The following is a 144179-nucleotide window of genomic DNA, read 5'->3' as shown; positions in this document are numbered from 1 at the left end:
TTTTACAGACAGGCTCTGTTGTATAAAGATCTCCACACCATTCACATAAGGCTCAACAAATGTATTTACATGCCGGATTCCTAGCACTCAACCTGTCATTTTTTAACTGTGGGACTAAGCTTTATCTTGAGGTAGAAGTTTATCTACTGGTAAGATAAGATGTGCCAGTGGAGTGTCTCAAGTGAAGCATAAAATAAAAAATCTGATCTGAGCACTTGCTCAGAACTTACTGACCCTCTTTGTAAGAGCCTGTTCTGTGGTTCTGGATAGATTTCAGTTTGTGTTTGTGCCTAACATTTTTTCTGGCTTCTACACTTCACTGAAGTTGTACTTTGCCCTTTGCTGTATGGACCATCACTGTATAACATTTAGCAATTCTAAATTGATTATATTTAGTGAAGAATGAGGTGATTCATACTCGTATGTGTTTTTCTGAAGTAGTACTAACAAAAGAAGCTATGTAAATGTAACATGACTACTATTTATGGTATATTTTAGCATTTGTCAGTAACATACCCAGTTTGCAATTAAAATAAAAGGACTATGTGGTTTTGTGATTTGAGTTAACAGTTAACCTATTGTGACCCCAAAAAAATATCTGGCAAAAGTAGCTAGCCTGGACATAGGCTCCTCAGTGGGAAGGAGGCACCTTTGGAAGTGAACAGTAAAGCTAACATAGTAACTCTGGAGAGACTCAGAAGCTGTCAGGCTAGATGATTTTTTTCAAGAGACATACACTTTAAATTGTCCTTCTTGTTCCTGTTGCCAATATGCTCTAGTTTGTCTCACTCTCCAAGAGCTTAGCTCTGTCCGATAGCACCCAAGCCAAAATATGCTTTGCAATCTGTTGTTCCAAACTAGGAAATTTTAGAGAATTTGGGGATCATGGGGAGAAAGCTCTGTAATGTCTTTGACAGATAGAACTGTGACAAAATATTTGTGTTTCTGGGATTAATTTCATTTCTATATTACCTTTGTAGTTTACTTTTAATATAGGTAATTTCCATATGATTAAGGCAAAATACAAAAATCTTTATCTAGCAGTCTCGAGAGGGCAAACTAATAAGGAAACTAGTTTGGCTTTTTGTTAAGCTACATTGAGAGTTCAAAAAGAAGGATGCTCTGACTAATGACAGACCAACTGAGGGGAAAGGCAAAATATGCATAGTATGACATCTCGGATTTTTTGGCATCTAACAAATTCTCCTTGACCTGCCCCTGCATGTTGCCTTTTGTATAAAAAAATGCTTATGTTTTTCATTATCAAGGGCAGTGGAAAATCTGCAGAAATTTGGGACTAGAAAACCAAAGCAGATGAAGCCAGTGGGTGGTCTGTATTCACTGCAACATCTCACCAAATGTCTGGACACTGAATTTGTTGTAATCACTTTCATTTTAAAAGCATATATCTGGGTGGGGAGAGAGTAGGGGAAAGAGGAAAGAAACAAATGTTATTTACTAAGACAATATGTTCCTACCAATACCGATTAAAAAGAAAAAAAAAATCTTTCCGGAAAGGAAACATGAAACAGTGTATTGTTAGGAATCATATTGTTTACATTTTTGTATTGTAGCCCAACCTCAGTGCTTTTTTGTCACTGTATTTAATTTAATTTTTAATCTTGCTTTTGTTTCTTAGTTAAATGAAGCTTGTATGTTAAATAATTCTGGTTCCTTTAACAAAATTCTGATCAATTGTAGGTCATAAACCAATGGAAATTTCATCTTCATTGTTTGCTAGAATAGGCGGACTTTTCTTGTCTTTGTTTCCTGAGGAAATGCCTTGGTTGTACATTTGCCAGTAGCACAGTAGGCTTTTCAAATGCAGAGTGGTCAAATAGGTACAGCCATACATGAGTGGGCAAAACCTTTCATGTCACTAGGCAGATGTGCTGAATAAGCAAGAGAAAACTGATTTTTTTCTTTTTCTTTTTAAAGACCAGTGAAGCTTTTTTAAAAGGCAAGTGGAGAAAGCTCTTTGGAATTTAGTGTGTATTTCTGCCAAGGGCTGCCTTCACTTCCCCATACAGGAAATAGAGTCCTTGGGGCACTCTTGACCCCCTCCAGCCAGCAATCTTTCCTGGGCAAGCAGTGGATGGGCGTCCTCTCGAGGGATCACTGAGGAAACCTCTCTGTTCCACCTGTTGGTACCAGGCTCCGTGCAAGAGTCTCTAAAAAATCTTTTAGCAAATGTCCGCATTCAAATTTTATTCTGATCCACAACCTGTGAGATGTAATGATTACAAGGACTAAGCTGGCAGAATAGGGCATACTTCTGTACCCCTGAGCCCAGGAGCGTGTGCTGGGCATCTCTCACTGAAGGGTCAGGTTAGGCCTGGTGGGCACCGTCCCTCTCCCTCAGGATCTTCCTCCATGGGAAACCTCCCTGGCTGTGCAGTCCAGAGGGCTGGCACAGCATTTTCTGTCCATAGATCCAGTTGGAGGTGACAAGAAGATAGTGTACAGTTTAAATACAGCCTGAGAGGATCAGAACAAGCTCTGCTGTACAAACTCCTCCATGGATAGTACTGTGCTTGTATATATGATTCCATATTTTCTTTGCACTGCATCACCCACTAGATTATTATTGTGACCTTTTATGGGGCTTTCTCAATGACATTTTTTTTTAGTTCCTAACACAGTAAGCCTCCAGTTGGACTGAGAAGGTGAGACTGTGATAAAAGGTTGGAGTTTTTTTTCTTTCTTTTTTTAATAAGATAATGGGGCAGCGCTCTATATTGATGATAGCTGAATCTTTCACCTTGCGAAAAACACATTTTGGGAAGTTCCTCAAATAGTGTAATCTAGTTTCTTGTTTCTTCTGAAGCCAGGATTTTTATGACTACATCCTCTCTACTCCTCTCTCCTTTGGCTTACCAAACAAAGCTGAACTAAAGTACAAGTGTGACTCTTGCTCCATAGATGGGTGAAGTTTGTGGCAACTCTGACCTACTGCAGAAACCAATTCCATTATTAAGTTGCGTCCTGAAATTGTTTTGTTTTGAGCCACTGTGTTCCACCCCAGAACTGATATAATCCATCTTTCAGACACTTTCACACATGCTTTCTTGTATTAAAAGAAAAAAAAAAGGAGGAAAAAAAAGGGGGAAAAAAAAGAAAGGCTTCAGTACGCACCAGGGTGCAAGGCAACTTGCCTGTTGTGTGAATATGCAGTGTGCTGTCTCTGAAACTGAGTAATCCTCTGCAGGTTGATGACACTCATCAGCAGCAAACATCAAGTTCCAATTTTGAGACCATCTCCTCTAGGGGTTAGACTGATGCAGAAGCAGCTTCCCGTTGCTTCATCCTACCTTGTGTGTGTCCAGGGATGTGCTTCCAGCCTGTGTCCTTGCACCCATGTAGCAGCAGCAGCTGTTAGTCCAGCTGTTTGCAAGCATATAAGGAGACATCTGCTGCTGCGAGAGCTGCTTACCTTCTCCTCTGGGGAAAAAGTTGTGGATGAGGTGGAAACAATCCATATTCTGGATGTAGGACACGGGCCATCATTTCTGAATCAAAGTAAATTTAATTCTAAATGTGCATTTCATTCTTTGTAAAGTTTAAATGCCTCTTACACATTATTGATATCACACAAGATTTCAAGATTCAAATGCTTTTAAATTGTTGTGTGAGTGAATTATGTGCTGTGCATTATGTCATGTATTATATAATAGGTAGTTCAATATGTCCCACAACTTCTCAGGGCTAAACAAATGGATGTGAAGCTGTATATATAAATCTCCTTATACCAGCTGCAGGGTATTTTCTAAAGAGGTTAAGGATCTGCCCTTTTATATTATACTGTTGTATGCAGTTTACGTTTTAAGTGTGCCTTCCTCAGCTTCATTAAGGTGTCCTTGCACAACTTATATCAACATTCAACCCTCCTTACATCAACAAAATGGTACAAAAGAGCCTTAATGATGAATGAAGACCAAAGAAAAACTTATTTTTGCTGGACTGTACAGCTTTTCATGCTTTGCATGTTACCATTGATTATAACAAATTCTGGATGAAATTCAAATTTGTTTTAAGTGCCAAAATTGTGGGTTTAATCCTAGGGTGTATCCCTGTCCTTTTTGTAGTAGAAGTTTCGGTAATTGTAGAATTAAATGACTTTGTTTTCCATTGCTGTGGGTCCCTGTATTGAATTTGGCACCAGTTCAGACAGCTTTGTAACATCCAACCCTTGTTGGATCATAAAGCAAAGACCCTCCCTAGAAACACAAATAGAAGTTCTTTCCGCTACTACAGTGAGATTAATGACAGTGTTAGTAGGTTTTTTTTCTTGTTAGTAAATCTGAGATCTACTCGACTAAACTGCCTTTTAAAGAAAACAAACTAAAACAAACTTTTAAAGAAAAACTAAAACTCAGGCTGCCTAAGTTCTCATGAGGCACCATTCAAAGGACAGTATTCTGCTCGTCACACAAACTTTTCGTAACTCTGTGAATTTTGGGCAGGATTAGGATGTATAGAGGATCAGGCATGCTGGCAGAGACTACTGGGGTTTGCAGTTGCAGGAGAAAGGGGCCACACATCAGCTGATGCTGTTGATGTGCGGATGGATTAGTGAAAAGAGAAGGGTTTGCATTGTACTAAAAATGGACAGATTAGCAGCAGGTCAGGTTAGTGGGAGGAGGAGGAGGTGATATGAAGCAACATGCTGTGGCATAGGTCTGTATTAACTCGCTATCAGCATCCTTCTTTGCCGCTAATCTCTTTCCCCTTTCTTCAATGAGAGGAATACTTCTGGAGAGCTTTCTTTGTATCAGAGAAGGAGAACTCTTTTTTTTTACTTCTCCTTTGATTATGCTTTTTTATTTTTAGCATGACTGCTGATTGTTTTTAAGTTTCCAAATATTTTTGATCCAAAGTTATTTCCAGATAGAAAAGAGTTAGAGGTGCATTCTTAAGTGCAAAGGTGGATCCCAACCTGAAGTGACAGCCAGGGATGTTAGCATGTATGGGTTTATTAAATGCTGCATCTGTGAGGCTGGATAGTGTGTTCTCACTTGGATTCATTCCTGCGATGTAAGGTGCAGATGTAAGATTATAGAAATAATAAGCCATGGTGTTTTCTTTTCATCTCCTCAAAACCTAGCAAGTTTGTTGCTTAGATAAAGCTTTTGGACGAACCCAGCAAATGCTGATTGTACCACGTTGTTCCTTAAGGTCTCTGTTTCACTGTTTTGATACAGTTCAGCAATCAGGACCCTCATGTTTGGCACAAGACCTGTTTCAGTAAAGCCAACAGAGTTATCATCACCACTGACTGCTAAAGTGAGTGTGGAGAAGCTTGCTCAGATTATTACTGCCTGTAGCAGTCTGCTTTGCCCTTCTACTGGGGGTTACCATCCCCAAGAAATGCATCAGGAGGGAAGGCAGTCTTGTACCCCAGCTGCCCAGAAAGGGCTGGAGTGTGACCTTAAATCACTTCCAAATATGACTTTGAGCTCACTTATTGGGATGTGAATGGAAGCAGTTGTGTTATCATGTAATGCCTTTTAGCCAGCTCTACCACTGGACTATAACTGCAGAGAGAGTGGTGGGATAAGCACTGCAGCAAGTGTTCCCCAAACCTGCCACAGCTCTTGGGGACTATACTTAAATGCTTTGCTGAATTAGACTTCTGTCTCTTCAAGAGTCTCCAGGACTTTAATACCATTTAGACAAATAAAATCATATTCCTCAAGAAAATGACTGTGCATAAGTCAGATAACTTTAAGCCTAGCAGAGAATGCAGTCTAATAGCTGGATGCAAATGAAAACCCCCTGAACCGTTTCAGAATCCCATTGGAATCAGTGAAGGTCTTTCCAGATGGATATGTCTAAATTCTAGATTTAAGGATTCATCTGTTTAAAAAGAAAAAAAAGGAGGGAGGGGAGGCTTAAAAACAGGAGGCTTAAATTATCAGCTTGTCAGATGGTGAGATTATGTATGATCTAATGGCCTGAGCACATGCAGAACTCAGTTTTAATTCTTTGAGACTGTCCATTAGGTCAGTTGCACATGCAGCTTTCTCTCTGGTCAGTGAATTTTTACATGATCCAGAGCTTCCATTATGGACAGCAAAACTGGGTTCATACTAATATGGGATAATGATTCCTGGTATTTTTAAATATCTGCCAAGAGCTGTATGGATTAATATTGGTATTTTAGATCTAATCATAGATAGCTTTTAACAAAGAAAAAACATGACTGATAAAATGTGTCATAGTATTGTACATCAGGAAAAGTTACTCTGGACCACTTTCCATTAGCCAGCATGCAATATCTCTAGCCTTATATTAAAACAAATCAGAAATGCCAAAACACAAGCCAAAATTTAAGAGTCCAAGTTTCCAAAATGGAGCACTTAAATAAACAGCTCTATTCTATGTCTTTCTTTTGTCCAATGGGTGAAGCTCCTGTGAGCTCTTCAGAAACCACGGCAATTTATTTCAATGTCTAGATATGAAGTAAATGCCTATTTTGGTTTTACCCTTTTGAAAATACTGTTTCTGGAAGACAGTTCATTCATGTGAGGCAAAACAGCATTTTGTTTAAAATTATGGTCAAAGAAAGCAAAAGAAAAGCTTTCTGAAAATAGCTTGGTTTTAAAAACTGCACAGAAGAATTAACAAATGGAAGTGCTGTTTAGAAGAGTTAGTTTGTCCTTCATGTTTGAGAGCAGACTATCCTCCTCACATTGCCTTGGGGAGCTAACCATGTGGTCCACTCAACCACAAATATTCTGAAAACAACAGAGAAACATTTGAAGGTAGAGTACTCCTGCTCACCTGTCAGAATCATGATTTGCTGCCTCATTTTGTGTCACATAGTAATCTAAAATATTTAGGAACTCTACCTTAAATGAGTGGAAAAGGCATTGTGGGTACATGCAGGAGCACTGCTTAGGGGAAATGATGAGAAGAACTTGCTGAGTGAGAAAGATTTTCTAATTCACCATTTTTCCTCTCAGAAAGTTGTTTGAGAAGTTAGGGCGAGAAAGAGGCTGTAAAGAATTTGGCCCAGGCCTGCTTCTAGATTTTTCTTTTTCAGGGAAACAAATCCTTTTGAAAAAAGAAGTCATGGGTTGGAAAGAAGGGAGGAGTTCGTTCAATTCAATGTCTTTTTTTGATGTCTTTAGACTACAAGAAACTATTCTGCCAATATCTAAGTATTATTGTTGCATAAGATTTTCATTATATCATGGTGGGCACCTGTCATAACTGTAAATGACACCTCAGGGGCATGCTGATGCTAAGATTGCAAAACCACAGAATCTTAGAGAGATTTTTTTCAAAGGTATCTCTGGAAGTCTCTAGTCTAACCTCCAACTCAAAAACTAGGTCACGTCACTACATCATGTCAGCTGGGGCTTTGTCTGGCGACGTCTTGGTCCGCTCCTGGGTGGATACTGCATGGTCACGCAGGGTGCCTGTGCCAGGGCTGCAACCCCCCACTCCCTGGTGAAGAAAATAAGGAGCTGCTACAACATTTCTCCGTGTTGCAAACATGCATCTGCTGTGCAAGTATATACCCATAGGCTTTATCTGCAGAGAGATGAGGAGGTGGGGGAGAAGACACTCCTTTTGGAAAATCTCTAAGAAAACCAAAAAGATTCTTGTAGCCACAACAAAAGGGGGAAGGTTACTTGGAAAACTTTATTAACCTGTTCTTGCTAAAATATTTATACCATGTATTTGAAAACATATTTACATTGATAACACTGGTGTGGTAGTTAAATTTGTGAGAGTGAAGAGCATGTTTAGACTGTGGGGTTTTCTTGACATCTCCTTAAAGAGGATGACTCTTACTAGAGACGAGGAATAAATCCCACTCTCCCCTATATGTGATCAAGATACACGATCAAGACTAGATTTTATGGGACTTGTTGGGGTACATTGAATGTGGAGTTTGGACTGCAAGATTTTCTGTTCAACAATTCATTTACATTAATCACGTAGAAACCCAAAACAAAATCAAGTGTTGCCTTATTGCTCAGAGAGAGGACAGTGACTGAGACCCTGCAGAGATGTTTAGAGTCTTTATTAAATCCTGATATGGGTAGTTTGTAGAATTGTGACCTAAAGCTCATTTGAGAAAAGAATAAAAAAAAAAGTTCTCCAGCTCATGATCAGTAATTTGAGTTGTTTGGGGATGGAAGTGGTCCAACAGAACTCTTTCCAAGAGTTAGCTGTGGGACCTCAGAGGCTGTGGGACCTCTGCTATGGCTCAAGCTGTTCTGCAAGGTTACCCCAGTTTAAAAAAGAAGGCTCAAGCAAGCTGAGAGTGTGAGGTAGTTGGCGTCCTCATTCCCTTCTAAGCTCCAATTTGTTTCTTTCTCACTGTGAAGAAACAGCAAAGGATAGAAGCACTTCAGAGTGCACCCCTGATTTTGGCATGGGCTCCTCTGCATGCTCTGACAGAACCAGAAGCTGTGGCAGCAGCTGTTGCCATCTTGCATGCAGATGGCTGTGTCCAATCAGTGTCTGAGTTTGCTTACACTAAGATTAATCACTTTCTACCCCTTTAAAACCTGAAGGTGAATTGCAGTGATTCCTGCTTCCCTGGCAATTGATGGAAGCTCATTCACACATGGGCCCCAGGAGACCTTCAGATGACTTGGCAGAACATTGACATCACGTCTCTAGGGCAGGCAAGGCCCTGATCACCTCAAAGTTTGCTGAATATTTTACTCTTGTTTTGCTTGCTGGTGCCCTTCATACTGCTCAAGTGCCTATGTTGCATTGCTAAATATGTTAGTGACATCTTGAATTTCTGCTGATCTGAGTGCAAATTTGGCCTTTTAGCCAGTGTGGTAAAAGACTATATTAACTTCAAATAAAATTAAGATATTATGATGTTCTGTATTATTTTAAGCGGAGTCTGAATTATTTTGGCATAGCCTGAGTGAGATATGCCTGCTACAGGAAATGCTGAATATTTGCTGATGGCTTTTTCAAAGTCTTGACAGTCACCTGAAAAAACATGTTTAACACTTCTGTGTTATGCAAGGTTTGGATATGGCCTTTTTGAAGAATTCTGCTTATCTACAGCCCAGACACCAAAGCTGGGATTTTATGACACTTCCTTTAACCTTCAGAACTCCTACAATTTTGAACAACCTTCTTTAGCAGACCGATGGTAACAGGTGAAACTTTCAGCAGTGGATCTCATAATTCCTTTTTCTGCATACAGCTGATGTCATTTGGGACTCTTAGGGCATTATCAACACAAAAGGCCAATTTATTTGTCAGGAAACAACCTTTCCTGAATAATTTATAGCTAAACACTTCTTATAGCTGAATAAAGGTATTAATACATTTATGAATTCTCAGTTTACTTTGCGCATTTGCCAGCCCTCCATGTATAATTAATTTCAGAGATAGTGAGTCATTTCCCTTGTTTGTGTAGGTCATTCAACAGCAAAAGAGAAGAAGGTATCTCAAACTGTGTGAAGTTTCCATTTTTAATTAAACAGGTTTGTGTTTGCCAGTATTCCTTCAGCATTAACACTGGAAATGATTGCCCTCGCATGCTAATCTTGAAGTTTTTCATTTGAAATAAATTATATCCTAAGCATAATAAACAATGATGTTCTTTAAGAATACACTACTGATGTGGAACCATACACCGGTGCACAAGTTTTCCTAGTAACATAGATACATGTGTTAGGCTGGGTGCTGTGCCTGCACAGCAGGAGGGAGGATCACCACAGTATCTTTGGAAACCTCCCATCTCCCCCTTACATATAAATGGCTGCTGCAGTTATTATTCTGCAAATACTTTATTCACGGAGACAAATGCAAATGGCGGAAAAGAAGTGCAAAGTCTTTCTGAAAAATCTCATCAGAAATTTGTTGAGGATCAAGCAGACTCATAGACACCATTCCTGCATCCCACTCAGTCACCTGCCACAGTATATTGCCATTAAGGCGGTGAATTTTTAAAGTAAGGATACAAAATCTTCAGGCCAATGGCAGAAGTGATAACACTGAGTCTTTGTTTTACTTACTTTTAACAGCCACCTGCTAGCCTTTGAAACTCCCAGCTCCAAACAGGCTCTTTTGAAACATAAACTGAAATCCCTGGCTCTAACTGGCCAGTGCAGACACCTTCTAAGAAGCTCCTGTCAGCATACTTGAGTCTTGTTTTGCATATGCCTTTCATTGCAGGTCTTTGAGAAGGTGGTGGACTGGCGCAGCTCTGGCTGAACGTAGGTTTTTCTGACTCCTGACTTTGCCAGTCAGCATTCCTGGGCTCTGCGCAGTTTGCCCATGTTCCCCTTGTGCTACAGTGTTCATGCACATAGATATGTGCATGGTTCTCTGCCCTGGTAATTTCAAAAGAAAGTTTTCTCTAGAAAACTTGTCCTACTGATATCAGTGGGACTAGGCACATGTTGAAAAGTTTTTCCATATTGGGGCCACAGAAGGAGTGCGAATAGACTCCCCATTGGATGAGATGTGGAATGTGTGCACTTTAAGCAGAGAATCTGGGAAAAAAAGGGAAAAGAATGGTGGAGGAAGGAAATAAAATGAATAAGCTAGGAACATCATAGAGCTTTTGCTCCCCTCCAAGTGCAACAGAAGTAATCATTTTCATTTCTGCACTTCTGTGGTTAAAGGGATCTCTGATATATAGGCTAAACTGAAACTAGACAGATGATTTAGTAAAACAACCAGATACTTCATCAAATGGCAGCATAGTAATGCTCTTCATTTATCAAAATATATGCAATTGATACATGGGGTAGGACAAAGTATATTAAACAGAAAGTCTATATTATAAATACAGACAAGAAGTGTGCTGCCCTATTATCTGTCACCAGAGATTCAAAGTTGGAGATTGTTGTCCACTATTTAGACTAATGTATCTCAGTACTGACCTTCTTTAATGAGAGCTTAGTTCAAATGCTGTTTGGGGTCTAGAGATGGTAGCTAGCTCTAGTGAGCAATGCTACTGCAGGAATCTGGCTCAGATTCAGGTATGCTGGAACTTCAGACTGTTTATCCAAAAGCTTGAATCATCCTCACTTGCATCTTAGCAGTCTTGGCTGGCAATCAATGAGAAAAGCAGAATTCTTTACCATCAGAATGCTAGAGGCAGGGATGTGTTTTACAGACAGGGAGGATGTAAGATGTCATTGCTGGGCTAGAAGAAAAGGAAGCTGTTGCTATGATGAAGGGATACAAACAACAAAGTCACTTCAACTGTCTTTGAAGATAACAGCACGACTGTGAAGCTAGGCATCTCTGCAACCTGGGAAATGCTGTGGTTGCCCCCTCTGGCAGTTTTACCGCTTGCCTACCTTCTTGGAAGCCTGTTGCTCCTACCAATTGCTTGTCTCCCAGCAGGTCTGTGGACCAATTAAAACTGTTGCTAATAGGATAGAATTTTTCTGGGTTCAGATGCCAGTGCAGGATATGGCAACAGAAACTAACATCTAACGTCTGCTGGGATCAAAGTTACCCTGAGCTCTGAAGCAAAACCAAAGCTCTGGGTTCTGTAAAGCTCCTCTGCAGCCCAGGATTGGACTCTCAAGGCACAGGTGTCAAAAGGTTGCAATAACCTTTTCTTTCTTGTTCCTCAGTAAGAGGATGGATTTGAGTAGTAGTCACGGTGTGGAAAAACAGTGGAGGTATAGAAAAGGTCAGAAGCACTGGGGTTTGAGAACTGGAATTCAAGTACTAGAAGACTATCTTGGCTCAGCTATTGACTTGTTGTGTGGCCTTGGACAGACTGGTTTATAAAGTGGGGAGGGAAAACTGGCATAGAAACATCTGAGGATTAAAAGATGTTTATAGAGTGTTTTGTACTTGCATAATTTTAACTTTTAAAAGTGTTTATTAATTTCAAGCCAGTCTTTTATTCCAGTGTAACAACACTGAACTTTCCTCAACTGAGTCTGCTTCTTAAAAAAAAAACAAAACACATGTACATAAAGAAGACACAATACTCCATGCAAATTCTAATCAGTTACCTTAGCATCATCTCATGGGAATTCATCAAAAGATTTGAATCCCAAGGGGAAAAAAAAAGTTTTTAGGGACTAGCTGTCTGATGAAGACTTTCTTATGATTGTATTTGTTAACTGTTCAGTTAAGGAAATAGTTACTTGATCAGGAAATGTGCTTTATGTATGTTAGGTATGTCTCTGCTATTTTAATTGATATTAACTTAGTGACACCTTCTTTCACATGAAGTCCCAAGACTATTTTCCAACAGATATTTCTGAGCATCTCAGCACTGCTTTTCTGTATGAGAACAGAGCTGAAAGGAGGTGCTAGTAGATCATACTGCCTGCAGGCATTACCATGTGCATTTCAAGGAGAGAGACAAAAAATCACACGTGTTAATCATCGCTACAGTATGAAACTACTAGCTACAGTCAATTTAGGAGTGCGTGCAGAGTGATCCTCCCAGACCCACTTGTCTGCATGGCCTGGCTATGTTCCCTGGGAGACAGCTGGCTGACCCTTGAGCCACTCTGGTAAGACAGGCTGTGAAGAGCAAACAAAAAGGAGGAGGGAAATAACTTGAAGCAATGCTGATATTACAGTGAGCAAATTGCAGTAGGTCGAGGGCTGAAAAGATGCAGAAATAGAAATGCATAATTATAAATATTCACTATTCACATACAAGAAAATAGTCTACAAGAGATGATACAACAGACCTAGTAGATCACAGTTGTTGCACACATACACTGGAAGCCTGGAGTTCTTCTCTATATAGTAGCTGTAAAACAAACGTTTCTGTGTTTGAGTGGTTTATGGGGTCCAGACCTCTGGGGGTTAGCGTGGACCAGCCATTCTCAGAATCTGGGAGTGGTAGCTAGTATTCTGCATTTTGAATAACATTGTACTGCTGTGTTTGCCTTTGCAAGGTAGCTCTGGGTATTCAAGCAGTCATGTGGCATGTCTTCAGCTCTTGATAGGTTTGTGGCACCTTCTTTCTGTTTCACTAAATGCAGAACCATAGGCGCATTTTTAATAAACTTGGGGAGCAAACTAGCAAAGCCAGGGAATGAACATACCTGTGTAAGAGAAAAGTACACCTGGTTCCCATCCTTGAACTTTTCAAGGATGAAGTCATGAGAATGATCCCTTCAGACTCACATGCCCCAGGTCTGAGACCCACAGTCAATGTTGAGATACACAGATGAGCAGCCTGATTTCCAGGAATGGCAAGTGGCACAGCAATCTGTGGACATGGGTGAGATTTGTGTGACAATCAGCAACCCAGAAAACCATGCCTGTGATATTACATGCTTACCATCAGGCACCTAACCATCAAAGTGTTGGCAAAAGGCCACAAAATTGTACTACTTCTTTTAGAAAATGGAACCTTATTTATTTAAACTCTAATCTATAGTGCTGGAGCCCTGTAAACAGTCTCAGATATTTCCACTACAACATTAATGAGTAAGTTATTTACCAACAGAGAAGTGGATTGGCTTGATTTTTCTCTTGTTGCCCTTTCTTCTGTGGTCAAGGTTGAAAGACTTGAGATGAAATGATTACTAGAGGAAGAATGCTCTCTACCTCTCCCTTTCCAGTTAAAATTCTTATAAGAGAAAGGTACTTATTCTTGACTCTTGTTCCTGTGGGTTAGGTTGTTCTCCCTCACACATATTTTTCAATTTGCTTGAAGTGCTTCCTTTGTGCATTTTTATTTAGTATCTACGTACAACAGGGAAGAAATGTGTTCTTAGGCTGTTAAGGCAGATGCTATGGGTGTGAAGGGTATGAAATTTTCACAATCCGATGGTTCTCAAACACAGATTAAGTGAGATTATTATAAGTGAGGGAAACATAGCACTTGTATTCAAGAGCACTGTTCAGTCCCCTGTGTCTGAAAGCACTGTGATATCTCAGACCATACCTCCCTGAACTTTTAATGCCTTTTCCCCATTCTCAAAACATTCATTCAAGAGTAAGATGAAATGAGCCTGGGGGAGCAGAACATTTATTCTGGATATATGTGCTAGGTTTCTCTAAACTGCATTGTATTTGGACTGTCTGCTCCTGTCCAACAAGCACTAATAAAATTTTAAAATCTGCTTAAAAATATCCAGCCAGTTCCAGGTGCCTTGGCATTTTTCAGTAGCATCATTACCTCACTAACCATTGAAAAGAAAGTGGAAAGTACCTTTTATTACCCAGGAAGTTACTAAAGATTGATGGCAATGATGGTGGATCCATAGGATAGCTAAGGGATTGTATGTGATAGAATCGAGATGTGGAAATTGAAGATTTGCATTTTTTCACCTTCTCGATAGTTCCCGGAAAGACCTAAGGTACCTTGGTCTTGCCAGCAAACTGCCAAAAGGCTAGTGACTTCTGCCACTGCTGCACTCACATGGCTCACAGTGAGATCCAGCACAGTAAGATCCAGCAGGTATATTTGCAGGAGGAATATTCAATTCCTCCTGCAACAGGAAGAACATAACAATTCCTATCTGTTGCATAACTGGTGATGTTAGATGCTCTAGTAGCTGGGCTTAATGATCCAATAAGACTTAAAAATTATCTGGGTGTGCATATGTTTGGCTTAGCATGTGGCACTAAAAGCCCTCTGGAAAGCTAATTTTCTCCCTTTCTTTGTAGTTATGACTGTAAGAGCTCTAGCTTGACAAGGAACTTGAAATGTGTACAGGTGACATACACTACCAGCTCAGTAATGATAGCAACATCTTTGTCTCAGCAAAGCTTTCGGGAAGAAATTCTGGGTGTGCTGTTATCAGGAACTTCACCTTTCATTGCCTACAACTGTCCAGCACTTGGCAGGGCAGGTCAATTAATGAAGAAAAAGGCATGAGGAAAACTTACTTTCTGGCCAAGAAAAGAGGAAAACCTGCAAACAGAAGCCTCAAGATCAGTCACAAAATGATAACCTGAGCATCGCTTCTTTGGGCTCTCCTGTGAAAGCCTGTGAAAGTAAAAGGTTCAGTGAAGGCACTGTCCCAGTGACTGGAACATGGAGGGGGGAGGAAAGTCTGCAGGGTTTTCCCTTTCTTGCCTTGCATTTATCTGCTGTTGGCCATCACAGGAGGAGGCTGTTGATGGTGGGGATGTACAGATACAATAAGGAAAGAAATGCAGAAACAAACGATGGCCTGGACAGTGTTCCTTTCAGAGCTGGCATTACCCAAACAAAGCAGAATGTAGCACCTGACTTGCCATGATACTAAAACTAGAAGCTATTTTCCTCAACTGTTTTCTTTCCCTGAAGCGTATACCTCAGGAAGCCATAATTTGTTTTAACATACAGACTACATGTGATGAAGTAAACCACTGTACCCACATTCCTGTGGCTACCATATAACCATTTTTTTCTCAGATAGATCCTTGTTTTCTATTCTTTGTGTCCTGTTCAGACAGATAGTTAGTATTTGAGTCCCTGTCTGTTATTATATTTATTCATGTCAGGCTGATCTGGGGGAAGCAGGTCTGGGAATTCCAGTCTGTTTTCAGATGGGAGGTAAGAGGCAAGAGCTGATGGCTAAGGATAACCTAACAGGGGTTGAGGGTAAACAGCCTCAGCTACCTGCAGACAGAGCAGCAGATATAGATGCTCTGCTTGGGAGCCTTAGGACAGGAGGACTGGACCCAGGTGTTGGGAGGAATAGGGAAGCTCCAGGCAGTGGGGTGAGGATGGGAGGCACTTTGAGGCAGAAGTGAGGGCAGTAGGTTGAAAAAATGGAGGACTGAAGTCGGGGAGCTGAAAAGTGGGAGGTAGCAAGGAGAACAGGGTCTTGAATTAGGATGTATGGGGTCCATAATAAGCTTAGGTCTGGGTAGGTCAGGGAGGAAGTTAGGAGGAGTGAAGAGTTTCTGGGATGGTGAGGTTCTGCATGGGAGGGACCTTGAGAGACAAGGTGTGGGAGGTAGGATGTTTAGCTTGGGAAATACTGGGAGGTTCTGAAGAAAGAATAATGGGAGTATTTGATCTCTTGGGCACTCCGGGACACAAGAAACTGGGGACAGTCTCTCAGGCACGAGAAGAGGGATCAAGCTTTCTGGAATATGAAGGGCCCTCAGGAGAGTACTGAGGTTACGTCACAGAATTTCCCCTCAGCCTCTGCTGGCACCTGGGCTGGCACCATACACAGAACTGCTCTCTACACGCTCTGTCAGTCCCTCAGTACTGCTGGGTACCTTCCCGCTCACTCTTTTCTATTTTCATTAGTGTGCCAGCCCTTTCCATTTTTAATCAGGTAACAAGCAGTGAGCACGTAAGAGCAGTAGCTTCCCCATAAAGAGTTAGAAATATTTTTTAGCTCTTAATATATGTTCTAATATGGTATAAAATAATACATTATACAGTATGTTATAATACAAATGTACTTTAGTTGTACTATATGATTTAGCAACTGAGAACAAGAAGAGTCAGCAAAATATCCATCATGGTGTGGGACCCTTGTTCTCCTTCCCCATCCTGCCTGTAGACAATATAAGAAAATTATGGAGGTTATTCTTGATTTCGCTGAAAATAATATTGCAAGCAAATGCATTTCAGTCATGAATTCAGACAGATTCCTACAGAAAAAACTCAGCCCCTAGAACCACAATGTCCATTTTACAGACATTTGCAGCACTGCATTGAGGTCATCACCTCTCCTCTGAGCCAGTTCCCATTTGTCCCCTGCAGAGACACCAGCTACTAACCAGCAACACTACCTGCAGAGATGATGTCAGTTAATAGAAAGCTTTGTTATTTTTCATCAGCTGTTACTGGTTTTGAGGAAGCCAATATTGTTTATAGAAGATAGATTTGTCGTATAGTCAATTGTTATTTGTCTTGAGAATGTTTCCTTTTCCAAAGACTGAGAGCTTATCTCCATATAAAAGCTGCAGTTTTGTCTTTCCTTACCGAGAATGAACCCTGTAGAAGTGATCTGTAACCCAGTTTCTGAACTTTGCTGTTGTTCTGGAGAACTGCTGAGGTAAATGTCTTGGTGAATGCACAGGCAAGCACATTGTCTTACTGGTTGCACTCAGCCTGTAAACCAGTGTGTGCTTCTTTTTTTTCACCTAATTTGTAGTCTGTTCACCTCAAGTTTGTTTATACCTAGCAAGCAGGTTTATTACTTGTTTTTACATCATTTACAGTTTGTTTGCATCGAGGTTACAGTAGGTTTACTGGCAAATTATACCTATTTGCAATCTTCATATAATTAACTGATTTGTTAATACCTAGTTTGCTATCTGTTTACAAAATTCGACAGGGAGACATTTTTTTGATATGATGAAGGTCCTGATGAAGGACAGGAGCCTTGTACAGGTTCAAAATTTACATATTTCTGGGCCTTATTTGGCTGAGCTATTGAATAACCTGCCATGTTTGTGGAATAAAGAAATGGGTCATATATTTTAAATGGGGAAAAAATGAATAATTCAACATTAAGGGTCAAATTGTCCTACCAAGAAAAACCTACTGAGGAGGAAGTACACTGAGTTATAATTATTTGCATTATAGATAATAATATCAATTATAGTTTCCACCTGGAATCAAGCCTCCATACTTTTGGCTTCCATACAATCATGGAGTAACAGTTCTAGTCACAACAAGTTTGGGCCAGCTGAAGACAAACCTCAATTACCAAAACAACTGAAGTTTGCAGAAACATGGGGCTGGACAATTAGAGAACAACATTTTGATATAGTTACATATGGTAACATGTAGGCAACATTAGCAGGGCTAATCAACATTTATAAGTAATGTCATTTTGCAGACAAAAAGTTTTAATCCATCCCAAGACCTGGATCAAAGAAATTCTGTTATTGGGCCAAACAGGCATCATCTGCATTGGCCTAAGTTTAGATGGTCTAAGAGGAATTGCCAACCCACAATGCTTTACTGTGAATCTCATTCTGTCAGCCTCTTCTGAAAGCCCCAGCTTCTGGAAACTACTTATTATGTGAGAATCTCGTTTTTCCTTTTTAGTCTAGTTTATCTAGTCTTATCAGCAATTGTGAAGAAAATGCTTAAAATGTGAATGAACATGAAAAATTAGTCTAACCATTCCACAATTTTGAAGTGCTATTATCATTTTGGTATCACTTGATCAGTAGTTTGAATGCTTGAAGCTGCCTCCTTGATGGAGGCTGTAGAAGGGAATGGCTGAAGAGGAGAATAAACACAACAGTTGGACAAGAAAGTCACCACAGATGATCTTTGAGGAACAACAGGTTTCTCAGAAACAAAACGTAGCTTTGCCGTTTTCTCTTCAGGTCACGCTTCTTGCACCTAGAGGGGAGAGAGGGCTGTGGGAGAAGCCTTCTAGCACTCACAGGTGTTGCTGAAGCAGCTCCGTTCCCTCCCCTTGCAGCAAGGAACATGCCAGTGGGTGCTGGGGTATGAGCAGGTCATGCAGACCTTCGGCTTTTCTCTGTGAGATATTAGGGATGGGGCTGATCTGAGGCATAGGCAAAGGCAAACGAGGCACTCCTCTAGGGCAGCAGACTGCTGGGGCACTGTGTCCAGCACTGGACTCTAAAAGCCAGGTTGGCACTGCCACTGTCCAGACAAATGTGTGTAGGGAGGCAGTAATGCTGAAAGGACTAACCCCCCTCCAGCTCTATGCCACCTCCAACCCTTTTGTGGCAGCAATCCCAGCTTTCTGAGGTTCTCCCCCAGTTTCTATGATGTATCCTTTCCCCACACCTGTTCCCTTCCCATAAAAGTAGCTTTGGTCCCCTCATGCCTGGGGTTGCAAAATTCAGTTTTGCCTGCACTACTAAAAAGCTTCATGTTGTTTCTGACCCAGATGTCCCAGACTTTAACTTTTTCATGAGACTGAGCAGTGAGGCCCTCACAGGATTTAGGAGGCACAGACAGATGGTTGAAAATCACCATTCCCCTTTCTGTAAATGAAAATATTGAAGCAGGGGCCTGAAGACCATGAATCCCCTTGTGAGAGATGCCAAACATTCATATATATCACTGATCTCTGTAGAGATGGCAAAGGTCTTGGCACTTCTTTTACCACTGCTCAGAAGACATACGTGATCTGCACATACTTTGAATGGCTCTGATGGTCTAACTGTCTTGCCCAAAGCATTAATGATGGTTCTTAGGACCTGGAAAAAAACAGATATGTGTCACTAATGGGACAGAGGAAGGTACCAAGGTAAGATGAAGTGAGAAAAAATGTGACTTGTCCCTGTGGTATACATAAAACTGTGCTCAGACTCTCAGGTGGTTAAGCTAGCTCTATGTAGTAGTTAAGTCTGCCTTAAGACAATATTTTATTTCAAGGCAAAACCAGCAAATTCTAAAAGGAAGTAGCAGAGGAGCAAGTCAGAAGCTTCTTTTTTTGCCATCTGACCCTACTGATAGAGTTAGTGAGTTGATTTATAGCATGTCAATTCCTCTTCATGCTTCCTGTGTCTCTGATACCTGCAAAAATGTCTTTTCCAGGGCAATGAGCACATAATGGATTTCCATTCTAATAACTGAATGACAACTGAATAGAAACGTCTCTTTATGTTTTCCTTTTCTAGCTGGTAGGAGAAGACATAGCCTTCTCTTCAGCTTCCCACCTTTTAGGAAGAGGAAATACCTATTTCTTCTCCTGCCTACAGGATAGAGTGAGAGGCCTCTCGCTTTTTCCTTAGTGCAGTTGTAGTCATCCAGAGAGGTGACCCAGTTTTGTCTCTCTTTAATATACTGCTTGGGAGGTGGATGAGCCTAGTACCTCACCCCTCTCAGGGGAATCACGCATTCGCCCGCTTTCAGATTAGATCTCCAGGCCTTAGCTTGGTTGTTTACCAGCAGGGTTAACTCGACAGGCCCAACTGGATTTAGCACATACACACCCTTTATCTCTGTTGTGACAGTAGTTAATTAAAGTGACTCAGAAAACAGCTTCTCCAAAACAAAGTAATGTTTATTTGCTAAAGGAGCATCCAAAGAAATGCCCTAAACAGCAAAGAGCCCTTAGCTTAGTTTGACCTGCTTGTAGGTCTGGCTCTCTCCCAGCATGGCAGGGAAGCCTGCTACCTGCTACACTGTGTGCCAAAAGCTCCTTTCTGCTCACTGTAAGTGGTAGCTCATCCCTTCTCTTGCCAAGCCAGCATCTTTCATGTTTAAAACCTTCCTTGACCTCAGCTCTTGACCTTGAGAAGTATCAGCTGTGTCAGCCTAAAGGGAGAAGGGCTGGAGTATAAGTGTTTTTTCAGGAGCACTCCCTTTGTCTGTTCTGTCCTTACTTATTCACTTCCTCTTAACAGTTTCATTGTATATTATCTTCTGGTGCTCTGCAAGAATAAGACATGGCAGAGGAAGTGAGGCTGACACAATATATGTAAAACAGTATACATTTCTCTTATTCAACACAGCTATGGCAGGAAAAAGGAGGTGCTTCTCTTTTTTACTATTAAGAGTAGGTGGGGAAGCACCATGTGAAAGCACCATGTGAAATAGCAAAAACTCTTGAAACAGAATCTCCTTCAGCTTGTATCTTAAATCCACTTAAATGCCATTGAGCCAGATGGGCTCACCTTGTACAGCCCTTTAGATCTGTGAAAGGTCTGCAATTCTGCTACCATACCTGTGAGTGGAAAATTCTCAGTGAGCAGCATTCCACTCACTCAGCACAAATACCAAGGGGAACACAAAGTGCAAGAGTGGCACAGAAACAGTAACTGAAGGGCATGGAATTACTTAGGGGTGTTTATAAGATAAAAATCAGCCTTTTGTTTTAAGGTGCCCCTGAAAGATGTTAGCGTTAATGATGGGCCTAAGTTCAAATTCTTGGTATTTGACTGCCATGGTTTTGCCCATGGCTAGTAAGCACAGGAACTGAAATATTGACTCTTTGACTAGGAAATTAGCAGTATCCCTAATCACTGCAAAAATAAAACTAATCGTAGTACAAAAAATGCAGTAAGTAAAAGAAAACATACCACTACCTGCATGATTTCTCCTCCATGTGAAGAAATTAGGTCTGAAAACTGATGCAGGGATTGCTAATCCTGCTTTGATGATTCTAACTCCCACATAGTGCAAGGCTGGTAGGTCAGAGGCCATGACCTAAAATAAACAGACCTGAATTGAAGAAGAGGGAGGTTAATTATGTTCCTCTTGCAAGGCCTACATAGTCCTGTGAAGTTTGGGGATAGAAATCTGGAGGAACAAACTTTAGAAATATTTCTGGATTTATAAATGGAAATAGTAAGGCTTATATTTTCTGTCCTGTTTATTTGGTATGATAACCTAATATGATGTGTGAAGGAAGTAGAAACAGGGAGCTAATAGCTAAAACAAGTTTACTGAGTTCGCTGATAGAGAAACATTATAGGCGTATAGCATAGTATTGGTGATACTACATTTGAGTTCCCAAGTCTAGTTAGATCTTTAACAGATGATTGCTGCATATTAAATAAATAATAAGTTATTAAGGATCTATTCTCTTTATCCTTCTCCTATACATTTTTCTTTGGGTATTTGGCTCATAAATTTGGGGAGGGAATGCTTTGCCCATATTACAAACCTTACTTCAGTTAATAAAAGGGAAAAACAGGGTTTATTTTTCAACATTTTCCTTTTTATTCTTTTTTATTTTACTGTTTTTGGTTTATTTTCATTGTTTACATTTTTGGTGTTCGAGCACTAATGCCAGGCTGCTAAAACAAACCTGTTTTTTAAATTCCTGCAGTTAAAAAAATAGTGGTTTATTTTCTTGCTTTTCGTTTTTATTTTATTTTTATTGCCCTCAGTTTTGGGCACAGAGTATATGACAACTTATATTTGAGTGTCTCAGGCATTTTTGTATTCCCTATATAGTTGCTAATTTTGTATGCATACTATTAAAAATCAGTTGGTCTTTACATCATACACAGTCACCACTTTCTTCAAATTATAACACTGATAGTGTTCAGATCCTGACTTTTTTGTCACATTTCTGTCCATGGTCCTATGAAAGTCTGAAAACCTTGCTTTACTGGGATGGTAGGGGATGCTCAGAATCTCTCTGGCAACAGAAACTTTTTGAGGACATGGAAATACTCTGAGAACAGAGAAGTTTAAAAAGCAGAAAATACATTAGAATAAGAATTTCTGGCTGCAAAAGAGGTTGTAGACAGTGATTTGTAGACTCTGCATTGTTGGTGACAGGATCTGAATGAAGCTGTGCTGAAGTCTTTGTGCACAGGGGATCAGAGTATACTGCAAGATCATAAGCTTATTTCAGCTTCCGCTTCTGAACCAAAGCTTAAAGGAATTTGTTTCTTTGAACTCCCGAAGTTTGTAGGTGTTGGAATATGATGTTTTAGTCTATTTTTACTGTTTGCTTTCCTACTAAAATGTAACTAAAATCTGTATCCTAAGATAACACTGTTGAATATTAGGTTTCAGTTCCCCTCTGGTTCTTACATAGTATCTTCTAATACTACTTCTTTGCTGTAGCTCAGAAATCTGTTGGCATTAAATAATGCCTTATGAGGTGATATTATTTGGTTGAAAAGAAAATAATTCTTACCTGAAATGTGACATGAAAAGTGCTAGTCCTGGAAAAGCATAATTTTTATGTATGGATTTTATTTTGGTGTTGTTTTCAGAAAAATGAAGAATTGACAGAAATAATCAATAAAAACATCATTTATATTGTGGTTTCTCAGAAATAGCTTTCTTAGAAACTGAACACAGAACTGAATGCTACTGTATCTGGTGATCAGGAAAGACAGATTCTTAGAGGAAACAAAAACGCAACAGTGTGCTGAAACAGATTCAAAAGCAAAATCTGAAGGAGACTATCAGGATTCTTTTTTTAAACATTATCAGCTAGCTTTTTATCTTTGAATGATCAAAATTCTGTTTGTCTTTTTGGTAGAGAAAGCAAATTGCCTTCCTGAATATCCTGTGACGTGCACATTTTGTGTCAGGGCAGCTTCCTGATACAGATCAGCATAAAGCCTGTGTTTTACACTCAGCATGTATTTAAGATTCAGTTAAGTTAAACTGACTTGGTATCTTTTTAAAAGCATCTAACAGTGTAATGAGTGCATCTGCATTACTTTAAGAGCTGCGATATCCTGCTCTCCATTTTTTGCTTCCCTGTTTCTGAGCAGCTGCACAGTCATTCATGCTTCCTGATTGCCCAAACATTAGCTACAAACTTGTAGAAAAGCTATTTAGATTTAAGCACTTTGGAGCAAGTTTCTCGTGTCTAACACTGGAGTCCCATACCTAGGACAAGAGGAGCACCTACAGAGGTGAAACAATTACATATATGCTTTTTAATTAATTCATTATTATTTATAAAGATACACTAGTAATCAGTAGATATGTCTTCGGGAATTATCTATCTTATGTGAGAAAGCTGCCAGACAACTGATAAGTTTACTAATCTTTCCATAATGGTATGTCACAACTGGCATATAAAAGCTGCTGTTCATTGCCTCACAAGGGTTATGAGAAATATTATTTTTCTAAAAAATTAAACTTCACTTATAGACTAAGGAGTATATCAGCAATAGCTTTTTTTTTTTTCCCTCTTGAAAGCTTCACATCATAATGTCAGCTAATATTCCAGTGGTGGTAACAATACTAGAAAAGGTAACATAGACCAAGTTCAGATGGCTTCCAGCGCTTGACTTAAAATATCGCCAATGTGCTGTCTAGATGAGCAGGTCACCACTTGAAAAGTGAGTTCTTCTTTCATGTCTATAAAGTAACAGAATTGTATGTTGTAAGTATATCTGTGTTGTAAAGATATAAGTCTGGTTATGCCTCACTATGACATTTTCAGTGACAGAATTCAGAACGTTTTTAGATATTAATCCAACCTGGTTAGAAAACAGTCTTCTATAATGAGATTTTGCATCTGCAGTCTGTGACCGGCCAGTGCATCTGCAATATGGACAATCTCCAAAGCCTTATTTATGTCTCTCACTAGTGTATATATTTTGAAGGAAACTATTCAGGAGGTATTACAAGCAATATGATATATTAAACCTATTGCTAATTACATAGTATTCTTATGTTTAGATTAGAGAGGCTTATAATTGCAATAATCCTTTACTATAACATTAGGTAGCTAACAAAGATTACAGGAAAGCTTCTATAGGACAGGGAGAGTAGTCAGTCTGCCTCTATTAGGCTCTAAGGAAACAGACTTTTACAGCTAGTGCTGCAACTTGCAGAGGCTATTCTGGTCCTAAAGTGTCATACCAAAGGGGTAGTATTTCCATTTCCAAGAAATCTACTGTCATCACTGACATGCCCCATTCCTTTTGTCAATAGATGTAATGTAGATGAGCTCTAACCATGTGCTACAGGACTGTTTGTTCTACAATTGTTTTTCTTCTAGGGTTAAACATTAATGGCAAAACATGTTTATCCCCTGCTGTCTTTGTGGGAGCTTGAAAATGTTACTAAAGACATGTTACAACCTTTATGAAATATTCAAGTGTATCATTACTACACTAGTACTGTCCCTGTCCCTGCCTGTACTTGAAATGCACCAAAGTTAGTGACAGTGAGAAACTTCAAAAGCTTGAGAAGACTAAGAGTGCTTTCAACCATTTAGTGAGTGCTATCTCCAGAACACAGTTCCCTTTCAACCCATTCTCCAAAAGGAGGGAGTCTGGTTTTGTGACTGAATATGATTTTTACATTAGTACTTATGGTACTGCCAGAAGTTCAGTTGCTGAAAGTGTTTTCAAATATGGTCCATGGCTACTTCTGACTCTTGCTTTACCATTGAGACGAGTGGTGATTCAGGGATGGTGGAATGGACCAGGCAGCCTGACCCCATAGTTTGGACCTTACCTCCAGCACGTAAGCTGCAAAGACCTATTGGGGAGCACATACTGACACCTGTGTATCCTTTAGGGACAATGCAGACTGCAATGAGTCAGATGTGCTATAGTGAAGTATGGAGATTCTAGGCTTTAACTCTGGGAATTATCCATTTTATAATATTCACTGCTGTCCTCCAGGTGCCAATGCCTACAGGAATATTTCCCATGGTTGAGTTGTGTGGGGAAGAGCAAGACATTGTGGGAAAATGTGTGTCAAGTTACATACCTAATACTTGGCAAGTCTGAGGTAATACTTATGCCTAAGATAACAGCAGCTAGCATAGTGGAAGTAGGTTGGGCATGCAAAATATTCAGTATACCCTGAGGTCCTCAAACATTCCTGTGATTAGATATGCCCACCTTCAGATGAAGCAAGGATTAGAGGAAAGGTGGATCTGGCGCTCGTTCTAAAAAGAAGAAAAGAGTCTTGAACCTACTGAGTTCACAAGCATATGGAAATAAAAATAGCCAACTGAAACTCTTCCAAAAAAGACAGGCGTGTGAATGGTTCCTTCTGAAGGGAGGTATAATTCTGTTTGTATTGCTGCTCTTAAGCAAGACTTTGCTCACCACCTCCCAGAGCATAAATATTGAGATTTTTAATGAAAGCAGCTGCAGGACATCTAAGAACAAGGATGGTATCATTGGATCAGAATATATTGACACAGGCTATGTTAACTCCATAAGTCAAGCAACAATTAATGAAGTGATCCACTTTTTCTGGCTGTATATTTAATAGCACGTATTACCAGGGCAGAAACATTTTAGACTTTTATGTTCATGTTTAATTCCCTCTGCATTTTAATAGTTTAAGATAGATCCAAATATATAATGACTATTGTAGGTCAAAATGCCAAACACTGAGTAATTTGGCAAAGTTTGTTTTATCAATTATATTCCACATGCATCCCAAAGGAGCAACTTTTGGGGAATCTTCTGGGGAGAATCATGGGAACAAACTGGGTGTGGTAAGCTCCATAAGGAATTTAGCTGATCAAGCACGGAGCACTATCCTGTGAAGAAACCCCTTAGGGAATCTGACTCTGTGGTGAGAAGCTGGAGATTTTAGGTACTGAATGCTACGGGGTATCACGGGGCCCATCCCTGCAGCAGTGCCCAACACCCCCTTGGGGCTGGGACTGCCCCAGCTGCCCCCAGTGTCCTGCTTCCTTGTGGGTGGTGGGACAGGCCCTGACAGTAAGGCCTGGCCCTGCCACCACTGGGAGCCCTTGCCACCACCAGCCCCTTGGCCATAGGGAACCCTTGGCCACGCAGTGCCCCGACATCAAGCACCCAAAATACCTGCTGGTACTGGAATATTGCTGTGGTGAGGACTCTCAACATGTAAGAAAGGAACAAGCCAAATAACCTAGCACGATGCCAAAAGTGTTAAAGAGCTTTGAAAACCTACTGATGTGCTCCCAGCCCCACGCCAATCAAGTAATTGTCTCCCTTATTCATATCTTAACAACTATTCATTTGTTACATGGCACTAACTACACTATATTAGATGCTTTCAACTATACTATACTGCTAAATATGGAAATCCTTTAAAACAAAATGTAGTGGCTGGGAAAATATAAAAACAAAAACCAGCATTTTATTTGATTACCATTATCAGCCTGTTAATCACCCACAAGAGAATGAAAAAACAGAGAACATGGCAAGCATGGCTGAGCTGAACCTTTTTGATCCTAAATCAATGTCAGTAAAGGACAGGGAATACTCTCTTGCTTACATGCACCATTGCACATATAGCATAAGGAAGGTAAAAGAGGATTTCATTTCCTCTAAAGATCACACTAGAGATTATCAAAGGCAAATTATTAGGCAAGAAGGACCACTGATTTCATCCACTGTAGCATTTCCCATGTTTTTATTTAATGTGGATACCTACTTCATAGAAAATTGAACGTATTGGTTAAACTAACATCAAGATCAAATGGCTCTATTGCTTGGCTACGTATTCTGAAGCCGTGGCTAAGATGCTGTACTACTGTGTTATGGTGTAGCTGCCTAAGATGCATGAAGAACATAAACTACGTTTCAATAAAAAAGTGAAGTAACTGAACTTTGTTTTTCTTAAGAACTACATGTTAATATATTTTTTAAACTAAGAACATGAACGGGGTTGGAATTTAAACTCAAGCCTTTCAAATTCAACAAAACTATTACCCTTTTTTTCTTTTTTACTGTATTCGTCAACTCCCTTCTAAACATTTTGAACCATTTCAGCCTATTTCAGCTACTCTGGAGAAAGGTGTAGAGAACTCAGAGAGATGAAGCTCCTGCACCATTAAGTAAAATTAGTACTTGAATAGCAGAAAAAGTCACAGAGGGAGGTCCTCACTGAGGAGAAGGCTGCAGCAGGATCCTGCCCATTGACTAATCAAGATGTGGGTACTGGCTTGCCAGCCAGCACAGATACAGCTCAGAGCCAGCCACAGTATGTTCTGCCTCCTTCCCAGCTAGTATTCAGAGTGCATAGTGTGGATCTAAGGGTCTTTTTGTAGGGTGAAGTAAAGTGTCAATGGAAAGGGTGAGCTGTAAAAAGAGACCTGGGAAAAAAAAGTAAATATGTAAGAAAAAAAGATTCAGCAGTTTTCTATTCATGGAACAACTTGCTTCTTTTGTATTTTAAACCATCACAATTCAGAAATTATTAGAAAGTTCTCTATCTGATAATGTATCAACATTACCATGCTAAGCTACCATGCTACCTTAGTAAGCTAAAAGTGTTTTTTGAATGGTTTGAGGTTTCAGAGAACTGTAATTCATACTGATTGAAATCCAACTCACATTCTTTTTGAAAGGAACCTTTCTCACAAGACTTTGACACCTTTTGGGTCCAGCTGGGTCCTAAATACAATACAAATATAGTCTCTCTTTGAATTCAGTGTTTCTTCTCTGGTCACAATGTCAGTTAAGAAGTCAGCAAGGGTGTGTATGTGTGTGGGCAGATGAATGAACAAGTGAGATTACTTTAACTATTCCCATAGATTTAGCTACCACCTTTGTGACGATGACTCTAAAAATCTATTACTAGCCTCTCCCATTTTCATATATAATACTAGACTTGTCATTGGTGTCTTCCTCAATCAAATCTTCTCTATCTCTCTTCCTCCCTCACCCCACCTGGGCTTCTGCCAGGTCACAGAGCTTCATAAAAGCTCTGAAATCCATTCCCACAGCCACCAATATGATTCATACTATGACTGTTTTTTATGTTGCCTATTGCAAGTTCTCTTTTTGTGTATGACCAAATGCATTTGCAAAGTCCTTAAAGTCTGCATTTGCACAAGTAGTCATATTAGTAATAGGTGCTAGCAACATCCTTTCCTTTTGTTGACAAATGAGAAGGGAACTGCATGTAATGAAATTGCCAATTTATTCTTTGCTTGTTTCTGGAAATCTAGTCTTTTTTATTGACTTGCAATTAAAGGGTCAAAGCATGAAGAAGCTAAGGTGTCTGTGAGGCTCCACATATCTCTTTGAGTGACAGAGGATGGAAGACAGGATTCCAGGGTGATATTTTTGATATTATAAAGATTTTATTTTATTCCCACTCTCCAGTAAGTCTCCTTTCTCCTCACTGGCCCCTTGGAAAAGAAAAGCAAAAAGCATATTCACCCAGATTTTCCTGATTAAAGTGATATATTCTCATATCTGATAGAGGGTCTTCTGGCTATTTCTGTCTATTTCTTTAGGTGGGATTTGGGAACTGCTATCACAAGAATTATTATTTATTATACAGTAGTTCCTGAAGACCATAGGGAAGACCCTATTGTGTTCCTCTAACAAATTTACTATCTGAATAGCCAAATCAAACAGAAACACAAGGAGCTGAAGAGCACTGCTGAGGCAGATACAGCACCTGGTTGGCAGTTCTACTAATAAAAACCAGGATCATCTAAATCTTAGTCCCATGCTTTCCACCTGTCCATTATTATTGACAGACGACCTCGTTTATAAATCCCTAAAAAAAAGGAACAGAAAGAAATTTCATTTAAAAACAAGCCCATAACATTTTCCCTGCTCATCCTCCTAGATGTCCTGTGACACTTGCAGAGTTAAAAGACAAGAAGAAGTAATTAATATAGAAAGAGATAAATCCTAGTATTAACATTCAGCTGAGGATTTGGGGTAAAGATGGGGAAAGGCTTTGACTGCCAGGCTACAGCAAAGAAGGTTCAAAACTGCACTTTGAAGTGTCTTCCATTTTTCCATCCACCTCAGCTGAGGAGTTTGGTAGCTGTGAATAGACCCATTTTTCTCTTGCCTGTGCCCTGTAGCAGAACTCAGGGTCTGTGCAGGATGTGCAGAGACTGTGGGCTCAGGCATGGGATTTCCAAGTTAAACTGCTCCCCATTTTTTCTGCTTTTTTTCTAAGTATATCATTGCTTAGAGAGGGTCATGGTCCTCTGCAATCACTGAACCTGAAGACGCAGCTTGGCCATGAATCAAGCACATAAAGAACATGTGACCTTGTTAACATGGAGAACCTTTGTCATATGATAAAATTTAGCAGTGACACAGGAAAGTTGTCCTGTGAATAACTAGAACCTCCTCATTTCTCCTATGAAGGGATATGCGATTTGGTCAATATTTGAAAGTGGGAGAAGAAGATCATATCACAGACAATGGTTACTTTTTTTAGTCTAAATTTTTCAAGACTCTTCCTGAATCCTTGGTGTGACCAGTTATCACAGCATAATGAGAGGAGTCATTTATTCTCACACAAAGAGTCAAGTGATGAATTTACTGTTTTCTTATTGCACTGTTTGCTTCCATAGGTAGACACTCCCCTCAGTGAGTGAGACAAGAAACAATGCTGTAGCATCATAATTTGAAAGGGCAAAATCCAAATACCTTGCTGTTTGTATCATCTTTTCTTACCCCTCTAATGTGACTGTTAACATCTGGATGACATTTTTTGCCTGTCTACTTATTAGACAGGTTCTGCAAAGGAGACTGATGCCGTAATCATATTGACCTGGAAAATTCTGTAGAGCTTTTGTAAGAAATTCTAAAACCTTCTTAGAAACATTAATGAAAAGCATTTCACAACCTTCTTGTCAGACAGGTAAGTATTATTATCATCATTTGATGTCTGAGAGAACTGGAACAGAGATTATCTGAGTTGCTCAAAGTCAAGTGACAGCTGAGTACAGCATCCAGCTCCTTGTGCCACAAATATATAAAATGTGGCAGTTTCCCAATCTATTTAATTTTACTCACAAAGCAGATTAGTGTAATGATGAGGAACATAAACATCAATTTAATCTGTGGTCACATGTGGACACATTACTACTTTTTCAGTAGGAATTGTATGAAAATGTTTCAGAGAAGTAGCAACACATACAGTGGATGATGTGTCTGTTGTAAGCAGAGGCACTGAGACACTGGGCTCATGTTTCTGCATCCTGAGTATATCTTTTGGCAAAAGCTGATGCTTATATGTGAAAGAGTGCACAATTCTAACTATTGCTTGATCCTCACAATTTTTGGAAAAGCATTAAAAAAGTCTGTGTTCCCCTAATTTTCAGGGTTTGACTAGTGACAAACTTGCTTAGACTGGCACTGTCTTTTTTGATCTATATCTGTACAGAGTATAGCAAAGGATGGTCAATATCCATGTCTGAACTTTTTTGTAACAGAAGCAAGCAGTGATTTCATTTCCATGTGACAGTCACTGTATTTCCTTGTTCTCACTTATAAAAAAATGAGTGAAGTTTCTGCAGATGACAGGGACGTTGCATCACAGAGGTTTAAAATAGCAACTTGTTCTGTAAATCCTTAAGGATTAAGAACATATATGTCTAAACATTAAATCATAGCAAAAGGGCAGGAGGAGTTTGGTTTTGGCTTGGAGCAATATTACAGCTGATTAGCAGAGGCACTGAATAAGAATATATTCAATAAGATTAGGAAAAATGTGTAAAACATTTTGTTCATCTGGTCATTGTATTACCACATGTTTATAGTAAAGAGTACAAACTAAGGTTATACTTTGATTTTTATTTAAAAATAGGTTATATTCTCTTTTGAGTTAATGAATAAAAAGTATAATTTGAGTGGAAAGAATTACTCTCACTCAGGGGCCATGCATTCTAATTACAAAAACTGCCTTCCTTTTAAATTTTAGATGCTTATCTCTTTGAGCTATTCCATTTAAAAACAAAGAAAAGCATCTCCCCTGAGTTACAGTGCTGTTAACTTAAAATTGGAGTGTGAATTATCTTTAAAATAATCTTGGTGCAAGGTTTGCTTTATGATCTTTTCTTCATCTAGTCTGTTGAATACCCCAAAGTCCTCTTTTCTCATGAACTCTAAACAAATAATATACCAGGGAAGTAAGATGTGTGTATATGAGGGAGACAGGCTATTGGCTGTCAGCCTACCTGAACTGATTTCATTAGTCACCAAACAGGTATCAAAGTTTTCCAAGGTTTATGAAGAGGTGAACTGCACTGGGCAAACACCAGTATGTGCTACTGTATGTCTGTGCCAGAAGTGTGCATTGATGAAGCTCCCTAGATGTAAGAACAGTTTTTTAATCTAGCTGAACTTTAGGGGGTTGAATTTTAGGATATAACATCCTTTCTCTGTAGAACAGATTTCCTCCATTATGGTTGACTTAGCCTTTTAGCTTTCTGAGAAAGATGTAATGTCTGAGAATCTTCCAGGTAAAATTCAGCTTTAAAATCCAGTTCGGTTTATATGTAAGGACCCAAAGCAATGTTTTTAAGGAGAAAAAAATACAGTAGCATTTTGTGTTCCCTCCCACCTTCTCTATTGTTTCATTTGGTATGTGCTGACACTGTCATACAACTTTGAGGGAACTATATTTCAATTGTTTTTTGTTTGTTTTGGAATACTTTGAGGATGAAAAGATATATTCCCCTTAAGTGGTATTAATTATGTGTATCCTTTCTACTAAATAAGAAAGGATGTCAGTACTTGCTGTTGTTTTCCGATGCACAATAAGCATCTGTCTAAATATTGCATCTACTTGATCTGTATTTTATTGTCATTTGGTACTTGTATTTCAAGCAATCTGATATGTTAAGAAATCACTCCGCAGTCAGGAGAGAAGGAACATTCAAATCTAATTTGGAAAACTTGGGTGTGCTTAGACTGTCAGTGTGTCCATAGCAGAGGTCCTCCCATGCCAGTGTTACATGACTTAAAGATTGCTGCCCCCTCTAGAAGTGCACCACCTATCCATAGAGTTTCATTCAGGAGCTCGCCTGCAAAGCAATCTACCATGATCAGGAAAGAGTCAGCTGAAACATCTCAAGCTGCTGGTCTTCCAGATAAATATGTTGCCTACTCAGTCTTTATCTGAGTTCTTACAATTTTAACACAACTCTACAGCCTCTTTTGGGGTAAAATCCTTGACAACACCACCTTAAAGAATAGGATTGTATCTTCTGTTTGTATGCCCCTTTCTGGCTGCAACATCATCAGTAAAACATGGAAGCAGATATTCTGCTGTTAGCACTTGCTATAAGAACCACCTGCAGACAGGGCAGATATTAACAATGTTGATGAATATTTTGGAAAACTACTGTATCCTATAACCTGTGTCATCACCCTCCTGAGATTTTCACAGTTCTACTGCTGTGTTATACTCAGGAAAGGGGCTGCAGGAGGTAAAACCTTGGCAGTGATTGATTTGCTGATTTGGTTGCTCTGGGGGTGGAAGAATTCTTGCTTTCTTCCTTTTGAGTGTCAACACTGAAGTACGTTAACATAATTCTTGCATTTTTACAATTTGCTTCTGAGATTCAAGGTTCTTCTAAATGATTAAGATTCTGCCTAGACTGGGAGAGGGATGCACTCATGGCATCCCAATATCCTGGTTCTTTGTCTGTCCCATTGTCCATTGCTCCCCTCTGGCCTTCATACATGGTGATTATTACTACAGACACAGTTCTATTGTGATGTATGGCAAAATGGGCCATTGCAGCAAATTATTCCACTGTTCTCACTCAACACAATCAAACATCTCTGTATCAGATGACTCCAGAGGGGTACAGTCCCTCCTCTGACTGTGCTTGTGCTTGTGTGGTACCGTTGCTGCTGTGTCGCTCTTGTCGCTCCTATTGCAAACAGGTTAGTCAATCCTACTTGTGGAAATAATACTTCACCATCAAATACTTGTTGCTAAATGATCTATATTTTGATATTCTTTATGGAGACTATTGAATATCTTCAAGAACATATAAAGATAAAATAGGGATGAAGGTAGTAGAATGCTGTAACTCAAACTGATTTTATGATAGAAGATACTATATAAATATATAAACCTTGACAAAAAATTAAATCTTTTCTTTCTCTAGCTTATTTATTTAGCATGTAGGTCCACTGGGGAAAGTTCTCTGTGTATGTCTATAAAGAATCTAACAGAAGAGAAAGATTTTGTTGGTGCTTCTTGATGTTACCTTAACACACATAAAATAAATTAGTTTTTTTTTTTTTTATGACAGAGATATTATTCCTATTAAATTTTACATAGCTGTTCTATAATGACTTCTTCCAAGTGGAGATATCATTCCTGGTAGTCATATTAGATGCATAAATTCTACTAATCAGGTTGGAAGAAGCTTCTATATAAAGGCTGACTGCTCTATGTGTTGTATGCCCTGGACTCCCACTGACTTCAGAGAGAACCTGAGCATCTAAAATGAATGTTTAGCTCTTTTTAAAACTGAACTCTGCTACCATTGTGGGCTAAAGAGCAGGTGCTGGTGTTGCAAGTCTCACACACATAGTGTGCAGTTAAAAATGGGTTGGTTGTCTAATTTCGTTGTCTGACTACTGGATGATAACTGTAGCTGAATTTTTACTCTGCTGTGTGTGTCAGGGATTAAAGGAAAAGAATTCCTCTTCTATTCACCTTTATGGAGCTTAGCATCCATGTATCTAGAGCCCAAGAAACAGTTGTCCCTAGGCTAGTTTCAGTCTGTGTCAAAATCTGAGATAAGTGCTGTTTCCTACCTTTTGGGGAAATCGGAGGTTTGAACAACATAATACAACCAAAACACTGTTATCTAAAAGTGAACTTCCACTGACTCAGATTAACACAGAATGTGTAAATGCTGTATAACTGATGCAAAAAGAGTTGGACTGTATAACTACCATTCTTTCTATGTCCTTTCTGGATCAAAAAAGGCTTAGGCCAATGAAAACACATCTTGCTGCAAATCATTTACCTTTTCTGAGAGTTTATTATTTATTATATCTTCTCTGTAAAATAGAGATAGAAGCTCTCTGTTGCAAAGAATTTTGAGAACCTTTCTGGCCTTCAAATCATTGCATAGCAACTACAGGACTGAATGTTCCTCTTTGTTTTCCTGTACATCAGCACACTGACATTTTATCAGTGACATGAATTTTCCGTATGACTTTATTTAGTTACTAAAATCTGCCTACATATAACTGTTTCAAAGTAAACTACTCTCAGAATCATTATTATCCTTTAAAATGCTTGCAACTGCGAAAACCCACAGACAGATGTTTCCTAATGAACAGTGTGTGCCATTGCCAGGTACATGTGAACAGCATAAATATGAACTTTTCAAAACAATGCACATTTTGTGGAAGGGTTTCTCCAAACTAGTGAGTGTCCTCACCAAAAGCAGTTTCCTGGCAGAATGTAAGGCTACAACAGCTGTTTGAGCAAATGTTCCTGCTGCTGGAGTGTTTTTATATATCCTCAACAGTTTTTTTTGAAGACCACCCAAATGCACTGGGAATTCACAAAGTAACACACAGGGAAGGTCACATGCAGAAAAGAATCCTACACTAGGTATGGGATATCACTGCAATTGTGGTGTCATTAATTCTGCATGCCATGCATCTTGTTTGGGAAGTTGAATGAGAAGTTAGTTGTCCAGGAGTCAGGCACATTCATCAGGAGGGAAAGATGTTTTTCTGGGTCCATATCTCCATAGCAGAGCAAGCCTGATTTTTGAAGGGACTGCAAAGTCCCATTGAAACATTTAGAAACATTCTTATTCAACATTTCAATTAACTCTTTTTAAAAATCAAACCAACCAGGAACAGTTTTAGAGGAATAGTTTGTTAACAAGCACTTTGTGTTTGGGTGCTTTTAGATACATAAATATATTATTAGTACAGAAAGAAAAAATCCATTTCATGCATCGTTAATTATAGCCTTTGCCTGTGTGTTTAACTTAGCTTCTGTATTTATCACAGAGGATTAAAAAAGTCAGTGTATTACATGTGATGCTTCACTGATCATCAGTATTTTTCTGTTATTCATTAATTATTTTTTCTTATAGGAAAAAGGAGAAGGCATGTACCATGTTGATACTGTGATGCACTAAAATGCTATAAAATGCTGTCTCAGGCATTCCCTTATGTATACCAGAACATGATATATTTCTTTGGGTTAAAAACTCTCCCTAGAACAGAGAGGCTTTGGAATTTTTTTTTTCAGTAGAAGTGAAAGATATGTATTTCTTTGCCTTCTTTATTCTAGGCAGCAAGTAATAAGGAAAACAGATTGCAAAAAATAATCATTATCGTTGCAAACATATTTTATATGTATGCATTTGTAGGTATTTGTATTTTATTTTATTACTTACTTCCCAGAACAAAGAAGGCAAAGAAATTCATGAAAATACAGGCCAAAGAAATAGCGTGTAAGAGCATGTGTGTCTGCATGCAATAATTTATATACTAGCTTCATTATATAGTAATATGATCCATCTAGCCAGCAATGTTCCCCTACTTCATTAGACTCTGCACAGAAAAATTTAGCTTTATATTAGAAATCTTGTTGTATTCTTTGCCATCTGAATCTTTTGCCTCTTTCATTGTCCTGCTCATCTCAATCTAAAACACAGTTCCGATCTTGATCTCGGACTACTATAAATCCAAAATAAGTCTAACAACTTCAAAGAAGTTTATTTCTACCTTACATAGTTATAACTAAGATACAAATCTGGCCCATAGGCACATTCATTTTAGCAAGTTAAAGCATGTACCCTTACTATTGTCAAATCCTTAAGGCTAACAGACATACATGTGTTGTTAGGACAGCAGCTATGATGCTTTTTTTTTTTTTTAATCCAGAGCTATTTTTGGTTCCTTCTCCTTTGACACACATTCCTGGTAACAATTAAAAGTGGCTCCTCTTAGCATAAAATCAAAGCTGATAACTGAGGATTTTATGTATCAAATACATGTTTTATTTAGATGTTAATTTTTGTACAGGGAATAGAAATGTAAGGTCTGAATCTCCTATTGCTTGCAGTGGTGTAAATCAGCAGCGGTGAGGTGAAAGATGTGGAACAGGAAAATGATTCTGTGGATCTATTCATACTGGATGCTTGGCTATCAAAAGAGGAATGTGAGGCAGAAACAAGGACTGCCTGTGCCTCCGTGGGCTCTGAATGATCCCAGTCCCTGTTTGTAGAAAGTCTGCTTGGAGGGAAAAGCAATGCACATGGTCCTCCAGAGCTTCCCTCTCATAGAGGAGCCAGAGGTGACACTGCAGCACACTGGTGTCACTGTGACAATTGTAGCAGAAAGTATTAACGGAGTTGGCCTTGACCTAGGGCAGGAGGTGAGACCTGCTGGGAAGGGGCTGCTGCCGTTGCCCCTGTGGATCATCATATTGGATTTATAGCTCCTGTCTCCATTCTGACACAGCTATTGCCCCTGCAGGTTCAGATGCACTTGGTATTTGTGCCTTGTCTGCGGATGGAAGCTACTCCAAAGGAGAAAAGAGAACTGGGTGACCTTGTCCATAACAAATTCCTGTGGTGGGCCTTTAATCTGCCTTAATCTGCAGGTGCTCTCATTTATGTAAGCTACTGTCTAATTAATTTTGTCTAAGAATTCATGAAAGGTGATCCAAGCTTTTGGGGGGTCAGTTTCAGGGATTCAGAGCTCTTCTTTTCATATGACCTGGGGCAGGCAGTAAAATTGCCTGGAATGATTTTAGGCTTACTCCCTAGATTTGAATTTCTAGGTGCAAGTAATAGAAGTTCCTAATGAAGTTCCCTGGGTCATTGACTCATTTCCTCTTTTTTTCCATTAGGATCCAGATTTTCTGACTTTCAGTGTGTACAACCAGGAATACTTAGTTATTTAACATTCCTGAGTCCAGGCAAGATGCCAGGAGGAATTTATTTTATCAGTGGGTGGGGTTGGCAGATGATGGTACTGCTTTGGGCATTTGCCAGTGGTTGGCTATTTCATTTGTTTATTTTTCTTTAACTGTGCACTCTGCCTACACATGACAATATGATAATGGGGGCAAATACCAATGAATAGTGATGAAGGAGATCAGCTTCTAAGAAGATCTCCATTATTACAGAAGGGTGTTAAGCTCACAGCCTGCAGTCATCTGCATTAACTCCATGCAGCCTATTAACCTAGTTCAAAAATGTAAATGAGTTAAAGAATCAAAGGTCTGCTCAGGAAAAGTTTCCTTTCAAGGGCAGTATGAAGGATTTCAGTTTAAGTCAGTGGGGTTTAAGCACATGCTTTACTTGTTTCCTGAAGCAGGACTTTGCTAAGTTTCATTCTTTCCAGCTAAGCCTTAGTATTGCCATTTATTCTTCAGAGAAAAAATGCAGCCAGAAAGTAAGCATTTTCCCTATAAAATTAATTCTTGCATCCAGAGTCACTGAGTTCCCAAGGAGGCTGCAGTTGCATTTGGAAATGGCCCAAATTAGGGGGAAAAAAGTGTCCTGTTTGCATGATGTTTGGTGGACTAAATGCCAACAGAGTGGTCACCGAAGAATGAAAAAGACTTTCTGTTTTCTCAGGTTATGTTTTGCCAATCACATACTTCAATGTAAGAGCAAAGGCACTGTATAGTAAAGAATATAAGAATAAAGAAGACGTTCATGTAACACAGAATAGACTAGTAATAGTATGCAATTATAGAGACATGGTGGGATAGCTCGCATGACTGGAGTGCTGTCATGGATGGCTCCGTGCTTTTTAGGAAAGACAGGCCAGGAAAGCGAGGTGGTGGAGTTGCTCTTTATGTGAGAGAGCAACTGGAATGTATTGAGCTGTGCCTAGGGGTGGATGAAGAGCGAGTCGAGAGCTTATGGGTAAGGATTAAAGGGCAGGCTAGCATGGGTGACACTGTTGTGGGTGTTTACTACAGGCCACCTGATCAGGATGAGGAAGTCGATGAGGCCTTCTACAGACAGCTGGAAGTAGCCTCATGATCCCAGGCCCTGGTTCTCATGGGGGACTTCAACCACCCCGATATCTGCTGGAGAGACAACACAGCCAGGCACAAACAGTCCCGGAGGTTCCTGCAGAGCATTGGTGACAACTTCTTGACACAGGTGTTGGAGGAGCCAACAAGGAGAGGTGTGCTGCTGGACCTGGTACTAACAAACAAAGAAGGACTGGTGGAAGATGTGAAGGTCGGGGGCAGCCTTGGCTGCAGTGACCATGAGATGGTGGAGTTCAGGATCCTGCAAGGAGGCAGCAGGGCAATAAGTAGGATCGCAACCCCGGACTTCAGGAGAGCAAACTTTGGCCTCTTCAGGGACCTACTTGGAGTAATCCCATGGGTGAGGGCCCTAGAAGGAAGGAGTGTTCAAGAGAGCTGGTTAATATTCAAACATCACCTCCTCCAGGCTCAAGAGCGGTGCATCCCTATGAGTAGGAAGTCAAGCAAAGGAGGCAGGAGACCTGCATGGATGAGCAAGGAGCTCCTGGCAAAACTCAACCAGAAGAAGGAAGTATACAGAAAGTGGAAAGGGGGACAGGCCACTTGGGAGGAATATAGGAACGTTGTCAGAGTATGCAGGGATGCGACGAGGAAGGCTAAGGCCCGTTTGGAATTAAATCTGGCTAGAGACGTCAAGGACAGCAAGAAGGGCTTCTTCAAATACATCAGCAGCAAGAGGAAGACTAGGGAAAATGTGGGCCCTTTGCTGAATGGGGTGGGTGCCCTGGTGACGAAGGATACAGAGAAGGCAGAGTTACTGAATGCCTTCTTTGCTTCAGTCTTTACTGCTCAGGCCAGCCCTCAGGAACCCCAGATCCTGGAGGCAAGAGAGAAAGTCTGGAGAGAGGAAGACTTTCCCTTGGTGGAGGAGGAGTGGGTTAGAGATCATTTAAGCAAACCTGACACCCACAGATCCATGGGCCCTGATGGGATTCACCCACGAGTGCTGAGGGAGCTGGTGGACATTATTGCTAAGCCGCTCTCCATCATCTTTGAAAGGTCATGGAGGGCAGGAGAGGTGCCTGAGGACTGGAAGAAAGCCAATGTCACCCCAGTCTTCAAAAAGGACAAGAAGGAGGACCCAGGGAACTACAGGCCAGTCAGCCTCACCTCCATCCCTGGAAAGGTGATGGAGCAGCTCATCCTGGAGGCCATCTCCAAGCATGTGGAGGAAAAGAAGGTGATCAGGAGTAGTCAGCATGGCTTCACCAAGGGGAAATCATGCCTAACCAACCTGATAGCCTTCTATGATGGAATGACTGGCTGGGAAGATGAGGGGAGAGCAGTGGATGTTGTCTACCTAGACTTCAGCAAGGCTTTTGACACTGTCTCCCATAGCATCCTCATAGACAAGCTCAGGAAGTGTGGGCTAGATGAGTGGACAGTGAGGTGGATTGAGAACTGGCTGAGTGGCAGAGCTCAGAGAGTTGTGATCAGTGGCACAGAGTCTAGTTGGAGGCCTGTAGCTAGCGGTGTCCCCCAGGGGTCAGTCCTGGGTCCAGTCTTGTTCAACTTCTTCATCAATGACCTGGATGAAGGCACAGAGTGCACCCTCAGCAAGTTTGCTGACGATACAAAACTGGGAGGAGTGGCTGATACACCAGAGGGCTGTGCTGCCATTCAAAGAGGCTTGGACAGGCTGGAGAGGTGGGCAGAGAGGAACCTCATGAAGTTCAACAAAGGCAAGTGCAGGGTCCTGCACCTGGGGAGGAATAACCCCCTGCACCAGTACAGGTTGGGGGTTGACCTGCTGGAAAGCAGCTCTGCGGAGAAGGACCTGGGAGTGCTGGTGGACACCAAGTTAAGCATGAGGCAGCAATGTGCCCTTGTGGCCAAGAAGGCCAATGGGATCCTGGGGTGCATCAGGAAGAGTGTTGCCAGCAGGTCGAGGGAGGTGATTCTCCCCCTCTACTCAGCCCTGGTGAGGCCACATCTGGAGTACTGCGTCCAGTTCTGGGCTCCCCAGTACAAGAGGGATGTGGCACTACTGGAGCAAGTCCACCGAAGGGCACAAAGATGATTAGGGGACTGGAGCATCTCTCTTATGAGGAAAGACTGAGAGAGCTTGGCCTGTTTAGCTTGGAGAAGAGAAGGCTGAGAGGAGATCTTATCAACGTGTACAAGTATCTGAAGGGAGGGTGTCGAGAGGATGGGACCAGACTCTTTTCAGTGGTGCCGAGCGACAGGACGCGAGGCAACGGGCACAAACTGAAACACAGACAGTTCCATCTGAACATGAGGAAAAACTTTTTCACTGTGAGGGTGACAGAGCACTGGAACAGGTTGCCCAGAGAGGTTGTGGAGTCTCCTTCTCTGGAGATATTCAAAACGCGCCTGGATGCAATCCTGTGCAATGTGCTCTAGGTGACCCTGCTTGAGCAGGGGGGTTGGACTAGATGATCTCCAGAGGTCCCTTCCAACCTCAGCGATTCTGTGATTCTGTGATTCTGTAATATACATGGAACAACATGCAAAGGAAAGTCTCATTCAGTGTGCGTAAGGATCATAGAATCAGGCCCTAAAGTCAGTAGCTGGAAGACAGGGAATGATATCTATATCACACACTTTGTGTGAAAGTGGACTACTTATTTTCCCTAGTTATGACATTATTTGAAATTGTCCCAGTGCTTGCAAGCTTATGACACTCCATGACACCAGGGTACAAATAAGAACATCTAAGATGCAGCATTGCCCAGAAAGTGGTGTGGCAGTTTTCCGGGAGGCAAATGGCTGCAATTAATGTTCATGAAAATGCCATCAATGCTTTTATTGTGGCTATATGCCCACAAGTAAGTAGTTAACACTTGCGTGTACCTTCTTAGGATAATAGTTTCTTCTGTAAAGTTAATTACTAGAAAAACTTGCAAGTGCTAAGCCTCATCCTAGCCCTGAAAGTGGACAGACTGTTTTATGAGCGTTATTTTAATATCTCACAGCCTGCATTTGAATCTCAAAAACTTTGGGCAGCTTTTTTCTGACTGTTGCAGGTGCTCTGATCATACTTCATATAACACTCCACTCCATAAATACTCAGTACAGGAACCAACACCATCTTGTGCAGCTGAACCTTGTGTTTGCCTTGTGGTAGTCAATCTTCATCCTATTTTAGGGGCAAGTTCCTCTTGTCTCCTTGCAAACTCTGTTCGAGTGAATCCTATGATATACAATGTCATACAGTCAGGTGATGGCTGCTTTGCATCACTGGAGATGTTGTACAACCACAGTTCAGCCCAGCCCTAAGAGAACAAGGTACTTGGTCTAGAGCTCCTATGAGGCAATTGGCCATAGTAAGGAAAAACAATTTAGCTAACTAACTTAAAATGAAACATCTTGACTCAAATCAACAACTCAAAATGTTATGTTTTTCCAGAAAAAGATATTTAAATTTCATTTTCCCGTGGAAAACATCAGTTTTATGGGAACTGCATTTTCTGTTGGAAAGGCATTACAGTGAGAACTCCTTGATCGGGTCTAATAATTTAATCACTGTAGCTTTATGTTCTATTATTATTATTAATGCTGAAAAATCAACAATACACTACTGTGTCCTTTGCTGATATTTTTTTCCCTGTGGTGTCCTCTTTTCCCTTTCTCTGCTTCCACTAGTTTGCATTGGCCCTAAAATGCTGACTAGACCAACAGCTCATCTAACCTCACCCATCTAGTCATTTTTCAGATAATTGCTTTGTGCTCCCAACCCCCAAGCAATTTTCATGTAAATATGTTTCAGGAAACATGTTTCATTGCAGATAATTTCTGTGCCACTCTCAAGTTCAGGCAGGTGTTTTGTTTGTTTTTGTATGTGTTCTTATTCTCTATCATTACTCTTTATAAGTCATTACTTTTGTTTTAACTGCTTTGATCTATTCACTGACTTTAAACTAGTCTTTCTAAGTAAAAGTTGACTCCTGTATGTTTTTATTGATTGATTTTCATGTTATATTAAATGCTCACAAATACAATTTAGCTTTATTCAGCTTTTCATCTGTACTCAAATAAATGAGATTTTTGCCACAAGTAAGACCCACAAACTTTTTTTCCTACCAAAACAAATACAGATCATCACATGGCAGCAGCTGTCAGGTAGAGCTAAATTCATTTAGGGCTGTGTCTACTCCATGGTGAACTGCAGGAGAATTCCTGCAGCAGAGCACAAGGGCTCAGCTATGGCAGGTAATGCTTGGGAGATCCAGATGTTTCAGAAAAATGCTAAAGATATCCAGCACAGACAGCCCCACTCCAGATGCTAAACTTTAGCTTGCACAATGAGCTCAGATGAGGCAAATTGATGCCATGATACCTTCCTTCTTACCTCCAACTTTTACCTTTCCATTCTCTCATCTCCAGCTTTGAGTAAGCTCGGCTTGTCTTTAAAATAGGCAATGTGGCTTGATGATTATATTGATGTATATAATTATCATTCAGTATCATCCAGCAGACGCAGTAGGTCATGCTCCTGATAAGTAGTTCAAAGAATTGCACAGTCCTAGAGGAAAGGCAGGACCTCTTGCTATAAAATATATTTTTTCTGAAGAAGAGTAGGTAAATTTGCTGCCTAAAAATATGAGTTTTCAAAGATAGATCACATAACAAAATAGAATACAGGGCTGTAGTTGGTTATGGTTGCCAGTGAACGCCTCTTCTGTCTCAACAGGGTGAAAACTGAGATGGCATGTGTCTGACCATGTCTAAATTAATTGGAACTTTGTGTTTGCTTTATCCAAAGTCCCTTAAAAATAAAAGAAAAAAATCTTTGTTTCCTTAAAACCATTTGAGGGAAGGTCAAGCTAAAATATTGCTATATTGCTGAGTTTTATTTTATTTGGTAAAAAATATAAAGAAAGGATGAAAAATCACTGAGGGAAATAACAGTGGTATCTATCTAAAGCCTTTCAGCTCCACACTTGGTCTGGTCAGAAACACACCAACTTGTATCAATGTCATTTTGTTCCTTCTCACTGAAATGAGCTAGGTGTTTTTTATGTTTGTAACAGAGAAACACCTCTTAGGAAAAGAATTCTCTATCAGAACTGATACTAGTAACATCTCTGTCGTCCCCCAGTGGGAATTCCATTAGTTCCTTTGCAGAAATTCTATTGGTTTCAACTGGGAGAGCAACAGAGAAACTGCAAGTTACCAGTTGTCAAATAAAGTATGTAGAAAGCCATGATTTAGAATTTCCTCTCTAGGGTTTCCCCCTAGAAGTCTAGAGTCTAAATGCAGAGAGTTGGTTAGGTAACCCACAGTCTCCCTGGGGAGGTAAAACAAACACTCCCAATAGTCAGAAGAGAATCTGTTCTCATAGTATTTCCAACTTTCTTTCAAACTGTCTGGGATTTCCATGCTGTGAAATTTGGATCCATATGAGAATGACTGTGTACTACTCTCACCCTAATGTTGCTTCCAATTCTTCTAATTTCTCCTAATTTCTCCTTCTCCTAATTTCTTATTGCATCCTGATGGATGCATCCGTTGTACAAACATAGTAGATCTCAAAGTAGGTAAGAATATTTTTGTTGTCACTGTCTTCAGATAAGTTCACATATGGATGCGTTTACCTTATCTTCTATTCCTGTATCCTGGTGCTTTATACAGTGTATTGGTGTATGTTCTCACATTCTTACTTTAGGGTGGGAAGAGGCCTTTTCCAGGTAAGCATAATTACTTCCTTTTAGAGCCATAATGCAATATATTACCAACACAGTTAGTATGGGAACCGTACTACAAGTAGTAGGAATGGTGTTACTATAGCTATGATGATTGACAGATATGAGAGAGTACTTTCCTGAGTGCTTGGGGGCTGTTCTATGTCTTCTAACTATATCAGTCAAATAAAAGATATTACCTTTCCCTGCAGTGCTTACTTTTGGTTGTTAGCAATTTTAGAGAAAATGTCCAGTCAAATTCGTCTGTAGCTAAAACTTTAGTTTGCTCCCTTCTCTAGGCTTCTGAAAGTAATCAGGAATTACATAATTGTTAAATAAAGGATTTATTTACTTCCCCCACAGGTTGCAGATCTGGAAGTGAAGTGGAAGCAGGCTTGGCTAAGTGCTGTCTGTAATATTACCTAATCTTGAAATCTTTTTTTCCTTGAAATATTGCTCCCTAGGGTTTACAAATCTGGGACAAATTGGCTGACAATATTTTTCAATTATTTGTTGAAGGAAAAGGGTGCAAACTGATCCATTTAGTAAATAAGTATTAAAATAAGTCTCCTATGACATGTAAAACCCTGATTTTGCTTTACAAAATTACCTTATTCTCATAAATAGGCAGTGCCTAACAAAACATGGAGAATTTTTTTTTTAATGTGTGTTTTATTAGAGATGTAAGGCCATAGCAGCAGAGAGTTGCTTGAATTCACTCCAGATGTTGCTTAAAAAAAACAACAATTGATTTTTGGCAGATGTTTGAAATTAGAATAATGACCAAGTCAACTAAGAACTTTTGTAAACGTACCTCCATGATATAAACTTCTCATAAAGGTGTAAAAGACTCACTGAAATTATTTAGTGCAGTAGAAGAAAGTTTGTGCCCTTATTGAGGAACATTTCTAGAAGTGAGCTCAACTAGCCACTAGAAAATGCCACATGGGACAGAGGTGACAGCCAGCTGGAAACACTCTGATTAGATACTGCACTTCATTAAGAAGGGAATAAATCACATGTCAGACAGAGCCATAAGAAACTGATCTCTGTGGCTTCCCCTGTCAGCTGATCTCCTTAATTTAAATAAACTGTGTTGCATATATTGTTGTTGAAATATTATTTTGATAAAAATAGGGCAATAGCAGTAGCTTTAGCAGGTTTATGTTAGAAACAAGGCACTTATATAGGCTGTTAACAATCTAGCATGCTACTTACTCCATCTTTTATTCATTTTTTTTAATTGTATGAAACCTGTAGAGAACCTTATGCTGGGCATTCCTAGGATTGACACTATTATCACCTTCCAAGTTTTGTATCTTTACTTGGGGGCTCTGACAGATGTCCTGTGCTGAATCAATCTTTTTTTTTACTCCCAGCTGTCCACTGCATCTCTCTACTGGAGATTATCTTCTCTGTTGTAGATTTGACATGTAGCCCATGTGCCTGTGCCTAAGCTGATCCAATACACATAAATAAATATGGTGTGAGCTAGGACATCACACACTGACTTTGAGAAATGGAGATGCACTTCAGTGTCCCACTTTAAACCATCTTAGCTCTATCCATTAGCAGATGGCAGCCACTCTTTTGAAATAAACATTTTCTCTTCTTTGGCTTCTTGCAGTGGTGGCTGTGTCCGTATCAGGCAAGCCAGAGCCCAAAGTTCTTTCTTTGCCTCCTGAATGGGTACAGAATTCCAACGCAGTGCAAGCTTCACCATGTTCCCTGGCAAAAGAAGTTAAATCTTGATTCAGAAACGTGCTTCAGTATGTTCTATGCTTTGAGCACCTGAGTGGTTCCAGTTTAATTCATAAATGATTCTGCATGCTTAAAGCCAGACATGTTCTTAAGTGTGTTGTTGAATGAGGGGCATGGCTGTTACCAGGTGACTTGAGCACTGGGCCTTTCTCTGCTCCTGAGTTTTGCATGACTGTGTGCAAATCAATCAATGTTTATGGCTTTCTCTACTCTCTGAGATTCACTTAGTTATTTGTGAAATTCTTTGAGCTCCTTGGATGAAAGCCTGTGGAAGAACAAATCAAAATACTGTATCATGTTGTAATTCTGAGAAAGGAAAATATTTCTTCTGCTTTGCTTTGCCTGGTAAGTTCACTATTATGTTTTTCATTTGCTTTTGAAATGAGACTTTCATTAATGCCAGTGAAACCTGAAAGTGACTTTTGTGATGCAGCTTTTGAAATCTGTTTTAGTAACAAAAATAGTTTTGTTGTTCTGTTAAAAGCGCTGGTTTCAGCAAATGTTCCTTGTATTTGCAACATTATGATACAACAGATGAATGAGCCCTCTTTCTCCTCGCTTTATATGCACATGATATTCTGTGTGATACACATAGCCATCTCAACTTTTTGCATGAGGATTTGGTTGCTCAGTTTCCACTAGCATGAGAAATTCCAAGTATTATTTAACAACACAGATTTTGATCTGTGTCTGCACTGCTTCTGAAGCATTTTGGGAGGAAATAATGGATGAAAAACATTATCTTTCTATTTTAACTTGGACCACATTCTGTCTTATATCAAATAGCAGAGTGAAATGTACATCACAGGATTGCTGAGCCCAGTATGAAAAAATGACCTACAAAATAGAACTGAATACAGACAAGTGGCCAAAAATCATGACAAAAAATCTAATTTGTTTTATCTGCTTTCTAAAAGAGCAGCTTCTCCTTCTGGTTCTTCTTCCTTCTCCATGGAACTATTTTTTTCACACATTTCCAGAAATGTGGGATGTGATCCAAATGGCTATCTTGCTCACCCCTTATATACATGAATCTGCTGGGGGTTCTCTGGGGGCTAACTTTTACATTATCTCATTTCTTCAGATTCGAGGGAAGAAGGGCAGCTTCTGGGAGACACAAAAGTTCACCAAACAACATGCTTTGCAGGCTGACTGCCCCAGTAACCTTTCATGTATCATTACCTACCTCTTCAGTCCTTGTGTTTTATTTACGCTCTTTACCTTTCTACTCTTTGACATGCTGGGCTCTGCCAGTCCATTCCCCTAAAGTCTCTCCATTCCTTCTATGCCACCATCCCTGGTGTTCAGGATATGCTACTTCAGCAAGCTCCATCCTCTTTATCCTTCAGTTCTTTCTTTAAAACACATGAAAGTTGTAAGGTCGTTACCAACTCCTGTGTGCTGCTGACTAAAACTAAACAATCCTTCCTCCTTCTTTGGCCACCTCCACCCTCAGGAAAGCATGACTCCTACACCGCAATGCTAGGCAGGTGCTTGCTATGTTTAATGATTATCTCTGACTGGCTTAGAATACAGGCTCCTTGAGGCACAGGTTAACCTTAGGCTATTGTCTATATCAGGCCAAGTACACCATTGGCATGTAGCTCATAATAATAAATGTAATAGCAACCCACAAAAATCAAGAATTGTTATGCTGTTAAACTCTTTCCAAGGTGCAAGTTTTAAAAGTAAAGTGCTTAAAGAATTGTGAGTCATACTAAAGCAAGAGGAATAAGTCAAGTTAAAGGGTTATTAATGTGCATGGAGAAAATATTTTAAAAGTTAAGTAACTTCATCCAGCTCCTCAAAGCTGAATACAGATTAAATGTATATTGCTTGTCCTGATTGAATCATTGGAACATTTTGGCTGATTCAAGTACTTTCATTTCCCACAAGTGTGTAAATAATCAGATATTTGTATAAATAAAAATAAATCAATGCTTTTTCAGACTTCTGGATATAATGCTGAAAATTTCAGGACTGCACAAAGAACTGTCTGGTTAAAGATGTTGTCACTTGTATGAACCTCCTGAAAAAGACTGCCAAGTCACTGCTGAAGCCACCAAGAGACTGAGGTAATTATTGCCACTTCCTGTTTTATGCAAACTGTATAGCACAATTAAAACTACAAAAGCAGTACATCACTTTCAAAATGAAACAAAAAAGTTGAAAAGATTTGGAAGCTTTTAATATCAACTATACCCAGATATCAGAAGACTAAATAGTTAAATAGGGAGCATGAATAAATGGACAATTCATATGCATAATTAACTAATGACAGCTAAAGATGGATGTTTCCCAAAACTTCCAGAGGTTTCATTTAGTTCAGATGATAAACTCCTAAAAACTTGGTTATTTATCTATAACTATGAATATCTTTTGAAGTGCAGAATGCTGAATCTAATTACGTTTGTACTGAAATCAGTGAGAAAACATTCACTGATTTTCTGTAGAAAAGTTTCTGTGTCAACAAAGAATGCTATCAAATATTCTTACTTCAGCATTTGAAAAATAAAGATGTACACAGTGAATATCAGTCAGTACTTGCAATTTTGATTAAGTTTCAACAGACTTTGACAAAGAACAAATCCAACACAGAATATCTGAGATTAGCACCAAAAGTAGCCAGTTTCATTAAACAAGGTCAAACTAAGATCATTGGTCTTACGGTAGTTGCTTAGTATTTTGACAGGAGTCTGTATACTTAAGAGTCTACAGAACACTATGTTTTAGAGTCTATGAGAAAAATGAATAGATAGAATTAGTAACTACTTTTTGTGCTTACTGGAGGATTCATGTGAGGCTTGATCTTATTTCTATTGGATTCAGCAGTTTAATATTTCAACAAGAAGTCTTTCAAAGGTTCCAAATACCCTAAAGACCTCATTCCTTAGATTATAAGCAAATCATCTGAAACATATGATTTTAAAAGGTAAAAAAAATAAAGATCCCAGGATGACAAAAAAGAATTAGCAATAAAACCTCATCACTCTCCTGCCATTAAAATGGATAAATGGAATGTAAAATCCCAATAACTTTATTAATACATTTCCAGTTTTTCACAGTCTTGTTCAAGTCTCTTAAAATAACAACTTGCACTGCTGACTGACATCACGGCATTGCTGTAGTCATGGCATGATTGGGATGATAACATTTTTGGTTACATCAAAGACAAATCTGTCCTACTTTGAAACATTGTGAGTTGGATCCAACTGAACTATTTAATTCATTCAATTCTTACTTTTCTTGGCTTCAGTGAGAGCAAGATCAGGATGCAGATCCCTTTTACAGTTAAAAAATAGCCCCAAACTGCAGCCATTAGAAGCTTTGGTTTATTTGACAGAAGACAGCGTTACTCAAACACATGACATTTTGTTGTTGTTTTTTTTGTTCATCTGCACTATTTACTGCTGCAGCTACAGTGTTTGGAAGAGCTAGCTATTGTAAATGGCATTCATGAAAAATATATGGAATAAAGGGAACTGAGAATGTAGTCTTCTACCTGTTTTTATTTCTGAGATTTTTTCATGTAAAAACCCCAAGTATCAAAGGAAAAATGCCCTATTGAGCTTTACTGATTTTGTAAACATTCTCAAATGCAGTGCTAAGAATGGTTTACAGAAGTTGTGCCAGCTGTTTCATGGTTAAAGACTTTACCTGTCTTCACATTGAAGCAGCAGGGAAGGAGACCCATAGAGGAGGAACTTGCAATTAAGAATAACATAACTGATCATCTAAAGACCATCTGCAAAATTTGCCTGCCAATGGACAAACTGCTGATGCAGGTCTCATGATATTTAACACTTAACACCCAACACTACACCATTTTCACACAATTCACAGGCTTATGGGCACACTACCTGGCACCAGCAGGTCCTGCTTGGCCTTTCTTATGACTTAAAACCATGAACCTACATTTCAGAATTGTTTTTTCACTTTAAGTTGACTAAATGCATTGATCAGCTATATTTTGCATTAGAGATATTTTCTTTAAGAAGCTAACAAAGTATCTTCTATTTACATTGCCTATTTTTAATTGCTGCTTATAGGGTTGAATCCTCTTAGATCACATATGAATGATATTACTGAGGTTTCATACTTCCTGACTTACAACAGTATAGTCAACCAGGAGAAGCTCATCTTTGGCTTTTTAATAAAACCAGCTATTCAACGACTTATCAGGGAGTGGAAATATTTGTTCAGATATGCAATTTTTTTCCCTTAAATGAGTCATCCCAGCTTAGCTCTCAGCATTAAGGTTTGATTCCACAAAGTATTTAGACAGAAGTGTAACTTTAAACATATGACTAGTGGTACTGTTTCAAAGGATGGCTTATGCCCTAAATTTACAAGTGCTGAAAGACCTTGTTGAATCAGCAGCTTCAGCAAAATTGGCAAGCTTGTATTGCTGTGGAACACATTTGGTTGCTTTACTTTTTTTAATGCATGAGTCTTCAAAATAAGAAAACCAGTGTGAAAATCCATAATTCAACTGATATTTAACAGGGTACATAGTGATAATAGTCAAATATATGGTATTGTGAAACTGTGCCTGTTAGTAGATAATTACTTCCAAAGACAGAAAAAGACTCATGCCTCACCAGGCAAGTAGTCCATTTCTGAATCTATTTTGTTCAAATACTATACTAGCTGTCTTAACTACAGACTGTGCTACCAAACATATACTAGTGCAGTAGAAACCCAACAACCCACCATTGATCACAATAAAGCTAGAATTTTATCAAAAGATAGTAAAATACTGCTATATAAAATAATTCTCCAGTACAAAAGCACTGAATGAAAAGGAATCTTGAAGCCTTTGAGATATATATTTTATTTTTCCATTGAATTTTGTTCCTTTCAGAAAATAAGCAAAGGACTTAGTACCATCTGGCTATCCCCTGCTTCTTCAAGCAAAAAGATTTCTGATGATCACTTTAATGCAAAGTGTATGTGTTCAATTTTTTCATTAAGAGAGGTTTGTGTTGTGACACAAAAACTGCAGAAGAAACTGCCAGGGATCAAAAGGACGTAGGCTTCATACAAATCTGTTGTAGGCAGTATATGAAAAATCTCATTGACTTTATTGAATTGCCAATTAGGCCTTTATAGGCCAAATCCTGACCATGTTAAAGTCAGAGAATAGAAAAACTTCTGGCCCTCAGAGCCCGAATTCACCCCAGAAATCTGCTCAGCTTCCTGTATGGAAGTATACCCTTTCCACTACTGATGTTAAAATCATGAGGCATAATTTTCAGTCACGGTTAAAATTACCTTATATTTGGTCTCATGGGATCTGAAGGTGCTCAGCTTTGAAAAATCTGCCTGCTCTTTCCATGTGCAGCTGTTGGGGGGCAAATTAAGCAATGTAAGAGCTTAAAGAAACCCCAGGTCCTCTTTTTTTTTTTTTTGAAAAAAATTGCAAAAGCAGCTTCTTAGGCCTCCCTTGAAACTATCCAGAAAATGTTCCAAATCAGGGAGTAAATTAAAGGGAGGTATTTCAAGATCACCGGCAGAATTTAAGTGAGCAAATTAGCTTGTAAATCAGTGGATGAGCAATTCATCCCACTCACTTCTGAACTGAATACATTTGCTCTCTGGTGATCTCTCCCCTTGACTATAGAAAGGGAAGGAAGCCACTAGACACAGCTGATGTTTGGTGAGATGAAACTTTTTTCTGGATGCTTTTGAAAGTCCCACTCTTCCTAAATACTGTAGTGTTCAGATGCGCAAGCAGCACTCGGTATAAAAACTAGTATCTCCCAATGCCCAGGCCAATTCATCTAGTAACAACATGTTTTTTAGCAAAGATAAGTCTTTTGGAGAAAAGGCAAGCAGAAGTCCAAAATATTATTCTGTGGAAAACTAAATACACATAATCATCCATAAGAATTAGTGTTCTTACTAACTGCTCTGAAACTGCCACAGTGGGATTAAAGTGAAGACTGATTTCTTTTCTGTTATGTTTTTTCCATTCTGCTATATAGTTACAAATAATTTGTCCATCTGTAGCAGGGCTGAGGTGCTTTGGCAAGGCTGCAACCTCTTTTGTCTTGGTCCTAATTCGAAGGCCACTGCTGCTGACTTGCTCAGGATATTGTACTTCCTGTGCATTGCTCCATTGGAACTTTTGGTCTCTAAGTCTTCTCATGACTATGAAAATTACTTTAAAAATGGAGAACAAATGCAAAAAATATATGGTGCCACAAACTAAACCAAAACCATAATAAAAAAATAGTAGGCTCCAAATGAGTAAGTTGCAAATACAGTTCTGCCTGTGTGGAAGAGACAGATAATTGAGGACTGAATGAGGATTTTGAACTTGTGCCTGATATTTGTGGTGCTGTTGCTCTTTCAAAGAGCAAGTGAGAGGAGCCAGCCTTCTAACAAAACACTAAATATTTAAAAACAACTCCACTCATCTGGAGGTTGTATTTGAAAGAACAAATATAAGTCCATTGTCTGGCTTCTGCTGTCACCTTGTACACACAGAAAGCCAAAGACTCCAAATAATTTTGTGGCCTCAGGCATCAACAATAAACAATGTATATTTGATGTGTTGGTGTAATTTCTGTCCACTGAATCCGTCATTTTAAAGCTGTTTCCATGCTTTTTTTAATATTCAAGATCTTTATCTGTCCCATGATCTTTCCTTGTCTCTCTCTCAAATCTTACAGCTTCGTTTTTAGGATTCTGTTAGTGAGGAAGAGGTGACCAAAGTGCTTTTTTACACTAAAAGATCACTCCAGGCAGGATTCCTGCAGAAATTTACAATTCCAGTCTGGTGAACTCTTTGCCTTTCACTACATATTTTAATTACATTATCAAATTTGGGGGGAAAAGTCCTGTAAGCAGGGAAAGGAGATATAATTATCCTTGCAGAGGAGACAAAGAATACTTACTGAATATGGTTCCCAAAGTTTTTTGCCAGACTTCTGCTATGAAAATTATTTCCCTGAAGGGAGGCAGTAAACCTATTTTTGAAGATAGCTTTTAAGAGGGACTATCGTACTTCACATAATTGCTTTACCCTTTCTCATGTGATTTATAAGGTCTTCCAACATCTGTGGTACCAACATTTGTTTGTGACTTTTATTGCCCTCAGAGCAGTCACTGATTCAAATGACAGACCTACTCTTTGGTCTCTGCAAAGCTGTATTTTCAGGGGACTATGTGACCCCTTTTTCTCTCCGTTCCTCTGAGCTTCTCTCCCCAGGGCTTCACTTTGCACCTCAAGCTCCACATGACCATAGAATCAACTCTTTGCAAAAGCAAGGGTAATACACACGCTAAACAAGCCTAATAGACAATGTAGGAATATATTAAAGGAAAGAGCTTGTGATAAATGCACAGGAAATAATTCAGTGCTGCTCCTCAATAAAGGAATGACAGGTATATATCAGCAACGATGATAAAAAAGCTGTAATGTACAAAACAAACTGTTGAGTGTTGTTTATTTCATTTGGAAGCAATGTTTTATAATAGCAATACTTTGCCAGTACCAATAGCACTGCTGCAAGGGCAAGTGTCACAGAATCTGGGCATTCAGTTCCTCCTCAGATTACCTACACAAGACCTGAGGAGAGCTGGCCATGTAGAAGCCATGAAATCTAAAAATCTTAGAACCAGCTGAACCAGTCCACTAAGAAACACCACCAGGGCTAGACTGGGAAGATGAAATTTACAGTGAGAAACAGACATGAGAAGCAGGCTGAAATCCTCTAAGGAGGGAGCTGAACTCAAATCTCCCAAGTGAGGCTGCTCATCACTCACCTATTGGATGGAGCCCTGATGTTTTCATAGAACTAGTTTAATGAAACCTACTCTGAATACACTTATTAAATCAGGATCCCCACATGCCATAGGAAAGTGAATATAGTTAGCACGTGAACCCAGAAAAGGACCTGGTCACTAGAAAGTCACTGCACTGTACAGCTGGACTAAGACTGGACTAAGTCCCTGGGCAAATATTTACTAAGAAGACAGCTGTGGCAATAATGAAACACTAGTGCTTTAACATATTATTGCTCTTCTTCCTACCCCTGCTCTGCTGCTTCCAGCTGACCCTCTGCCTCTAACTACTGCCTCTGCAGGGGCATCAGTGGGATTATTCTGGGAGCCTCTTCAGATGCTCCAATGCAAAATTGGTGGTGTAGCTGTTAACAGCTGCAGGAGGGTTGTTTGGACTTTGGAACCCAAGGTACCCTTAAATTTCCTAATCTGAAAACATTTAGACATGTTCTTCCCACTGAATTTAACAGAATTACTCTAATGCCTAAATTTAAAGCACTTCAGGATCAGAGTCTTGGTAATTTTCTTAGTATTGCATGAGCTGGCTGTGACAGGGCAAGCCTTTGAACCTCTTTCTTTTGAAACAGTTCAGTGTCTTAACCACAAGACCACAGGTATTTAGTGAGACTGTTCATTAATGTTTGCAACATGTTTTAAGAGCTGAAGATGGAAAATGCTGTAGAAGATACTTTAACAATAGCTTGCTTTCAAGCTCTTTAGAGAAACTACTGCTAAAATTAATGGGGTCTTTGACTTCCAGTTAGGTTGATTTGCTTGGCTGCAGTAACCAGTTGTGATGCTGGTGTAAATTACACTTGAAATTCACATTAAAATACATGAAAATTAGTGCAAACAAACAAAAAAAAGTTTTTGCTCAGATTTTGGGGATTATTTCTAATGCTAAGAAAATATTTAAATGACTCATTTATTTCCTGTTATTTAGGAAATAATATTTTATTTATTTCCTCTTCCCCCTCCACAAATAACTTCTTTTTGCAAGTAATACTCTAGTAGATAGAGTTAACACACCTTTCTTATATTTCAGAGTTGACAAATAAATTTAGCCTATTAAGAAAAATAGCTAAATTAAAATATTTGCATATCTAACATGCTTTAAAAAGAAAGAGATAAGAGGAAGACTGCAAAAGAGAAAGAGAACGAGAAATTCTGTATTCTTTTTAAGGCCAGATAGCTTTCTAAAAAGTCTATTTCTAGCTCACCAGTCCACCGCTACATAAGCACAGAGACCCAGATTCAGCCAGCTGAGCTTTAAATCCATTTGTCTTTGTTTCCTGATGTCCAAAGACTTAGGCAAGAGGAGAAAAGGGAGTTAAGAGTGATTTAGGTGGAACACAGACTTCTTGAATCAGGGTCTTTAAATACAATGTATAAAGAACTATCAGCATCTTCCACGTAAGAATATCTTTGCTTTTCCATCAGTAAACTCCTATCTCTTAGGCCTTGTTTTGAGTAAGTTTTCAGTCAACCATGGGACAGTGTGTGCTGGCGTCATCTCTGATGTAGGAAACAGTTTTCCCTGCTTTAGCCCATCCGTGCTGCTTCAGCAGGATCAGGTTCCTACTGGCACGGATACTGCATCATCACATGCCCCTCTAACACGGTGTCAGTTGGGGCCAGGCTGTAGTATCTGTGGATATTGCTCTTTTGGACGATTTTCCAAGGAGGTTGATGTCACATAAGGAGACGTCAGTGCTGAGTTGTTAAGTTACTGCTCTGACTGCAGCTTGTGTGGACTAACCCGAGTTAAAAAATACTCTGCTTTTCCTTTTGGAGGTACAGCACCATGCAAAACCTGACCGTCTCCACATAGGCTTCAGGCAGAATTGAGTACGAGTCCACTTCTGCATGCATTTGATAAATGACTGCTGGACAAACATCCGTAACAGATGGAGCAGATGTTGCTCCTGCTAATTTTTCAAAGCGCTTTCCCCACTCTTGCAGCATAATCTTTTCTCTGCTAGTGTTAAACTTGTAACAGTTGTTTTCCATTTGGGAACATAATTCTTCTGTATCTGATCAAACTCACTAATGGGGTGTATTCTAGATAAATCTTTCTCCTTTTGTGCATTTGGGCAGGGAAATGAGGGTCAGGTAAAATCTTTTCCCTGTTTCTGTAAAAAAAAGTTGCCACTGACTTTAACTTTTCATTTAAGTATTGATATTGATGAGCTTTGTAATTTTACACAAATCACTTTCTGTGCTCAGTTTATCTGAGAGTCAGCCAGCTTCATGTTCAGGTAAATGGACCCAAGGCAGGGCAAAATAAAATGAGAATCCAATTTTTATTAACTATCAAATATATTTAGAATAAATTTATATTCTGCAAAATAGTTCTGTGATCCTCTTTTAAAACATGCTACCTCAGCATAAGGTGCAGTAGAAGAAATGATTTCTGCTCAGTGATTTGAGACTGACTTATAAAATCATCTAGTGGATTAAGAAATGTAAATACATTGTAATGTGAGGCCTATTTCTGCACTCTTGAATGAAACAAGTTAATCAATAAAGTTAAAAGGATTTTTTTTTGAGTAAAAACTTCAAAACATCTTCCTATTTACTGCTAAGCTTGGTTTAACACACTATCATCAGTTTCTCTCTCTTTCTATCAGCAGACAGTGGCAACTTTCACCTAATTTGGAACTTGGTGCAGGCTGTTTGAAACCTGAATAGAAAAAAAACAGAGACAATTCAAGTATGAGAGTAATGCAGCCCTATTGCTAGGAAATAAGTAGTGCAGAAATCTTATAATGGAAAAAAAATCTATAAGAAGTCTGGTAGAGCTGCTGGTAAATGTTGGTCTTGCTAGATTAACCCTGTTTATTGATAGACCACCTATAATCATTGCCCTTTTCATGCAATATGTATTGTTTTATGGCCAACTATAAATACACATAAAATGAAATGAATTTAGCAAAATCATCAGAACTGCTCTGACATCTATCTCTTCATCTGACTATTCATTGTTTACTACTTTGTACTTATAAACATTTTAGGGCTTAGAAATGTTTCCATTAACTGAAGTTAGCAATTTATTTTTATTTTTATAATTATTTCAGGTATTTAGAAGAATTCAGTATTTCTCAGCAATGCAAGATTGTTCAAGTGGTTGGGAGATGCAGATAGAGAGATTCAGTGATTCAGTCCAAGTCATCAAGAGAATTGGAGTCAACACTGCAATTAGAATTCATATCCTTTTGCTGTTTCCTTATCCTGACATCCAATATTTCATTCAAGGTAAGACTTTTTATAAAGTCAGTCTGATTTGAAATGATTATTTTTGTTTTACTTAAGAGAATTTAATTACTTTATCAAAATCATTCTGAGTTCATGAGGATATGACCTGAAATGACAATATGCCTTGGTCAATCAGCTAAAGCGCAGGGAAGACATGGTCAGGATGCACTTTTTCCAAAGTCAGTGATACAGCCATGAAGGAAAGCCCCAGGCTATCCTATCCAACAGAAAAAGATTCCCTTTGTATACACTGTATTCAAATACAGACTAGGCAGACCTATTTCTCTCAGTGGGGTACACCAAAATCTTCCATACTGACATGTATGAAAAAAGAGATCCTTCACTAACAGTTCTAGTATCAAGATGAGAAGTAGGATGTTGATTCTTGTGCAACAACAGTTGCCCCATTAGTGTGAATTCTTTTTAATTATATGATTATAGAACTAAACCCAGTTCTGTACCTGACTCACTCTTGAGTCATTTAATTTACCTGTTGCAATTTCCAAATAAACTTTAAAATACTTACTGACCTTACTGGGAAGTTCTCAATTCTAGTTAAATAGGGTAACATTCTTTCAGTTACTGTGCAGTAAGTCCTAGTGACTTGCATGGACCATGTGTGTAAGTAAGGCCATACTTGTAAAGTTATATGTAAATAGTAATTTTTTAGTACTGGTAGTAGTAGTGATGTACTCTAAAGCATTATGAGTGGCAAAAGGTCAGGGAATGATTATTCCCTAATGATCTTCTGTGATTGGTGGTAGAGGCAAACTGATTTTCTACCCAAATAATGTCTTTTTTCTTTATATTTTTAGTTTGTCAATTTTCACAGTTTTCAACTGTGAATCTTAAATGAGTAAATGTATAAACCTTTCAAGAATCATGTGATGAAATACAGTGAAACTTTCTTAGGCAAAGCTTTGCTAAACAGGATAAACAATCCTTTAACTCAAAGATACAAATTGCAATAAGCTGACCTTTAAAAAAATTAGATCACTAAGAAAAATAACTTTTTGTGGCCATGAACAGAAAACACACTTTTTAAACTTGGTATGTGACCTTTGGCTAATCAATTGTTTATTCACCCCTCCAAAGATAAGTAACAGTGTTTACCTCTGTTTGCAAAATGGGTTTAAGATTTAAATCTACATCATTTCAGGCAGAAAACTTTACAGCTGTGCAGAACTGCTTTCTGTGCAAATCTGCACTTACATGAAAGGGCCTTCTGCTTAAGTCTGACTGCAGTCCTATGACCTGGCAGACTGCACTGAGTACGCAGAGACAGGAGCTAGAACCTCGCCACAAAGCCTTGGCCCAATTGGAAGGAGTCTTTTTCAAGCAGAGCCACCACCTTTTTGGGACACAGATGAAAAGCCAGGGTAGGGTAACTGTTAGGATGCAGTGAGGTGCCTTTTAGAAGAGCAAATTAAAAGTAAGCATTTGCACTAAACTGAGATTTAATGTAACTGTTGTTACACAGAGAGCACAGCGACAAAGAAAAGTTTCTAAATTTGCCTTTATATCCAGTTGCATGCTCAAAATCCCCATGTTTTCATATGTAAGGTCAGAGGTACACACTGGGTGCTCGTAGGTTACCTTACGTACATCTATGAGTTTTGGCAAAAGAAATTTCAAATGCTAGGAGTGGACACACTACTGCAACTTTTGTGCCACCTTTTTAAAAAACAACTTCAATGTAGTATAGTGATTTGGCTTAAGCACTGCTAAAAGCCACAGTCACGATCACTGCAATGTGTAAACCAGCGCTAGTTGCCAAAAATGTACAGGCCCTAATCATATGATGAAATAAATTGGGTTTTAGGGTTCCTAGTACTGCATAAAAATACGCTACAGCCACATGGTGTAAAATGCTACTCTGGCCTAAATACATTTTGTTGTGTTATCTTTGTACCAGCAGGTTTTTGTGCTAGATCAACCATTTTCTGTCACCCTGCAGCCAGCTTAAAGTTTGAACAAAATCCATATTGTAGACTTAGGTTACTTTGATAGAAATATGATCATCTACCTACCTATCATGAATGATTAAGATCCAGTCTGGTGATCTGGTAGTGCACAGATTTGGTATTGAAAACTATGGCCTAAAAAATGGGGTCAATCAGATTGTTTTTAGATAAAATAGCAAATCTGGTGTTAAAATAGACTAAAACCAACCTATCTGCTGAAATGGTGCTAAACCATTCCAATAATTCAAATACTTTTTTTTTTTTTTGGAAAGGGTAACTTTTTCCCAGCAGACTTTACATTATAAAGAATTACCTGTCCTCCTTCAGCTGACCAGCTGTTAGGATAAAAACCTAAAGGTGATGTAAACATTGTATAGCGTCCTCTGCTAATTTGACAAGGTTGAAGTTGTGGGTTTATAACTGTTTTATAACCCTTCCCTGCTGTGTACTATGATGGCACGCAGCTCTGTTTCCATTTCTATGGAACCATGATCTTAGTCCACACTGAGCTGTGTTGCCCAACTACCCATGCAAACTAAACTGATATCCCTTTGCAAACCTGCTCATTAAGGAGAGAAAAAAAAAAAAAGAAAATGAAGAAAGCAGGGAATCGGCAAATGATTAGTCTGAATGTTCTTCTGAATCAAATCACTGTTATCACTGGAAAATTATAACAAATGAAGAAATGTGCACTCTTGGAGAGCCAGTGTTCTGATTCTTGCCACAGAAATGAACTCCACATGTTTGCACGCAAGGGGGGAGAATGGACATATTTCTTAATACTCTATACTAGCACAAAACTTACAAAGTAACTCATAGAGCATCTAGACATACGCAAAAGGGCAGTATTATTTTTTTGAGTTAGCATTGCTGGACATAAGAGTAAAGTCAATTTATTTAAATTTCTTTAGGCAATGAGTACTTTTTTAACAGAAATCTTATTCTACAAACAGAAGTACTAATTGCATCATGTCAGTTGGCTACTAATCTCATCTGAAATTAAGAAGAGATTGAGGTGATGCAATTATGGAAAAAATCAATTCAAAGAATGGTTGTAATCTGTGCTTGAAAAGATCAGTATGGGTAAGCAACTCAGATGAATCCCTTTGAGGTATTGGAGACATTCTTCCCTCCCCCTTCAGCCCCATTTCATTTGTCCAGAGCAGGCTGTAAAGCAGCTGGTGTTGAGGGACATAATGCAATAAAAAAATACAGTCATTACAATACCATGCTGTTTAAAAAAAAAGTAATTTGTCATTTGGAAACTTATAAAAAAATAACAATGAATAATGAATTTATCAAATACGCAGTCTGCTAACAAAAGACCAGATCTGCATGTCTTGCTCTCAAGACATGGTACTCATCCAAGTAAGACACAGGGACTGGCCCAAGACGCATGACAGAGAAGGATGACAGCAGATGAATGATCCAAACACCAACAGTGAGAGACATTTGCTTTCCTTCCTGCAACCTTGGGAAGCACCTGTGTAGTTAAGACAGAAGCACTGTTACATTAACCACTGTGAAACCATTAAAGGGGCACACAGTAAGGTCCTTATGTTTATTCAGGCCTCTGCAAGAGGTGAGAGCTGCTTTTTTGTTGTTCTTTAAGTTTCAAAAGCACATGTTTCAACAGGGAATCAGGAAACTTTTGTTGTACTAATATTAAAGTTGTAATGAATTGCATTTTAATCTTTCAAACATGCAAGAGGTTAACTGGTAAGCATAATATTCAGAAGCTAAACAGCAAATAAATAAATCAACTACAATGAATTGACCCCATAAGCAAGAACTAAAAATACATTTTCAACCACCATCTAACAGAAAGAATGAACACATTATGAGTTTTCAGGTAAACACACACAGTTACTGTGATAATATGCTTGACTGTTGACACATATGCACACGTGTATTTTCTTTTTCCGCTTTTTTTATTAGCCAAAATTAAACGTCTGAAGTGTCTTCCATTCTTGCCCCTGTAGTAGAGGCTTGGCGTGACCGTGCTTTATTCTGCCTGCTATTAGAATCCACATTATTTGCACTATGGCAGAAACGTCACTCATTCTGGGCACTGCACAAGCACAGAAAAAATGGCAGCCCCTCTCCCAAACAGCTTACAATTCAAGTATAAGACTGTGGATAACAGCTGGATACAGATGCGAGTCTATGAAAACAGTGGGATATTGGACAGTCAATGGAAATGATTGGAAATGCAGTGGTCTGCAACCCCAGCTGCTTATCCACTCTCAAATATCGCCAGGCTCAAATTTCAGTCTTACCGTCACAGCAGAGTTCACTCTGCTCATTCTGACTGAGGAAGAGGAGCAGTGAGACCTTCATGCGTATTACAAAAGGGCCTCATGTAGGAATTTGTTACAGAGCCAGATTCCCTAAGTGATGAATGTAATAAAAATACCTGGTTTCTCCATGTCTCCCTGCTGCTTATCTAATGGTGGAAAAGTTGTTCTAAGCTGAGTTATAGGCCTGGTGAAAATGAACAGTTGAAGTAAGTATGCTGAGCACAAATTAATGGGGGGCAGCACTTAAAAACCTCTAAGTACAGGCTGACAGTCTCTAGGAGGTTACCTTGACTTCAGGAGGTGGCCAGGACAAAAGCAGAACATTTCCTTTGAGGAAGGTGAGTAAGGTGCACTGGAAGGCTTAATGTAGCTCCACAGTGAGAACAGTAAAACAGAAATAACCTATTATGGTGAAATGGCCTCCACACCCAAGGACTCTTTTAAGTGCAGGATTCAGAAATAAAAAACAAACAAACAAATACCAATATTGGGAAAAGAGTGGTTGAAGGAAGTTTGCAGTTGTTGCTAAAATTGCCATAGGGCTCTGAGTCACGTACAGCTGGCACTAAAATGGGCTAAACTGCCTGGCCGCCGCTCCGCCCTATGGAGGTCGCCACACCCATGGCAGGGAGCTCCGCGGGGCTCCGAAACACCACCCTTCTGCCTGACAGGCTGCACTGAACTGAGCCCTCAAAACCTGCGGCAAGAAAAACATCCCATATAGCCACTGTTCCTTCGCTTTCCTCAGTGCAACCTCAAACCATACAGCCACCTTGACTGTGGCCCTCCCGCTCCCTGGTTTCATGTTGTCACATTCAAGCACATGGAAATCTTGAGTCTTCAAAATACAAGTTTAGTTTAAAAATCATATTAATCATTGATTACAAATTAAGCAATGTTAATATGAGATTCTGGCTGATATGAGTCGTAATAATTAGTTTTTTACTTGCTCTCTACTTATTTAGATTCTCTAAGTTTTCCAAGCTGTTCTTTACACCTCACCAAGCTAGAAATGTACCTTGCTTTGAAGAAAAGTGAGATTTCTGTAACCACATAGAGTTGTGGCTTTTAGACACAAAACACTTAAAGGGTCTCAGTTACAGCACTATTTCAGATCTCCCATTTTGTGCTGATTTATACATAATGAAGTCAAAACTGGTGCAGCTTTTAGACACTAATTCAATTAAAGTGTTAGGTAACAGTTATTCCATGGTTTTGGGACTCTTCTACTTTACAGACTATCTAGTGTCAGCCATCAGTCAAAAGGAGCGGGCAGAGTCTGGGAAAGTTAATGAGAGTTTACAATACATTGCCTTTTTCAAAGATGCACAGTGTATATTGAAAGTTCATTTGTCCATATATAGACAATATGGAAATATACTAGCCCTTACAATGTTTTATATATATGCTAAAAAGCAACTATAAATGTGAAAGGAACAGATATCAAATAGTAACTTTCCAAGAAATGAAATCTTGTAACTCTGGAAATTATCCTGTTGTCAAAGTCCCTATGGTATATCAACTTTTTGCTTTATGATATTCATTCACACAGCAGCTGAATTTCTTTTCATCTTGAAATTTGGAGACCTGGGCAGGACATTTGAGTTTAAAACATAGTATCTAATTGCTTTGTAGAGGGAAAAAAGATCCATACCCCTATTTCTGATCCCATTTGTGTTCTTTTAGCACATTGTGCACCACTCTTGTATAAAGAGATTTCCGTTTTGCTTCATCCAAAATATTGAAAGGTATTAATTGGCAGAATGCCTTACATTATAGAGGTTATATTCAAGCTGTTTAAAACACAAACACACTGTATGATATCCAAAGTTATCTTTATTCAAAATTTGCAGAAGGCAAGACCGAAGCAATAGTGACACAACCAAGGATAAGGAAGGGTAAAACCGACATTGAGACAGAAATCACTATTTAACCATTGGCTCGAGCTTCTCCCTATTGGCAGAGAAAAATCCCTCATTTTTGTGTTCAGAATTGGGGTTTTGGAGACTTTAAAAAAAAAGACAAATGTATGTTTTTAAACAAATGTGTTTTTAAACAAGTGTGGTCTCTCTCCTGAGAAGTTTTCTTCTCCATTTCCACTCTTCCCTAAAACCGCTCCTCGCTCCCCCGCTCCCGCCGGGGCCACTTCCTCCCTCGGGGCCACGCCGGCGCGCCGGGGCCGTGGCACCTCCGCGGGCCGGGGGCCGCCACGGGGGGCCGTTTCCTGCAGGGAAGCTGCAGCCAAGCGCCCCGCGGCCAAGCCGCTACCCGCCGCTTCGCCCCGCGCACGGAGCCCCGCGGCGGGGCCGGGCCGGGCCGGGCCGGGCCGGGCCGGGCCGGGCTGGGCCGGGCTGCCCGCGGCGGCGACGCCGGGGCGCCAGCGCCGGCCGCCGCGCGGGCTTCGCTAGGCGCGGAACCGGCCGCGCGGGCGTAGCGGCAGGGCCGGGCCGGGCCGGGCCGGGCCGGGCCGGGGCCGCCTCCGCCTCCGCCTCCGCCTCCGCGGGGCGGCAGCACCTGGGGGCGGGGCGGCGGCGGCGCGGCGCGGCGCTCCGTGATGGGAGCCTGAGCGGGGCACGTCCGTGCGCGGAGGAGCGCGGGTGGCTGCTGCTCGCCGGCCAGAGCCCCGCCATGGAGCCGGTGACCAAGTGGAGCCCGAAGCAAGTGGTGGACTGGACCAAGGGTGAGCGCGGCGCCCCCGCGGCGCGGCTCCGACTTTGTGGGGGCGAGCGGCGCCGTCGGGGCGGCCGCGGGGCCGCGGCTGCTCTGCGCGCCCCGGGGCCGGGCTACCCCCGCGTGGCCGCGGGGAGCGGGGCGGCCGCCCGGGAACAGGCAGCTCGCGGCGAGGTGTCCTCTCCCTCCTGGCTGCCCTCCCCACCTGGCCGTGCATTTGCGCGTGCTTCGGTGTCTGTTTACTCGTATCTTTGTTTTTTGGAAGCGGGGAAGGGAGTCCCGGGCTGGTTTTGCGGCAGGCTGCGGCAGCGGGTGGCCTGCTCGGGGTGTTTTCAGGGGAGTCTCTCCCCGGTGCTCCGTCCCCTCCTTTTGTGGTCGTGCTGGCTTGCATAGAAATACTGAGGGCTCCCCTTCAAGGCAAATAATTAGTGCATGTAAATTAACTTCTTGCTTTTTAAGCCAAACCCATTGGTCGAAAAAAACTGAATTTTGTAAGTTAAGCAAAAACTTTAAACCAGCTCCGGTAAGCAAGAACTCTTAATCCTGCTTAACAGCGAAGGGATTAAAACCCTGGACTCCCGCTCTGAAAGTGGGGTCACCACCTCTGCCTCGTGCGTGTATGCTGCTCTCGCTCACTCTCTTTTTGTCTATGAAAACTTCCCATTCTGTTTAGAGGTTTCATCACGACGTTGGCTGTGGAGAGCCTCGGCGTGGGCGATGTGTGCGGGAGGCGTTTGCCGAGCCTGCCCGTTGTTCAGCGCCGGGGAAGCCTTTCCCGGGAGAGGGGAGGGGGCTGGAGCACGTGCGGGGCTCTACCTGCCGGGCGCGCTGCTCTTGCCATTGCTCCGGATTCGCGCTGTGCGTGCGTGTGTGGGGGGGATCTACAGAGTTTGGTGCCTTAACTTTTGGTGGAGGCAAATTTAACTTCAGTTTTGTCAAATCCAGCCCTCCTCTGAATGCCAATTCGAATATTGCTGTCAGAGCTCCTGCCATACAGTAAATCAGTCAAAAGGGAAGCATCTATGAATTAAGTGAGAGACTTAAGACTTATCAGATGTTTTGCCGTTGGTCTGTATGACTGTATTTTAGTGTGATCATCTTTTGATACATTAAGTGTTTTCACAGGTTTCAGTGATTTGAAGTTGATGTGAAGTTTCAAACGCTTTTGGAGGTGAAAGTTTCCCTGGATTAGAAGCAGCGTTTACTTATAGCAGCCATTACTTCTGCGTCTCCGGACCATAATGCTGATTAGGCTGCATGCCTGTGGTCAGCACTTGGCAGTAGTTTGGTTGAAGACCGAGGCAAATTTGGAAAGCAGACTAAATGTTCGCATACAGTACGAGATGGATACTCCCAGCCCTCCTGAGTGCGAACGTGTGTACGAACGCTCCGGTGCCAATCACGGGCTCTCCACCTAGCCTTTGTGAGAAAGAGGACTCCATACAAATGTGCAGTGAAGTTATGCATTAACATATAAATAACTTCCAGGGAAAGGTCTTTCTCTTTCGTTTGGTATTGGTTTAAAAAGGAGTGTATTGTTTCTGTGAAATAAGCCTTTTACTTTGGTATGTGGAATATTTATACAATGCTTTGCCCTCATTGTGTTTTTTCTCTTGGGCACTGAAAGTTGGTTACCTTGCCAGGTTAAAGAGTAAACCTGCTAATCATTTTAAAAGGCTTTATTACACTTAAGCATGCTTGGCTTTCTTTCTTGCATAATTTATTTTACTTGCAGGTTCCTTGAGCAGGTAGCTCTTTACTTGGACTCTCAATTAGTATTATGCAGAATAATTTGAGGCCTGGCTGTAGTTGGAAGGTGTATCTTCTGACTAATGTTAACACATGTCCTTTGAAATGCAGAGGAATAAATTAAAGACTGCTGGTGACTTCTGTTACTGCAGTTGTTTTTCAGTTTCTAGATAAGAATTTGACCTCTTTGGTGCCCAGCATCATTTTGCGTTATTCATGCATGACAAGTTTGTAGTAAAGAAATGAGATGTGGAAAAGTTTTCTCCAAGATGGCACTTTAATCTCTGTGGAATCTACTGTATAGTTCAAAAATGCTGGATTTTGTTTGACCAAAGACCTATATTCTATGTTTCACCTTATGAATATTATCTGTGGTTCTCAAAGTCAGCTTTATAAAATAGGTGGTCAGCTGGCTGTGTGGAGGGAAGCTTATCCCGTTTGTTTGACTGTGCATGCCATCTAGGAAGGCGATACCATGATTTTCACTGAGCTCTGAGTCAAGCTGTGGGAAAAAGTGTTTTGGCTGGTGATATTCATGGCCTGTACTCAGGGCTGAATGATATCAATAACTATGGTGGGAGATGCCACATGTCAGTGGCGAGATCGGCTTTGCAGATAGTGACGCATGCTCGTCAAACAGATAAAACATCTTGATGTAGAGAGTAGTGGAAGTAAGTGGTCTGATTTTAGTCCATTTCAATTTTCAGCATAAAACTGTAAAAGTATTTCTCCAAAAAGTATTTTTCTGTTTCAAATCTCTTTACAATCAAACATCTATAAATTAGTTTTTTTATTACTTTTTATAAAAGTAACTTTTCCAAACTGAACCAAGTAAAAAGACCCCCCCCCCCCCCATTCCATGAAATATATGCAGGGGGAAAAAAAAAGCCAGAAATTAAGCTCTCTGACCACTGGTAGACAGTCAGCTTATTTTCTCTTCGTAAACTTGGCTTCGATAGGGGTGAAAAAAGTGGCTTTTTGAACTTATATTTTTAAACAGGTCAACTCTTTTCCTGAAGAGTTATGTTTTAAGATTTTTTTGAACTGCTCTGTTATAGATAGAATCTAATTTTAAATTACAGAACTTAACTAGAATTTAAACCAAATTTAGATATTTTTAACTTTTAGTAGTCAGGTTTTAAATAAAAGTGCTTTGTTTATTGTTAGCAGCCCCTAACAGCTGATAGAAAAAGCAGTGGCTTGTATTCTCTTGTTAATTCAGACTAGAATGCTGCTGTTTTTTTGTGAGCCAGGGTGTTTTTTCTGGCAAAGACTTCTGTATTGACAGTAGCAGACTCTGTAGCTAATAAAAGGGGTATAGCTAAATTGAAGCTGCTGATGGAGCATTGTGCTTTTACTCTCTAAGTGTTGAGTTTAGGTGAAGCGTTTCTCGAGCTTTGTCCAAGGATGTCACAAGTTTTTAGCTGCAGCATCAATGTTTGAAAATTATCTGATCTTCATGTAGGTGTTTCCGTCGTTTCTGTCCAGGAGTAGTGATGGTTTAGTTATGAGCTTTTCTTAGTGTGACACAAATTTGACAGTATTTGGGGGCCACCTTCAGTAGTGAAAAGGTATTTTTTTTGTCAAAGTTGCTGTGTTATTTGACTTGCTGTGGAGTTGTCATGGAGTTAATGCTGGTTTAATGGTACGGGCTGCTCTGTTCTCTTGAAACAGACTGTACTGAGATGAAATACATTTCATCATTATTTTTTGAATTGATCCTCTTTTGGGATAGAAACTAACTTCTGGCTGGTTGTTGCACTTGACCTGCAGTCTCGCTAATGTGTAGGCTAAGATGTTTATAGTACTCACTTCTTTCTTGCAGTACTCCTTGTGTGTCCACGAGGCTGAATTCCCCCAGAGCCCTTAAAGAAATCTAGAGTAATTTAGGTTGTTGCAGGATGGGTATATGGCCACAGAAATGGAATCACAGCTGCAGTACTGCTGCTGGCATACACTTGATTATGGGCTTGCAGTTTCCCTGGCTTTGGCTGTGTTGGGTGCAGAACCCAGCAAGAACCCCTTTAGTTACTTAGAGCTGTGTATGTGGAGAAATCTCAAGCATAAAAGCAGCATAATTTTATTGGCATAGCAAGAATTTGGGGTGGGGGGAACCCAAACATACCAATCTGTTTATATGGAGAAACTTTCCCTGGTCTCAGAAGTCCTTGGCTACTAAAAGCTTTATAGCTAAAGTCATTCCTGAAAAGATAGGAGGCAAAGTTGCATCTGGGACAGATTCTCCTGTGTGAAAAAAGTCACTGTCATCTTAGAGAACATTGCTGGTATCTCCTCTTTGTCTTCTGTAGCCTGATGTCTCTCTTCCCCCTGCCCCCAGGCTTAACATATTTATGCGAGTTGTGACTTCAAGCCAAATTTTACACGGTAGACAGTTTGACATGCTTGTGGTTAGATGCTTCCATTGTTTTGAGTCTCCATTACAGTTTGGCCTTTGTTACTGTAGTTGTAGACTCAGCTAGCTCCGGACCAAGCTGACAGTTGCTCCATTACTTAATAGTTCATGGGTATCATTTGTTTGTGCCCCTGTTACATCACAGAATACTCTGATTTCCATTCTTGATGAATCTTTAGGACAGCTGTATTTGTAAGTATGCCTTGGAGAAAGAATAGGAATACATTCATTTATTTATAGTTAGCAACTGGTTGTGAGGACTGGTGTTCTTTCTTTAGTGCTATTGTGCTTGCTCAGTGAGATTTCAACAAGGTCAGTCATGTTAATTGTGTATGCTGGGAGTTGCAAAGCATGGTAGGATTTTAGAAACAATTGAGTGACACATAGCACTAAAATTACTTTTTTAGCCTTCCCCTTCTTTTAAGTACTCTCAAGTGAACACTATTGTGTTCAAGTTATTTGGAAAAATGTAACTCTAATAAACCCTTTTTTTTTCAAGAAAGAGTATTTTGCTTTCAGTGAAGAAGACTAGAGAGAACTATTATAATTGGGTCTACAGAAAAATTTCTGTGCTTGCATGGTTACTTAAAAATATTTTTAAAGAGCTTTTTTTAAATAGATCAGGAAATGGCATTGAATGAACCCTCTCTTCAGATATCAAATGAAATTTTGAACATAGCTGGTCAATAATGTTTCATTAGCAAAAGGTGAAATATTAAATAGATCATTTATTTGTGGGTTGAAACTTAAAATAAAAAGTTGCACAAGCATTTGTGCTACTTCCTTCTTAAAACTATTCATTCATTATTGCTGAGGATCAGTGAATGCATGAACACAAAGGCCAACTCCACTGGTTTATTTTGTTGCATGTGTTTAGATCACATTTTCATGTTTTTTTTTTTCTCTGTTGTGCAGTTTCTTGAGCTGCTCCTGGGTTCTATGATTTTTTTTATTTTTTTTGTCTTGTAGTGTTCATTGACAGGTCTGTTCACTTTAACATTAAGTGACTGTTCAAACTATTTTAACCAAAGATCAGAAATCTGAAAGTAGAATGCTGTCAGCATAATGTCTTTAAAAGCAACATTTGAAATGCTAAAATCACAATGAGTATTATTGGAAAGTTGATTGTAACCTTTTTAAAGAAGTGTAGTGAAATTCTGAGAGTGAGTTTTAGGATAAAAGAGTGAGAAACATAGGTAGTAGTATTAAAGAGCTAGGGTGCTTGCTCAGTATTAAACAAGTAGAGATGAAAGGTGGAATAGTCATTATGAGAAGTTTCTTTCAACTCCTCGGCAGTAGGGGCGGAGATTGACCAATGCATCATTTATTTATTTTTTTCTTTTCTTTTTTGAACACTTTTCCTTGAGTGACAGCAAGTCTTTAGTGGCCATTGCTTGAGATTTCAGTAGGGAAAGCCTTGTTTTTGATGAAATGTGGTGCATGTCAGATTTTCATAACTCTGTTTATTCTGTGTCCATTCCTTACGCTTCTGCCTGGCACTTCATATTAGAAAGATTCTGTTTTCAGCATGTAAATTCTTTGGGCCAGGGATCATGCCATTTTGTCTTTGCGCTGTCTAGCACACTGCGAGAGGTAATGGAAGACAAAGCGCAGGGTACTAGATAAAATGCCTGTTTAAATTTGTCTTTTATCTTATTTTCTTAAGTAAAAGACCTTGACAAATGGCTGTTATCCAACAGATGCTACTAGATGAATTGCAGTTATGAGTGATGCGTGCATGCAACCTGTCAGCAAGTATTCAAAAGTATGCAGGAATTTCTGGGTTGTGTGTTCATTTCTTTTGATTTCTTAAATCTAAATTTCTGGATTGCCTGATTTAAGTCATGCTCAAACAGATGAGCTCCTTCCAGGCATGTCAAACTGCATGCAGGCATGTCAAAATGACTAGCAGCAGTTAGGGAGTGCAGAGAAGGTGGTGAGACTGCTCTGCTTCCCATTTCCATCATCATCTTGGAACAGGTTTTTCGTTTGCAGGGAAGCTTCACACAGAAGAAATGCTAATTAATAAATCCAAACAGTGCCCCTGTGAATTAAGCGAAAGAGTTGATTGCTGTTGTGTTTTTTTTTTTTTCCATCCTTGTAATGTTGTTGGTCTTAATCTGTACTTTGTATATTCCTGACAATGTCATATAGACAGGTGTCACCTCACTAGACGCGTAGTGTTTCAAGTCTCGCTTCCCTCCATCCTCTAGTTATTCCAAATATGTAAGTCCTGGAAAAGGGAGGAGATAGCATTGAAAACAGTAGTATTTTACCAAATTTGAGAGGAGAAAAGAAGGGTGGATAGGAGCTAATGGTGCTAAGGCCCCTGTAGCAACCTGTCATGCATTTACAGTAGTTCTTTGGGCCCTGGCTTGTGGTAACAGGATTCTTCACAAATTTTAGTGTATTTGTCCACAGGGCTACAGCGAGAGATGGGAAGTTCATATAAAATCTCTGATTGAAGTTTCCACATGATGTTAGGGAGGCTATATAATCTTTTCGTCACTTGGACTCTCATTTCTAGAGTGAGATGACTTCTGAGTCCAAGGCTATTGTTCAGATCCCTGGGCCGTGCTTCCCTTTGCATGAGCAGGATGCCTGCAGATTTCCATATGCTTGCCCATCTTTTCAGTGTACAGGCAATAACATTTCACAGCTTGGAGGATCTGCAAGAGATGCATGGAATCAGCCTGACCCTTTTTTACTAGTGTTAAACATTCATCACCTATTAAACTAGATGTTTATGATATTATGAAATGTAGCTAATTCTCATCAAATGTCACACATGCTGAACAAAATGAGACATCTGTGTTTGATTTGGTGAGAGTTAAATTGCTGACCTTTGTAACTTTGGTCTACAGACATGCATTTGGTATCTGGCCGAGTTGTATTATAATCTTGCATTGGTGCTGAGTTCATGTAATTTCTCATAAATGCTTTTCTGATATTCTTTTACATAAAGAAAATTCTTTTCTCTGTCACTGTAATGACAATCTCTTTATTTTTGGGGGTCTTGTTCTTATGCTAGTAGTTAGGTGTAGGTAAACTAAGTGTCTGCTGTGCTGTTGCAATCAAAGCTCTGTGGCATAAATGTGATCTTATCTTGCTCCTTGATCAAAGGGAAGAACTCCATTTAAAATGTAATCGGTGCTCATCAAGGGCTAAGGCTTCTGCTAAAGCAAGTGTTGATAAATGCTTCTACGCTAATATGATCCTGATGTCTTTCTTGGGCATACAAAATAAATATTGCTTGGCTTGCCATCCTTTTATCGTTAATGTTAATAATATCTTTCCTTATCTCATCGCATCTTGTATTACTGGAATGAAGCTTGCTGGGTGAATGCTTTATGAAAAGTGCTGTAATATGCCTTTTTTGTCATTAAATAAAAGATATCTTGTCTAATACAGATGCTTTCCCAGCCAGAAAAGAAGGGCAGGGCTCAAGGTATTGCCTCCTTTGGGTATATTGTGAGTTTAGTGGGCCAATGAGGCAGACTGGTTAAGGGCTTCTCGTGGACTTCTTCCTACCTTTGGTGGCTGGTAAAAGACCCTAACATAATAAAAAAGGATTTCTGCCTTCTTCCGTAATATTACAGCTATTGCCACGGTTACAGTTCCAAAGAGTCTTTTGTTCTGAGCTGCAGGTGTTGGCAATACTGTTTTCTCTTCCTTAAACTAGTGTGGTGAAAAAGCTGTGTCCTCCTTGCTGTGGTGGCCAAAAGGGAATTCTTTGGTTACAGTTGGGCTTGTAAATAAAAGAATGAAAAATTTCCAGCCTTTTTTCAGTGGGGTAGCAGTATCTGAGCGGGTACCTTAGCACTGTAATGCTGAAAAAAGAGGTGCTTTGCTATAGGGATAGAGAGGGGAAAGGGAACAATAAAGGTTGGAGTTTTTTTTTTTCTTCTCCTTTTTTTCTGTGTAGGACTTCCCCTGAGGAAGGAGGGCTATAAGAACAAGTTTAGACATGCCTAAAGAATGTGGACTGAAAAACATGTGCAGTGGCCAGGGGATGGATCTGTGCCCAGAGTGTTCTGTAGGGAAAAGTGGGAACCTAGTGAAATACACCAGTACCTACTCTGAAGTGAGGTTATTTATTTTTCTCCCTGAATTGTTCTAGTGCTGATGTGTATCCACTGCTTCACTCACCCATCCTTTACAAGGTGCAGAATTCTTGTTGTTTGCATTCTCTGTTAGTTTCACCAAGCAGAATTCTAAGAGGATTATGACAAAACATAAAACTTAGTAATAGTTGGCATTCCTAAAGCAAGCTGTAATGGAAACTTTGGTTGAAAGAGGAGACAAAAAATAAATATGCCATAAATTCTGTGTCCTCATGCTTTTTTTTTCCTTTCAGATTTGTAATATTCTGTGTAGTATTTGGACTTCAGCTGGACTGACCAGACAATGCAACAGTATACCTCTCATGAAATATGATATATGAGTAAACAGAAAGGCTTCATAGTTGCTTCCTTTTATTTAAAAACAATCCTTCATCTTTTATCTAATTATATGTACTTTCCACTGTTTTGGACAATAATACTAGGTAAATAAATCTGCATGTGATCAAACCGAGAATGTGAAAATCAAACCTGACCATAGCCTTTCTATTTCTTCCTGGTTTTGGTTGTATCTTACAATAGTACCTGTTTGTCATCATTGCATAAAGAAAGGTTAAGAAAAGAACATGGTTTGCCCTCAGTTATGGTTAGGATTTGACAGGAATCTTGGAGGAACATGTAATTTTGGCATTTGACTGCGAATGAGATTCATTGCTTATTCAAGAGGGTAGATGTGGATTTGTTGATGTAGCAGTGCCAAAGTTGGAGTTTGGCATGAAAATGGACTGATGTGAATGCTGCTCTTCCATAGCAGATACTCATTGTCCATGGGGGCTCTCAGTAGTGGTGAGTCTATTATGGTTGCTCTTGTGATAGTTTCATGCTTCTTAAATCTTCTGCTGCTTACTGCTTTCTCATAGTATGTGTACCAGACTGATGCCAGCTGGTAGGATTGTGGCAGGTTGCAGTACTCAGGAGGTATATTTGCAGTAATTTAATAATGCAGTATTCAGGTGTTTTTAAAGTGTCAAGAGAAGATGACTGGAATAGATCCATGAGAAACAAAGTCTCTGGAGGCTAATGACGTTGGCTGTGTGCCTCAGGCAGTTCTTATCTTGATTTAACCTTAATGTTTATTTGATCATTGCAGTATCCCTGATGCTTCATAGTCTGTTTTATTCTTCCAGTACCTCTTTCAGTAGGAAGCCACTGTTATTCCCATTTTATAGATAAGGAGTTAAGATTGTGAAGAATTCAGGGTGTGTCTGCATTACACAGTGTGGTTCTAACTAACTTGAAGTAGGTTATCTATATACTAGAAACAGCATTAGCATGGTCTTCTCCTTGGCTGTTTTCATCTCCTAATATAGTTGCATTGCTTCTAAACTCCTGAACAGTTTGTTTGAGCTAGTTCAGGTGTCCATATGTGGCACTGCATTGTGGAGCATATGGTGAAAGTAAGTGACTTGCCTCTAGTCACACAGTAGGCAGCATTCAGATCAGGATTAAGATATGATTAATTTAAATGTCTAAGCTCCTGTTCTAGTCAGTAGAGCCTAGAAAATGGTTCAGCTGACCTCATGCTTAGTGTCTGTGTTAAGGTGAGTTGAATCATGCTCCGGGCTCCCCTGAGTACCAAGTAGGTCTCCTCCATCCTGGGAGTTTGAGCATGTTAATCTCCAGTTGGGTCCAACCCATGAAGTCTGCAGTGGGGGAAGAAATCATTGTAGGCCACAGTGACCCGTGGATCCTTCTTTCTTTCTCCATAGGTCACTTCAGAACTGTAGTGTGAGAAGTGCCACCCAAAATGAAACCGCATATTCCTTTAGAAATGACGTATGTGTTTGCATAAGAAAAAATGAGTATGACTGTATTAAGGATTGCTGAAGTATTACTAATCAATAGGCATCTGTTGTACAGAAAAGTTGTTGAATGGAATCAAAATGGTCTGGTTCATGCAAGAGCAGTAATTGTATCTTGTAATTCAACATCTCTTGAAAATTTTTGTACATTTTAATACCGATTTCTTAAAATACTGTGTCTGAGAGTAATAACAGATGCATGTGTAATAATAACTGACCTCTCCTGCCCTTTTGCTTTGTCTAATCTAGTCCAGTGTCTTAACTGGGTGGACTACATTGCAAAGGTCTTGTGTAAAAAGATGAGTACCACCACATGTTGCATAAAAAGGTAGTATCTGACAATTGTAACTGAGTCAGGTGTAGCTGATAGTTTTTAGATCTTAATGGTAAAACGAGACACATGCTGGCTAGCTTGGATTCTTGTTACAGCAGAACCTTCCTATGTTATGGAATCAGCCATTATGAGAAGCTAGTTGCAAAATGATGGTTCCCTTTGATGTTCCTAGAACCAAACATTTGGTGAAGTAGCTTGACTTGGATATTTCGGGAAGCTGTTTAATATTGTATCTTCTTAGACCACTAACTTTCATCCCAAATTGTTAATTGCCTTGTTTCAAGAGATACCAATTTTATACGTCCAAGATTCTTGCAGGTTGGTATTTAGGCATTGTCGTGGTCATTGTAGTGCTAGCAACTTTGTATGTCAGCTTTTAGCTTAGTAAGATTTGTACTGGCATCTCAAGCAGTTTAACTGGAGAGATAATCCATCTCCCAGTAGAAGAGTCATGTTCTTGACATGCCTGGAGACTTGTTCAGCTGTCATTCATAGAAGTACTTATTTCTCAGATTGTGAACTTTTATAAATGCTTACAGGTTTTGCTCAAATTAATATAGCTTGGTTGCTGCTGAATGGACTGTGTGGTTTCTAACCCATTAGTAATTGAGCATAATGCACGTAATTTTATTGGCCAGTATCATCCTCAGTTTTCCAAGGATTAAGCATGTGTAGCGTATTTTGCACTGAAATATTTCCCGCTGTCATTGGGTATTGTCAAAAATCTGTTAACTTTTGAAACCTCTAGTTTTCTATTAAGATTTAAGTATTTGTGTTCTGCTTACAGATCCCCCTAATCCCTCTAGCAGCTTTGTTAGCCATACGCGAGGGTACTGCCTACTGATGCTTTTGGCACCTAGCACAACCTATCTTTGTAGGTTGCTTCATAGGAATCATGCCCTCACTGAAACCTTATATTGGACTATATATATATGTGTGTATATATATATTTACACACATACATATATGTATTTATATATATCTGGAAAAGTTACATTCTGTAACAGGTTTAAAAAAAAAAACAGATTTTCTGAAGCACTTTGAGCAAGAAGCAAATTGTTATAAATCAAATTGACCAACTTTCCTATAAATATCTGATGCTCTGCTGTACCTTAAAAGTATCAAAAAGTCTTGTTTGAAGTGCTTGAAGTTTCAGCAGAGGGTCAGAAATATCTTGTCACCACCCTGCTAATTGTGTGGAATATTTGCTCGCACTCTTGCCCCTTCATAATCATGAAGATTGCTATATGAAGACGTAAGATGGAGCAGCTGAGACAGATGCACAATCTCTCCTGTCCTCTGCCACTTCCCTCTACTACTGGGAGACAGGTAGGGCTCTGGATTGGGTTGGTTGTATTTTGGACTTGTGTAAGATGCTGACAAAGCTCTTGGTCAGCTTTGTTGCAGTTGATCTTAGTTGCCTTTGGCTTTCTTACAGGTGTGTCTTACAGCTGGCTTGCTTACAGTTCGGGAGTTGCACTTGAACTCTGGTGAGGTCTCTTATTTTAGGAAGCAGCATTATCTTTGAGCACCTAACTAGAACTGTAGCACATGGAGTAATGAAAATATGTCAGGCAGCTAATTGTTTGAAGCAACTGCTTTAAATGTTTAAAGCAATTATAAAAATATGGGGAAGTGGAGAGTTTTGGTGATTGACTGCTCAGTTGATTAAATCTTGCTTTTAGGCACAGCATGTTAAAAGGAAGGTGAGATGTTTCAGTGATACGCTTTAAAATGCCTGGTGTATTGGGTGCCTAAAGGCAGATCTCTTCTGTCACTAGGGTGTTATTGGGTATGCTTGGCTGTTGCAATGTCTTTTATTTAGTTAGGTGTACTAACTGTATCTGCCTTCTATTTCTGCCCCTCTGTCTCCTTTATTACTTTGAATATATGCTGACTGCTCTCATTCTTGGAGGTCTTTGCTGCTAGGCCTTAGCCTGGCCTTGCTCTGTGTATCTTCCATCACACACTGTGGAGAAGCTACTTTAAATGAACACTTTTAAGCTTTCTCTGCTGCTTTCCTGTAGGATCTTTTTACATGCCTGCAAAACTCTTCTCAAAGCTGTCAGTTGTGATGGCATCAACCTTGCCAGTCCTTTGTGGGTTACACCACCAGCAGGATGAAATGATTGCCTATCTGACTGGATGGAGTATCATTCATTGTATCCATGTTCTCTATGTTTTAAGCTTCCTTTGGATACGGCCTGGGATTTTGCACTTCAGTTCTGTGTCCTGGCTCATGATAGGGATTCCTGTGTGGTATAGAAAATAATACAAATGATAATTTTCAGGAAGTTAAAATTCTTGATGTAAATGCTATGTAGGGTTTTTAACCTGAAGTAACATATGTATGTAAGTAATGGCAGTGCATGCTGAGAGAATCCAGTAGTGACTTCTGTGGATTTGTCCATAACAAAAAGAGATATGCACTGTCAGCATTTTTATGTTAATGTCATTCAGTTTAATATGACATATGAATGTGATTAGCAGGTGATGATGGCTGGTGATTCTCATGTGCATGTACTTCTGCCTCCTTGGTGACTGTGAGATTGTAAGGTGCTAGTCATAAATGTTTCGTAAGTGTAGGAGATTGTCATCTAAAAGGTTGGCTAGCTGTCAACTGCATCAGCTGTTGCCTTACAACAAACTACTCCTTGACTAGCTCATGGGTGTAACAGTAATCACAGTGTTCACAAGGCTGCATACACAAAGGAGAGACAAATGTGGGTAATGGACCTTGTTGCAATCAACCAAAACAGTTCCACATGGTGGTGTGAGAAGGCAGCCAAACCAAATTAAAGGGATCACCCCATTTCTTCTTGGGAGCCAAGAGGCAGTCAGTTTTGCAACATTCATTCCTGTTTCCACTGTGGGAACAGACATCAGAGTGTTAATTACTAGAGTTCAAGAAAAGGAGCTCTTGTGACTAATGAACTACTCCTTAAACCACAAAAAACTATAAACTTTTAAACAGCAAGCCTTTAATTGCGTGTTTGAGATGAAGGCCCTAGGGCAGGGGGTTGTTGCACTGCATTAACCACATGAAGTTGTCAGATACACAGACTTCATGCACAACAGATAAAAACAAGTAATGTAGAGGATGCTGTTACTGCTTTTAGAAAATGAAATTACTTTGGGCTTGACCTGTATAAGTATAGTATTTATTTTTAGGGTCAACAAAGGCCTGCCTTTATGCTTGCTAAGGAGTATAAAAATTGCTGTTATTGAAAAGGTGGTGACCTACATTGCCTGTAGATGGGGCCTAAAATAAAGTGCTAGTTAATAAGTTACACAGGCAGCACCTTAGAAAATATGTTTCAAAGGGAACAACAGTTTCCGTGCTGTCTATAGTCAGTGTGTAATTAGTCCAAGTAATACTACAGCTGCTTTTTTTTTTTCTTTCCTTTTAAAGAGAGTAGTTATCCATTCTGTTATGAAGAAGTTGTTACCAACAGTAAATCAGATGTTTAGAGGCTTCACAATGGGATGTGTAGTCTGATGGAAGTCTATCTCTGGATAAAGTGGACATAGGTTTTGATTTTTTTTTAACTTATTTATTTATTTAATCTTTCAGTGGAATAGGTTGGTTGTTTCTTAAGTTGGGTTGTTGTCTTGTCAGGGGGTTTTGCTATGCAGTTGTCTCTGATGACTTCTGTTCCTGGCCATTTCAGCAAAGAGGTCAAGACTGGGTGGGAGGACTGGTGTGACTGGGTGGGGTAACTGGTTTGTCATTTCTGTCCTGAAGTTGGTCAGGCTTGACTGATTCTCCTTCAAGGAAAGGGATGTGCACTGCTGCTGTCAGCTCTGTTGCATGAGCAAGTACGTGTTTTTGGTTTCTGTGTCTCTCATTCCGGCACCTTTCCCAAGGATTAGTGTGTGTGTGTGTGTGGATGAGAAACAGTAGTTGAAGTTTAGTGTCTGCAGACCAAGAGGTTGACAGTTGCATGTTTGTTAGAACTGCAAATATTTGGGGTAAGAGAAATATCTTACTTATATCACATGAGCCAGGTGGGATTTCTAGAGAGAAAAACTTGGGGATAAGGAAACTACTATGTTACCCTGTTTGTATGCCATACAGCAGTATGCCATATGAAACTTCGGAGTATGTAATACATAACCATGCTCTTCTGTGGATTGCTTGCTCTTGAGATACTGTGACTTCTGTCAGTTTGAAATAACCACTAAGACTAGTAATTGTCTGCTAGTGGTAGTTGAATCTATATGACTACTTAAAGTTGAAGCTAAGTGACCAGTTAGATGGTCTCTGGGTGAATTTCTCAAATAAAAAATATGCTTCCCTTTTCCTGTTTACATGATTTTTCTGTGCTGCTCCTTCCCCATTTAAACAGACTCTTATCGTAACTTAATCCTCATCCTTCCCCCTTGGATATGCTTGTTGCCAAGCTTTTTCTTCCTCGTCTTTCCTCTTGTGGCTGTATTTCCCTTTATTCCCTGTATTTCCCTCTTACATTATTGTTTTTCTCAGTTATTTTGCCATGTTGCTCTTCCTTAAGTAGGAGCAGTGTTACTATTTTCCATCCATTTTATAGCATTTTTCAAAGGATTCTAGACTTCTCAGTAAAGAAGATGCTTATAGAAATGACAAAGAACAGAAAATATTTGGATGAATTGCAGTAATCCTCGGGTTGGGAGCTCTCATCATTTTCCAGCTAATGGTAAGCAGAAGAGTTCCTGGTGGCCTCTGTGGTGACAGTTTTGAAATTAGCTGGTTCTTCACAGCTTTCTGCTTCTATGCGTCCCCATTGCTTATGTAGAGGGGACTGTTGGAGTTGGTGACCTTTTCTAGAAGTTTCAGTAGAGAGCACATGGGGATGGTGTCATTGTAATAGCAGTCTTTGTTTGGGAATATAAAGCAGTATTTGCATAAAGACATAGTGTCTGTGTGAGGCATTTTTTCTTTGCTGCTGTTCCCATAATTTTTACAAGTGGTAGAAGGTTTCTACAATGGCTTCATTTTAGAAAATAAGCCCTCTTTTCACTTCAGCCCACCCACTGCCATGGGACGTCCTTGCTTTCCCCCACTGTTTCCCACCCTCTGTAAGACCTACTCATTAACTTGAGTGTAAGTAAGATCACTGTAGTGCCTGTAAGTGAAGAACAAGGATGAACAGTGATGAAACAGGCTTCCATAAATCATAGTCTTAAATAAAACGGAGACGCTCCACCACCGCGTAATTAATAAAGAACAGGAATGCCCTCATAAGTAGAAGCAGATATATCTGGTTGTATGTTCTTCCCTTAAAAAGTGGCTTGTTGAAGTTACTCCTGAATTCGTGTTTGCAAATATATTCTTTGGTATAGTGAGCACTTTCTCATGAATTGGAAGTTTGAGAATGTGATGTAGCTGGGGATTGCTACACGGCACTAACCATATGGCAGGTAAATGTGCAGAACTCAAGGCTGTGAAAATAAAGTCTAGCTTGAAGAGGGATTTTGATCTCTTCAGGTAGCTTGGAAATGTAAGGCTCTATAATACTTGAGATAAAGTATGGATTGAAGAGAGAGGCTGCTTAGGCAACTTCAAGTTGATCAAAACAAATAAATGGCTACCTTTGAATAAAGCTCATGATATTTATGGATCAAATGTATATCTTTTTATTAGTGGGCAAACTGCTTGCTCTAAATTTCCATGCCTTTTACTTTTAGACAGTTTTTGTTTATACCCAGCAGATGTGACCTTTACAAAAAAGATGTAGCTTGTAAAGATGGAAAAGGGAGGAAGAGAACCAACAAAAATCTTATTAATAAGTTTAGGAATTTTATAACCTTTTACGTGTTTTGAATTAATAGCTCTAAGTTCATTCTGTGATTGAAGTGATTATAATGATTATATGATTATTATTTTTTTTAACTTGGTAGTGGTTTACATTATAGCATAATAGTAACATAATGTTTGATGAGCTAGAAAAGTATGGCATGGAGAACTGTTTCTTAGTAAGTTTAACTTCAAATCTCTGCTTAAGGGAAAACTGGAGCAAGGAGGTATTGGGAGGGAAGAAGAGAAATCTGCCAAAGAACATATCCTGTGGTGAGAAATAAAATATTGCTTCACTTCAAGCAGTATTACACAAAATGACTGACTGTAACATCTGTGTCCCAACAGACCAGTCTTACCAGCAACTTGAGACACAGACATGACATGGCATAGCCAGTTTTAAACCACTTAGCCAGTTTTTGAACTTATGCTTGGAGTACCCTGAATATTTTGGATCTTGGGATATGGTGAGAGCAGCGTCATATAGGAAGGACTTTCTTGTTATTCTGTCAAGTGGCAACAGTGCAGAGGTCCACAGCAGGGTCCAGTGGCTAGCAGCCGTGGTACGATTCGGGGCTCTGACAGATGAGCTCTCCCAGACGTAATCGTGCCAGTTTCAGCTGTTAATTCGCCCTGCAACTTTCTGCCCTCATCCTCTGCAGTGATTTCACAGCAAAGAGAGCAGACCAGGATGTGTCCCCATACATCTCTTCTCCCAATATACAGCCCGTTTTGTTAGCTGAAGCTGCTGCTGATGTTGAGCTTATAAAGGTTTTATTGCAGCAGTTAAGGTATAGGGGTCCATTGCCTTCTCCTGTCAAGATATTGGTATTAAGTGGCTGAGACAGATTCCTCTTTGGTGCAGGGCAGCTTTTTAGCTCTATTTTAGATAAAAAGTGGGTTGGCAATACCCCCAGCTATGTAACTCTTTGGGCCATCTGGGATCCAGTGAAACAAATTTTCTGACTTCAGGTTGTTGCCTTCCCTTGTGTAGCCTGAGAGAGTGAGTAAGGGTGCTGGATCAACCTGAAACTGAAATGGCAATTAGTGTCTTGCCACAGTTCTTGTTGCCATCTAGCTGCAGAAGAGACAAATGCTATGGTAGGCCAAGGGTGGCTCATTTCTGACCTAATCGTGCCATATATTCCGTGAGAGAGAATACGTAGTGAAGTGGATTGATTCTTTATGAAGCCTAGCACTGTATGGAGGGAGGAACACAGGTTTTGTCTGTAGATTTTTCTCAGTTGCAGCTGTCAGTGGCCACATACCACTCTGCTTTCATTCTTGTCAAAACCCTACTGTGTCTAAGCAAAACTGCTGTTTGCTTCAGTAGAGTGAGTTATTGCCTCAAGAGAAATGTAAAACTGGCTATGAACAATTAATTTTTCAGAGGAAAGAAAACAACAAACCTACCCCTCACTACAGAAGTTTCAAATACATGTTTGATTATAATTTAAAACATGTTGGACAGCATGTCTTAAAAGTACACTTACAATGAAGAAAAAGCAAACCAAAACAGGCCTTAGTGGAAAAACGAAATACTGGAATCATCTAGTTCCTTCTTCATTTTTGCTTTTGATTCTACAGCATGCTTTTGTTTCCTGCTAGAGAAAGACTTACTGATTCTTCGAGCCTGTTTGTATTAGGAAACAACTTCTGTGCATCCCAGATGAGTGAGCTTGTCAAGCCCAGAGTGGAGCAGAGTCCTCCCATTTAAACTTTGGTAAATTCATTACTGTAGTCTTCACCTGCTGTGTCAGAGCTTTGCTTTACCTCACTGATAGCCTGTAGAAGACATTCATTTATTCTGATGTGTATGGAACATTTGCATTGCTTGAATGGAGTTAATGAAGCCATTTCATAGTGGTGTAAATAACTTTTGTTGGTGTCCTGTGGAAACAGCACTTTTAGATCAGTTACGGACCTTAGTTACAAGCAACAAAAAGAATGTAGAAGAGAATTCTGCACAGTATAGGAAGGGTTTGACAGTGTTTTAGACCTTTTAAATTCTGTTGCATCTATCACTCAGGAAAGCCTTCTTATTTAACTTTCCTTAATGCAAGACTGTGACTTTAAAGCCACACTGCGTGATTATTCTTTTACCATGCTAAACGTCCCATATTTGCTGACACTGTCGGTCATGTCTTTACAAGCAAAATGGGTTTTTTTAGGTTTTGACAGAACAGTAGGGATATGTTCACTGGGTGTGATTGGTGTCAGAAGAGTTTAAGTAAAATAGTTAAAGAACATTTTCTTTTAGTAGCAGTTAAGTGTGAATTTATGTGAAGTTGCAGTAGTCTATTACAGTATGTGGCAACATCGTATTTGGACTCTGTGGGTTTAAAATCCCTTTCTACAGGGAGAAATTGATTGGTAGATAAAGTAGTAACAAAAACTTGGGGCGAAAAAGAACAACAAGGTCTGTGTCATACTGCCTGGAAGTGCTTCCCTGTCAGTGACACTGCTGTTAGTCATTCTAAACCCATTTAACTGCAGCTATTTTAAATGCAACCAACAGACAAATGTGCATGTGTTTGTGCGTATTGGTATATTCAGCAAAGAGGTGTTTTCTTGTTTCAGTTTGGACTTTATAGTCATTCTTAGGTGCTACTAGAGCAACAAATGTCAATTAAATAGAAGCTCTAGAAATGCCTCAGCAGAGCTGCAATATACTGCCATTTTATTTGATTTGTGTTGCCTGGTTCATTCCGTAGTATACCTAGGGAATGAATGAGAGCTGCATCTTGCCACAAATAGGATATTTGTTTTACTGTAAAGTCAGGGAGGATGTTGTCAATAGTGTCCCTGAAGATATCTTGTGGTGTTGGCCAGGAAACTATTTGGGCTTGTCTGCCCAGTGCAGGTGTGTTCTCTATTTTAATGTGTTTTGCATGCATTTACTGAATGTTGACTTTCATAGTAAGTTTTTGCTGAAACTTAAAGTGCCAGATCTACCTGCAAAGAATATATGGATATGCTCTGCTTTCATCTAATTTATTAAGTTTGTCAAACAACATGCATTAAAGCACGGAAGGATTGCTTTCGCCAAATGTAGCTGGTCAGTGAATGACGTAGTTGATTCTTAAAAGAGAGGAAACCAAGGAATGAGTGTTATATTGTGTGAAGCTACTTCTCTCATGAAACTTTATCCTCTTTGTGGACAGACAGTATACACCACAATGAGCAGGAAAAAATGATGTGTATCATAGTTTTCTCCTTTTCTTTGTTCATCTTTGCCTATTGCATCTGTCTTTCTCTGGTCAGCAGTCCTGTTCTGGTGGTGTCTGGGATTAGAGAAGAGTTACAGTTAAACTGCCAGCAAGATATTGTGCTGCCAGCTGTTTGAGGTCTGGGTATGTGAGCCCTTGTTTGTAATTCCTATTCTTCCTTCCTGCAAGCTCATTTTCTCAAGATGGATATTTACTGTTGCACTGAAGGGTCTGGCTGCCTAGGTTTGAGTGGTAAATCCTTACTGAGAGGATCTCTCACCTCTTCACTCTTCCTCTCAGTTGAGTCAAAATTTCAAATTTAGAAGCCAAATAATACTTATTTGGCCTAATATTCAGAGATAAAATCAACTGTATTATATCAAAAAGTAACTGAGCTTAGCTAGCAGGATGGTAGTAAAGCCTGGCCAAAGTGGATGTAGCCTAGTATGTGCAACAGAGAACCACAGCTGTATACAGATGTCCAGTCCAGCTCTGCTGATGGAAAACATGAATATACATGTGTTCTGACCCATCCCTCTTCAGATAGGAAGGAATATAACAATAGATTTTTCTCTTGGTATTGTCCACCTCTTCATGTCTAGAGGGAACGTTCTACCGACTTGAAAAAGTCCTTAGTTTCTGTCATTGTTGTGGTGGCATTGTGATTTTAGTTTTCAGTGTAGTAAAGTATGACATGATTGGTCTATGCCTTCATGCTTGTATCTGTTTTATAAAGAAAGGTTTTTCTAGTTAAGTATGTATTTCAGTATGCTGTGTCTGTTTTTTTAGAAACATGGCATGGTAGCACAATTCACTTTTCAATTTCTATAGCTTCACATTTTAATTTTCTTTTTAATTTAAAGCCTTAAAGCTATGCCACAACAAGAAAACCCCTATAGAAAATAGTGGAATTAACTTTCCTTGCCCCCCTTCCCTGATCTTCTCATCAGTTCCCTGCAAATGAGCCATTAAAAAGAGAGATAAAAGAGAGAGAAATAAACTTTGAGTTTTAACTGAGATGACTTTGGAAATAAACCTTGTGGGTTTTTTTTTGTTGTTGTTAATGTTTTCATTTATTACAGAATTGCTTTTATTTCAAAATTTATTGTATACTACCATCTACTTGGGTCAAATGTATTTTTGCACTTCTAGTGCAAGTTCGGGAGACTTATTTTCAACTGAAGGTGCAGTTTCTAAATTAATCGACTCTTGCAATTTCCCAGTCACTGTTAATATCTCAAGCTGGATTACAACCCACAAGAGCAGCTGTGTGATTCATGACTGTCTGTTTCCTACTATTACTAGGGTCTGTTTTTACTCTATGTGTGTGTGTTTTTTAACCGGTGTGTAGAAACTTTGCCTGTATCTTCTGCTTAAATTGATATCATGATTCAATATTAAGTATTCAGCTTTTTTCTCCCCCCCCCCCATATTCAGCTTTTGTGTTTTGGGGAAAATCTTGTGCTACTGTTACAGTAAATATTAACAAGAATACTGATTTTGGATAGTGAAGAGGTAGCAGTTTTTAAGTCTTAAAGTAAAAGTGATTAAGAGGAAGCAGCCATCTGCGCATGGTGCTGTGGATGTGGAAGGCCAGTGTCCTGTGCGATCTAGCCCAGTCTCCTGTCCTGTGCCTGTTTGCCAAAAAGGATGCATAAGGAGGGTTGTAGGAGAGGTATTATTTTGTGTATACCCTTGTGTAGGCTTCTTCTAGCCTTCAGCCATTTCTAGTTGAGCGTTTCTGAGCTGGACATGGTTTCGGTGTTTTTTTCTTTCATGAACCTGTTCACCTTCCCTGGAACCCATGTGGACTTTTAACATTCACTGCATCCTGCTTTGTGCAGAGCTGCTCTATTGCTTGTTAGGACCTCTCCCATGCTAGCTTTATTTGCTCTCTGTTAATTCTTGTGTTGGAAGAAACAATGTATATAGTAGGTTCTCCTTCCCTTTTTCTGTGCCACTTGTGATTTTTATAGGCCTGTATCATAATCTTTCTCCTCCCTGCAGTCTTGTCTTCTCTAAAGACTCCTCTATCCCTTACCTCGTGTCTGCTTAGTTTCCTGAAATCTCTGGTGAGGGAAATCCAAGTAGGTCATACTAGTTACTGTAGAGAGAGGTCTTGCTCTGCAAACTTACAGGAGTTCTTTGAAGGGGTCAGCAAGCATGTGAACAACAGCTATTTTGACTCTTCCTTAGTATATTTTATATTATGATTTACCCTGTGAAGCATTGAAGCCTGTAGTTATCCTCAAATGCACAGCTTGGAGCATGATAACGGGGGTTCCTGGAATGGTCTTAAACACTGACTTTGTAGGTAGGACTGGAAGATAAGTGTTGACAGGCCTGTCACTGTGCTTTCTGAGATTGTGTCTCTGTCAAAGGGACTGAAGGTTAAACACAGTTTCTGTAGCACTTCTGGTAGCGATGGTTTACAATCCATATTTACCCACCAGTTCTTTGTTACAAGGCAAAGCTTTCAGTTTTGCTTTTTTTTTTTAAGGCTAACTGAATGGATTTATTTTGGAGCAGTGTGAATGCATATGTATTTAGTCTCATTTTACAGGCCAAATACATTAGTCGTAAATACTGAAAATAGGAACGTGTTGCAAAAGGCTTTCTGTGCAACTGTCAGTTATTGGGGATTACAGAGGGGGACACTAAGGCATTCATTTTCACAGCTGAAGGTTTCGACCTTTCCCTCTGTCCTGGTATGACCTTCATGAGAGAACTGCCCTTTGCGTTGCTGCTGGCAGGGAGAGGCGAGCAATTTCCCTGGTTCCATCTCTGCGTGAAGGCAAGGGAGCGGACAAGAAGCTTTTGTACCACTTCTTGCTGTTCTAGGCAGTGTCTGTACTCGGCAAAGCTAGACCTAATTCCTGGTGAGGCAGCAGACCATGCCTGCTTGGTTAGGATGTGGATGATCAAACAGAAATTTGGAAGAGTTGCTTCAAATTGCCTATATGAGGAGAAATTATTTTATAGATGAGCTGTTTTATGCAGCAGACTTTAGGATGCTGATAATGAGCTGCTCTTGCTCTTTAATTCTGCTGCTTTTTTTTGTGATTGAGACTTCAGATGGTAACTGTGCTATGAGTGATTGTGAAACTGTTTGGATTATACGTTGAAAGAGGAGGAGGTTTTATCTTTGTACAATAGGCAATTCTTTTCATGACAAAGTAATCCCTTTGAGCTTTCCTCTCTCCCCTATAAATGGCTGACACCGATAACTAGACTGTTTTATTTTGAAAACTTACATAAAGATAAATACTAAAACAAACATGACAGCCTCCAAGTAATCAGGGGTATGGGCACTAAAGAGTCATTTCTTACCCAGACTCAAATTATTACTGACTTAAGTTTCCATTGGCTGCTTTAGATTCATCTCTCATCATACCTTATCTTTTTTTTAAAGGAATTTCAATTCCTTTGTTTGCTAAAATCATGCCTGGCTCCATTTGTCTGTAATACTGCAAGAGGAGAATGTCAGCCGTGATGTATGTTACAGTGGAACAGCATTCCCACTGCACTGAACGTGTCTGTATTAAAGCTAACTGTTTGATGTCTTTTTTTCTCTTGAACTTGTTTTTCAATTTGTTGTGCGTCTTTACCCTGTTCATGTTCTGCTGAGCTGTTTTAGCTTTTCACTGCTGTCTTGCAGTATTTCTTGGCCCTTTTTTTTGTCTGCCTTCTCAGGTCCTGGTTCATCCACTTCTGATGAAGTAACTTTTTTGGTATTCATTAATGTTCTTTCACTGCATTGATTTCCTCCTGCTTTCTCTTGTATTAATTCCTTTCAGTCCTGGAAATAGGTGGAGGAAATGAAGGGAAGAAGCTACCACAATAACAGTTATAAAAATGATGTGAAATATAAATGATAGTATAATGGTGCTATTAAACCGTGGAATATGTCAAAGATTTGATGACCTTTCAAAGCTGGGGAGAGTGGGTTGAAGCAGGTGTGTGCAAGGACTGCCTTTCAAGACTAAAGGTGGCAACTGAGTGGATTTTGAAGTGGGGGTCAGAATGAGTGACTTTCTTGGCTGTGAAGGTTGGGTACTTGCCATGTTACAACGCTTGGGGTGTTTTAAAGTGATGAGACAAAAGAAGGGATTTCAGGAGCCCAATCTAGGCTGCTATCCATGGTCCTATGTATCTCCTTGACTGGCTCAGGGAAATAGCTGCACCCTAGTGCTCTCTGGGGACATCAGCTGCTCTTAGATTTAGTCACCCAACAGAGAAGAGATTGAGTACATGTTTATAATGATGAGGCTATAATTCCTTGAGGTGAGGTGTCATGATCCATCAGCTTGGTGTTATACAAAGGGGAAGGTCTTTTACTTTGAGTCCTTCCTCGGTTCACATGGCTTGTGCTCCTCCTGTGTCCTAGTACCAACTTGGGTATTTTACGAGCAATGCTGAAAGTCTATTCAAGTTGCTGAACTAGCAGAAATGACCCCAGTCACCTTCTACCTTTCACTCCCCCTCTCTTCCCCAGCTCTTTTCCCAGTCAACGTCCCCCTCCTTCCCCCTCCCCCCAAAAAAGGTGGGGTGTTGGACTGTGTGATCAGGACCGGGGAAGAGAGTAAGGAAGAGTGGGACCAGAGGGAGGAAAATGAAAAAGGTGAGTCAGCTGATTTGGGACCTAATACATTGGCTAACTGGATTTATTGCTTCATTGTAGATAAATTAGCTGATAATGGTTCAGCACAGAAATTGGTCAAAAAGAATGCAATTACTCAGTGCTGAATGGCTGAATTTTATCAGCAGTAGAAATGTTTTAATTCTCTCTGAATAGTAAACTGATAGTTATTGCTAGGACCCAAGGCCCCCCCCCCCCCATTTCCCCCTGAAGTTGTTTTTTTTTTTTCCCCTCACCCCCTCAATTCTTATTTAACATAACTTCCTTAATCTTAAAAACAGACCAAGATTAGTATCGGTGTGAAATCTGTAAGTGTAGGCATTGTCCTAATGTTTTTGCATGAATACAAGGTATTGAATATCCTCTAGGATGCTTTGTGTGGTGATGGAAGGTTATTTTAGACAGAGAAGTCTAGACAGTTCTTAGGATCTATTGCACATCTCTACACCTGCCAAAACTGGGGAGGGAATTTTGTACAAATTACACTGCTGTTCCTCAAAAGGTTTTCATGATACAAATAACACTAACCAGATTAGTGGTTTGGGGTTTTTGTTTGTTTGTTTGTTTTGTGGGGGGGGGGGGGCGGCAGAATCATTGTGCCTATTGTTGTAAAACTTGGGTAGCATATTGCAACTGGTATTTCTATTTTCATCTTCCTCCATATATTCTAATAACATCGTTCCTACTTACATAGTTATCTTTCATGCCTGGCTTTCTTGTATGTGCTAAGTACAACACAAAGATTTCTCACATGCAATTGAGACATTATAAATGCTTTTAAAACACACTTTGGATATAAAAAAAAGGTTAATTTAGACTTCAAGAGAACTCTTGAGAGGGTAAAGAGATGAGTATAGGTGTCTTTTCCAATGTCAGTGCCTTAATTGCATTTTTTCTCCAGAAATAATAAAAAACTGTTTTCTTGCTTGAATCTGCTAATAATTTTCTAATTTATGTTGATATAAGTCTGAATTTACACTAGTGAACATACTGTATTTATTTCTCAGCCGCATCATTGATAACACAATTCAGAATTTGGCCTAGACTATTACAGAATAAATCACAAAGTAGTCTGACTTCCAGCAGGCTTTTAGTTTGCCTGATCTGTTTAACCTCTGAGCAAGTATTAAGTTCTTTTCTTATTAGAAGATAGATGCATCCTGTGTAGCCTTTGGATGCCACTGTCCTGTTGTGAACTGTGTTGAAAATGACCTGGCATGTGGGAAAGTCTTTCTCACTAATGTAGACTGCTTTATATAGTTTTTAATTCCTCTAGGTTTCTCAAAAATATCCAGACTTTGCTGATGGGCAATACCAAGTCTACAGGAGACTGTGAAGTTCACAAATAAAATACCTTGAAAGAATCAAGATGTTTGGAAGAAGTAAAAAAATGAGCAATATATATAGATTGCCAATGGTATTTGAAGGCTGACTTTTAAACATTACTTAAATACTATTCAGGGTTTTTTTTGTTGTTGTTGAACTGATTTATGAGTCCTCTTTTCCTCGCTTCTCCTTTTTCCCCTTGGGGGAAATACGATTTTTTGGCTTGCATACGATGCTTAAACATTTCATTCATATGATGAAAAATTAAACAATAGCCTATAAATCTGTTGCAATCTGAATTAAAATGTTTAAGATTTTCCATATGTTTCTTAGTAAAAATAATAACAAAACTAGTGTTAAGTAAACTCATCTTAAGCCATTAGTGAATGCTTGCCATAAGTGTGTGGGTTTTCTCCATCTTCACTCCCTGTTTTTTAATGGCTTTGGTCACTTAATCCTAAATAAGTTTCTGTCTGAATAGCTGTGCCTCTGTATTGACTATTTTGAATAAACATTTGTGTGATTTTTGTAATGTTTTACTTTACAAAATACAGTCTTATGGGGTGATCACAGAAGTACTGTTTTTAAGGACTCCTGTGAAAAATGCATTTTAGATGTAGCTGTTTAATTATAATAGATACTTGAGAACAGACAAGCATGAATAAAAAAGCATAAGTAAACTGAAAGCCACAGTTATATTAATTGGGAGGATGTATACATCGAAGAGTCTCGTGTTTTAACGCAGAATAAAAGTCTAGAGAGTTGGGTCAACAAACATAATGGATAGAAGGCAAAAGCAACACTAATTTTCTAAGAAACTTATCAAATGAGAACTTTATAGCATGCTAAATAGTGTTTTATTTTAGGTGTTTGTGCAATTTGTAATGGAAACTATGGGCTTACAATGGCAAATGATGGGAAACAGTGGTCTGCAAGACAGCATTAAAAATTTGGGAATGCCAAATATGTGCACTGTGTGTCAGCCTCAGTTGAGAATTTGTTTTGAAAAAATAAATTGTTAAACAATGAAGGCCAGATCTCTTGTTATTTTTCCTGGGAAAAGAGTTTGTATCACCTAAGGGAGAATTTGGTGCCTGTGCGAAAGAGAACACTGGGTTCAGTTTTCAAAATTTGTGAGGACTCGCCAAGACAGATGGGAAGGAAAGAGTGCACCCTGAATTACTGTAGCCCTGGGAGACTGTGCTGGTCTTATATGTGGGTTTTCACATACATAATTATGCTTAAATATCAAGTTGTGTACATCAGTAGCTCTGCATGTGGAGTCAAGCTTGTTCAGCTGGATTTTGATGTATTGCAACAATGAAGCTTGCACGCGTCATGTAAAGGGTTGACTAAGTGCCAGGGTGTCTGTCCTTATTAATTTCTTAGTTAATGTTATAAAGGCAGGTGATATGTATTAAAGTTAGCCTGTGTCTTTGGGAGTTCCTAATCTATAGATTTCCTATGGCTAGACACTACAGGCAGTAGTGACTTTATGTGCTGCTGTTATGAAATGAATATGTTTCATGTGACTCTCAAAACTCCGCTTTTAATTTGTCTTGAATGTTTGCTTGGCTGTTGCCTGTGCTGAGAGTGTTTGTTTTTCAGGCTCCTACAGCAGCTTGATAAGTTGTACTGGGTGCTTGTCTTCTGTTTCTCCTTTCCTTTTAGTTCAGGATGTGATTAGTGTTTCTCATCTGTAGCATTCAACATCCTGTCCATCTTGATGGCTTCCTTTTTAGCAAATGTAGTGGGGTAAACATCCTTTATGCAGTTATGGGTTCGATTTTATTAAACTGGTCAAACAATATAGTTGTTGTGGCTGCTACAAAGTAGATGTCAAATATGTAATCTGAATTTTTGCTTGTGTCAGCTATTATCAATGAACTTGATGTATTTGTATAAAACTGACCTAATTTGGGTGTTTCTTTTGCTCTGGCTAATGTTTTATTTATATGCTATGTTGAAGTGGAATAGGGCATTAAAACCATCCCATCATGTTTAAAATAACACATCCATCCAAATGTTTTCACCTAGATTGTTGCTTAAACTGATTAGAGAAAGCATTTCTCTCCTTCATTTTATTTCATTCATTTAACTAGACTTGGTGTGTTAATCCTATTTTCTTGTCTTTTACTCATTTCCTCTGCTCCTAAGGACCTTGTGTGCAGTAACAAAGTGGGAGAAATACTGTAGAAAACAGGATCATATAATTGCAATATAAAGCAAGGATATTGATGTGACAAATGCAATGCTCTAAAAGGTTTTAAAAATACTTTGTAAAAGCAAAAGTAAATTAGATTTGTTATTGACGTATGTCTTTAACCCTTAGCAAAGGGGAAAGAATGGCTGATTCAGGAAGTTACAGAGCCTCATAAATCAAGGGAGTAACAAGACCCAAACCAAACATCATTTTGATTGCTTTAATTGTTGTTCCCTTTTCCTCTCATCATTGAGCCCTCTTATATGTGTGTGGATGGGAGCTGTGGGTTTTCTTGTTTTGTTTAACTAGGCTTTGGGCAAGGTCTCTGTTCTTTCTTTCCCTGTTACATTTCTCTCTCTCTCTTTCCTTTTTATATTTCTCTCTCTCTCTCTCTCTCTCTCTCTTTTTTTTTTTTTAATTGGTTTGGTTGCCCTCAGGGTTTGGGTTAATCTGATAGCTGAGTCCATCTATGTCCCTGCTAGCTTTACCTATGCTGACACTGGAGAGATGTCTTTCCCTGCTTTTAGCTTGCTCCACAAGAAGCAAGGGGGTCGTGCATTGGGTTAGGTGACCCAAAGATCCCCAAAACCTACATGCTCCATTTCTGTGCCCTTGTGGTGCAACTTACAGTCTTCAGTCTGACTGCAAATTTCGTTCATAATCTGGCACTACATATATTGTTTGCACTTGCCATTTGTGCCTTGCATAGTTTTTTGTTTGTTTTAATTGGGGGGAAAGGGGAAGAAAAGATATGCATTGCAATTACATTCCTTCTCTGTCTCTCTCTCTCTCTTTTGTGCTTTGGTAGGCCTGGATGATTGCCTGCAGCAGTATGTCCATAAATTTGAACGGGAGAAGATAAATGGTGAACAGCTGTTACAAATTTCCCACCAGGATCTTGAAGACTTGGGTATCACACGGATTGGACATCAAGAACTTGTTCTAGAGGCTGTGGATCTCCTATGTGCACTGGTTAGTTAAATGGTGAACAGAGGCATAAAGAATTCCTTAAAGGGTGTGTTTGTGAATAGCTAAGGCAAATCTTATAAAAACAGTGTACCTGTCTTACTTTTTCTGTTACACGTCATACGAAAAGAAAACAATATGAATTTGTTTAATTGTGGTAAGCTATGTGTTAGTAGCTCTTGCTCCTTTCCTGGTAAGAGGCAACACTGATTTCTTTGGTTGCACTTCTAAGGAAAGAAGCTGTTCGGGGAGCATTGTTAGATCTTGTGATTCCTGTTAGTGAATAGAGTGATTAAAATTGCTACTGAGTGAAGTGAATTTGTCATAGAAAATAAGATATGCTCTTGAAATGACAGCCGTTGAATGGTTGCTTGCATCAGTTGAGGTGGGTTTAGCAATTCTGTAGTCTACAAGCAAAGTGAAGAAATATGTTAATTGAGGAATGTTTTGTTAACTTAGTTACAGAGTGAGTTCAACTCTCTGTATTTGAAACTTAAGCTGTCCCTCTACCTTACTCCTGATGTATAACTGCGCAGGTATTTTTAACACAAACATACTCTGAAAAGAATAAATATATTTCAGATTATTTTGCTCTGCAGCATCATCAGTAAAGGCTTTATTTAAAAGCCAAGGTTTGGGCACACTCTTGAAAACATGTTTGATGTATGCAATGAGTGACCGCCAGAGGTATATACAATTACATCACTGAGAATGGTGGGAAAGAATGGCCTGCAGTGCTTTTGCCATTACTGCCCTGCATTCCATTCATTATGCAAGGCTTGCAGCACGGAGCATATTCTTCTTAAAATGGAGAGTCTTTATTGCCCATGTGATACATGCTTTTTTTGCTGCAGAAAGGTGCTATGGAGATCATCTGTACTTTATAAACCAAGAACAAATTGGATAGCCCGTACTGAAGGAGGTGTGTTTAATAAAATAGCTGCATATAACCTGAAATGCTTCCTGAAGAATTATGCTTACATCACAGAACCTTTTATTTGCTCTTCAATATTTGATATATCAACTTTTTTTTAACATTTAATTTGCAAATCTAATAAGAACTGAATTAGCCTGAAATGCAATTCATGCTGTGGGAGGGGATAATCTGTCAGGTGAATGAAGGAGTCTGGTGAATTAGAAAATGTACTGCATGCTGTATACAGTCTTGACTGAAGTAATGGATGTGGCAGCCCCTGAAGGCACTTTTTTCATCTTACTTTTTAAAATATTAGAATAAAACGAACAAAGCTGGATGACTACCAGAACCTAAAGCTGTGTTTTATCTCCTACAATTTCCTTCTAATTTCCTTTGTAGACAGAAGTTTTGACCTCAGAGTCGTTTCTGGAAATCCGTTGTGAAAAGCAGTTCAAGTTAACGCATTAGACAGAGTTCATATATCTGAAATGTCCTTGTTCTCTTGCAAGAGGTGGAGGAAGAATTCCTGTGTTCTAGCTATGCCCTTTGTCACCTTCTTGATGTCCCTTCCCTTGGAATTTTAGGAAAGGAATTGCTGTAGAAAGTCAATGTTGATTTTTGTTCCTGTGGGAGTGGTGAGTTTTCAGTTCTAGTGACAGCCAATTTTTTATTTTGCTGGCTCACTTTTTGTGTGAGAGGATGAAATTTCCTTTTTCCATCTGTGTAAAAGTTTTCTGAAAATGGATATGGGTATTGATACCTTTTTTGGTGTAATTTCCCTTAATTTGGGGACTTTGAATTAAAAAGCAAAGACAGTGTGAAAGACTCTTTCTTTAGTGATTTTCACTATTCCTTTAGTTCACACAGTGGAAGTGTGGCATTGTCCAGGTCAGCTTGAGGTCAACTTTTGAAAGCTCTTGTTCTTGCAATGGGGGGAAAGGTTATGGTGTTTTTTTGATGGGTTCCCCCATCCTGGAGAAAATTTCACTTTTTGTCCAGTTTTTCCTTGAAGGGTTTTCTTTCAGCTGAGCCTCTTTCAGATAGGTGTTTTGGTTCCCTCACACTGCAAGAGCTCTTGAGTCCCTAAAGGCAGTGGAAATAGCTGGTTTTGGAGCATCTGTCTCCTGACATGGTAACTTTTTTCAAAGCATTGACCTTAGAGAACTTTCCAGCCTCATCATGTCAATGGAAAAGGTACAGTGTGCAGGTAGTGTGTGCCCTGAGAAAGGACACAAATACAAATTTTTAGACTTTACAGAGATAGAGCCCTCTTTATGACATGAATTCTGCTACACTATCAAGCTGAAAATGACATGTCTGCAATTTACAATGTTTGTTGCTGCAGTAAACATTTTCTAGAGCCAATATAGCTGAAAGATTAAAGTGAATGCATCTTTCTCAGTTTCCTTCAGGCACTTGAACAGTACCTTGTGTACTCATGTCTTTAGCTGTTTTGGTTGTTAGGCAGTGTTCCCTTATCTTTTCTTAGCATTAACACATGCAGCAAAGCTGCAGCTGAAGAGGCAGTGAGAAAGAGTGTACTCAAAGATAAAAGGTGAAAGTTACCTATGAGTGTGCATCTCTGTTGCTCTTGAGCTCGTCTAATAAACTTTTCTGAACAGGTGGTGAAGGCTTTTATTTCAGGAATTTAGAAGACATGTTAAGGAAACTGAATTCCCCAGAGGGGAAAAATGCATCGACTTGAGTCTCCAACTTTTTGGTGCAAAATGGTGAGGAAATATGACAATATTTGCTTGGGGGAGAGAAGAGGTGAGAGGAAGACATTCCTTAGTCAACTGAAGTATTTGGGGGAGAGGAAAGCAAACAAACATACATACATGCTTTTGCTTTTTAAACTCATGCTAAACCACAACAGCAGGGGCAGGGATCCAGAAAGTAAGCTTTCTCAGTGAAGTAGTTGGGACAAAAAGCATCTAAAGCAGTGGTGAATTCTTACTGATCATTTCTTGATGAGTAGATGTGTCTGTTTGGGCTTAGTAAAGATAAAACAATGCAAGCATTAACAGGAAATGGTATACAAATAGTTTCACTTTGAATGTGTTCTTTGGATTAGGTTTTTGAACTTTTAACTACACTGTATGATGGGAGAATCTGGAATTAAAAAAAAAAAAAGCAGCTGACTTTCCTTGTGTTTAGAAGGAAGAGATTTTGGTTTGTAAGCAATTTTTTTTTGAAAAGGAAAAGAACACACTTTTTTGCTTTGTGTGCTTTGGTAATTTCACTGGTAGTAACATTCTGCAAGCACATTTGCAGCGGAGCAAAATATATCATACCACAAGATCATCCTACCAAGTAATTACATGAGTGTTCTATAAAATTCTTAATATTGTCATCCCTGTAAAAGGTACTTGCAAAATTGACCTAGAATGTACAAAGGCCCTTTAAATTCCAAACTGTTTGTCTTGCATATATGTAGATACAGGTCTTTGTGGCTATGACTTGTCAAAAGCACCGTGCGTATGCACTACTACATAAGATTTCAGTTTTCTAGAGGTCTCAAGTTAAATTTAGTGCTGTTCATTAAGAGATTTGAGACTTGAGAGGATTCCTTGGAATGCATTTTTCTTAAAAGTGAGAGAACAAGAGTTAGTGGCTGTGACGGTGCCTTGTATTAGTGCTAGTGTTTATGCAGGCAGACAGGGAGCTGAATCAGCTTTTGAACAGGTGTTCAGTCCATTTTTATTATTTATTTTTTTTCTCAAAGCTGGTTTTCAGTTGGATCAGCCAGCAGATCCAGCTCACTATGCTGTGGCATGTGAGCATGACTGTGAAGGGGAAGGTGACACTGCCCTTTGGCAACAGCAGAGGTGTAGATCTCCCCAAGGCAGCTGTGACACAACTGCTGTGCTGCTTTGGCTAAACTCACTCTTTTTCTTTTCCCCCCCCCCCCCCCCCAGCTGCCTGAACTTGAGCAATTATTTGATCAGTGTATTATTTTACATTAAATGTAACGGGGTTTTGAAAGAATGCTCTCGCTCAGGCATGCTCTTGTGCACACATGCATGTTCTCTCCTTTCTCTTGTTCTCTTTTTTCTCTTGTTCTCTCTCTCCAGCCATACCCCTGTAGTATCTTTCTCAAGCTGTAGTCTTGCATGTGGCTACCCAGGTTAATGAGTAACAAGGTAGGAATGTTTGACATACTGTGTTCTTGACCGCTGACTTTTGTCTACATTTTGATGAAAATAACTTTGATGTTTTAAATAGGAGTGATAGGAAAATGTAACTTGCTTCTGGTTCATAAGCAGCACATAAAACCATTTGGTTGTGTAAATAATAATCTGTTAAATATTGTAGCCCCAGTTTTATAGAAGTACTTCAGGGGAAAAAAAAAACAACTGCTAAACTTTGCACTTCACCTAGTGTTGCTGTGAAGGCTTATACACTGTTTGCTATAACTGCTGCACTATCAGCATTCTTACCTGTTGCAAATTGAGGCTATAGCTCAGTGACAATTCCAATTAATCTAAGTCAGCTGCTGCCTCCACCCTCTGATTAGTGCTTTGCACTACCTTTGTGCTTGCACTTACCTGACCCTGAGGTGAGCTACTTCAGGGAGCTAAACCAACCGAAAACTAACACTGTAATGAAAGAGATGGGGTTTGTGTGTTTGTGTGTGTTTGTTTGTGTGTGTTTGTTTGTGTGTGTTTGTTTGTGTGTGTTTGTGTGTGTGTGTGTGTGTTTGTGTGTGTGTGTTTGTGTGTGTGTGTTTGTGTGTGTGTGTTTGTGTGTGTGTGTGTGGTAGGTGGTCAATGTAGTGTCAGCTCAGATAGAATCACAGCCCCAAGACACACTAATTCTGTCAATACTGATTGTTTTCCCGCTCTGTCAGTGAAGAGAGAAATGTACACAATGGCATGGGTATATTTTGTGGAATGGCATTATGTTTTCTGTACATTAGAGCAAGAGGTCAAGAAACTAGCTTGTTTTTAGAATAGAAGGTGGTTTGGATTGTGATGATCCTTTGTTTCTGGGGAGCTTATTTCTCAGCGACTCTCTGATTTCCGATCAGTCCCTGCACTGATGCTTTCTGTATGTTTTCTGTTGTGCTAGGTGAGCATAGTTCTGAGCCAGGTCTTTCCCTCGAGCACTCGAGGTGTTTAGATATCTGGTATTTTAGGTATCTTAGGTGTGCTCCACAGAGTCTCTGGGAGATGGAGACTTCTCTCGAGTTTAGAAGCAGTACAAAAGCCTGCACAGTGACTGGAGAGCTCGGCTGTGACATGCTTGTGATAGACTGTTGGCAACCTTTTGCAGTCATAGCTGTAGTTCCTTCATCTCCAAAGACTGCATTGCTGTAGTCCATCTCAGAATTGAGAACTATTTGTCCGAATTCTTTAAAAACTAACTGAACCGGAAAAGTCTCACCGGACTGACCCTTATATGGTGTATGCAAATGTTCTAGGGCCCAAAACAAAACTTGACTTGGTATATCAAGATGTATCTTCATATGTGGTGGGGCTATCTCCAATCTTTCAAAATAGTGAGGTCCAAGGTAAACGCTGGATTTCATTGCAGTGCAGAACAGAGAACCAGCAATGCTTTAATTGTAATCCTTAATTCTTTAGCTCTTGGTGACTTATTGAATCTGTAATTTTTCCATTTTACTAAGATAAGGATCTTTGTCTTCCCACAGTTTCCTGAAGGTAATTGACTGGTTGATATTTGGAAAGTGTTCTGAAAATAAAAAATGTCAATGGGGTATAAATACATTCAAGAAATTACTGGAGGAAGATGAAGGGTCAAAGCAATGTAGGTATTCACATTCTGGTATTTCACTGAAACCAAGAATGAGGGCCAAAGATTGAACTGGACTCAATCCACACGAAGGGAGATGCAGGAAGATGCCTTGTACTCTTCCTCCCTGTCCTGTCCGGTGAGGTGTGCAATTGTAGATTCTCAGAGCTGTAGGAATTGCTTGTGCAGATACACAGAAGTGATGAGTTTATACATGACAGTGTGCAAGTACTTTAATATTGTTTATTAGTCCAAGTTTTTCCCTCTCTGTGATGCTGGAAAATTTAAGGATATCCTTTTGCTGTTGCAGCAGTGTTTGTTTTCTTGGATATATCCTCTCAACCCCTACTCCTGGCTGTACTTTAACAGTACTTCCTTGCCAAGAGCTCTCGGGTGGGGGGAGGAGGGGACACTTGTGTAACTGACACCCACTGGGCTCTTATCCATAGGAGGTGATAGGTATTTTAAAGGCAGCTGAGTAGTTGAAACCTCCTCTTTACACTGGTATGTTTTTTGGCGAGGGTTCTGTGTCACTTTCCATAACTTTCTTAGTCTGAAATATTCCAGACTTTATTATGGACTTTTGAACATGGAAATAATAGTGGTGCATGAACAGAACAAAGGCTGACAGTAAGCAGTGGTCCTGGTGAAGAGTTAGTTATGTTTGGTCTGGCAGTTAGGAAGCAGGTAGAACTAATGGTGGTATGTGAGCATTTTTCTCTCTTTTTTTTTTTTTTAGTTTTTTTTATTATTATTAGTGAGAAATCCTGTGTTTCAGGAGGGAGGACAGAGATATCCATTGACTTGTTTTGTTTCTCTTGCAAATAAGTATGGAACGTGAACCAGCAGTGTGCCTTGGCACCAAAGGTCAACAGCATCCTGGACCGTGTGAATGGGAAGAGATTGAGGGAAGTGATTATTTCCCTTTACTCAGCACTTGTTAGTCTACATCTAGAGTACCACATGCAGTTTTGCCTACTTTCTGCCCCTGCCCCAGCATAGGAGAGACACTGACAGATTGGATTGAACTTGGCAGAGGGCCGCCAAGATGGCTGGTACTGGAGCACTCGCCCCATGAGGAGAGGCTGAGGGAGTGGGGCTGGTCCAGCCCGGGGCAGAGACAGCTGCGGGGGGAGCTCACCACAGCCCCAGCGCTGCGGAGAGCTCGGCAAGAAAGCAGCTCTGGGCTCTGCACAGTGGTGTGTGGCAGGAGGCCCAGAGATGCAGGGCAGAAGCTGGAACAGGAGAGGGTCAGGCTGGTTTTAAGAGAAAATTTTCTCACCCTGAGGACAGTCAGGCAGTGGATCAGGTCGCTCAGAGAGGTGGTGCAGTCTCCCTCCTTGGAGGTTTCCAAGGCCTGAGGGGGCAAAGCCCTGAGTGACATGGTCTGAGCTCACAGCTGACCCTGCTTTGAGCAGGAGGTTGGGCTGAGACCTGCTGAGGTCCTTTCTCACCTGGGTAATGCTGTGACCCTGTGTGGAGGAGCTGGGAACTCCTGGAACTCTGAGTTGAATGGAGTTAAGTTTTAGTTGCTTTAGTGTTTTTGAGGAGAGTAAGAGAAAGAACAAGACAGTACAGCTGGTAAAAACCTGGGAACTTTGAGGTGGTCACAAGAATTTGTGGCAGCAAAAGAATAGAGAAAGGCTGATTATTTTTTCTTTTGGGAGGGTTGTAGCAAAGTAGGGGGCTTCAGTCTGAAAGAACTGAGCATTGACGGGGATTTAATTTTCAGAAAAGCTCACAAAGGTTTTGCGGGGTGGGAGCACTCAAAAGCAAATTTACTCACACACGTGTGCGTGCACACACACATGCATGCACAGCAAAAAAAAAATCTGACATAAAAATTGAGTTGCCTTCAGAAAAGGAATAGTATAGCGTTCATGATATGCTTGGAATGAGATGATCAACTCGTGTTGCTTAAAACTGCTATGTAGCGTTATTGCAGTCCACTAACTTGCAAATAAATGTATTGCTATAGTCAAAGAACACAGTTACTGAAAATTTGTGATCCAGATATTTATTCTAGCTTTTGTGAAATTACATTTGTTTCCTGTAGATGTTTTTATCTCTTGCCAATTTAAACTTGTCTTTAGTTGTGAATAAAATGCAACTTTGCTGTTTGTATACCACAATATAAAAAACATTTAAAGAGAAAACAACCTTTGTTTTCCTTTATCAAAAAGAAAAAAGTAGTTCTGTTGCTCCAACTACATTTGAAAGGTAAACAACATCTGATAGGACTTTGGGACTTCATTCTGATTGTAGAATATCCTCAAATCTCGTTAGTGTCAGTAAAATTTGAGGGGGTTTGGCACCCACAAAAGTATCTTTTAGTGGCTGTAGTGTGGGATAACTTGCAAAGTAATTGGAGGGTGTAGGACTTGTCAATATGGAAAAGACAGTCTGTACAATCTTGAATGTTGTGAAAAAGGTGGGTAGAGAAATGGTTCTTCCAGTAAAAGAACTAGATGCATCAAAGGTAGCATTGAGGGCCCCCCCTCCCCCCAAATAACCCAGACAAAAAAAAAACAAAACAGAAGAACTAGAAAACTCCCCCTATGCCAAAGGAAATAGTTAATCTGTGGAATGCCTGGCCACAGGGTGCTAAATTTCACATGGATTCAAAACAGGAATTGAATTTCTGGAATTTATGGAAGAAATAAAAGCAGACCACCACTGCTTCCTGGGGCTGCTGAGCCTACAGATAGCTGGTTGCTGAGAAAATACTCTGTGAAAGTATTGGTATATGCTTGCACTCTTTCCTGGGTAACAGCTGCTGCTCATGGACTGATAAAGTATGCTAGGCTGTATGGACCAGGGGTCAGCCATTCTTTTTTATGGCTTTTGACTCTAAATCTGTATGTTATTTTTTTAGCAGTACATGAAACATTGCTCAGTCTGTGTAGTCAGAAACTTAAGGATTGTTTATTAAGGCTGTGCTTTCAGTTTAGGCCTGATTCCCACTTTTTTCCTACTTAAATGCTTGCAGAGGGACATCACAATAAGGTTTCCTGCCTTTTCTTGAAGCTTAAAGCATTGAAAGGCAGTAACTTAAAAAAGATTAAGGACATACACTTTCTAATGCCTAGATACTTCCTTTAAAGACCAGTTACCTCAGGCAGACTCTGTGATTAGGTTTGAACTTTTTTAGAAGTTTTATACAACCTACATCTCCCTTCCCCTCCTTCCGCTCCCCCCCCCCAAAAAAAAAGGTAAAATGTGGGCAAATTCTCAAACCTTTCATTCCAAATGAGTTTGTAACTTGTGATGTAATGAATGGGATCTTGATAGGGAGATTTATAAAACTTAAAAATACTTCTTACAGAACTATGGCCTTGAAACAGACAACATGAAGAGCTTGGTTCTCAAACTACGAGCATCATCCAGTAATCTGCAGAATTACATCAGCAGCCGAAGGAAAAGTTCAAATTATGATGGGAATACCTCACGCAAGCCCCCCAATGAATTCCTTACTTCTGTGGTGGAGCTTATTGGTGCTGCTAAAGCCTTGCTTGCATGGCTGGACAGGTAATAAAGTCTTTATATTTTCATTTACTGCTATAGTGAATTATTTCTCCTTGCCAGGCAATTTCTAGCTGCTAAGGTATTTAGGGTATCTACTCCTGTGCTTTCACCTTTGCTAGAACCGATGAAACTGTTAAGATTGCATCTAAACTGGTATTTATACAGGTGGGATTCTTCCCCTTCAGGGGAGATGTTCTGTTTTCAAGGCGTTTCTAACATGCATGACTTCCTCCTCTCCCCTTCCCACCTTCTAAATCAGTTGTCATCAGCAGATCCCTTTTTAAAAGAATTTTTTATGTTTTACTGAAATTGTGGTCTTAGCTCCATTATTTGAAAAACTGAGCAGCAGAAGAAACTCTCTCTGTGCTTTTTTTTTCTGGCAAGAGCAGGAGCTGTTTTGTGACAGCTGCAGCGGAAGCAAGCAGGCAACAGAGCTGATAGTGTTCTGGCCGTGATGCTGGACAGGATAATGGATGAACATAAATTCTCAAGCCCTTTGCCAGCTTTCCTGAGAAGGAAGGTTAGGAGGAGAGCTGCATGAGGACTGTCAGCAAGGAGAGCTTTTATCCTGGAATATTGCTGCTTTCCAGCTAAGAATCGGTTCTTTTTCCTGGCAATGACATTTAACAGCTTGTGCCTCTCACCTGGTCCTCTCCTGTACCCTGTTGCCAGCAGCTCACCCTAGAATTTTGTCTTGTTACAGGGCCCCATTTACAGGTATTGCTGACTTTTCCTCAATGAAGAACAGAATCATTCAGCTTTGCTTGGATCTCACTACTACTGTTCAAAAGGTCAGCTGACTTCTTTTCCTCTTTGCTTTCCAAAAGGGAAGGAAGGTGGATGTTTGGGGAAGTAGCTGTGCTAACTGTGTGCAGAGTATGAGTTAGAAGACAGATAGGGAACTGTGAGCTTTCTTCAAAGCTTGAACAAGTCTGTGAAGGTCTGTTTCACTTGCCCCATTTTTCTGAGGTTGAGTTTTTTGTTCATTTAGTTCATTTAGTTCAATTTAGTTCATTTTAGTTCATTTTGTTCATTTAGTTTCAATCTGCAGTGACTGCTGTTTCATGTTTTCTTGAGCTTTAATGGGAAGATGCTTAGATTTTTGAAATGGTTGCTCTGCATTTGAAAATTGTCAAGTTCCAAACAAAAAAAAAAAATGTTACCAGTGTTAATTTTAATAAATATAATTACAGTACAAATGACTCCATTGGCTACTATATCTGTAGTCTCAGACTTTTTAGCTCTTTTTGTCCCGTACGTACTCTTGTAGCCATCAGATGGGAAATGCTGCATGTAATGTAAGGAGCTGCTGCCTTTACGATATGAATCCTAGTTGTGCTCCTGCTGCCCAGCAGTGTGAGACCATGGCGTTGTGTTTCAAAACTTTCTATTTTTCAGCTGTATGATGAATACTTAGTTTGGGAATAGCTAAAAGGGTGCATAGCACCTGTGTGACTCTTGGCAAACTGTGTCATTTTGTTTTCTGAGTAATACTACTTGGCTTCTAAACTGTTCTGACCGTATGCTGCTGCTTTGATGGGGCACCGCTATATGCATGCTTCAGCTCCTGCAGAATCTACTCAAAGCTATCAGTTCCTGGCTATGTAGTTGTTAAAACTTTGAAGAAACATGTCCTGTGGAGTAGGTGATTCACTTCCTTATTTTTTGGGATGATGTCAAAGGACAGAGAAGTCCTGTGAGTTGTCAAGCTGTGGTGACACCCGATTATACATGCTGAATTTTAAAAGAATAGTAACTGGACATTATAACTTTAAAGGCACACAAATTTGGCTTATTGCTGGTTGCCCATCTTCCTTGGGCACTGCATGCACAATTGTAGAAAGTCAGTGATTTATAGTTACAGATTTGCAGATTTTGAAGTAGAACAGTAAGTGTTTCCAGTACCAGATGGTGTTCATCCAAGAGCTCTACAGGAACTGAGATGTGAAATTGCTGAACTGTATTAATAAAACTACTAAAAATGGTGTCTAATCTGTCAGTTAAATCAGCCTTTGATGGCAATGAAATGGAAGCTGGCAAATACATCCCTAGCCTTTTTATAAAAGCATCAGAGTACTTCTCTGCCAATTTGATACGAGCTGTAATAAAAAATGGAATTATTGTATATGAAGGAAAAAATATTAATGGGGAAGAATCAGCACTATTTCATACTGGGATACTGCAAATGAATTAGAATTGTCTGAAAATCCACTGACATGGAAAAGAGAGACCCAGTTGATAAAACTTTAGGTGAATTTTTAGATGTCAAAAACTTTTAAGTCTTATTAGGAAATACAGTGTAGGAATAAATGGTCAATTCTCACAGTGGAGAAGAGAGAGCAGTATGGCTCTCATGAGACCTATGCTGCACTGCATAATCATAAATGGTGTGTAAAAAGGAGTGAATAATAAGGTCAGACTGGAAGGCAGTAAGATTCCAGTTCACTTTGATGACGGCTGTATGGATGCAAGGAACAGAATTTAGTCCACTGTTTCTTACAGTTTTGTGGCAAACTGCAGATAAAATAATAACCAGTGTAGATGAAACTGAAGAGGTGCAGAAGGATCTTGCAGTACTAAGTAACTGGACTGCACGATGATAGATGACATTCACTACCAATTAATGCAGATAAGTTTAGCAGAGAACAATAGTGCTGATTCACAGTGATGGAGTCTAAATTTGATATTGGTGTTCAGGAAAGATCTTGAAGTTTTTGATGGTAGGCTGTAGAAAATATGACATCAGTCCTTAGTGGTCATCACAACAGTGAATAGGTTGTTAAGAGTTATTATGAAAACATAGCTGTGCTATTTTATATATTCTTAGTGTGTCTGTATTTGAAGGATTGTATGTTTTTCTGGTCTTCTATGTTAAAAAGCACAATATAGAGCTAGAAAGGGAACAGAAGAGGTGTCAAGAATGATCAGAGGTATGGAACAGCTTCAATTCACTGCTCCTAAATGCATCTCTCGGGCATTGTGCGGTAGTTATGCAGGCTGAGATGTTAATGACCAATATCTTGGAATTTCAGATGGTTTAAATGTTTGGGCTTCCCCCCACCCCAACCTTTTAAATATTGTAGATCTTGTTTCATTACTTACATGCTGCTTTAATTTTTTAATCTGGGAATCTAATACTGTTCTCTAGTTCAGCTGTTCTTACAGAGAACAATGACTGCTTCTGTATTCTGTTAAATGAACTTGTTTCTGTTCAAAGACTTTTGTACCTGAGCTGTGTAAATAATGCTTTGTGTGCAGTCCCCTGGCCTTCATGAATGTCATCAATAGCATATTTTAAAAATCACTTATGCTATTTTGACAAATATATTTTAGATCCATTTTGATGCCTTGAATAGAAGGAGCACCTGAATCAGTGTTTATGATGTGTAAGGCAAGTTTCTGTGCCTTGCCTTCTTAAAGTTTTATTGTGCACGGCTCTGCTTTTCTGCAAATGTCTGCTGCTGTAATTGAATGCCATGTTCCCTTAGTTTTAAAGGTTTATTATTGCTTTCTACCATGGCCAGAAAATAGTTGTTTAACAGTACACTTGAGCCTTACCAGGTGAAACTAATCTGATTAATCCCTGCAGCATGAACAACTCTATTTCAGATCAAGGTTAAGGTGGTTTTTTTATGGTTTTTGTGTGTGTGTGTTTTGATATTTATTTATTTATTTATTTTAGGATTGCACTGTGGCTGACATGGAAGATAAAGTTCAAACTGTAGTAAGTATGCATTTCTGTTGAAATTCAGCTGCATGCATTCACTTTGATTTCAGTGGCTTCTAATTGTACTGACAACAGTACAATCCACGTGCATTATTCAAGTAAAACGTCTCTATGGGTTGTTTTATGAATACTTTTTACTGTAGAAGAAATTAATGAAATTTGTGAATCAATGGGTAGTGTGTGTACAGCACTAGGTCAGGTATTCCTTAAACTTTCATTGCATAGCTACTTTTTTCAAGAGAATGCAGACTTCAGTTTTTAAAGGGAGGGTAGTATTGTAGAATGATAGTAGGCTAAATAAACCAGTTTGCCTGTGATGTGCATCATGAGACGCTTAGTGCCTTAATAAGTAGCTACTATGCCTTATTATGATTCTTCTTCTAAAAGAACCATCCTGCCTACAGAACTAAAATTCTGTGTCTAATTGTACTTGAGCCTGAAAGATCTAAGTTTTCAAAATTGTTTGAAGCAGCCTTGTGACCAAATGAGGAACGTAACGGAATGCTTTTTATATTTTGTAACAGTTAATCATCGCTTCCTGCTTTTGACATGAACCAGGCTGTGCTCTTTGATAAGGCCTTCCGCTAGGTCATAGATGCTTAGGAATTTAGTAGCACAATAACTAAAAATAATTTGGTCCATAAATAATGAAACCACGTAAAAGGGAGGTTTTTGCTGCTTTCTTTTTTCCTTTTATGCACACCCACTCTGGAATAGGTATTGTTGTTTGGAATTCCCTTGTTTGAGCAGTTCCTCGTATTCACACTTAAGCGTTGTTTTGATTTATTTTATTGCTGCTTTACAAATCTGATTTAAAACAAAACAAAAAGAACCATTGGAACTATTGTTTCCAGGTCACCATTGTGATCCCAAAGAACTGTCTTCCTACAAGACAGCTTCCCCCACCCACACTGCTCCTTAATTAATTACGTATCTGTACTAAATGAAGAATTCTAATCCCCTTGTGAAAGTGGCTTACCTTACTGGTTCCCAAATAGATTATAAATAACTAGTCTACTGTGTAGTAAACCTTCCTCCCCTCTCCTTTTAGTTTTTGTAAGCTACTTTGAATTTTAATATTGTTTCAGTTTACATCAAGACCCAAAACACAGTGGGGCATTACTGAAATTTGTGAGTTTAGAGAAGCCACAGATTTTTCAACTACAATATTTTTTCTAAATAATTCGCTGTTCTGATACTTAAAAGTTTTAAAAGACAAATCCCTTCTCCCTTTGACTTTATTGACACACACACAAGGTCAGAATTTGTCTTTAGTTATAATTCTGGCTTAGGATCAATTATGTTTTGGTCAAAAGGAAATATGAACCTTGCCTGCGTAAGCATTCCAGAAGAGGTCAGCTCAGAGGCACAAAGGAGAGAAGTAATTCTGAGACACTTAAATGCTAGATGTCTTACCTTATACTGTAAAGCTTTGTGCAGATAAGTCAGTGGTCAGCACTGTCATTTTTAATGACATATGGCCTACTTTGTTCTTATAATAAAAATAAAGAACGCTGTGAAAAATTGTCAAATGTTGCCACAAGGAATCATCAAAGTATTTGATTATTTTAATGGCTTATGTTTGGGCAAAGCAAACCCCAAACCCAATTTTTTGCTGTATTGTGTGTTGAATTTTTTTTTAAACACAGTATGTACTGTCAACCTGTCAGTGAGTTGGCACTAGTGGAATCAGATCATCTGTCCTGTAGGAAGATAAGCATGCTGTAGATGAGATCTGTACAAATGAATCTTCTATTTCACTGATTTTGAACTTAACTGTATTAGTGGATCAAGTTTTAGAACTAATTTCCTTTCCATTATTGAAAACTAAAAGAGGAGAAAGCTGGAAGAGAACTTCTGAAACCATTTTTTGTGTGTTCTCATTGTAGTCGAAGACTTTAAATGGAATTTGTGATAAAGCCATCCGATCAGCTACGGACCCCTTGATGAGCCAGTGTGCTTGTCTGGAAGAGGTTCATTTAACCAATATTAAACCTGGGGAAGGCCTGGTAAGAACCAGTCTTGGAGTGTCCTGATGTGCCCAGTGTTAATAGGTGCTGCTGCATACCTAAATATAGCTGTATATTTCAGAACCATGAATATCCTGTAGGGAATAGCAAGAGGCATGGGAGGAACCCTGAAGGATAAATATCAGGGCATCAGGGGATGGGGAGGAGTTTGTGTTTTTGAAGGACACATTGCTATTTTTGTTTATAGCAAGACTGTGAAGAGTATGAGGGGTTTTGAGGTTTGCTGTTAACAGGAATATGAGAAATTCTTTTAACTGTTCAGTGGCTGTATATTGGATATACTAATATTACTGAATCTGGTTGGTTCAGTGCATTCCAGTCAGCTGAGTGCGGGTTATGAGAAACTGAGGTTAAAATCTTGCTGGATTTTCTGTCTGGGGAATGTACATGTTAGAATGTCTTGGAGGCACTTTCAATTCTTAAGTGCATTTGTATTTATTAAAAAGGAAAAAAAAAGGCAGAAGAGAGAAACACTTTCAAAGGAAGCTTTACAGCCTTACTGTGTTATAGTTTTACTTAGGTCACTGGATTTGACTGAGTCAGTCATGCATTCTTGAAATTTCGGGTCCCTCTTTATTAATGCACAAGTCACAATGAAGTAGGGTCAGCTTGGCTGGACTAAATAAAAAATGAGGAGGTAGGTGCACAGAATTGGATGGACAGCCAAACAGACAAGGGGCTGGTCACCTTTTCAGGGGAAATCTGTCACATGTAATTATTTATTAATAGCCTGTTGGTGATCTTTATTTTAGGGTTCATATGATCAACACTCACTTCATCTGCACCTGTCCTTCCATTCACATTCAGCATTACCAAACAGAGCCACAAATATTTAGTTCTGCTAGACCTTTTTTGCTTATGTCAGAATTGTGATTATGAGGTAGTTTGTATTTTGACTTGCTAATAAAAAGTGCAAAAGAACATGTATACAATATTTGTAGTCCGCCTGTGTAAATGTGCTTTTTATGGAAATAGCTAGTGGCCATCTAGTAAAATCTGTAGTGCTGTAGTGCAGACAGGGCAGTAACAAAATTAAAGGTTTGTTCAAGACCAAAGGCTGAAAAGGCAGCAGCAAAACTAAGGTTAAGGTTAGAAACAGTATTTCTAAACTGCATTCTATGTCTTAATGTCTCTTTTTTGTTTGTTTTTGGTTTTTAAGATAAATATTATTACAGTAAAAGTGATCAGTGAAGAATAAACTGTAAAATTTCAGTTGTTTTCATAATTTCAAAATTCCCAATGCCCTAAGTTAGAAAAACACAGAGGTTTAGAATGTGATATTAGATTGCACAGTTTTTTCTAGGGAAAAATTGTGAATTTTTAAGGGTTTTTAATAATTTTGAGTCTATTGTGAACTGCTGCTTAATCGGATATGTTACGTGTTCTTTTAATCTTTAAACTTGTTTTTCATTTTCTACTTACATTAGGGAATGTACATCAAATCAACTTATGATGGATTGCATGTAATTACTGGAACTACAGAAAACGTAAGTGAAGTTAATGTAGTTTAGCTCAGGCTATCTGAATGTAGTTTTGGTAAAGTTTGAGTCCCTTTTTTTTTTTTTTTCCCTCTCTCTCACTACTTTCTTTTTATTTTACGTCTGACTGTCACGAGACTACTGCTTTAAATACTGTATGGTACATCAGTGGTTTATCCAGAATTTGTAAATATTTTTCCTTAATGTTTTACTATTAGTCTAATTAAATCAGTTCATCCAAATGCATGAGGTGCTTGAAATGGTTGGCATTAGAATAGTTACTTTAATGAAATACTGCATCTGCTGTTCTGAGAGTTTATGGTATCTTGCTTAACAAAGTTTGGAAGTGTTCATTTGCTCTCCTTTGGTAAAGGAAATATGTCCTAATAGGAATATTTAAGCAGCAACATGCTAAATTCAGTAGTGAGTAATGAAATCAATGCACTGTCCAGTGACAAGATTACTGTGCAGTGTAAAAAGTACAGAGAAGTAAGACTTAAGGAACAATCTGCTGGAAGCATGGTCAGCATGGTGCACAGCGGAATTCTTCTTTTCTTTTGCTGCAGGTGGCTGCTTGTTTTATTATCTGTAGCTGAAACTTTATTAAAGGCTTTTCTACAGAAGTTAGCACAGTGAACCTCTGGTTGGTGATTGAGGCTGGTAGATGATGCTGTAACGTTGTCAGTAATGCCTCTCTGCAAGAGCAGGGGCTGAAAGAAAAAGTTGCTGAGGAACGTGGCTTTCCAGGGATGTTTTTTTTGTAGATAGGAAAGAACTAGTGGTTCTAGGTGTATGCTTGCCAACTCAAGGGGCCGGAGAGGAGTGGGTGGAAATCTATGCCTGCAGGTCATAGTGAAAACTGAAAGCTTCTATAGCTGCCAGTTTATAATGCTATTGGCCTGGCATAACTCAATATAGGATCTGAAATACAGACCCAGTCCATTTTGAGAGCAATTTCAACATCCAATAAATATTAAAAAATGTAACGTTGACTGCCGTCAAACTCCCTGTGCATATAGACTTCATTTTGGAGGCCATAAGCAGGCTTATATTGCTTCTTGAGTGTTCACCAAAGCCCTGAACTTCAGCTTGTGTATAAATACTAGTTTTTCTTTTGGGGGAACTGTTCTCTTTAGAAAACCAAAACTTAAGAAGTGACTGAGGGAACTACAAACAGCTGGTGTCTTTCTAATGGCATGAGATCATTTTGATCAGGTTAGGCCATAGCTCCATTTTCTTTTTAGCTTTGGAATGGTATTTTAGTAGCTATCTCCAAAAACCCATTTATTGGAACACAGTAGAATTGCACCAAAAAATAATAGTATTGCACATTAATAGGACTGGGAAAGTCCACGCATTTGACACCAATCAGCTATGAGGATTCCTGAGTTCAGCCTCCCTGCCTTGTGACTTCCTGAATTGCCTTGGCCTGGATCTAAACTTTGCTCTTTCCTCCATTCTCACAATGTGATTGCAGCATCTACTGTGTTAGCTGGCCCTTGTTGTAGAAGCCCTCTGTCCGAGAGTCCCCCATCCTCCTGTGGTCAGGCTGTTGATCACCCAAAGGACAGCTTGAAACAAGTGTTGTTTTCCCTAACATAGCTGTGGCACAGAATATTTCATAGTCTTGGTTGAATCGTGTATACACAGCCCTCCACAGAGGCATTTCCTTGCAAAGGAAGCAAGAAGACAATGAAGAAATGGGGTTGCTTATGATAGCTGGAGCCTCCCTTAAATTTCTCCATGTCTTCCCATGTTGCACAGTTTATTCCTGCAGTTCCTTCTGATAAAAATGTTGCTTCAGTTCTGAAGGTGTGGTAAGTAGGGGAGGGAGTCCTTAATCCCAATGGCTAACTCTGGAGTCACTGGGAAATACTGGCCTGCTATCAGAGAGTTACCAGGTAGACTGGGGGAAATGGGAGAAGTAGTATTGGCTGTGACTAGTATACCTGCAGCTTACTACGCTAGTATGCCTGTGCAGTTCATGTGTTGCCAGGGCTGTTCAGAGTTGATACGTTATGGCAGCAAGACTGTTTTTAATAACTGCAGCAATAGCTGGTGCATGGTACCAGCAGTAGATAAGTCTAAGTAAATACTGATGCATATCACTCACTGTTCCTTCCTAATGGTTCCCCAGAGCTTGCTTTTTTTGTTGTTGTTGTTCCAAGAAAAAAGTATTTTCAGGTGTTTTTCAGTATCTATCTAAGCACATGTGATGTGTACAAACATGTATTTTATCCGTTGACCTTGATAATGCAGGCAGATAACTTCATGTTAAAGTTGGCAGCTCTTGTTTACGTTAGGAGACGGCAAAGGAAAGGGAAATGGTCCTGTTTTGTGGGTTGAAGGGGTTTTGCTCCTGTCATGTACATTCTAAACCTTAATGTATTTTTTTGTTGTTGTTGTTAATTAGTATATATTTAAAAACTAAGTTTACACAGACAGTTACTGTGTTAGGAACAGCAGTCTTCTCTGTAGTCATCTCCCACTACTGTCTGAAACTACAGTACAAATTGGAGGTAAAGGACAGCAAAGTCAGTCCCGTGTTCTGAGTACAGTTTGGCCTGTGACAGATGTAGGCTATGTCCTCTTCTCATCTTTTTTTCAGTTCCCCCAGTATCAAAAACAAAGTTGTATTCTTTTGCATTTATCATCATCAGTGGATATAATGTAGCTCTTTGTGTGATGCAGCTGTGTGGAGATTTTCAGTGACACTCTTTTTGTTATATCCACAACATTCAACATAACTCTGAGTGGGGACGTTACAGGAGGGAAGAAAACCTATTGAAACATATGCCTTTTGTTTTCTGCTTTGTAGTCCCCTGCTGATCGATCTCAGAAGATTCATGCTGGTGATGAAGTGATCCAGGTTAATCGGCAAACTGTGGTTAGTAATAAATTGTCTTACCAATCGTTCTTTATGCTTGTTTTGTAAAGCTCTTTCCTCAGAGGTTCTAAATGGATAACAGCTTTGTTGCATGTGGGCTCTTCTGGTGTTTTCTGTTGAAATTTTTTAGGGTTTTTAACATTGTTTTCAAGTCAAATTTTGCTCAGATTTAACATTTATTCTTTTATTATTATTTTTCTTATTTCTTGCAATATTTTATGTTTATTATGTGCATATAACATTTATTAAAATCTTCCACATTGCATTTAAGGCATACTATAAAATGCATTATTACAATCTACGGGAATGCAGATAAAATGAAGTTAAAAAAACAAGTATTCTTCAAATAGTTTGCAGCCGGGAACTTAGTGATTACATTTGTACTTAACACAAATAAGCAATTTCTTTTTAATGTTAGAAAGAAACATCACTAAAGTAGTTCACTGTCAACACCTGTGTTACTCAATTTGAGCACATCCCTGCATCCTTCTAGGACTGGACCTGAGGTATAAACAGCAGTGCCCAAAATCTGTGTTTAATCTTATTCTTAAACAGGGTCTCTTTCTTCAAAACAAACCAAAAAAACTCCCCCAAAAAGGAGGTCCAGAAAATTTTGTTCTTCCCCCAAATTTTGTCTTAATTATGCCTTTTTTGGATCTCTCTTTTCTCTTTAGGTTCGTGGCTGTTTCAGAAAAGTGACACCAAATAAAAGATGTCTTTATTCTCTTCAAGGTGGGATGGCAACTAAAAAATCTAGTGGGAAAATTGCGAGAGAATCCTGCTGGAGTTAGGCTCCTTCTTAAGAAACGGCCCAGTGGCTCTTTCAGTTTCACTCCTGCTCCGCTGAAGAACCTGCGCTGGAAACCACCCCTAGTGCAGGTGAAAGATTGCTGGCACAACTGTGCCGGTTGTAATGCCTGGGTGCGAATGCCTTGGTTTTGAACCTGAAAGAGAGAAATACCAGAAATGCTCCCTGTGACTCGTGCGTTAAGTATAGGTCAAGGAGGTTTATGTGAAACGACTGTCCTCTTCAGGTTCCTAGTGAAAGGGGAAATGTTTCTCCTTTTTTACCCAGATAATGCCCCCTTGATACACAAAGGGAGTAGGTGCGTTGAGCATTTTAATCAGTCGCTGTGCCACTGATCTTGGAGAGAACTTATCTGAGGCAAAGCTGCTGATATGTATGGAATTCATCAGCGTGGAGTAATAAATGCTTCCTCCGTTTTAACAAAGTAGTAGAGTTTTACTGAAATAACTTAGGTTATTCAAGATATTCGTTCTCTTGTTAATCTGGTGAAGGGCGGGGAAAGAGAGAGTTTTTCTTTTCAAGAAGATATTCAAACTACTTGTGTAAACAAGATTTGAATGTTGGGTAATTCATAGATTAGGTAATAAGTAGATGGAGAAACTGAAGTTAATAACTCTTAAATAACCATTTTGAGGAATGGCATGTTATATGAGGAATCATAGGGCTTCATACTTACAGGAGGAAATAACCTAATTGAATCTAAGCTGATTACCTGAAACTCGGGGTGTCTAAAAATGAGCAACAAAGACTAAAATGGCAAATTTGTTCAGATGAGCAATACCAATATATTCTTGCTTAGCTTCCCACACCCTAGTTATTTCACTTGATGTAATTTGTGGTGAACTTCATCATATTCCTGCCTATGCCCATGTTCCAGGCATTGGGCTGTATGGAATGAGGAGCAGAGAGCTGTCTTTGTAAGTGTTGCAAATCATATGTGTGTTTAACATAATGCACTATTTTAATGGGTCTGAAAACAGAAGAAGGGGTTTTGTCTCTGTTTTCTATGTATGGAATTTGCAGGAAAAACAGAACTGGAAAGAGCAAAATATTTCTTTAATTAATGCATTACCTGTGATAGGATTTATGTAGAAAGAACTGCAAAGCTAGCCAAACCTGGGGATGGAGAAAAATGTAAATGCTGTGGGAGTTTCTTACATATTTATTAAACAAGCATACAGATATTAATTCCATAGTGGATGAAATACGGTACTATTGATGATTGAGTTATCTTTTTTGTGAGTGATAAATCAGTGCTCAGATGTTTGATAGTTGTCTAATATTTCAGACCAGTCCTCCACCAACTTCACCCCAGTCACCAGAAAGTACCATGGATACCTCACTGAAAAAGGAGAAGCCAGCCATTTTGGATCTCTACATACCACCTCCACCAGCTGTTCCATATTCTCCTCGGTATGCAAGTAAACATGTACTACTGAACAAAAAACTCCTTTATTACACTTGTTTTTGAGCTAGCTTGCTTGCTTTTAGAAGTCTGTGCAAATTAGCTTAAGAAAATTGTAGATCTCACGGACTTTCTTCTGGTTGCTTAAATGCCCAAGTCTTTTTAAGCTTATTCTTCAATACATGAGATACCAAGATTATAATAGTAGATTTCACTGTTACAAGATTGTGTGCCATATAGATCAGAGTTGTTCCCAAAGCATTAATGGATGTCATCCCTTGTTTTGTTGTGGAGTTGTTTTTGCTTTTGTTTTTAAATCCAGCTGCGCATAACAAAAAGTTATTTTGTCTGTAACTTTTTTCCAGTGCTCTGTTTTGACCAAGTTTAACTGTTGTGATAGGATAGAAAAGAAGTCATGTTGAATTGTTAAACATGTAAATTATATAACACAGGAATGTTCCCACTAAAGGGAATGGAGAGTCAATTCACTCAGCTTTATTTTTTTCCAGCAACGTAAACTATAAAAATGCGGACCTGTGTATACAAAGGGGAGAGGTTATGGTATGGCTAGCTTTTGTTTGTTCTCAAGTCCTTGTTGTCTGATGCTAGAAGCCTGCCGGCTGACCTGAGGAGGCCAAAGGCCAAAAGGATTTTCAGACAGGGGATGCGTTCTGAACTGCCCTGGCACTTCATGTATGTGTAGATAGCCCAGCACAAAAACTTGGCTCACCTTTTGCTACAAGACTCACTTGGGAGGAGTGCTCACCTCCTGTGGATGTAAAGCCTTGTGCTGCACTGGAGGTACTTCAGGAAAGTCTGGTGGGTCTCCAGAGTAGCATCACTTCACCGAAGCTGGACCCACCTTGATTCGCTCTCTCCCTGTTTTTCATGTTTATGCATGAGAAAAACTTTGGATGCTCAATTCTTAAGTCTCTTTGCTAAAATAGAGAGAGAGAGAGAGAGAGAGAGAGAGAGACTTAGCAGCTGAGTTTAGCATGCTTTCATTTTAAATTGTTAAATTTCAAGCATTTTGGTGAATTATGTGCATGTGATCAGTTTGTTTATTTCCTAAAGAATCAGAAAATTGTACCTAGCTTCAAATGCCTTCAAAATTGAGTCCCTGTAGACAGGGAAGGAAGCGGCAACGTGCTTTGCAAAACTGGAACACTTGTTCTGGATGATACAGGGAAAGGTAGTGGCTCATGGAGAATATTTCTTGACTTTAATTTTTAAGAAAGCAAATATGAGAAGCTGTTGCAGCCAGAAAGAGGAAGAAAGGCAGTTTTCTCACTTTCTGTTCGGCTCTTTAATCTCAGCTTTGCATGTTTTGCTCTTCTCTTAAAGCTGTGATGCATTTGTGTGGTCATTTTTTCCATCATTCTGTTCTCCTCCTTCCTGGCATGGACCACCTCTGGTCCAGTACTTAGTGCTGGCATTAAGGAGGCAATGGGTGTCTTCCCTCCCCCAGACACAGTCTCCACATAGTGGGTGGTGTAGCAGAGCTCTCCACTAACATATGGTCGTGGTGTAGCAGTTCTGTGTAATTTTCAGTCTCTGAATCTCCATAAATAACTCCATCCCATTCACTGAGCTCTAACAATGGTCTTGATGGAGAGCTGGGAAAAATTGTAGTCATTGGCCAGGTGGGTGTTGTGAATACAGGGGTTGTATGTGCTCAAGAGTCAGCTGTTTATTTTTGTCAGACTTGGCTGATGATTGCTTCAAGCAATAAGATCATAGCACATACAGAAAAGGGGAGAAAAATGGGACAAATCTTAACTAAGAAGGTGTTTTTTCTTCTAAAAGTAGTAACAAGGACTGGTTCTGAAAATAGCTGTTCCTGACCATTGGGAACAAGATCTTGCTCTAGGAAGGGAGTTCCTGCAGAAATAATTCAAGAATATGTGTATATACACTATGAATTTATTACTGAAACTTTCAAGGGGTCTCAGTTCTGGATGGAGAAGAGATGGTGATAAAGCTGTTGGTCTTTTATAATGACTGAAAAACACAGTCCCTCAGATGGAGGCAATAGATGTGCCCATGATACGTAGATGGATAAACCCATCTACACACTCCTCTGTCAGAACTGTGTACCAAACAGGTAGTGAATTGAGAGCTTTGATATCCTTAGGGTTGAAAGGTTTCTCATTCCAAAAAAGCATTTTTAGGAGTGGTATATAAACCTCTAAACTTCTCCATGTGTTACATTAGTGGCTTATTAAAGGTGTGTGTGAGTATGAGGGGGTAACTTTCTTTTCTCCTTGATAAATATGTTTAATGAAGTCTTCCATCACCTGACATGCTTCGTCGTCTTCAGCTTTTATTCAGTTTGTTTGCAGAACAATGGCAGCTGGTGAGGAGCATGACTGTGGGCTAGAAATACCTTTCAAGCGTACTCACGTCTGTAGTGTGAAACTCTTAAGTCACTAATTGAAGTAAAATGTTCTTTCAGAGATGAAAAGGGGAGTTTTGTTTATGGAGGAGGCAACAAACCCAGTCAGCCACTACCTGGGTCCAAGGGTGCCGAATCTCCCAATTCTTTTCTGGATCAGGAAAGTCGAAGGCGAAGATTTACTATCGCTGATTCCGATCAGTTGCCTGGGTATCCTGTAGAAGCAAATATACTACCAACCAAGATGAGGGAAAAAACACAGTCTTATGGTGAGTTCATTCCTCTTTCATTATTGACATATTTAGAGTCAGAATAGCAATCAGTCTGGAATATTTGGCATGAGAGAACTGCTTGCTAGACTTGTTGAACATTTGGAGTGGTCTGTGGGAAGTGTGAACGTGAATGAAATTGTACATCTGAAATAATTTCACTGGAACATTATTTCTTTAATGAATGTCATTCAGCTGGGCTCTGCCACAGTTGTCCATTTCTGTGTGTCTATTTCTATGAAGTCTTGAATATAACTTATGGTCACTATGTTCACTAGAGTTGAAGATGAGCAAGAGCATGCCTGTTCAATCTCAACAGAACACATTCTTGTTTCACCAGTCGAAGTATCTTGAAATAGTGTTTTTTCTGCAAGTTTAACTCCTTATTGCTATATCTCTCTCTTTGTTTATTGTGTATAATATTGATTTAAATGTTGGCTTCCTAAACTTAATGCAATTCCCTCATAACCTTCTCCATGTTGCCTTTAGGAAAACCTCGTCCTCTGTCAATGCCTGCTGATGGGAGCTGGATAGGAGCTGCAGAACCCTTCTCAAGGCTTCAAGTACCAGGGAGAAAAGGCAAGATTTGGGCTTCATCCCCCTTTCTCTGTCCTTCCCCTTCCCTAAACTGTCAGAGTGAACTGAACAGAAATGTCTAAAGAATGAAGGATTGGATTGGTGTTTGCGTATTGTTGAACTGATCCAAGATAATATTTGTTGGTTGTAACAGGCATGTCAGACAGTAATTGTGAGTCTGTTCAGTGCTGGAGTTGATCCTTTTGTTTTCTGTCTTAGAATTCATGTAAGTGATAAAGTAGGCTAGAGTGACTGGGGCAGATCTGCACTTGCCTCTTTTATTTAATGTCTTTTATCATTTTGCTCTTGTGCACACACACACACACCCTCCCCTCTCTCTCCTGTGTTTAATATTCATCATAAAAGCTTTTTTTATCAGTCTTTGTTTGCTTGGTCTAAAATGGGGGCTGTCATAGAAGCAAGTTTGTTCTCAGAAATGACATACAGAGTATTTTAGGAGTTTCTTTTTACTGCAACTGCTGTTGCTGAAGCATCAACCTGGAGGGATATTAGAAACGGACTAATAAGTCCAACAGAATGATCACCAGGTGGCAGGGCTGCTTTTTTTTTTCTTTTTTCTTTTTAACTTGATATGAATTTTGTATGTGAGCTGTATTGGGTCAGGACAAAGGTCCATCTAGCCTGATATCATGTCCCTACCAGCAGCCACAGGCAGGTGCCTAAGAATAAAAAAATGGAGCAAGCATCACAAATCAGTGATCAAAAAACAGGAAAGTACTTGCATCTTTATTTGCAAAATTGATTTCTGTCATCCAAAGTAATATTGTAGCTTTTAAGGTAATCATGAGTCACTTGCAGAAAATGTGGCTTCAACTCTTGTATATCAGCAGCTTGAATGAAACATGCTACAAGGAGGTTTATTAGATGTGACTCATGATAATGATTTGCATGAGAGTAATCTGTACTAGCAGTTTTGGTGTGTGAGAATATGGAATTCAATTGTCAAATGTTATCTTCTTTGTGAATTTATTTTGTTCTTATTCATGTTGCTTAAAAAATATATATATATGTTTACTGACAGCTGCCCATGTCCAATGTTACAAAAGGTAGCTAGAGTCTGGGAAGTGCCTTTAGAAACCCTGAAGGGCATTATAAAAGCAGAAAATACTAATGGAACAATGGATTTCCTTGAAGACAGCAGTATTTTTTTTTTTCTTTCCTGTTTGTACAGGTGAAGATGTCCTCTGCAGGTACTTCAGTAATGAAAGAATACCTCCAATCATTGAAGAAAGCCCCTCATCACAACATCCCTTTTCAAGGCCAATGTCTGAAAAGCAGTTAGTGAGAGGAACAGATTATATTCGAGGCAGCAGATGTTTTATGAATACAGACCTCCACAACACTGCAACAATTCCTTTTCAAGAGGAAGGTGCTAAAAAAACCTCTGTTACATCATCCACAAAATCTTCCTCTGCAGAGCCCTCGCTGCTGGTCAGTTGGATCACGAGACTTAAATTGTTGACTCATTGACTATTGTTCACAGGACTGTTACCAAGTGCCTTTGTTCATCGGTCAGACTTCTCTGCTTTTCAGCTTAACCAATGCCTAGTGACTAATGTAGTATTCTTTTCCTGGAAAATTTTACATCTTTCCGTTTTCTTCTGTGATTTTTGATGGATCAGAGAGGGTTTTATAGTGCTAGGAGAGAAGAAAAGATAAAGTTCCTCTTCCTGCCCAAAAGCAGAGGACTTTTATTCCCCTGGAAGTGAGTAAAATCCCAGTGATATAGAGGCCACATCTGACCTGAAATCTGCCTAACTCTTCAGAAGAAATCATTGCATTACAGTCAAGTCCAGTGGCACTTCATTTGTCTGCATGCTCAGAAGCTGTGCAATTGGCTGGATGTCAGAATATGTAGGGCGCAGCAAAAGTTGTCTCTCTCTCCTGACCAGGAAAGGCAAGGAGGGAAGCATTGGTTTGATGCAGCAAGTACTGCATGAGATTCAGCCTTGTAAGGAAGAAGTGGTAGTATTGCCTTTCTTTCTCTGATATCCAGAGAAGTCTTAGGAAGCTTAATCCAACCTGATTTATAATCCATTTTATTGAAATCACAGTACAAATAAAGTGCACTGAACAGCACTGCAGTGCTCATCCATAAAGATGCATGGATTGCTACAACAGGCCAAGGAAATGCATCTGTAGAGGTGGTAAAAGAATATATATATTTTTTTCCTTAATTGTTTAAGTATGATTTGCTGTTAACCAAAGTAATCTTTTAAAGACAGTCCTGTTGGACTTGTGAGAACTTTTACAGTGGTTCAATTTTTGAATGATGTGTTGTTTTTACAAAAAATATGTGCTATGATACGTTACAATTGTAAGATATCTTGCTATTTTCTATATAGCTGAAGTTTTTACCCCTCCAGAATTTTAAAGTAGCATTGGGTATTTTGGGAGGAAAATAAAACTTGTTTAAAAAAGAAAAAAGAAAAAAGGATATTAAAGAGGTATTGTTTAAAAATGTACATAAGATTGTTAGTATGCAAACAGTTGTGTTTAAAGTAATTTAAATAGTAAATATAGTTGTATATATTTTTTTACTCTCACACAGATACAGTTTGTACCTTCCTGTCTGCAGTACTGGGCACAAATTAGTCAAATGAAAAGAAAAGTCTGTTGTATTCCCCACCAGTTTCAAGACAAAGTATTTTCATAGATGATGCATTGCCATCAGCCTTTGCTCCTTTGGTCTTATTGAGGAAAATAAGAAAAGTTGGCATTTAATAAACAGTGGAGAAAGGGGGAGGTTTGGACAGTGGCACTGTGGCTAAGGCAGGAATCCTATATGATAGCACTAGTATTAAAAACATACCATAGTTTTGGCTGTGGAGATGTGACTGTTCTGTGCTGCGGCAAGTTTATGTAATTGTGTTACAGCCCTGTAGAGATGGGGTATTAAGTTCGGTTCGCTATTAATCACATTTGATTGTGACTCACTAGTGATGTAAGTGGGAGCTGATTTTAACCTTTTTGATGAAAGCACACCATAATATGGCTGTCTTGTGCAACCTCTCTCCACCCACAAATGTAGCAGTTTGTAACAGAGACATGGCCAAAGACAGCTTCAGTGCAGTTGAGTACTAGACCAGTTTGGTCCTGCCTCTGAGAAAGGGGCTGAAACTGCCATGCTCTAAGCACAGAGCACTGTGGTGTAGTATAGCCCAGCCCCTGAATTGCTTTTAAAAAAGTGATGCTAAGCCATTCAGTAACTGTGATTTAAAGTTTGGAATGTTATCTAAGCAAGGTTTTAAAATGAATATTTAAGTCATCTTTAGTATCTTGTTTTCCATGGTTTAAAGATGAACGGGGAAGGATACATCTGGCTATATGCATTCATGTATATTAATGTGGAAGGAAACATAGATATACTCTTTTTGTTCCTTTGGGTTGCACCCAGGTACATTTTAAGACACTGAAAACTCAGGGTTGATTCCTCTGTTCGGTCAGGTTCCCTTGAAGCTTGATCTAATAGTAATAGAAGAAACTTGCATTAATTTAACAGATTACTTGAAATCACTGCAGCTATGAGGAAAGAGGAATTGTGGATTTTTAAGCGCTTGCTGCAAAAGCCATGTCCTTATGTACTGTCAATTTAGTGTGTGCTCTAGTAAGCTACCTTGAACTCTTGATATTTTTGTCTCCAAGTATTGCTTACTGCTCACTGTAGGCTACAGACCTTTTTATGTAATGTATGGCATGTAGGAGTCTTTCCCTGGGAAGCCAACATTCTGTTGGCCTCACAAAAGAGTTCCCCCCCCCCCCCTTGGATTATCGAATGGAAAATTTCCAATATCTATTCTCAGTAATGATAGGCTATTTTGTGTTGCAATATGAGTTGCAAATACTGGGATCTGTCCCACTCGCCTTTGCTTGCTTGCTCTCCTCTGCTCCCTCTGTTTTTTGAAACATGAGACAGGTACAGCTGAAAGACTTATGGGAACAGAGTCTACTCAAAAAGCTCTAGTTTGTAGATATTAGCTTCCTGTGCTGGTGACACTGATTACCAAAAAAAAGAAGAAAGCAAATGTATCAAGCAAGCTCAAAAGAGCAATAACAGCTGTAATTTTAAACACTTAATAAGGTGAATTAAACACTAGACCCCTTTTCCTTTGTCTGTATAGCTCTCTGACCTATGTAAGTTGACCTTCTTCCAAATGTCTGCCTCTTTAAAGACTGGATCTGATCTTGTTACAGGGAATAGCTGCTAAGATACTGGCTGGAAGAGTCTCCTCTAACATAAATTTGTATCAGCTATTGTTGGGCTTTATGGTTATGCACTTAGCACTCATTCTGAACATCTGGATTCAAAGTGCAAATGAGTTTAATTGACTCATTTTGTCTTTTTCATGAGAGGGAGTAAATGAAAGAAGAGCGAATGTCTACAGAAGACAAAAGCTTGTAAATTGGGTCAAGCTCAAGGAGAAGTAGCAATCCTCTCTCCTTTTGTATGGAGAGAGGAAGAAGTTTGAAGAACTTGGGAAAGTCTGTAACTCCTCATGCATCTGCAGCCCCAGCACCCAAGGGAGTACCACTGCTCCCTAGCCTTCCTCCAATCAAGATTATTCATAAGCAGTATGGGCAATTCTGTGCCCTTTACTGGTCGTGGTCCTTTACTCAGCTGTTTGAAGGAAAGGTAAGTGAACAGCAGTTAGCACAAGGAGCCTGATGTTATCTCTTCAGGGACTTTCTGGCAGCTGCTTTGGTATGGCACTTGCATTGGCAAAGCTGCTCTCCTCCATCTCATGAAGCCTCTTGCTATGTGGAGGGGTTGTATGTGGCTCTGAGAGGTGAGCCAGGGTGTTTCCCTGGTGTATTCCCAAATAATGTGCAAATGATTTCCTTATGAAAGAAGGAAGCATATAACCCTTGTTTCTTTTTCTCTATTACAAAACAGTCATAATACTAGAAAGGTATTTTCAAGAAAACTGTAGTAGTAGGTGGTGGATCAGGCTCTGATTTGGAGACAGGCTCAGTGTTGCCGCTAGATGACAATGCAGTTGGTTGAATAAGCTTCTACAGATGTTTGTCAGTTAAATCAAGTCCTGTGTTTTTCAAAGCAACATTGAAGCCCTCACTGCATGAACACCAAGTGAGAGGGAAAATAAAAGTACCAGTGTAGGAAGAGAAATAATGGTAGATGCAAAGAACTGGTAGAAAGCAGATCTTTAAGAGCAGGTGTTACACTGTTCTACGAAAAGTATTCTACTTCAAATTGTTTGCTTCCCTATGTGACTTCCTTTCCCTAGCAAAGAATAAAAGATTAAAAACCCAACCCTCTCTATCTCTGTGCACAATGTTCAGTATTAACTGGCTAATGCTTGGCAAATAGCAACATGGCACAGATCAGGTACAGCTACTGGTTTGGAAAAGTGCTGCACTTGGTTTGGAAGAATGGTTTAAAATGCAGGAAAGACCAGAAGCAGTGAATGTCAGATTATTGCTGAGAGTGGGTTTTCTTCTTCTTTATGATAGCTGCTTCTGCTAGAAATTCTAATGTATGGAGAAGCATTAAATATTCAACTTTTACAAATCCTTCTTTTTGCATTTTAATCTCATTTGGAGAGGATGAAATCTGTTCTGTGTGGAATGATTTCTTCTGCCCATCTCCTCTGTTCACCATTTTTCTACCATCTTAATTAAAAAGTGAGGCGAAACTTCAGAAAAGTCAGAACTCCCAAAGACTCCTGTGCCCTTTTTTTTTTTTTTTTTGGTCCAAGAGCCTAAACTAAACTTGAAATGTGTTCCTCACTTATAACTCTATGCTGCATATAATGCTTGAAAAGTGAATAAGGGTGGTCTGTAGTTTAGAAAAATAAAGACATACAGAGCTAGGAAGAAATTGGCAATATCTTATTAGCTTAATCTCAAAAAAAAAAAAAAGTTGGTAACAAGTTAGAAACTGCTATTATGTAGAAACTTGGATTGTCTCTTGGTGTGGAAGGTACTTCTATCGGTGATAACAAATACTATGCCTATGTTGATTTTTCCATAAAGAATACCACATATGTATCCAGATGTCCTGCCATGGTACAGTACAATACTTATACTCTGAGTGCTCTACCATGGTGGCAAAACAACACACTTCATGGGAAAAGATTACTTAAACCACACACGCGCGCGCACACACACACACACACACACACACTAGATGATAATGTGCAAGAGAAAATAAGGTATAAAAAGTAATCCTAATGGCTTGTAGTGACAGAGTTCAGGATGATTTTTAAAGCCATGTGTTTCCTCTAACATTATGGATAATGAAACTGGTCTACATTTGAATTCAGGATGACCAACAGAGAGAGGTGGACAGAAATGTGGGTTTTATACTAATTTTATACTAATAAATGAGCTGATAACTTCCTCCCCGCCCCTCCTAAGCAGGGCTGTTTTAAAAACAACATTCTACATAAACTGGGTGTTCACCAGAAATGGGGAGAGGGGGTCATATCTAAAACCTGGCCAAATCAGAAAGTGGATGGTGAGGTTGGTAGCTTTATAGTTGGAGGGGGTAAAGAATTTTTCTTTTTAGGAATTTTTTGTCTAAATCTTATGCACTATTTTATCGCATTGTGAACATCTAGTCTTCAAAAATTGCTCTATACACACAGCCACATCCTGAATAGACCAAGTTAATCCCCTCATCAGGCTTTTACCTGGACTTTGATGATAAATTTAGCTCAAACGTTTTTCTGTAGACTTTGCTTCCTCTGGAGCTTTTCTGTGTTCATGAATCACTTCTCTGAGTTTCTGTTGCATGAGCTGGGCAGCAAGACTCCTGCGTGCATGAATGCTCAGAACTCCTTGCCCGCAGGATTGGTATCTCACAAGGGACTGGGTGCTGGCTTCATGTGTGGTTTCTGCATCTATCTTAATGCAGAAATGCTTTCCCCCTACCTTGGCTTCCACTGTAATTCCTGGTGTGACTTCTACCTTAGAAATGCTTTTGCCCTATTGAAAAGTAGTGCTGGGTCCTTGGGGATAAACTGACTTCATCCTGCTGTAACCAAGAACTGTGCGACTTCCTCCTTCTCTTTGGTCTGAATTTGTACTTGCTGCCCTTACAAAGCACCCACTTTAAGATTTGGGTCATCACCTGGAAATGCTTTTGTCAACTTGTAGGCCCTAAGGTTTTATAATGGACACGAGCTCTTGTGAAAGCCACAGACTCAAACTAAAATGTAGAAAGAGCACTCTAAAACATTCAGTTTGGAGAATGAAGGAGGAGGAGCAGGGCTAATCTCCATGTAGGGGTCTGTGTTCTGTCGAACACTGTTCCAGCAACGTAGCAGTAGCTCTGCAGAGAAAAAACCCACACAAGTGCTACATGCCCATTTGTTTCTGCTTTTCCATTTGTGTGGTGTTGAAGTATGAAACAAGGGCAGTCATTCAAAGTAGTTATATATAGCTCTGTGCATGGCAGTTGAGCTGTAAGATGCATGACAAAAGCAGTCGAGCCATTGTTAATATATACTTTCACCAAAATCCACTGCCTACGCCGCTGCTGTATTGGTTTAAAATAGTAACCCCTCTTTATGTTGTTACCTGCACAATGAGAACTCAGTTCTTTAGCAAGTGCGTGACCAATAGTTTTAACTTCTTTTGTGGTAGTCAGTAACTTGGCTAGATTGTGTAGTTTCCCACAGGGCCTCACACAGTGGTCCAAAAGATGAGTTAGTTTGGTTTTACTCTGGACTTGGTCCAGAAGTAGAAATTTGAATTTAATAATATTGCTGGGCCAATATCATTTAAAGAGAATCATGAATTTTTTATATACTAAATATGAAACAGGCAGAATTTCTGTCACACATACTTTGCTAGGAGGAAGAAAAATGAGGATTACATTGGAGTGGAGGAAAAAAACAGACCTTTGGATGTCCTCCAGTTCCTGCCAGTGGGAAAAATGTGTTTGTTTTAGCATGACATAGAATAGATGTAAACATTTCTCTTTAAACCTCCCTGTGTGGCCACCTCAGTTGTTGTTCAGGATAATGTAAGCCACTGACTTTTTCCCCCTTAAGTGGTTATGGAATCAATCTAATGTATTCTTTGGGGAGAGGGAAAAGATATTTATTCTTAGGTGCTTACGTGGTTTGCTCATGGGATACGGAGATGGAAGAATTAACCATAAAAATGGTACTGTGCTGATTTGCAGGGAAAATCCTTGTGGCCAGTTCATGATTGCAATTTCTGTTCGCTCCTTGGCTTCTGATGAGGATAAAAGCTCACCGCACAGGGTGGCAGTTTGCCAGCTAGGCAGCAGCCAAAGAATCAGATGGCAACCAAATCCAAGTTACAGTTCCACTTTAAGCAAAATGTGTTAGATGCATTTTGTGTCTGTGTGTGTAAGTGTTGCCTTCTTTCAGGGTTGGTCTGTCAGAGCAAGAATTGCTAGAACAAAACTGCAGAGCAAACCTGAAAGATGCTGATGCAGCAGCATGATGCTGCTGGGCTGTGCTTGCAGCCAGCACTTGGCTGCTGAACATTTAGATCTGCTCTGGAAGTGCTCTTGCAGGTAATAAGTCGCAGACCCTCATGACAAAAAGCCACAAGGCTTTTTTGTTTGGAAAATGTTTACTAAGAACCATAGAAAATGCCACACTCCAAACTGATATGAGTATTTAGTGGCTTTTCTAAGTAACTCTGTGCTTTTCAGTGGTATTTATTAACGTGCTTCCCTCCTTTCCCCCCACTGGCTGTTTCTAGTGCAAATATTTCTAATGAAACTCTGATGTATTTCCAGTGAAAAGGTTAATACAGGCAGGTAGTCACAAGTAAGTTTTAAAGGTTTATCTGTAAAGTGGAAAACAAGAACAAAAACAAAGCTCAACCACTTTCAATCTTATGAAAAATAACTTGTCTAAGGATTTTCACCCTGGTGAAGTGATCAACCAAATCTTAGTAGTTGCATCTTCGATGATTTATTTGGTTTTATTACGTGATAGTGGAAAGCAAGGACAGTAGTTCAGGTCTTAGTTTTTTACAGAGCAACTGTGGCATTTGAGTTTCCCCCTTGCTGAACCTGAACAAAGATTTTCCTAACCATAGCACAGCTCTAGCTCAGACCATCTTCCCCAAGCCCTCTGAATGTCCCATTGAACACACTGAAGTTTCTGGTGAAGCTCTTGACCATTTGTTTCTTGTAGGAAGCTGGCATAACTGAGTATGATGAGAACAAAATAAATGATCTCCAAAACATTATTTCCCTTTCCTTACTTTCCTCTTCCTTTCTGCCCTTCTCCTCCCTACATTAAGGCCAAGGGGCTTCTGTCCAGGAATTTATTGCATAAATAAATATAGCTATAAACTTTTTAATTTTAAAGCATTATCTAGTTTGTTTTATTGTCCAAGATAACTTTGTCCAGGCCTCTCCAGTAAAAATAGTGCTGCCTGCAAGATAGAATTTCCAAGCTCCTGCTTCATCTAAAAATTCCTCTCTATTTAGTAAACTGTCAGCTTAGATTCTTCTTTGAAGTTGTTTAGACCACCCCGAGCAGTAGTTGACCATTTAGCTCCAAGCATGTCAATCTCTTGTCACTTTAGAGGAAGAAAGATCTGCTTTTTCTCCTAGCTCTGAGTTTTGTAAGTTTGGATTTGCGGCTCCTCTTGGAGAGATGGGTGTGGATCTACAGCACAGGTCTTCTCCTCCTCCATTTTAGCCTGTTCCTCTTCCGCTGTCTACTCATTTACTTGGCGGTACTGAGAGGAGAAAAGGCAAGTTGGAGATTCAGTGAGGACAGCAATCCCTCTCTCCTCCTGCCACCTATTAATTGTTGGTGCTGCTGGACTCGCTGATGGGAAAACTGGGAGCTCCAAATACTCCCCAGAGAATTTCTGAGCAGGGCTAAACGCAAGACCCTAAAATTTGCTTCAGGCAACCCTAATTTGGGGTCTGCTTTTGGACTTGCATTTTCCATCTCTGCCACTTAATTTCTTTAGAATTTGAAACTTTGGTCAGATTTACTGGGAAAACTTAATGAGAAGCTAAGCAAAGGACCTCTGGTTCAGCTGTAAAAATATGAATTTGGGAAGTTTTCAACTGCAGAGGAGACAGTCTTTCAGCTAGTTTTTAGAAGTAATAAACTCAAAGATAGGAAATACAAATCCTTAGGATTGAGTGCGCCTAATTATTTCCCAGCCTGGAATGCTTTTCTAGCATGTTGCAAAATGTAGCATTAACCCTTGAAACTGCAGGCCCTGATGAGCTTCAGGGTGCTGGCTCCTGCTGATGCACATGGGGCATTTTGTGAAAGAGCTGTTAGGCTTTTTCTCAGGAGTGGGTTGGATTTCTAGTAACAGCATTTGCACTGACTGCCACCCCCCCCCCCCCGCCCTGAGAATTCAAGTTGGGGATTTCCCTCCCTCCCTCCCTACTTTTTCATTAACTGTTAGCAGTAAGAGAGAGAAGAGAGACTGGTATGACATGCTGGGTCATACATACACACAGTCCACATCATCTTGCATTGAAAGCATGCATTTGGTTGATGTGATTATGGTCCCAATATGCTGAAGATCAGAAGCAGTTTATGAGTATACTTAAATAGCAAATGAATCTAGGACTAGAAAATTTAAAACCAGAATAAATGACTAACATGATTAGTTATGCGATTTTTTTGTTCTTTGATTTGCAGAGTGTGTTTTCCTGTGGAAGCATAGAAACAGTTTGGAATGATGATGTGTTCCATAGCCGAGTATTAACATTCAGATAATACGAGGGAGCTGTTATTTAAAAAACAAAAAAGGTTTGGCAAAGTATGAGCTCCTAGTAAGAGGTGGGCATGATTCACCTAATGCTGTGCACAAAGGCCTTCATTAAGGTGAAGTGTGTAAGTAAGCTAGGGTTGTTTGAGAGACATTGCAAGCAAGGTACGGAGACAGACACCAGGGGGTACTCATGCATGGGTGAACCTGGTCAGAAGAGTAGCATTTGACTTGCTATGCACTGGAGTTTGTTGCTGCTGTGCTTGTGATGGATATGGTCTGTGTGGGGGGAATAAAGCCTCTGGCAGGATGTGGAAGTGGCTAAAGTTTCAATGTCATGATTCATTTCCCAAGTGGTTGACCAAAGAGGGGTGTGTGTGATGGGAAACTGCAATGAGAAGTACTCCCCTTGCTATCAAGAAATGGTAGGGGATGAAAAAAACATCACTTGAATTTTAAAGTTCAGGAAATCTGAACCAACTCTTATTAAATGAAGACTCTGAAATCTTCCAGAGTTTACTTTTGTCAATGTGAGCTTGCATCTAGTTTCCAGTGAAATATTTCACGTGTTTTCAAAATGCAGAAGATTTTGAGTGCCCTCTGGTCTCACACAGTACTCGCTGCTCACGTAACTGGGTGTGATCGGAGACATCTCGGCGAGGGTAGATGAGTCTGGCAGTGTTGACTCAGGGCAGCAGCTGGAAGGTGAGAGATGCACCACCCTGACTGGTCTGACGCAAGCTCTTCAGGTCGGAAGTATATAACATGTCTACAACTTATAATGAATTGAAAGTCGGTTATGAAAAAGTAAATGCCTAGGCTACAAGCGGCAAGTGGGAAGAAGAAATGCTACTGAAGCATGGTTCTCTGGTTGCTTTTCAGTGCCCTTACCTTCCTCACACTCCTAAGATTAAAATCCCATGTGGTGATTGGATGGAAAGGGGCACATGAGGTGACCCCAAAGGCTTCATCTGTTGATCAAAACACCAGGCTGAGCAGCATTTCTGTTGTTTTTCTCTGGATATTGAGCGATTTCCAGTGACCAGTCCATTGGATCTGTTGCTGCCTTCACCCTTTGCTTAAGAGGGATGGACTGTGTTCGTGTGGGTGCTGCACATGCACTTGGGCAATAGTTGCACTGTTCCTATAGTTGGCTTTAGTTCACCTTCCCTGTGTGAGCACCTGCTGTGTTTTCTATATTGTCACACTTGTGCTCCTGTAGATAGTGCTGTGCCCTCAGGAAGAGCATTGTGTTCTACATGCTTAGCCTGCATTTAGTCTCTGGGCTAAATAAGCATTTCTCCAGTTAAGTAAACAGGGCTTGTCTGGCAAGAGGTTTTTTCCACGGCAGTGCTAGGTCTGATTCTTCTTTTTACTTTTTGTATGAAATGAGAAGAGGATAATGAAGAGAATTCAAGAAAATGTTTGAACAAATGAAAAAAAAGCTATTGAGATTAGAGAAGTAAAATCAGGCACTTTATCTTTGGGCAGTGCTAAAACAAAAATACACTACATAAATGTGTATGTGTTTGCATTTATATGTTTGTTTGTTCTCGGTCCCTCACCGTCTGGAAGTTCTCGGACTTTGATGTTATCCTCCTACAAGATACTAGACAATGAAAGCATCTTGAACTTTCAAAATGTAGCTATGAGAAACTTGCTGGGATGGATACAGACAAGCTGCTGCTTATCGTGCTGTCCTATCTGAGAGAACAGGCTGCTTGCAACATCTGACTTTTCTGTTCCTTCCCAGTCCTCCCACTTTAAAACCAATGCACATCACATCAGGTGGCTTTCAAAATGATGAACTTTTCACTAGATCCTCTTTTCATTGCCTCATTTGCTGCGACTTTTGAAAACAATTTAAAATGGATATTTAAAGGCTGGCAATACTGTAGTATGTAAACAGAGGTGTATGAAATTATTAATAAGTTTGAGAACTGGAGCTGTTGTAAGGCAGCAGATATACTGTTATATGTTAGATGAAAAGCTGTTCCTCAAAAAATTGTGTTGATATGTACTAGGACTATTAATTACACATTTGATTCAGAAATGCACAAAGCCCCACTTGTGTGCATCTTCAGTAAAGTTCATGTGGAAAAACTGAATCATCCAAGTCATCTGAATGATGCACACTATTAGGCTGTTGTTTTCCTCAGCAGACAGCTGGTGATGTCTCCCTGTATTCATGGGGCAGTGGGTAAGAAAAGGAAAAGGGCAAGGAGCCTTAGTGAAGGGGGGGACACTCTTGGTTCATATGTGCAGGCTTTGTGATTTTTTTGAGAGAACTCTAGATCTGTGGTAAGTTAGAACTGTGTTCAGAGGATTGAAGAGGCAATATATTACAACTGAGTTAAAAAGTGTAATTATTCTGCAGTAACGATTCTTTATACCTCCCCCCTGCCCTGACATGGTTTGCCTACTGCAAAGCTTAGCGTAAGGTTTCAAGCACTGCTTCATCGGGAAGCCATGGGAGTTGTGCTAGGGCTGGGGCTCCTTCAGACTGGATAGATCGTATGCTTCCTTCTCCCTTCTCAAAATCAGGAGGTGACTTAGAAGATTTGGTTCCTCTCAGCTACTAGCCAAAACCCAGTAACTTATCTCTAATGTCACCTTTGTCATAGACTTACTACTTATTTTACATGTTTACCTACATAAGCTCAATACTAGTGAGGGATTGTTTAATGTTGGAAAAATTCCCAGCTAATACGAGATGATCATGTTATTAGAGTAGAACAAAAAATACATATAAGTTTTTTTTTGAGGGGGAGGGGATGGGGAGAAGGAAAGGGCAGTAGATTTGCACAACACCCTTCTACACACACTCCCTGAAGCTAAAACGTCTTTTATTTTTTATTTTTATTTTTATTCTCTGCATCTGCTTGACAAGACTGCTCTTGCTTAGATCTGAACTTAAATTTTTCTTGCTCGTTTTTCATTTACCTTGACATGGCAAATGAGTGAACTGTTTTTTATGGCCTATCCCTTTCTTACACTCTATCTTATCTGTTTACATGATATGTTCTTTATAACATACCATTCCTACAGTCATAGAATGCTGAGCACAGTGGATCCCTGATTTTAGTTGGCTTCTAGGCGCTTTTGTGCTAAATAATAGTAATAATACGATCAAAAGACCGAAAGGGCATCAGCAAGTGCTTTGGTTTGTAATGGCGCAAGCTATGCAAAGAAGGTTTGTTCAGAAATCTTGTTGTTGGCTCAAATGACTGATTTTTTTCAAAGCAGAAGAGAGGTACAACAGGCATTCAAATCCTCTTCTGAGTTTATGCCAAACTCCACATGCCTATACTAGTATGAATAATATTCTGCCTGGGAAATGATAGTAAATTGCTGGTATTTCTGACTAAAACAGAACAGAAAAAAGGGTAGGCGCTCTTGTTCTCAGCAGGTTCAAGAGCATCCCTCATTGACTAGTGAAGAATTTCCATTCCTTTTGCTGATTATCATTTTAGAGTTGGCATTGTCCATCACATAACCCTGAGTGCACAGCAGATAATCCTAATGAGGGGACGACAGCTCCTTAGTCCTCTTTTGTTTGGACAACATTGGCCTTTGAGGAAAGATTAAACAAAATGATGTTGCATAGTCTTGAGAAAGATGACTATATTGGTGTCATAAGAATGAACATGATAGATTGCTATAAAAAAACCCTAATATTAATTTTTTTTTCCTAGGGCAAGAAATAATAAGCTTAAATTACAGCAATAGAGTTTTAAGTAGTAGAAAAGCCTGTCTAATGGCAAGGGAAGTTAAGCACTGGCTTAGACTGCTTAAGGAAGTAGTGGAATCTCCATTATTTGATGTCTTTAAGAACAAGTTAGACAACCGTCTGTCAAAAATAGACCAAGTATAATTGATCCTGCTGGGAGGGACAGACTTAATGATCTCTGGAAGTCTTTTTTTCCAGCCTTATGACTCTACAGGGATGTGAGTAGGGCCTATATAATTGTATCCTGGTAAAGTTCATCAAGCCCTTTCAGGTCCATCTGGAAAAAACCATATGTGCTTCAAATTGCTGCAACTGTAGTGGTGTTTTCAGGTTTAAAGGAGCCTTAGGCAATGGAGTAAATGCATGAGATGATTCAACTCAGCAGCACCATATAGGAAAAAAAGAGCAGCAAGAAATCACATCCAAAATCAGTCCTTTTGCAATTTTACACTTTTATAGAATAAAAACAACTTCTGCAATTACTTCTGTCATTCCTTCAGTAAAGATGTCTGCAGAACATTGAAAAAAACATAGCTATTTCTTTTGAGGAACTTTTTTTTTTCTTTTTCCTCCAAATGAAAGAAAAATACTGGAGATGGCTTTGTACTTTTCATTCTTCAAGTGAGATCAGAATGATACCTCTGTATTTCTTAGTCTTTAACGATACCTCTGTATTTCTTAGCCTTTAAAAAACAAACCAACGTCTACAAAATCTACTCTCTTACGTCACTTCCTTTGAAGAAATAGAGTGAAAGAACTTCTCTTTTTTTTTCCATTCCTATTTTGATCCTGAAATTTTAAAAAGGAAAATAATTTGCAGGCAGATGAAAAGCTAGCTCAGCACTTAGGGAAGTACCTTTTTTCTGCAGACATTAAGCTCTTCGTTAAAACGAACTGAGAAGCAAAAAAGTACCCACTCACATTTGTTAACCAGTTAGTGGCCCAGAGATAAAGAGTGCATGTGGAAACTGAGTGAAAGAATTACATTGCAAAATGAATTCCCCATACAGTGCAAGTCATCAGAGGCCAGGCTCTCCAGAAAGCAGCAGCAGGTGCCTAAATAGTTTGGCATGTAAAACTAAAAAGCTCCGAAGAGGAGGAAGTGAAAGAAGGATGGCAATAGTCTCCTGAAAGCAGTTTGAGAGATGTGGGATTTCATTTGAACGTGATTACAACAGCCCTCGACAGCAGAAAGCATGTCTGGAAGTGGGATAGACTGTATCTTTTCTACCACTCAGAAGACTGAGCCATCTGCTTTTCCCTATCATCACTAAACACTGCCTGGTTGGCTGTCTTTATCTCCTCTATGGACTACTAATGCTTTCCATAAGTAATGCACATGCTTCTTCAGGCCTGTCACCATTATCCTCTTTAGGATTTACATGTGAAGGTGATAGTTATTTTAAGAAGCAATAGCTGAGTTTGTGCATCAGATATGTTCTTGGGGAAGTTTTCATATAATCCATTTATATGCAATTAAAGCTCTTGGAATATGTAAAGTGCCATGTTAATGATAAATACTAATTACCATGCAAATAAATAGAAACATTTTAATTAGGCCAATTTCAACATGACTCATACTGTGGAAAAGAGGCTATATAAAAATATTAAATAGGTAATTTATTTGTGGCAGCAACCTGTGATTAAGGGAGTTGTGTTTTAACTTTGCGAAGGGGATAATAACATACAGAGCAAAGTAGCAATACTGGAGAATAAAAATCTGATACACTAAAAATCAATAACGTCTGTTGTTCAAGGTATGCAGAAACCTACAAATGAGGTATCTGTGGTGTCTGATCTCTGCTTGAGCCACACTACAGCTCAGAGCATCCTGGGGATGCTCTGATATATACTGTCTGAAATGCAGCAACTTTGCTGGCTGGTAACTGTCTGAATCTACCTACATTCCTATGGCACTATAGTGGCTTTGTGCTAGGAGTTACCACCAGTTTTCTGCCAGGATTCTTCTGTTCTTGCAAAGTCTTTTTCTTGGAGGATCTGCCGACTTTCTGGTTGGGAGTAACAGAAAGCAGATGGAGAATTTGCCACAAGGCCTTTGAATTAGCCTTTTGCTGTTTTGTAGGAAAAGCATGTCAAACATTGCTAAGTCATTTTATATCTACTTTATAGACACTAATGTGTGTGTACAATTGTGTGCAAGGTGAACAGAAATGGAGGACCAGGATTGATGTATTGTATTACAATTTAAGTGTTCAGGAGGCCTTTGGAGAGTTAGAGCCAGATCTTTCCCTTCCTTGAATGTGGCTGCACCCTGCACCTCAAAGCAGATACCAGGCAAGGGAACCAGGTACCTCTGCTATGGGGAACAGAGCACAATATCAGAATATTATTATTGATACATATGTTTTTATCATCTTTGACAGCATACCTTGGCAATGTAAGTGATGAACCCTTGATGGACTATAGGAATATGTTAATGAAATTAAGTCTTGTCTTTTTGGTTCCAGTGCCAGTACTTGTTTATAGTTAAGTGTGCCTGGATTCAATTAATCTCCAATTAAAAATCAGTAGAAGCAACAGTTTACCCATGGTTTATCAGCATATAGTGCCTCAATTTACCTTCTGCCAGTTAGTCAAAACATTCGGTCTGTTTAATATATGAACAAAATGCCAAGGTTGTTGCAAAGCAAACCTTCCAGTTCTACTTCCTAGCTTCAGTGGGATTTGCTTCAGCTTTATACAATTGTATTTGTGTGTGTGTGTGTGTGTGTGTGTGTGTGTGTGTGTGTATACATACTCATGTACTCTTGAACTATCCCTGAGTTTAAACTTTTCTTATCCTATAAGATTTATCTGAGACGGGGAATTACTTGCTTGACTTGTCAGCTCCATTTTTCAGAATCACTGTTTCACCTTTGTTATAACCCATCACAAAGGGCTTAGACTTGAAAACTATAGTCAAGACTCAGGTCTGCCAGCTGCCACATTTCCCTGTGCCCGCAGCAAGTCCTTACCTAGAAAGAGAATAAAACCAGGCTCAGGTAAAAACACCCTTAATGATGCAGCTCATGTGTAAGTTGCTACTTTATGTCCGTATGAAAAGGTGTATTTCTCTTGGGCTTTTGTTTCTTTTCTTTAAACTGTTTGAGGATATACAGCAATAAGTTTTCACAATCATTTAGGTTATAGTGCCTATTGAAAATCTTAAAAGTATTTTAATTTCTGTTCACTGCTGTCTACACAAAGTTCAGCGCAAAACATCTTGTTAATCATTGCTATTTTTCTAGCATAAGAGTTGCACTCCAAGTACAGCTGTGTCTGTCTCTGCCTTTATAAAGGGGTCAAACTGACATTTAGAGCTGTACTTTGAAAAAACTGTTGTGACCTTATGACCTTTCTAAAACTGGTATTCTTTGCTTTTTAAATAGGGACTTTCACTTGAAGGAATTTACAACAGATTTTCCTCTCAATCCTTCACACTTAGATCCTGGCTTCATTCCAGATCGTAGAAATTAGATTTGTAATTGCCTTATTTACAAGGTAGGCTTCCCCCCTCACCCCCCCCCCCCATTTGCTTAACTTGACAGATTGTAGACTATCAGGCGCAGCTTAACCTTTTTAAAAAATGTTTTATTTTAATTCCTTTTGTAGTAAAGACTCATTTATCCTCCCAAGAAATACTCAGCAGATTGAATAGAAATAGTGAATTATGCTGGATTAAAATTGTAATATCAGAGACTGAGTCAAATTATGGTATTACAAGAACAGGAGAAACTAGATGGAGCTGTGTTCAGTTTTATTAGCAAAGAATATGACCTAAGCTGGGTTTTTCCATTAATTTTTAGACTTGGATAAAATTTGGATAAAACAATGGTCTGAATTTCCCTTTCAAGCTTAAAACAAGTCTCAAACATGGTAAATATATTTTTTTTTTGGGGGGGGGGAGATCACTGACCAACCAAACAGTTGCTGGCTTGAGAGCTCTTGTTGCTTTTATTTGGGGGATGGCGGGAGGGCATCAGTCTCTGCCTCTTTGATACTTGAATAGCACTGGGAGTCAAAGCTGGGAGTGTGAGGGCAGGGACACTCATGCGAAAGACTTGTACAACCAGAACATGTTCAAGCCTTTCTCTGCCGGACATGCATTTTTGCCATCATTTGTGCCTTCTGCCTTCTCACTGCCAGAAATGGCTCCTCTCTCTTTAGGAAGAAATATTCAATGGGTGAGAGAGAGTCTAGCCCAGAGTTTCACTGATTACTTTGTTTCAGGGCACCATGGTTCTCCTGGTGTCTGTGGCTGTCTGCTAGGCTGCGAGCACGCTGTGGGAAATGGCTGGAGTAGCTGCCAGGCTCTGCTTCCCAAGAGTCCTGGGCCATGGCCAGTGGAGGAGCAATGATCCCTCCTCTTTGCCATCGCACACGTTGGGCACTGCCTGGAGGAGCCTGAGTGTCTGCTCGGTTGTTCTGTAAATTTTGATGAGGTGTTGTGCCAGGCAGCCCTGGGTGTTGCTGAAGATCCGCTAAGAGGGTTGTAGGTTAGAGCAAAGAGGAGGATACACTATGCCAAAGCATGTTCAAGGTCTGCAGAGTCCATCCACACCAGTGCTGACATCATGTGAGGTGAGAGCAGGTGCACCAGTGCCACTGTTGATTCTGATGGCTGCTGACTTCCCTGAGATTGGCACGAAGTGATTTCCCAGCCTTGGTACCCTGAGGCATTGTGCTTGTTGTCCTGTACAGAAAGTCTATCCCTAAGAAAGAGTTTTCTCTCTTGGATGCACTGTCTCTGTTGGCGCTTGCCTGCTGAAGTTTCCTTACTCTGGTTCACAGAGTATACGAGGGCATCAGAGGTCCAGCTGGAGATTTGGTGCTTCACTGCAAGCTGCAGCAGCTCATGTTTGTAACCCTGGCAGGCTCTAGATCAATCCCTGCTGGTTTTGGCCAAGAGGACAGCTTTAGTGCATGCATGTGGGTAGCAGCTACCAAATTGTATGTTACTTATACAGCACATTCTCACATCTTTTTCTATAACTTAAATTCAAATGGAGCTTCGCAAATGGCTAGCCCTTATCTGGAATTTCAGACAATGTTTTGTTGCTCTATTCTTTATCTTTTTTTTTCCAGATATTACTGTTTCTGTACAAGCAGATGGCTTTGCAATCTGTTTGGGCAGGCAGGTGTAAGGCTTTTATCTTTATGACTCTGCTGTAAGAGAGCAAAATAATAACTATTTGACAAGCTCAGCTATTGAGGAGTTGTTGGTGGCTATCACTGGCTGGGTTTGCTGGTCAGCTCAGCCCTCTCCTTTGTTTTATCACGAATAGACTGCAAAAAGGCTTTGAATCTTACAAATTAACTTGTTGTTTGTAATTGTCTGACAGGCAGCTCATGTATAAATGCCTGACTTAGGGATCTTTCAGAAACTGCTTTCTTGTTCCCTATTTGTTATTCATGGTGTTTGACTGCCAGACTAAGTTGTGTGGGTTTGCTTCTGCTCCCTGACAGAAACTTTTGCAGTGGGAGAATGAAGATTTATTGTCATCTCCAGATGAATACAGGTATTCGTACAAAGCACAGATGTCCAATCATGCACATAAATAAAAATCCATTCAAGGTAATAATGATGAAAAAGGAACATAACTGTGTAAGTTGAATAGGTCATCTGTAAATCCAGAGCATAGTAAGGCTTGTAGAATCCATTTAATTTAGGCCCTGGCCCTGTAAGCATTTGTCAATATGTGAATACATTTTGGTAGCATTATTGAATTCTGGGGGCCTGCTCAAATTTATAAGATTAGTCCAAAGGCTTTGGAAGACCCAGAGCCATTCCGTCAAATCTCATCTATTTTAGTGTGATTATAAGTGTCTTCAGGCTGTGGCCATATGTACACCTGAACATGCTTTGCATTTCATAGTAAGGGGCAGGTGATCCCAGGGGTGAACAACAGTTAACTGGGGACTTGCAAGTTGTGAGTGCAGATGCCATTTCTGCTGCAGCCTGCCTGTGTCGTTTCATCTCTCAGCAGTATGAAAAGTAAGGTCACAGTAGGGAAAGTAATATTTAACTATCATACTGCAAAGGATGAATACTTTCAAAAAAAACTGTGAAGCAGTCAAGAACTAGCCACAATTCTTTAGGCAGACCTGCATTCCTATTCAGAGTTGGATGACTGACATCCATCAGTCAGGGTGCATGTAGCTTATTGCAGGGCAGGGCTAATAAAACCTGTTATAAATATCTTTGGACTTGCCATCAGGCTTTTTTGGCCTCATACACAAGCTAAAATGACCGATTAAAGACAGGTTTTGGAACTCAATGACTGTTAAAACCACTCTGGGTAGACAAGGTTGAATATCCTAGTATTTTTTTTTTTTTGAAGTGATTTAAAACATGCATGTATTAAATATGATGGCAACCATCTTTCATTGTCATTTATAACACCACTCCTTTTTGATACATTCAAGACCTATCAGCTGTGTTCTCTTAGTAGACACTGGGCAGAATATTGCTGCTAACTCCCACACCATCACTGTTATTGAACTGAGGGAAATGTGAAAGTCTAGATGTTTCTTTAGGGGATATTCTCAGGGTTCCTTTATCATGTACGTGCGTCTTATCAGAATTTATGTTTGAACTGATTCTGTGCCAGTGAATAATAATGTACAGCTGTCCCATAATGGAAACCCAAATAACAAGAGAAGATCTTGAAGACAGAGAATGAGAACAGGAAATCTAATATATAGACTTCTATATATAGAAACCACCTCAAGGGTAAGCACATACTGTTTTCTATAAATACATTTAAAAAGGTTTTGTAGGCACATATTTTCGGTGTGTTGTCATGATCTGAAACACATGTAGACTCTGAAAAATTATGTGAAATATGCTGAGCCCTTGCCCATGTACATAAGTAAAAGTTATGTGCAGTGTGTATGTGTGTAAATATTTAGCTGGAGGAACAGCCACATGGGAAGGATTTCAGAATGATCCCCAAGTCAGGAAGCCACAAATTATAGGTCTGAAATTTACCACGCTGGCATGTCTACATAAATAAAACCAACTGAAAGTATAGGAGGGAGGAAAAACACATTTACAAATAGTGGCAGATTAGAGAAGAGGAAAAATGATAAGCCATTTTCTTGAGCCTAATCAGAAGGCAAGAAGATTATTACAGGCAGGAGCTTGCAGGCTTTGTCTAAAGAACTTCCTGGCTCTGAGTGTGAGTCTCGATTTCATTTATGTGTATGCATGCAATCAATGTTTTAAATACTCCCCTTCACATAGTCATTATTTTAGTAGAAGCCAAGAGGGGGCATGGTTGGATTTGTTTTTTCCCCCCTTCCAGGAACATTGCCATCATCTAAAGTGGCTCTTTATCTTTGCCAGGTCTTTGGGATGGGATGATGTCATCTTCTGTATCTATCTGCTATCTACCATGATGAGGCCTTGATCCTGACTGAGGGTGTTGGCTGTTTTAGGAATGCCGAACTGTGAAGCCATCACAGGAAACCTGACTCTCTATTGCAGACTGCAACACTTCAACTAGAGTAAATACAACTGATACTTGTAAAACCACCGAGACAACTACTAGTTGTCACAAGGCCTTATACAGGCATTGGTATGTCAGTCCTCTCCCAGTCCTCCCACCCTTGGTCTATGCCAGAGCAAACTCTTACTGCTTCTCTCCCTGCTAAATTGTCACACTTGCAATTTTAACTCAGCCACAGCTGGGCTGCTGTAGTCTTGGAAAAAAGTAGCTGTCTGGAACAATTGGTCACTTGCCAGATCCAGGTTTTCCTGGAGCTGGAGGAAGAATAGCGGGTAAAATACAATCCTTTGAACTGAAGAGTAGGAAAAAGAGATGTTTCTGTGTTTAAGGAGAGAAAGGAAAGCATCATGTGTGTTTGTTTGGAGTTGTCTTTTCTTTCTGTTTCTCTGAAGAGAATTGCTGAGCAGAGGCAATTGTCTCTGATGTGGAGCATCCGTGGGCAATAGAGAACTTGGTTTGAGTTCTAGGAGATCAGTAGCACGACTGGCAAGAATGTAGCAAGGACCGCTGCTCTTCTGCATGCAGACTCCTGGGGTTTCTGCCATGTTCTCTGATTGACCAGCTTGGAGGATATAAGGGAAGAGGAAGAGAAGGGAAAGTATTATGCAAGTTGGGGAAACTCTGGGGAAACTCCCTGTTTATCTAGCTGTGCTTGAAACTTTTAAATGGTTGGGGGGGGGGGGGAGGGGGACAAATGTTTTCCCTGGTCAGCATGCTGTGAAACTAAGATTGAACCCATAGGTTCAGCTCTGTCACCTGGCTTCTTTGGAAAGGAAATACAAGAAGTTTATTCTGTAAATGCCTGGAACATGGAGGCCTGGTCTAGGGAAGTTTTTTATTAGAGAAGCAGTTGATTTAGAGTGTTTAGTTCTATTGTCAGGTTCTGCTGTAAGAGGATAGTAAATGGACACTGCATAAAACCCTAAGGAAAATGATAGGCAAGAATGTGGCTACATTAACGTTGTTATATGGTGACTCCTAGGAACCAGACCGTTGGTAGCACATGGATCAGAGGTGTTTTTGTGAGAGGCTACCTTCCGTTCTTGCATCTAGCAAAAGGAGTTGACTCCTGTATAATTGTAGCTATGGCATTGTCATAAGCTTTATTAACTTAAAATTATCAGATTTTGGTTCAGCAATTTAATAGAGTCTGGTAGTTCATTGCTTCTTTCTCTGGTGAAAAGTTAACCTCTGCTATTAATGAGGTGGATTGACCTTGACTGGGCTCTAAAAACAAATACTTGTTTTGCATGGTATGTGGGGACTCTGGTACCCACAGCTGGGGAGCCTAAGTTCCCCACAGTTTTTAGTGGGTTCATTCTTGCTCTTCACAATGTTTCCATATACAGGCATACCTCATTTTATTGCGCTTCGCTTTATTGTGCTTTGCAGATATTGCATTTTTTACAAATTGAAAGTTTGTGGCAACCCTGCATTGAGCAAGTCTATCGGCACCATTTTTCCAACAGCATGTGCTCACTTTGTGTCTCTGTGTCACCTTTTGGTAATTCTCACAATATTTCAAACTCTTTCATTATTATTATATCTGTTATGGTGGTCTCTGATCAGTGACCTTTGATGTTACTATTGTAATTGTTTCGGGGCGCCACAAACCACACCCATATAAGATGGGGAACTTTAATCAATAATGTTGTGTGTGTTCTGATTGTTCCACCGACCTGCCATTCTCCCATCTTGCTCCCTCTCCTTGGGCCTCCTTATCCCCTGCGACACAACAATATTGAAATTAGGGCAATTAGTAACCCTACAATGGCCTCTAAGTGTTCCAGTGAAAGGAAGAGTCGCAGGTCTCTCCCTTTAAATCAAAAGCTAGAAATGATGAAGCTTAGTGAGGAAGGCACGTTGAAAGCCGAGACAGGCCGAAAGCTTGGCCTCTTGCGCCAAACGGTTTGCCAAGTTGTGAGTGCAAAGGAAAAGTTCCTGAAGGAAATTCAAAGTGCTACTCCAGGGAACACACGAATGATAAGTGAAACAGCCTTCTTGCTGGTATGGAGAAAGTTTTAGAGGTCTGGCTAGATCAAACCAGCCACAACATTCCCTTAAGCCAAAGCCTCATCCAGAGCAGGGCTATAACTCTCTTCAATTCTGTGAAGGCTGGGAGAGGTGAGGAAGCTGCAGAAGAAAAGTTTGAAGCTAGCAGAAGTTGGTTCATGAAGTTTAAGGAAAGAAGCCATCTCTGTAACATAAAAGTGCTGATGTAGAAGCCGCAGCAAGTTATCCAGAAGATCTAGCTAAGATAATTGATGAAGGTGGCTACCCTAAACAACAGATTTTTAATACAGACAAAACAGCCTTCTATTGGAAGGTGATATCATCCAGGACTTTCATAGCTAGAGAGGAGAAGTCAAGGCCTGGCTTCAAAGCTTCAAAGTACAGGCTGACTCTCTTGTTAGGGGCTAATGCAGCTGGTGACTTTAAGTTGAAGCCAATGCTCATTTACCATGCCAAAAATCCTAGGGTCCTGAAGAATTATGCTAAATCTACTCTGCCTGTGCTCTATAAATGGAACAACAAAGCCTGGATGACAGCACATCTGTTTACAACATGGTTTACTGAATATTTTAAGCCCACTGTTGAGACCTACTGCTCAGAAAAAAAGATGTCTTTCAAAATATTACTGCTCATTGACAATGCACCTGGTCACCCAAGAGCTCTGATGGAGATGTACAATGAGATTCATGTTGTTTTCATGCCTGCTAACACAACATCCATTCTGCAGCCCATGGATCAAGGATTCATTTCGACTTTCAAGTCTTACTTTTTAAGCAATACATTTTGTAAGGCTATAGCTGCCATAGATAGTGATTCCACCACCCTGATCAGTCAGCAGCTATCAACATCGAGGCAAGACCCCCCCATCAGCAAAAAGATTACTACTCACTGAAGGCTAAGATGATGGTTAGCATTTTTTAGCAATGAAGTATTTTTTTAATTAAGGTATGTACTTTTTTTTTTTTGGCATAATGCTATTGTGCACTTAATAGACTACAGTATAGTGTAAACATAACTTTTATACGCACTGGGAAATCAAAAAATTCATATGACTTGCTTTATTGTGATACTCGTTTTCTGCAGTGGTCTGGAACTGAACCTGCAACATCTCCGAGGTATGCCTGTACAGGAGAGAACAGCAGTCACTTCCTTTGGGTGGTTTGGGGGACTAAGATAGATGTAAGGTAAGTTCATTCAGCACTGCAAAGCAAATTTGGGAATGGAAGTTGCAAACCCTTGAAAGTGCTCTTCCAGCTGGACTATCTTCCCTGCTATCAATTTCTTAACTATTCAGTTGCTGAGGGTCATTCAGTAGTACATGATGGTGGTCACCACCTATTATTTAGTTGTTGAAATGACCGCTGCTTGATTTGGTTCCTGTGCCTATAGTTAGTTCATCAGAACATTGTTTAACAAGAACTATGCAAACTTAAAATCTGCACATCATCACTGACAAAAAATATTGGGTTGGACATTCCTCTTTCCAGAATGACTTTCAATTTTCTGTCAGATATTTAAACACCACTTTGATCTGTTAGTGTGATTCCACTTTCTTTTTGTGGTAACAGAAGTGGTCAGTGTCTAAATCTTATTTCTGTTTAATCCTCCTGGATTAGAAAGCCTACAGTTGTCCTTACTGGAGAAGGGGGAAGGATATGGTTTGATTTGTGGCACAGGAAAGTAGCGTGAAGAGAGGTTCAAGCTTTGTGGTTTGTAATGTTTCCATTGCATGTTCTACTGTATACAGAGTCATTTACTGTTGTCTTCTCCTGCAGTAGAAGACTGGGTAGACAACTGTAGAAGGGGGAATCGGTACTGGATTATAATCACCGAAACAAAGTTGATATTTTTAACAGATTTTGATAAACCTTGCATGTGACATGTCTTTCAAATATCTGCCTATTTATTTCCCTAAAGCTTTTTAGCTGTATGTATTATTCCTTCTGAGTTTCCCTATATGTGACAGGGCAGGATTAGGAAAGGACATTTAAACATCTAATCTGAATACCATTCAGGGAATTTAGAATTTAGAACTGGTCATAACTACTGCTTTCTTGAATATCTTGTATAACTGTAATCTCTAACATTTTACACAATTGAATACTATTCCAGCATAATCAGCTTTTAGCACGGTTTGGTTAGATGGAGCTGATGTACCGCTCATGTACAAAAGCTAGATGTCCTGTTAGGGCCTGTGACTTGTCCTTATTTTGGCTTAGAGCATCAGAGGTTCAAGGGAGCCTTCCACTGAAAACTGATGAGCTCTCCATAGTGTGAGTAATGTATGTGAGGATAGGTCCCTGCCATCTCTGTCTCTGCTCAGGGAAGTCACTCAGCCAGCTGTCATGTCCTGAGAGTAGTGTTCCTTAAAACAGCACTCGGTCCAGCCATATCACAATGGCTAGAACAGGACATGAGCTGTTGATAAAAGTCTTCCGTGGTTCAGAGAGCAGTTATTCATTAAACACTCTATGGCTGGAGGAGGTTGGGTCATATGCTGGTTTACATTTGTTATGTGTGGTCAGGCTATAGAGAAAACGTTGAACTGCATTTGACTGTTTCTGGCAGACAGACTAAGGGAAGAGGTAGAAAGACCTTTGTAAATACACTGCTGTACAATGCATGCTTAATGTGTGCATGCATCCACAGTATTTATTAAACAAGTAGCTTTGCATAGCAGGGCAAGTGAGCAGCTGTTCTGCATATGGCTGGGGCATGGTGCTGCTTCCCAGCAGAGCATCACCCCTTCTCTTCCCTGTCTTGCCTTGCCCTGCCCTGCCCAGGCCTCATTAATCCAAGAGCACAGCAGTGCTCTGCCACCTGGTGGAGTGTCCCTGGCCCCCACAGGACAACGCTGAAGCTGCAAAGGGAGCAGGGGTTTCCCTCAAGCCCTGCCATCAGCACGATGCTGCTATTTATTGATTTTATTTAATCTTTCAGTTCAGGATTTCTGAGAAAGTGAACATCAGCACTTAATCTTTAGGGATTTTCCTTCTGAGAATCAACAAAGGCTCCCAAGTATAAAGTCTTTCTCAGAGGAAAGATTTATAAAGAAGAAAGAAAACATCTTGGATAAAAATTTTAATTCCAGATGTCAGTTAACTGTAACAAAAGAGAGATTTGAGGGCACCTAGAGGGAAATGCCAAAGAAAGGCTCAAATCTCTCATCTTTATTAGGCTAAACAAGTGTAGATCTCTTACTGTACAAACCATAAATGACATTAATAAGGCAATCCATAAGAGGAGAGAGTTTTCAGGTGAGCCTGAGCAATGCACAGGAGTCTGATACAAGATGTAAGACCCATTCCTCAGCAGGAATGCTAGTGACCTCAAATTCAGAAACCATGTAGTAGTTTAAAGGAAAAGAAAAAAGTAACTTTAAAAAAGTGAAACGATATGAGAAACTGTGTTGAGAGAAAAATAAGAGGAGCAGCTAAAAGGATAACCTATTTGAAATGGCATCAAGGTTGTTTAAA

At 39.6% G+C, this 144179-nt stretch overlaps 1 protein-coding gene across 2 annotated transcripts; it reads left to right on the top strand.

The window, feature by feature from the left end:
• Positions 1–63297: 63297 nt before the first annotated feature.
• Positions 63298–119581, top strand: CNKSR3 (CNKSR family member 3). Of its 2 annotated transcripts, XM_067293586.1 has the most exons (13): positions 63298–63431; positions 91802–91965; positions 100956–101158; positions 101859–101946; positions 104838–104879; positions 106772–106891; positions 108340–108399; positions 111209–111277; positions 112010–112156; positions 113374–113498; positions 115946–116154; positions 116644–116733; positions 117923–119581. In XM_067293586.1, the coding sequence occupies exons 1-13, from the start codon at positions 63380–63382 to the stop codon at positions 118219–118221; spliced, it is 1668 nt and encodes a 555-aa protein (XP_067149687.1). In that variant the 5' UTR covers positions 63298–63379; the 3' UTR covers positions 118222–119581. The 2 variants fall into 2 exon arrangements, with proteins under 2 accessions (XP_067149687.1, XP_067149688.1); XM_067293587.1 differs by lacking the exon at positions 106772–106891.
• The last annotated feature ends 24598 nt before the right edge of the window (positions 119582–144179 follow it).

Source organism: Apteryx mantelli, chromosome 3, assembly GCF_036417845.1.
Source record: "Apteryx mantelli isolate bAptMan1 chromosome 3, bAptMan1.hap1, whole genome shotgun sequence".
Lineage (NCBI taxonomy): Eukaryota > Metazoa > Chordata > Aves > Apterygiformes > Apterygidae > Apteryx > Apteryx mantelli.
Note: the sequence above shows the minus strand (reverse complement) of the source record. Positions and strands in the feature narration are given on the sequence as shown.

Excerpts from the sequence above, each read along its gene's own strand:
- CNKSR3 (XM_067293586.1), top strand. The coding sequence starts at position 63,380 with ATGGAGCCGGTGACCAAGTGGAGCCCGAAGCAAGTGGTGGACTGGACC. Across the intron at positions 113,499-115,945 it reads GCTGTTCCATATTCTCCTCG|AGATGAAAAGGGGAGTTTTG; the intron begins GTATGCAAGTAA and ends ATGTTCTTTCAG. Across the intron at positions 116,155-116,643 it reads GGAAAAAACACAGTCTTATG|GAAAACCTCGTCCTCTGTCA; the intron begins GTGAGTTCATTC and ends TGTTGCCTTTAG.